Source organism: Phycodurus eques, chromosome 7 (genome assembly GCF_024500275.1).
Source record: "Phycodurus eques isolate BA_2022a chromosome 7, UOR_Pequ_1.1, whole genome shotgun sequence".
In the NCBI taxonomy this organism is placed as follows: domain Eukaryota; kingdom Metazoa; phylum Chordata; class Actinopteri; order Syngnathiformes; family Syngnathidae; genus Phycodurus; species Phycodurus eques.
Genome location: NC_084531.1, coordinates 25,896,635 through 26,040,813, shown reverse-complemented (window position 1 = coordinate 26,040,813; position 144,179 = coordinate 25,896,635). Strand labels below are relative to the sequence as shown.

The window sequence follows — 144,179 nt, the reverse complement described above, 5'->3', positions numbered from 1 at the left end:
AGGCGTACCGGTAATTGGTTAATTATGTTTGTTTTATTGGTGCGCTGGTCCTTATAAGTAGGTATGCAATTGATACAACATAACTTATTTCAAATGATTTTTTAGACTACCAAGCTATGGCTTACGGACTCCAGTAACAGACCCATTGGATAAATTGGTAAAAAGTTGTGCCTTAAGATTTTTGGTTGTTGTTGATGTTAAAAATTTAGTAAAACACATTGCGGACCCCCAAGCTTTGGCTTGTGGACCTGTAGGGGTCCTGGGACCCTAGTTTGAGAAGCAATGCAGTAGAGAGCTTAGCTGTTTTGTGTGTGTGTGTGTGTGTGTGTGTGTGTGTGTGTGTGTGTGTGTGTGTGTGTGTGTGTGTGTGTAAATGTGTGTGTAAAAACCGTGTGTAAAAAAACCCATGACTGCTGTTTGGCCTGCAGAAACAATCCGGTGCGATTCTTTTAATGCACTTTGCTTCTTTTGTTCTCCTCAAGTGGCATGTGACTGTACGGGGTTTTTTTTTTTTTTTTGCCTCCCCCGGCCCTTGCATCTTTTCCCGTCATTGCCGCAGCGTGCCCCTCACCACCCCTCTGTGGGAGGTGAGATGAGGTAGCAGTCGAAAAGGTGTGATGAAGATAGAGTCCGGTGGTGAGGGATCACAGCGGGCAGCGGTGTTCGATCCTTTCCCGGATCATTCCGCCAACACTTTTTATCTTACGTCCACCAAGGAGGTTGTCTTTTTCTCGCACTTTTCTAAACATTTCTGTGACATTTTCCTTGATTTCTCAATAGGGACGTAGCCCTGCCATAAATAGCAAAATAATAATAATAATAATAAATTGACATGCCCCCTAAATTCTATGATTCTAAAGATTCATATTAATTGTTCAAATCTTACATATACCACAGACGATGATTCCAAAACTGTTATATCATTTCAAACTCATTTTACAACATTAGCCTTAATAATAAATAATATCTTACAGATGATTTGACTTGATTTGATAAAATACATCGGAAGTGCACATGTACGTGCAGAATACGCAGTGAAGACTCTCCGTAACTTCCATTAACAACCCAAGCTCAAAGCAAGTTAGTCCTTTCGATTAGCAATATTGTACTGAGCAGCCAAAATTGAGTTTTCTGTACCACTGCTGTCATAACTGGCATTTTTGTGGTGGCGTCACAAAAAATAAAATAAAAAATACCCAGGACGGAGACATCTGTGTGTCAATAAAAGCGTGCTGTGACTAAGATCAGCATCAAATAAAGACACATTTAAGGTGTGTGCGTTTTTTTAAGGGGGATTGACTGGCAACAGTCGACGCGGGTAGGTAAATGGGGCCGGGAGCAACGGCGGTTGTGGACGTCTAATCCATGTTGACCTCCTCTTATCACACACCGCCAAGGTCAAGAGTCTAATGAGGATGGGCCGCCGTTTGAGCAATTAGGCAGAACTACCTTGTTTCGGGGGCAAGCCGACTGAGCTACAGGAGAGAGGGAGAAAAAGAGACAGGGTGCTAAGAAATAAAAAGAAAAAGACTGATGTTCTCTCCCTCCTCCTCCCTGCTAAAACAAACACGGCGAGAAGATGCAGGCAACGCTGCAACAGTGACACTCGGTGGTAGAGATGCTCACAGGTTAGATCAAAAGCAACTCGACTGGTGCAAATGGTGATGCTCGGGTCTCGCTGCTTTCAGTGTGACTCGACTTACTTCCTGCGTATACAATGAACCTCCGCCTAGTCGCAGTCTGCTATTCCCTTATTGACATTCGGCTATTCCAGAAGGAGGGCTAATATACGTCAATAGACTTGAACAGGTGCATTTTTCAATGAACAGCTGAGTTCAGGTTCAACAGAAAGATGAGCTGGCATTTTGTGTGACCTTCGGACGTTTTCCGCAACCTTAGAGATGTATTATACCAGAATATTTGGGTTGAATTCTGAATTGCCTGAATTTCTGAAAACCCTTTGACTTGGGTTAATCAGTTTTCCTGAGGATTTTGGTCGACTGCCAAATAGCATGCTCTCAGGGTTGTTCGACTTGAAGATTGGCTTTACTTCCCAATTGTAATTCCTGAAGATTCTGGTTGACCTGTATTCTACGAAATGAGTGCTAAACGACTTTTCCGAAGATTTGGTTGGACTCTGGAATTATTAAATGTCAGAGACATTCAACTTTCTGGAAAATGTAGCTTGGCTTCTGTATTGTAATTCACAAAGATTCAGGTTGACCAACTGTAGCCCTTTCCAACTTTGCCAAAGAGATTGGTTGACTTCTGAATTGTACAACGTCAGGGCTGTTTGACTTTAACGATTCTGCTTGGCTTCCAAACTGTAATTCCCAAAGATTCTGGTCAACATCCTAATTGTATCACCTCGGAGCCATTCGATATTCCTGAAGATTTTGCTGGACTTTGGAATCGTACAATCTCAGGACTGGTCGACTTTTCGAGAAGATACTGGTCGATTCAAGAACTATACAAACTTGACTTACAGACTGTAATTTCTGCTTGACTTCTAAGTTGTATGACCTCAAGGCCTGCAGCAAAAAATGACAAACTTCCTGCTGCTGTTTTGTTTTTGGCACTTGAACATCTCTCATTATTCACTGTGATCCAACTTCGGACTCCAGACAGTTTTGCGAGCTAAATGATTCATCAGTTCATTAAAAAGTAAGCGCTCCATTAATAAATCTTGTTAATGATTAATTGAAAAGCTAAATATCTGCAAAAAGAGGACATCAAATAAAACGTCATAAGAGAGAGAGACGCTAATGAAGCTATGCTGTGCAATAAATTGTTGATGGCTCACAGTTCATTTATACTACATGCATTTAAATGTGACTTTTAATACGGCGCTGTTTTATTTGTTGTTGCTTCGGCTCTCGCAGCGCTGCAAGCGGATGCTGGTAAAAACATATTGAGGGCGTAAGGGCATCTTTTTCTTCTCTTTTTGGGCCTATCACTTCGGAAAAGTTCCTTGTCAAAATAAGAACATTATTGCTCTTTAATGGTAACAGCTCTTGTAATGAATGGTTCCGATGGATCAATCGTTTTTTGGGTGGGGCTGATTATCGCTTAAAACTCATGAATTTTTAAAAGCGCATGTACCCTGGTGAAAATGTATGTATTTTAGGGGTCCTGAACACAAAAGTCACTCAGTAATGCCTCCTGGAAATGTTGAAAACAAAATCAGTTGCATCCCCACCAGTATTTAGGTAGACATTTCCATCAAAACAGGACGCACAAAAAAGTCTCAAGAATCCATTCCTCAAGATGGACAGGAAATTGGTAATTTTGGTTGGAAGCAGCCACTTTCTGAATCTGAATCTAAATTTTGGGGCGATTTCCAGGATTGATATTTTGATGAACTCCTACTAGGGAGTTCACCCAAATGAGCCACAACTGGAAGCAGGTATCCTAGACTGATGGGCACCAAATAAATTGCCAAGATTTTTGGCCTACGCAATTTAGGTCTCAAAGTTTGATTATCATTTTGAAGAGTTGCCAGAAAACAAAAAGAGTATGTGTTTAAATAAGAGCTAAAAGTACATTCTCCAGAATGTCCCTTTTTCATATTCTGTTAAAATGAAAACAAAGATCTACCATAACTTGACAAAAACATAATCCAATAGTAAATTACCTGAAGACAGCACTTACAGTATGTCAATTTGTAATGTTCTGATGTGTTACCTTAACTATCTTTAACAGTAACCAAGTGTGTATATTCTTTGTCTTCAAACCATCTTCCTACACTTGACGTTTCTTCCTCTCTCCATTGATCGGTTGATCGACTGATCTATTGATTGGCACCTCAGAGGTAACAGTAGCGGCGTGTGGCCTGGCTAACTGCTAACACCTCTTCGAAGCTTAGTGCCTCGAAATACAGGAGCTAAGTTCTAATATGTTCCCTGAACTCGAGTGGAATTTCAATTTGGATGCTGGCTGCTCAGAAGTATAATTTACTGCTAATCCCTTCCTATTCTGTCAGTCAGGCTAATCAGCGCTAGAGCAGCACACACTTCCCGGCTCACGTTTACCTATGAGGCGCTCACCTGATGTCTTTGCAGCCTGCTGATGATTTATATTTTATATAAGACTTTTAGTCTCACTTTTTTTTTTTTTTTTTTTTTTAAAGACCAATGATGGACATGAAGGTTTTTTGCCTAATTTGTTTTCCCGACTGAAAAGTTGAGGCAAAACTCAAGACTTCTGCCTGTGGAGAGCGAACACCTGAAGTCACATACAGTCAAAAGTAAGTCTTAACATTCAGGTTTCAAGCAAGTCCAGAGTTACTGTGGCTAAAATCAATCAATGAAGTTTGAGGTCGTAGTTGGTGTCCCTTACCTTTGAGTTGCAAACCTTGCATGTTGATATTTTCTGTTTCATGATTTTATCAAAGGCACAATCTTCGGAGCTCCCTCCATGATAGGCAATCTCTGTACTCCGCATCATAGCATGTTGGTGGGTTGCCAAGTTTGCGCACCCCGCACAGAAACTTTACTTTTCTTTCAATGTCAAAACAAATGACATCATGCAAATGCAGATTTTCAAATGTAAAGAGGCTGTACTTGTCATTGAGTCATGTAGTTCAGGTCTAAGTCAAGTCTCATGAATAGCAAGTAAAAGTCAAGTGGAGTCTGTCATAAGTTTTAAGTTTTAAAATTGGTGACTTAAGTCTGACTGGAGTCAAGTAATGTGAGAGAGACGATCCATCCAAACACCAGACGTTTTCCTGTCAAGGCAAACAAATGTCAATGTGTTTGGTTGGCGCTCGTCATTTCATTAAGATTTCTCCTCTGGGCTTTGTGAAGGTCTTCGCAAAATGTCATGGCGGTCGTTCTCGGCTGTCCGACTGTGACATCCTGGTCCTTCTGGAAGCAAAGTGGTGGAGACAAGATGATCCACAGTACAAAAACTTGCTCCAAAGAAATGATAAAGAGCTCCATTTTAAGTAAAACATACAGTAAACCCCCATTATCCGCAAGGGATACGAACCGAGCCCTGCTGGTAATAGTGAAAATTGCAAGTAATTGACCCCCCCCCCCCCCTCCCCACAAAAAAAAGTCATTCTTTTTTTAAAAACCTATATTAATACTTTATTTAAACCACTGGTTCTCAAGTCCCACCTAAAACAAATATCTAGCTATTCAAGTACCTCGATCATAAACAACATTAAAATACACTAATAGCGTAGTAGTCCTAGGTGGTCATAAAAAATGAAACATGTTATTCCTAAAAAATATATTTAATGTATTTGTAAGCAGCTGTAACATTACGCACCATTTTACTATTGACACTGCGCTTAAAATATAGGAAAATAAAATGTTGTACTTAATGATTTTAATTCAAATGTATTGCACATAAAAGTGAAATAGAATGATATCTAAATATTATATTTATATTATGATTTCAAAAACAGTTTTTAAAGATTAAGGCACAATGTAATGCAGTAAAAAGTGACATACAACTGAACTTGGGCAGGGATTCTGTCGCATACCACTAGTGGTACAAGTATCAAACTTTAAAAGTCACTGGTTTAAACCATAAATATCCCACAAACTATAATCCTAAAATATTATCATTTAAAACTCATTTTACAACAGTAGCCGTCATAATAATGTCTTATAGATTATTTGATTTCGAAAAAACGTCACTTGAAGTGCACATGCACGTTGCCAAAGCAACCCATAAAAATAGCAATTATCACGCAATAATGAAAACTGTCGTTTGTTACCCTAAGCTTTTTAATAGCCCCTCAGTGTGTTGGCGTTTGTATTATGAAAATGTTTGATGCAAATATATTCCCTTTTACTGCAAATTAATATCGACTCCAAGTATCGGTTATCAACCAGCTTGACTACTTTTAACCGTATCAGCCCTGAAAAAAAAAAACATATTGTTCTATCTATTTTCCGATTAGCCAGGTCCTCTCAGCAAATCGCTGAGGAATAGGTTACAGAAAAACAAACAAATCAAAAAGTCAATTTGTGAATAGTGAACCGTGAATAGGCGGTGTTTCACTCTGTTTATTGTGTGGTTTGCAGTGGTTTACGACTTCCCTGCAACATACTGAGAGCTTTTCCTAATAATGGAGCTAAATTGGGTGACCAAAATATTAAAAGCAGCTCTTGTAGTGTTGTAGTGCCGTTGTTTTTTTCAGGCTCCGCGTCTGTTCTGCTTGCTCACACTGGATTGCCTCATGCGTTGTCATATCTCGCTGTGCGTAAATCCTCTTCCATCTACCAGTGCTAATTCACTGCATCCGTGACACATTAGCTTTGCATACTGCCGACCATTCAGCAGGCACGACTGCGCCGATTCACGGGTGGTCATTTGTATCGGGGACTAATCCTAACCGTGGGCGGTCTCCCCATGGGGCAAGCAACATCGGATCCCGGCAGCCTCCTAACATCTGTGGAGATGTGAAAATATAGACTGAAATGTTCCACAAAGACGTCATCTTCCGACTTGGCAGCCGTGACTACAGTCGAGGTGTTTTGCATGAAGGCCTGGTGGGTCTCCACAGGAATTACCTTACTTTAGCTAGCTGGCGATGCAGCTCGGTACGGTATGTCATTTATTTAGTTTCTCGTGGGATAAGTGGTGAAGGATTCCGTTGTAACTGATCCCTCCCGTACCACGTTTTGACACTATGTTGTCACTACGTTTTGTTACTATGTCTTAAAGGAGCTAAGTTTTAATCGGGTTGTTAGAGGCAGTTAGGCAGAGTCTTTGCCGCATGTGTCTGTCTTTGCTCTGCTGAGTGGCTATTAAAAAGCGCAAACTTACAAACAGTGGGGTTACGCAGGCGACAGAGGCCAGCATCCTTGCACTTCCGGTCCCTTTTTTTCTGGGTGTGATATACGAGGAATATTGTAATAGGTGTACAGGTTTTTCAACACAAAAGATTGTGGTTCAAATCTGGAAATTGGGGGTCAGAAAGGGGTAACAGGCAGAATGGGAAGAAGACAAAAAACAAAGCTTGGCCTCTATTGCTGTATTCACCCTTCTAAACCTTCAACTGGACCAAACCACTTTTGGGGTTTAACTGGGTCTGAAGTTCCTTTGCAGTGGAAGCGTTCCAGTTTTCGACTTGTGTTTGTTTGCCGCTGCCCTTTATGTCGCACTCGCACTTGTTTTGGCAACTCTTTCGCCTCCCAGCGTCACACCTCCAGAATTACCATTTTTATACACCGAGGCTTGCTAGCGCGGAAACAAAAGCAAATTGGCACCCAGCGCTTCCGCTAACTCTCCCCGCTTCCTCTCGTGCCTCAGCAGAAACCTTGAACCAGTTTATTAGCGTCCCAAATGAATGGTGGCGGTTGTGAGATTTGAATAAACAAACAAACAAAGATCCAAGCGAGGGCGGGCTGCAGACACTCTTGCTGCGACGCGGGGTTGGCGTTTGCCTCGTAATGATGTGCAAATAGCTGGCTGCTGAGATCAAATTCAAAAGCTGCTGTTGTAACCTCATGCAGAGGGTCTGCTAGAGTCCAAGCACTTCAAGTCAGAACCGCATGCTAACGGATGATATTCATGAGAGAGAATTATAAATATTAGCTTCCTAATGAACGTATTGTGCGGTGGTTCAGCGGGGCATGTAATTGATGAATGGCTTTCCTGGAGAGTCTAGACAAGTGTTTTCCAACCTTTATTGAGCCAAGACACATATTTTACATTTAATCTGACGGCTCACCAGCAAACAAAAATGTCACAAAAAGTATACTGTATACACTAAAATAATGATAGTCATGTCGCAAACTAATTTACTTACCTAGTGAAATCTGGGCTTGTTTTGTTAAACAAAAAGCTACGAGAGTGAAGCATATTTGCATTACGGAATTTGCGTACTTACAGATTTTTCGAGGTGGCAGACATATCCGCCATTATCTGCTGAAAATTCTTTTTCTCTGCACTGACCAAAGCTATGTCTTATATAAACTTGCAGTCATCCCTCGTTTATCGCGGGGGTTACGTTCCACACCACCCCCGCAAAAGACGAAATCCGCGAAATGGCAACCATATATTGATTTAGTCATTTATACATATTTTAAAAATTATTGTATATAATACATCGTATAACGATGCAGTTGTTCTTAAAAGTGCTCTATAAATAAAACTGAGTTGAGTCTGGCTTTGATAGGCATGTCCAACCAGTTTCGTGTCAATCGGTAACCCAGGTGTCAAGGTCTAATTTTTTTCACATTTTCAACAGGCCGCTACTGCGTGAGTGTCACGTGTCATGTTAGGATACGCATGTTTGTGAAAATTGGGGCGTTAGGCATGCTGAGGCCCAATTAAAAAGGATATTAAGTCGTCGGAACGGGACAGACAAGATGAAGCAATAGCCTCCATGTGTCCGCCATGAGTGAAAGTGACTGTCGAAATAAACCAGCCAGTTTCAACCGGTTCTGAACTTTTCCTCCCTAATGGTTTCCATCATTATCCGTGGCTTGTGACTCATGTCATGTCCTCGCTGACACCAGCCCCATGTCAGCACTTGCGTTCCGCAACATGAAGGCTCTGAAGACACGCTTATGGAGCCGCTCTATGTGATTGACATCTATACCATTTTCACAGCCCCTAATGGGCTTCGTGGCAAGGGTCGCTCACCTTCCAGAGGCTATTATTTGCTCAGAGCATGAAGGCAAGAAGGCTAACTTTCATTGCACAAATAAAGTTGTTGTGAATTGTTTCTTAAAAGGCAACTTAGTTCACGTTACTTTGGTATCACCTTGCTTCTGCGTCACCTCAGCTTGTCCAATAAGGCTCAAATTAAAGTGACTGACTTGTAATGAGTCTACCGCATATTATTTTCCAATAAGATTTATCATGTGTTGTAATTGTATGCGTGAAAAAAATAATCCAATCATTTAAACTGAATGTTTTGGGGGTTTTAATTAGCCGAATGTTGGCTGTCGGGTCATGCGTAATCTTTGCCAAATTGGTTCTGTGAGCATTAAATGGACATTAAATTTTAATAAAAGCCGGGGTACGACGACACTTTATTGAGTTAAGTGAAATGAATTAAACTGAGAAATAAGTTGCAGGGACTAGGGGTGCATCATATTGATGATCCATTCCATCTCGCTTGTGCCCATTACAATCCACGGGGAGCTGGAGCCTATCCTGGCTGACTTTGAGCAAGAAGCTGGGTACACCTTGAACTGGTCGACAGTCACTCGCAAGGCACATATAGGCAGACAATTGAATGTGTGTGTATGTCTCAACTCACTTCCCCATACATATTCAACACCAAGATGCCACCCGATGGCACCAAAGCAATACTGTAATTGCACAGAAACAAAAAATAGGTGAGTTTAAGTGCCTAATGAACGATGGGTTCAAAAGAAATCTGTGAATAGGCACATTTTTTAATGCTGACCCGCACCTTTTTAGGGCTTTACTGTAATTTCATCAAAACGTCTGCTCGCTGAATGCTAACTAGGGCTGCAGCTATCAGATATTTCTAGAATCGAGTATTCTACCGATTATACCATTAATTAATCGAGTAATCAGATAATAATTTATTGTTTTTATAATGTGCATGTGAGATGCAGGTAATTTTTGTCCACTTGGGGTCACCATCCTCACGTTCTACTGTATTATCTGTGCATATGGATTTTAAAAGCAGGGCCTGGCCTGGTGAGTGACGTGGGCGTCGGCAAATGAGGATATAGAGTTGGGTGGCTGTTAAGTGGCTTACCTGTTAGCCAGTCTGCGTGTTGAGTAACTCGGTATGGAGCTCATGTATGAATGTGACGTGTTTGTTTTCTTTTGTTTTATAAAGCGATTGAAAGTGCACTGGTGTCTGTGTCTATCCTTGACCACTTGCGTGACATTACAATATGTTCTAATTAGCGATGGTAGGCTCAAATAAATTAGCTACATTACCTTGTGTTGGCGATCGTAGACGCGCAGTTGTGGTACACCTTTATCTTTCTTGTTAAGTGCGAAATGATCTGAAACTTTGGCCATTCTCTGTCTTTACGGACTCTTTCCTCCCAGCTAGCCGAATTTGCGCCAACTTCTTTCTATACAGGGTTGTGGAATTAATCGTTACAGCCCTAATAAGCCACAGGTGGCTAACGGAAATTAGCATAGACGTTGCAGTAATTATAACCTTCAAAAAACTGCTACTTTCACAACACAAAGAACAGCAACAGATAAAAATAAAGCATGGAACATTAAACAAATATTAAAATGGGAAACCACGGTAGGCCTACTGTATTACACTGAAGGGGCGTCCTCTTCTTCTTGACGTTAATTACACTAAATCTCTTCCAGTAAACCTCTGCGCTGCCTTGCATGTTGTGGCACAACGTGGTACGAAAATGAAGGCGAGTAACTCTAAATTCAGACCTAGATTAAATTAGACCTAAATTAGAATATGGTAGAAAAGACCATTTATTTCAGTACTCATACATTATATAGATTCATCAAACATTTACAAAAATCCTTTTCAGATTGCTACCTAATTTCTACCTTAAAAATCATTTTCATTGTTTCGTGATTGTTTTTGTATGTGATATTCAAGTTTCTGGAGATGGTGAATTTGGGGGTTTTGTTTGCTGTGAGCTACTCATTTATTGAGATGTACACGTACAGATCTGTAAAAACCAATAATACAAAAAAGGATTCGTCACTGTATTATCAAAGTGTAAAATGTCAGCTATAAGTAGGAACCTCTTTCAGGCCTCACAGGAAGACCGCAACCGATAGTCCTTTGCTTGGATGGACATTTCTTCACCCCCTCCTCTGTCTCACTTAATCTTCATCACCATAAAGCTGTCTGTCATTAGTCTTCCTCCTCCTCACTCGCTCAGATCAATGTTTCCTTTTCCAGAGCAAAGACGGTAATTAATCCCCCGTCCAAGCAAACCTTTCCCGACCTTAATCAATGTTTCTGGCTTCTTCTCCCTTTGCGCTCAGAAAATGACTATCCTTTTTTTTTTTATCTCCGTCTCTCTTTCTCTCTCTCTCTCTCTCTCTCTCTCTCTCTCTCTCTCTTTCGCTCGCTCTCTCTCTCTCTCTCCATGTCATAGCTTCCATCAGGGCCAATCCATGAATCTCATGAGCCACATAATGAATACTCGGGCCATTAAAGTTGCCGAGCTGTTTTTAAAAAACACCTTGGACCACCGGGAGCTTGTGAAAGTATGTTTGGAAGAGAACTGCAAGGGACGAGAAGGATTTGGGGGCTGTAAATGTTCTGCACTCCTTTGTGACATTTCTTCAGAATCAGAATCAGAATCATCTTTATTTGCCAAGTATGTCCAAAACACACAAGGAATTTGTCTCCGGTAGTTGGAGCCGCTCTAGTACAACAGACAGTCAATTTACAGAACACTTTGGGGACATCAAGACATTGACAAAAAACAATTGTGCAAAAAGATGCAGAGTCCTCTAGCACTTAGAGCAGTTCGAATGACTAATATTGCAATAGTCCGGTGCAATGACCATTGCGCAAAGGGCGCTGAGACTTCAACGAGTGTATGCGGTTTAAAGTGACGAGTTGTGCGATCATCTGGGACAATGTTGGTTGTGCAAATGTTACAGATACTCCTCAATCAGTGTGCAAATGGAGCAGATGCTACTCTGGCATGAGTGGCCAGTATATGCAAATAGTGCAGCGTGGCGAGACAACTACCGTGAGTGCACGAGTAATACATAATTGGCCCCACGGAAATGTGACAACGAACTCAAGTCAACAAATTTCCAACTTGTTCTAATGGAATTATAGGTTAGGTGTTTAAGAAGTTGATCGGAAGAGGGAAGAAGCTGTTGGAATGTCTACTAGTTCTAGTTTGCGTTGATCGGTAGCGCCTATCAACGCAAAAGGAGCTGGAAGAGCTGGTGGAGCTCGGAGTGCGGAGGGTCCGAGAGGATTTTGGATTTTTCAGGATTTTTCAGGGGTGTAAAAAGGCATAATAGATGTTATTAGGTTACTGATCGGACTAGTCGGGGCGCAATCGGTGCTGGCTAAAGACTGGTAATGGCAGAATGGGGAAGGAGTGACGTGGAGTCGCCGCCTATTTATCAAGAGTAGGGTGCATGAAATTGCCTCTTAACCTCAGTTAGAAGGTTTAATTAGAAATCATACATTTGATACAGAAGAGGGTGCGGGTGGTGGATGTCAAAAGGGGGGGGGATGATAAATGGTGGTCCTAGTGGGAGGGCGAGGCGTGAGTGGCGGGAGGATGCAACGTCAGGCGGAAAGTTGTGCTCCGTGTGGCAGAGCAACCTCCAGAGCTGTGAGCTTGTTATCAGCTGGCGCAAGAAGAAAAACAACACCTTAAGTCACCAAAAAACAGCATAACATCTTTTTGAAATGTTACCTTGACGACTGAAAAAAAAACTAGCAAGGGTGCAGTAAGTGCACCGGCTGGCTTTTATTTTCTCCTCAGCAGGATCTAAAACAATTTATCCCCAGAAAATAAGGTGCCTTCAGTGGAGTACACATAATTCCGCAAAATGCTGGAATTTTTCCTCCCTTTTGTAAGCCAAGTCAGTAAAGATCAAATTATTGGATGTCGCAAAAAGAATATCCTGAGCAATTATCCTGTGGTGTTCGGTGTGTTAACAGTGATTTAAGTGGAAATTGAAACAGGATTGATAGTGGAATGGTTGTTGGGATTAAAGCCGGGTACACACCAGGGGGTGAACAACATGGATTTTTGACTATAATGTGATGAAGACCATTAAGCAATTAGACCATTAAATACACCAGTCGCCCTCATCTTGTGTTCCGTAGCATAACATGTCGTTAGAAAGGACAATGTAGCCAGGTTCCGGGAAAAAAAAAAAAAAGTATTTCTTGGTTTCAATGCTTCTATTTCACTTCTGTTTTTTATTGTATTTGTAGAATGATTTGCTACTGGTCTCATTTTTGGTCGCATATTTCCACACGCTTGCAGCATAGAACGGCTGTGTTACGACACGGTATCTTAAAGTGAAGTTTTTGTTTTATTAAATTAAAATGTATTTCAAGCGTAAGCGGGGGGCTAAGGTTATAGAAAACCTTTACGTTTTGTTATATGTTCTCACTCTTTTAGGTCCGACAGTTGCCATAAACCTTCGACAAATATACCAGGGACCTCCAGACGGGCCTAGAAATAGCACCAAAAAATACTTTTTTTCTGAGATTGTTCAGGTGATTGTTCATATTATTTTCAATTGGCCATTTTGGTTTGAAGTAGCCACTTAGGGCGAAGTTCAAGGCTTGAACTTTGACGGACTCCTACCCAGGGATTTTTGCCCAAATGAGCCACATTTAGAATCAGGTAGTGGTTCTTTTTACATCAAGTACCACCTCAAGAAATACTTCTAATCATAATAATAATATAATAATAATAATCTCTATGTACCACCATAATGACCAACATCAAAATACAGTAGCACAGTAGGCCCAAGTCTTCATCAAAAACGAGATAGCTTTCATTCCCAAGCACACTACAATATAGAGTCAAAAGGTTGGCGACACTTCTCCATTTAATAGTATGAGAAAGTGTTTTAAAACATTTGACTGGTAGCGTATATTTCATATTATTGTAAGCTACTGTAAAATGCACAGTTCGAACAAGGACACTGTGCTTAAATACGGGGGGAACTACATAAAACAATCCAGTTAAGGTGTACTGCACATACCTGTTACATACAAATAAGAAAATAGTAGAAAAGTCGACTTATTTCAGTATTCATGCATTACATAGTTCCATTAAACACATGCGAAAATGCTTTTCAGAGGGAAAATTCCTGCCTAATGTCTACATAAAATAATTTTTAATGGAACTACCTAACTAAATTAAGCTTTTGACACTAATTTATTGAGATGTACCTGTATTGTCCTGAAAAGTTAAATACAACTGAACTGTACTTAGGCAGTGAATCTTTCGCTTACCCCTAGAGGGAGCTCATGTATCACTAGTGGTACGCATTCCACACTTTTGAAGATTGCTGTCCGAAACGGATGGTAATGCCATTTAATGTCAGCAAAAAGTTTAATAATCGTAAACACAACCCCCCAAAACACCCCTTTGAAAGTTAAGAGAAAAAAAATAATCAGCCCCCAGCACCGGTATCACTAATCTACACGAAATTGGGTGGACATGTCTATCACAAGAGGAAGCATGAAAAAGTCTCAAGGACCCATGCCAGATGTTCAACAGTAGGTCGGCCATTTTGGTTTGAAGCAGCTAATTGGGGTGAATTTCATGGCTCGAACTTTGACGGACTCCTACGAGAGAATTTGCCCAAATAAGTAATATCCATCCATCCATCCATTTTCTGAGCCGCTTATCCTCACAAGGGTCACGGGCGCGCTGGAGCCTATCCCAGCTATCATTGGGCAGGAGGCGGTCTACACCCTGAACTGGTTGCCAGCCAATCGCAGGGCACGTATAAACAAACAACCATTCACACTCACATTCACACCTACGGGCAATTTAGAGTCTTCAATTAACCAACCATGCATGTTTTTGGGATGTGGGAGGAAACCGGAGTGCCCGGAGAAAACCCAGGCACGGGGAGAACATGCAAACCCCACTCAGGCGTGGCCGGGGATTGAACCCCAGTCCGCAGAACTGTGAGGCAGATGCTCAAACCAGTCGTCCACCGTGCTGCCCAAATAAGTAATATAAATAATAATAAATAAATAAATAAGGAGGCACGTGAGACATTACATCGTTGCGCTCAGTTTTAATTTGACTTAAGTTTCATGTCATTATACAGAGGTTAACTTCTCTCTGTAGCCTATTTGGATTAGATGGCCTGCAGGAATACGAAAATATTACATAAAACATTGTGCAGTTAAGAAAGCTTTTGAAATCAGAGCAACCAGGAAGTCAAGAAGGATCATGGAGCAGATAATCCAGGTTTTTATGTCTTTTGGATTTGCAGTTGCAACGAAAAAACTTTTCCTTTAAAGAGGTCACCACCTTTCAGCAGTACAGTGACGCTCTGCATTCAGTATGAAAAGAGAAGAATGAAATCAGCAACTCAGAGGCTCCGTCGTGTCCCAACCTTGCTAAATTCTTGCTCAGGGCTTAAGATTCTCGCTAATAGCGCCGGCTCACGTCAAATTGATCTGCGGGAGGGGATTAAACGCCTCCTGTGGGAATATCATCTCGGAAAGGTCGGTTAGAACTCGTGTTTTTTCACGCCGGCTGCTTGTCGGAGCAAACCGTTCCATCGTCGCTGCGAAGGCGGTTGAGCATCGAGCACCGTTCGACGCCGCCGCAACCTTTGACTTCGGGAAAAGGTTGCTGCTGGGGGGAAAAAATGGCTCGGGTAAAAAGGTTACGCCAGTGGAAATGGAGTGAGGATGAGTTTTACAACACTGCCCTGGCATTTGAACACAGCACTAAATGTGTAGGCGAATGCCACTTGTCAATGTCCACTTCAAAGACTCTCTTGAAATTGCTTTGTTGCTTTTATTCTTCGCCATTTTGAGGTATTATTCCTGATGAAATTGCACATTTTGTAGCAGTCACAAAAAAATAAATAAAAAATGGTAGCCCCTGAAGCCAGTTTTACTGAGCAACCAGAAATTTAAACCAGACAGAAAAGACACAGGAAGCCTGCATTTTGGTTTGAAGCTGCTAATTTTGGCCATTTCTAAGTGTCTGACGGAATCTGTCTGATGGCTACCAAGTTTGAACCACGTATAATTTCCCCACCTTATTGAAATAAGGAACATATTTTACATAAGAAAAATCTGACTGCACACAACCTAACAAAAGTGTCACAAAAAGTATATATACTGAAATAAGGATGATCTCGTCTCGATTCAGTCACAAATTGATTTGTGTCGTGAGAAATCTAGGCCTGTTTAGTTAAACGTAAAGTGGATATTGACTGATTCTGTCGGATGAATGGGAACTAGGAGAAGCACAAATTGATTGATTGCACCTTGTGGAAGATTACTGAATTGTTATAACTAGTCAATAATACAGTACGTCACTGGTATAGATAGATGAAAAAAACAAATACATTTGGAGGAAATGATTTAATTATGTTCAGACCAATGTAATGGAATTGGATATGTTTATGTCTGCAGGGGTCTGAAAAAACTTACTCAGTAGCACGTGCTGGAAAATTATAAAAATATTTAGCCCTTACACTAGTTTCACCGATCAACATGAAAACTTGGATGATCATATGGATCAAAACAGGACGCACGAAACAGTCTGAGGGACCCATGCAGATGTTGAACAGGAAGTCGGCCATTTTAGGTGGAAGCAGCCATTTTGGGGGCGGATCCCAGTGCTCGATGAACTTGTTGATGAATAGAATACACATTCCACAGCATCTATTGTTGGTGTCCCATCTGTCCACCGCAAAAAAAATATATATGTATATTTGCACCATTTGAACACCAACATATCCCGATGTAGAGCCACAGTATCATTTTCATACCAAATACAAGAAGTCAGGAAAGAGCACAAATGCAGTGATTTTACTTGATGTTTTTTGACTTACTGAAACTTTCACTTCCTAATTATAGCCGGATTAATTGGCTGTGGTGCATAGGACTCCAGTTAGAGGTGTTAAAGCCTTGCTGGATTGGGCCCAGACTCTCCCTGTAAAGCCTGTTAATTAGGCCTGTTGCGAGGCCTGATAGAAAGACGGAACCTGAGGTCAGTTGGACATTCTTTGCCTGTATCGCATCAGACCGTATGCTGCTTTGCTATATCGCTGAGACACGGACGCTCTGGGAACAATTCCCAATATGTCCTCGCACAGCGCCACCACCTGTTTGTCGTGCAGTTTAACAACGGGGATGTACGGTGATTCCCCGTTCGTCAGGGTAGGTACTTCCTCGAACCCACCTGTGATCAGTGCAAATCTGTGATGTAGAGAAATCAAATAAAAACTTTTTTATAGAGTTTTAGCCTTACAAATACCCTTCATACACTCTTTAAAAAAATAGCAACTTATTGAAACCCACTTTTGATGTCCTCATACGCACTAAATTAGAGTTAATTGCTGAGCTTATTTGAACTCTGTTGCTAACCAAAAAAGCAACACCTACCAAAACAGGCAACGTGACCATTTACAACTGCAGTATTATTTGTAATATATATTTTACATGTAAGATGGAGCAGTGGTTCAAATGCATTCGTATTTTAACTCTGTTGCTAACTGAAACAGCAGTAGTGAAGCACGCAAACAGTCTCTCAGTTGTAAATGAAATCCCAACACAGTATTAGCGATTCAAACACAAAACGATGGCCCTTAGAATTCTGCCTAGCGACATGTGGCGGCATTTACATTTTGAAGAATTCCATTGCATGACTGTACATGTTTCTAATTGTCATTTCTGTAAAAAAAAAAAAAAAAAAAAAAAAAAAAAAAAAAAGGAAAAAAAGCTGCATTTGCATCATTTCTGAGTTGGCAGCTCTGCTCCTGACGAATATCTGCTGCATTAAATTGGTGCATGAGACCAAGTTCACCAGGTCATAAGGTAACCTCATCTCGTCGTGACTGGGTTGTTGCTGTCGGAAAAGTTTGTGCGGCCCAAAAAGAAGAAACTTTTGTGTCAAAGTGCAAAGTTGAGGAGGGCTGCAGTCAGTAGGTTGATAAGTCTTTGTTGCTTTAAAATTTAATAAACATCTCCCTCCCCCCAAAAAAAAGCAGAGAAAAAGCCGAGCTGTAAATCACAGCAAAGAGTTTAGTCCTCTTCCCAGAATGTTCATATGTAGTTATTTTTATGTACAGTGGATAGAAAAAGTTTCAAATGCCAGGTCTTTTTGATTAAAAATAACAATAATAATAATAATGTGACCTATAACCAGTAATAACAAAAATAAAAACTGTTTTTATCTTTTCTAGGGGGAAACTGTGATGTGGCTGTGTTCCGAATTAACCAATCACATTCAAACTTGTGTTAAATGAGGGTCGGGACACAGCTGCCAACCTTTAAAGTGCCTCTAGTAGGCTTTTCCTGAACTCTTGATGCATTCTAGCAGATGGCAGAACACATTTTCCTGAATGTGTTTGGGAAATTGTTTCATGGTATAATGAAACTCAAATTGAACGTTTTGACCATAATTCCAAAAAGTGTATTTAGCACAGCGGCATGGTGGAAGACTGGTTAGCGCGTCTGCCTCACAGTTCTGAGGAGTGGGGTTCAATCCCCGGCCCCACCTGTGTGGCGTTTGCATGTTCCTCCCACATCCCAAAAACATGCATGGTAGATTAATTGACAACTCTAAATTGCCCGTAAGTGTGAATGTGAGTGCGAATGTTGTTTTTTTGTATGTGACCTGCGATTGGCTGGCAACCAGTTCAGGGTGTACCCCGCCTCCTGCCCGATGATAGCTGGGATAGGCTCCAGCACGCCCGTGACCCTAGTGAGGAAAAGCGGCTCAGAAAATGGATGGATGGATATTTGGCACAAACAACATTTGTCATCATTGTCACATTTGGGGCTCTTTTTCTTTAGCTGGAACAGGAACTGTTTTAGTCAAGGTCGAAGGAATTATCAAGAGTTGCAAATTGCAGTCAGTGTTAGAACAAAACCTCCAAGCTTCTGCTCGAAATTATTAAAAATCAAAACTGTCAGAACAACCTACTAGAACATCAGAAATTTATTTGGGGGGCGGGGGGGTAATCAGAAGCACTTAACATGGTGGCAGGTGTGTGCTGAATCCCATTTAAAATGAATTTGAAATTGAATTCTGAACACAGCCATATTCCTAGTTTTAAGAGGGTGTGCACACTTGTGCAGCCACATTATCTCAGTTCTGTATTTTCCCTTCTGCTTTTGAAAATACAAAAAAAAAATAATAATAATAACATGCAGTTGAGGGTTACAGGTGATCATAGCAATTGCGGTCATCACATTGAATTTGCAACATCAAATCCTCCAAACAAGCTGAGCTAACAGCTAAGCGGCCTCCAGTCAGGCTGCTCTTGGCTTTTAAAATGGCTGCAGTGCACAAGTGATTTTTTTTTCAAGCAGGCGGCGGTAATCAGCCCCCCGCTGGGGCTCCCCTGATTTTTTTTTTCACCGAGGACACGCTCCTTGATGGCTGCCTCTCCAGCGCACCGTCGCAAATGTGTCCCTCGACCTCAGCCCGCTTTGTTTGTCGCCCTTTAAAGATGTCACTCGGAAAGTGGTCACGCACTTGCTTTTTCTGAATTTGCATTTGGAAAAGTCTTGCGTCCTTTAGAAAAGTGAGTCATGTACAGGTACCTCTTGTGCTAGGTCACATTTTACATTAGAAAAATCTCACGGCACACCACAAGACAAAAATGTTATGTGTTAAGTGTTCCCCCGTATATTCAAAACTCTGTTCAACTGTCAATTACTCGCGGATCTTTCCTATTGGCAGCAGACCTTGGAACCAATTTCCAATTTATTTATTTTTTCATAAATTTCATATTTTTCCCAGAAAATGTATTTGTTACATTTTTTTTATTTTGCGGGGGTGGGCATTCTTGAAAACGCATATGGGCAGTTTATCCCAGCTTATTTAAGAATTTATTGGGTTTAAAAATAAATACAAACATAAAGGTTTTGGGTTTTTTTCAATTCAGTTATAATGGGCATTAATTATCCGAGGATATTCACTATTCACAGTCCCGCCCGGCCCTACACCCTGCAAATAGCGGGGGTCCACTGTATCCTGAAATAATCATGAGCTTGTCTCAATTTATTCAAATTGACTAATTGTTAATTAATTGTTGTTGTTACTTGTATTTTCTGACATCTAGTGGAAGAGGATTTAATTGCTCTGCCTGTCACTATTGAGTGGATATAAAAATCTATACACCCCAGTTCAAATGCCAGGTTTTTTTATATAAAAGTATTAGAGACCAATAAATCATTTCAAAATGTTTTCCACCATTAATGTGACCTATATATAACCTGTACAACTGACAACAAAAGTAAAACAAACAACTGAAATGATGTGGTTGCATAAATGTACACACCCTCTTACAACTGGGATGTGGTTGTGTTCAGAACTAACCAGAATGGGACTGAGCGCACACCTGCCGCCACATAAAGTGCCTCCGATTAACGCCAAATGAAATTCAGCTGGTCTAGTCGGCTTTTCCTGACATTTCTTTCTGCTTTCTAGCAGAAGCCGAAAGGTTTTGAGCTAACACTGACTGCTACTTGGAACTGCTGCCACCAACATGCCTCGCTGTAGGTATGGTGTTCTTTTGGTGACGAGCAGTGTTGTGTTTGCACCAAATATAAAAAGCAAAAAAATATATAACATGAATGCCAGGAAAAGCCTACTAAAACAGCTGACAATTATTTAGAGTTAAACAGAAGCACTTTAAAGAGTGGTGGGTGTTGACTACCATTTAACATGAGTTGGAATGTGATTGGTTAATTCTGAACACAGCCACATCCCAGTTACAGGAGGGTGTGCACACTTGTGCAATCACGTTATTTCAGTTGTTTGATTTTACTTACCCTCTCAATAAGATTTTTTTTTAAAAATCAATTCAAAGCTTATGTATATGTCACATTAATGGCTGTAGAAGTTTTGAAATGATTTATCTTGGTCTCATTTCTTTATATCACAAAAACCTGGCATATGAAGAGGGTGTGTGGACTTTTTATATCCACTGTGCATGGCCCTTGAGCAAAAAACAAGCTGGTAACAAACCTGCTTGTGGAGGTCTGCTGCTAAATGAGTCAATTTTATATCTGACGTGGCTTAACCTTTTATTTGAGCGTCTCGTTTCGGGTCGACACATCGGTGCACGTTATCGGAAGTGTCGGTGGAACTTTTATTCCCAGCGTGTGATTGGCCTCCGCTTCCCGCAACACCCCAAACATGACACCCGATAAAAAACGGTGACAGGCCATTACAGCTCATCAGCCCCTATCGTCCTAATCGCGCGTGTCGGCGCCTCATCAGAACGGCTTGCCGGCAAATTGCGACGCCTGTGTCATGTTGTTGGATGGCAACATTGGATCAGCTTCTGTTACAGTAAAACTTTAGACAAGGGAAAATGTTTTTTAAAACGCTTTTATTAACATGCAAAAACAGCACTGTTGCCAAAGCAAGCTACACAATTCTGAGGTTCGTGGTTCGAATCTGGGCTTCCTGTGTGGAGTTTGTTTTCCAGAGTATCGGGAGAAACCCCACACAAGCACGGGGAAATATACACATTTAAAATATACATATATTAGGGTAAAAAATTATTTAGGAAAAAACAGCACAATTCATGCAACAAATAACATTATTTTTAATGAAATAATAACTCATGGTCATATTTTGAATTAAAGTCCATATAATTTGTTAAAAAAAGTTTTTGATGCTTTTTTTGTTGTTTGTGCCACCACTAGTCAAATTTGGTTGTGCTTTGTTTGTAGTAATTCTTTATCCTTTGTGCATTTTGACTGATTGATATCAGAGAGCTTTTTATAAGATACCCGGGAACTGTTTTAAATTGTGGAAAAATGCCTAATACTGTCTGTCCCCTATAATCAATTTCCTCTAGTAATGATTAGCACAGTTTTGCGGCAGTTCACTTTCAGTTTGGAGGGTAACGTTTCGTAGTTTCACTTGTCACATTTGCATTTTTGGAAGCAGCTTCGCAGAAGACATTTTGGCATCTTTTTGCTTCCTTCCTTCCGAGCTTTGTGCTCTCAAAAAAACGGCGGCGACGCCTAATTAAACTTGACATTTTTATTCAATCACGCCTGGAAAACAAGCTTGTGTGCTTGTGTATATGTTACGCGGCTGATAGAATGCATTTTGTAATCAATTGTGACTCGCAGAAATACTGTTCGCCTTTGCATTGTTTTGAATTTATGTTCAGAGAAACGCACCGTTATTAAAATAAATCAAATTTCTCAGTAAAACATTCTGACGTGAGCTCTGACTTGAGGTCTGAACTTAAACTGAATGACTTGTCTGCTTTGCTTTTCAAATATCCTGAGAATTTTTTTGCTGATAACTTTTCACCATGCCATATAAAAATACACTAGTACCTTGATTTATGAGTTTATAACCCGTTCAGTGGCCTTTCTCACTTATCTCAAATCAACGTTCCATTAAAATAAATAGAAATGCTATTAAACCCTCTTTCTCATCTCAACAAAAGTGTTTGTTTTTTTAATATTACTCTATAGTACTATACTCTCTAAAAACTTAAAGTACTGTAATAACAAAAGTAGTAATCATCATCATAAACATTATCATCTTGATTTCATGCTTCAACTCAATGGGAACTGTGTTGCTCCGTCTGGTGTACATGTCTTTTCCACCAGGGGGCAGTATAATACATACATATATACATGTAGTGGGTACGGAAAGTATTCAGACCCCTTAAAATTTTCACTCTTTGTTATATTGCAGCCATTTTCTAAAATCATTTCAGGTCATTTTCCCCTCATTAATGTATACACAGCAGCCCATATTGACAGAAAAAAAAACATAATTGTTGAAATTTTAGCAGATATATTAAAAAAAAAAAAAAAACTGAAATATCACACAGCCATAAGTATTCAGACCCTTTGCTCAGTATTTAGTAGAAGCACCCTTTTGAGCTAATACAGCCGTGAGTCTTTTTGCGAATGATGCAACAAGTTCTTCACAACTGGATTTGTGGATCCTCTGCCATTCCTCCCTCCAGATCCTCTCTAGTTCTGTCAGGTTGGATGGTGAACGGTGGTGGACAGCCATTTTCAGGTCTCTCCAGAGATGCTAAATTGGGTTTAAGTCAGGGCTCTGGCTGGGCCATTTAAGAACAGTCACGGAGTTGTTCTGAAGCCACTACTTCATTATTTTAGCTGTGTGCTTAGGGTCATTGTCTGAGGTCCTGAGCACTCTGGAGAAGGTTTTCGTCCAGGACATCCCTCTACTTGGCCGCATTCATCTTTCCTTCGATTGCAACCAGTCATCCTGTCCCTGCAGCTAAAAAACACCCCTACAGCATGATGCTGCCACCACCATGCTTCACTGTTGGGAATGTATTGGACAGGTGATGAGCAGTGCCTGGTTTTCTCGACACAGAAGTTCGATCTTGGTCTCATCAGACCAGAGAATCTTATTCCTCACCATCTTGGAGTCCTTCAGGTGTTTTTTAACAAACTCCATGTGGGCTTTCATGTGTCTTGCACTGAGGAGAGGCTTCCGTCGGGCCACTTTGGCATAAAGCCCTGACTGGTGGAGGGCTGCAGTGATGGTTGACTTTCTAGAACTTTCTCTCATCTCCCGACTGCATCGCTGGAGCTCAGCCACAGTGATCTTTAGGTTCTTCTTCACCTCTCGCACCAAGGCTCTTCTCCACCAATTGCTCAGTTTGGCCAGACAGCCAGCTCTAGGAAGGGTTCTGATCGTCCCAAACGTCTTCCATTTCAGGATTATGGAGGCCACTGTGCTCTTAGGAACCTTAAGTGCAGCAGAATTTTTGGTAACCTTGGCCAGATCTGTGCCTTGCCACAATTCTGTCTCTGAGCTCTTCAGGCAGTTCCTTTGACCTCATGATTCTCATTTACTCATTTGAGCTGTAAGGTTTTATATAGATAAGGGTCATGGCTTTCCTAACCAAGTCCAATCAGTATAATCAAATACAGCTGGACTCGATGAAGGTGTAGGTCCATCTCAAGGATGATCAGAAGAAATGGACAGCACCCAAGTTAAATATATGAGTGTCACAGCAAAGGGTCTGAACACTTATGAATGTGTGATATTTCAGTTTTTCTTTTTTAATAAATCCACAAAAGTTTTCCCCAAAAAATTTTTCAACAACAACGCCTGGGAAGACATTTTTATTGTTAATATTTTTCCCACTATCATGCCATTCAATTTATTTCTCCTATTTTATTGTATTTGAATTTATAATGTGACTGGACATTTTTTCATTTACTTAAGTATGTATTGATTAAATATTTTTCCCTGACAGCCAATATTTTTTTTTCTTTTTATTTATTATTATTTTTTTTTTTACATATAAATTTTTCTTCTTACTTTTTTGCTATTATTTAAATGTGTGTTTTCATCTTATGACACATTTCTGAACCTTTTTTTTTAAAATGTAATTTTCGTTTTAATTATTCTTTTTTTTTCTTTCACGGACAACATTTCCATTGATTTTTGTATGACACATGGCTACAGTTTTTTGTTTATTTCATTTATTCAACATTTTTATTGTTAATATTTGTGACCAGTGCCATTCTATTCCATTTGTTTCCCCTTATTTTATTGTTGTAAGTGCTGGAATGTTATTAAATAATAAAATATATATATTCTTTTTCTTTATTATTATTATTATTCTTTTTTTTTTTTTTTTTTTTTTTTAGTGAGATGCTTGAATTCTCTGAGTAGATGATGTGACGGTCTGGTGAGGAAGCATCCTTCCAAGTGAACGTGAGTGGCCGTGCATCATTCACCCAAAAAACCCGTTTTCGGTCGGTCGTCTCGCTTCCTGGGGCGAGTTAGCCGGTGAGGCCTGGGGGGCAGTCGGTCTGGTCGCAAGGGGGCTTCATGCATTATTCACGTGGGCAAATGATTTGATGTAGCACGGGATGCTTCATCTCGGGAGCAGGCGTCAGGAAGGGAGACGCTAATGTGTTTATTATGCTGAGATAATGGCATGAAATTGAGGCCAGGGGTGCAGGATTCCGAGGAGTGTTTATACTTTATATTCATCGGAGCCACGCCGCCAAATGTCTCCTGGTCACGTGATGTGTTATGTGGAAGTGTGTGCGTGTGTTGTGAGAGAGAGAAAGTGTGTTTATATGTTCATTAATGCGCATAGTAAGCAGTAAAGTTTCAGCAGATGTTTTACTGCAATGTACATTACTTGTAATGTACATATTTGCATTTGTGATCATTTTGCATTAGAGGCAGTGGGGGTAAATGCCTCACAGATGGTGCTGTGCTCCTTTTTCTTCTCCACCCCTACTAATTCATTGTCATTTTGTATTTAATACAGAGCAGTCGTGATACGACTGCGCAGTTAAAAATTATATAAATATGTACAATATTTGAAACTAAAATGGTCAAAGCTTGACTTGTGACTGGACTACAGTTATTTTTGTTTTTTCACCATCCAATATTTATTTGTTCTCATTTATTTCAAAATTTATTTATTTATTTATTTTTACATTTTATCCTGTGTCAAAAATGTGTTTCTTTTCTTCTTATGTATGTTCTTCTATATTTTCTCATTTATTTATTTTTTATTCTATTGAGGTGTGACTGGACTTTCCTACATTATTTTTATGATTTGTTTTTGCATGATTTAGTTTTTACTATTATTTTTCATTTGGTTGTTTAAAAAAATTCTTCCACACCTAAGCTTTATTTTTTCTTCAGTATCTGTTTTATATTTAGTAATTTGGGATATTTTTATTTTTTAGACATAGAATATTTATTTGTTCTCATGTATTTTTATATCTTAGATTTAGTTTATCACGTGACTCAACACTTTTTACTTTGTATTGTTGTTATTTTTTTGTTCCATACTCAATGAATGTTCTTTTCTCTCATTTTTTAAATATTACATTCTGACTTGTGACTGGACAATTTGTTTTATCTTCCATATTTTATATTTATTCTATTACTTTGGTTATTTTATAATTCCATGTAATTTTAACTCTTAGTTTATATATATTTGTTTTTTTATTTACATTTTCTCCACATTAAATTTATTTTTTATTGTATGTTATTTGTATTTTTGTTGCACATAGTCAGCTGTGGAATTCGTCGCAAAAATCACATATCGTAAAATGTAGCTCTTCCTGTGCAAACTTATTATTTCAATCATTTTCACACAGAAAATACAAACTTAGCATGTTTGAAAAGTAAATATGACCAGAACACTCTATCCGTGAATGAATCAAAATAGTCTGTTCGATAGATATCATGATGCAGGTGTACTTAATAAAAAGCTCTGCGAGTGAATGTGATTCTTATGATATAGAAATGTGTTCAGTGTGTATGTGTGTGTGTGTGTTTGTGTGTGTGTGTCATGTCAGTCAAGCTGGCACTTGAGTCAGGTTTTTGCGTGGCGTGCTAATCATATTCATGGCGGCCCGCTAGTAAATTGAGGTCAGGTGGTATCAGTCACAGCAGAGCGTGTGCTCAAAAAGTCGTGTTGACAGAAATATGAAATAATAATAATAATCATAAAGAACTGGGGGGGTGAAAGTCTTCCAGCGGGAGGAAGAGGAAATGAAATTGCTTCTCTTCAGCTCCTTTTAAGAATGAAAAGCAATCAGCTCAATTCACACTGCGGTCAATAGTCATAAGATTATTTTATACGCACACACGAATATTGCACATACGGGCTTGTGACTGTTAACTTTAGGCCAGTGGCTTTAAAGTGAATTAAATCATTATGGTCATATTTGTAGGAAAATAAATAAATAAATTCACCCTTCAGATTTCGAGAATGGGCGGGCTGCGCCACTGTGGGTCTGTTTGCAACCGACCTCATTCGCGGCCAATCCAATCAGCTCCTCTTGTTCCTTTTAACTGTGGCGCAATGACAATCTCGACGGTGGCGTCTCTGTGTGCGAGAGGACGATGCGTTACTCAGCGATCTGTGCGTGACTGGACCACTGTCACTGCTCTTGGCCAGTGTGGCAACACACATTGTGATCGGGTACCTTTATAAAATACAGAATGAGCTGGTGATGAACGCTGGCGACTTAAATATGGCCGCGGCCTTCAGGATCTGTCTGCCTGTGCCCTGATAAATTCACCAAAATCGTACTAGACCAGCGGTCTACCTTGCGCCAGAATCAAGACATGTTCTTGGCAGGCAAAAGTTTCTGCCACCAAATTTGATCTTTTATTTTTTATCTATCATATCGCCAAGTACACTCCAGTCCGCCAAACTGGCAAACACGCAGAGGGAGACTTGTGCTTGCACCAAAATCAGGATACGCCAAGATTTGCGCCCTGCCACAAATGCGCCGTCTACAAAAATAGAGGCCAATGTGGTAAAGGTTTAACCCTTACATACTGTGCCTCATTATGTTTGATCCACTTTGACATTTGACAGCAATAAAAAAAAACAGTAAACATCATTCTTTCACCTGACATTTGATAAATTTTCCTAAGGTGAACCAAAATACAGGGAAATGATTAAAAAAAATGTTTTTAAATGTCATTGTTTTGTACGGATTCTACAAAGTTTTTGTAGATATTTCCAGGTGAAATTGGACTCTTGGAAAATGGATTGACGATTTACCAGTGTCTGCAGTAATGGTGCGGATTCTTTAAAGTGTGAAAACATTGGCCTGTTTATGGCATTTTGCATCATGTGTTAGCATTAAGCTAACAGAAGGCAAAGTTGTGATTGTTTTAAATACGCAACGTAACTTGATTTTTTTGTTTTGTTTAGTTTGACAGTCAAATTAAAATGCGAGCAGCAAGACACAGCTTTGAAGATTCTTTTTGAAGAAAAAGCTCCTGCTTTTTGTGAAATGAGTTGAGCTGCTTTCGTTGCCACAATACAGTGCTCGTATCTTAAATTTTTGCCTGCAAGTTAAAGCAAATAAAATCAGCCGAGCAAAGGCTCGTATCTCCAAAAACGTGTAACGGGTCACTCATAGGCACAGTAACGCAAACTCAAGGAAGAATACTGCAAAATAAAGGGCAAATAAAACTAAATAAAACCAAATAACAGCAAGTTTCAGTGTAAAAAGAACTTAACCACTGTTTATGCGTAGTTCATCCTTTTAGTGGCTCGTGAAACTGAAGTCACGTTTGTAACGCTTAAACTAGCCAGGATTGCTCTCATTCCAAATTGTGTCCATGCACGTGTGCGTGCACGTGAGTTGAATGGTGTTTTGCAGCCGTCAGCACTTTTTCCATCAGAGTATTCCCATACCGGTGAGCTGTTTGTTGTTTTTGTTTTTTGGCCTAATTTTTGGTACTCACTTCACCATGAAGTCGACCCTGGTGGCTCAGTCCGACATATAATCAGTAACAGAGAACTTCAATAATGAAATAAAAATAATGCAAAATAAAGGAAAATTAACGTATTTTCACGACCATAAGGCGCACTTAAAAGTCTAAAATTTTCTCCAAAATGGACGGGGCGCATTATAATGTGGCGCGCCTTATGTGTGCACCAAGTTCCAAAATCTGTAAATGTTGTCGTGTGACTTTAATGAGCGCTCCGCTTGACTGACTGGGAGCATTTTCTGCCGACATGCTGCTTATATAGAGGATAAGCGGACGTGGCTGAGAACAGCATGCGGACGTAAAGGGGGAAGGGTGCGTGAAGGAGGACGCCAAAGCCACGCGCCCAGTAGGTATATAGCGCCGGGGAGTGCATTGTGCAAAACAACATCGGTTTGGCTAAGGACCCCCGAAAATGGCACCTATGAAGAGACACGCTTACGAAGTACAGTTTAAACTGCAAGCTATCAGGAAGATGGGAATCGAGCAGCCGCGAGAGAATTCAAGTTCAATGAGTCCATGGTTCGCATGTGGAGGAAGCAGGAAAATGAGCTTCGCCAAGTCAAGAAGACGAAGATGAGTTCCCGCGGAAAAAAAAGAAAAACAAAACGCGGAAACAAGGCGAGGTGGCCCGAGTTGGAAGACCAACTTGAGCAATGGATTAATGAGCAAAGAACAGCCGGGAGAAGTGTCTCTACAGTCACCATTCGACTGAGTGCAATAACTCGGAGCTTGCCATCATTCCGGGAGGCTTGACGAACCGCCGGACATCCGTGTAAACAGGGTATTCAAAGTGAAGTTGCGAGCGGCGTGGGAGCCATGGATGACAGATGGCGAACACAGCTTTACTAAGACTAGGAGGCAGCGACGGGCGAGTTACGCCACAATTTGTGACTGCATTGTGGATGCTTGGGCTAACGTGACTGCTTGCACTGTTGTTCGAGCTTTCGTAAAAGCCGGCATCATTTCTGAGGAGCCGCACGGCAACGAGACTGACTCCGACAATGACGAGAGGGAACCTGACGTGTTTGATGGAGAACCAGCTGTTCATTTCGGATACAGAAGATGAGGACTTTGATGGATTTGTGGATGAGGATTGATCAAAAAATAACGTGAGTACATTGTTAAATACTTTAATAAAGTACAACCGAACTGAGTTGAGCAATACATAATAATAATACATAATGCAAAATGAATAAAGAACAACAAAAAAGAAAAATAAATACAAAATAAAGAAAAGAATGCAAAATGAAATGAAATTAAGCAAATCTAAGTACAAAATAAAGGTTAAAAATACAAAATAAACAAATAAAGCACAGATGCAGCAAAATGATGCAGAATGAAACAAAATCAAGCAATGAATGCAAAATAAAGCGCAACTAAAGAACAAATGCAAAATCAGAGAAAAATGTAAATTCAGCAAAAAACAAAACTCAAAATAAAGAAGTCATCCAAAATAAAACAACAATAATCCAAAATACAGCAACAAATGCTAAATAAAACAAAACCAATACAAACTAAAATTGAAAAAACGTTTTAAAAATGATTTAGAGCAAAAACAAAAAGGCAAAATAAAGCACACATAGCGCAACATGAAGCGAAAACATAGCAACAGATAAATCATGCAGAATAACAAAAAAAATAAAAATAATGAGAAGTAACACAGAAACAATGCAACCTAAAAGGTGAAGAAAGCAACTGGGCTAAATCAAGCAAAACAATCACACAAAGTAAAGCAAAGATAATGCAACATAAAGCAAAGAAATGGTGCAAAGTAAAGCAAACAATGCAATATAAAGCAAAATGTTGAAAGCATGCAAAAAAAAGTATGTTAAGTAACGCAAAAACTAATGCAAAAGTAATTCATAACGAGCAAAAGAAGTTTCCAAGTGAGTTCGCCGCCACACGCTGCGCCCACCTCAGCCACATCGGGGGGAAGCGACGCTTGGCGAACGGCAGGATGTCAATCTGAGCAACGCACATCAAGCTATTTAGCTTGTTTCCCAGCCCGAGCGCTTGCCGTTCGCAACTGATGTTGAGTAGCGGGGGGTTGGCAAGGCATGGTCACAGGTGTCTCCCCAGGGGGCCCCCTAGCTCATCTTTAAGTAACCCGGACCCCCTGCGCCTTTCCGACGCCCCCCTCTGGAGATCAGACCTCATCGGAGAACAAGTTCGTTAACTGCAGGGAATAAAAGTGCGTCCTTAGCGAGACGACAACTTTGCTGAAGACTCCCGTTCATTTGCACACGTTCAACCCACGGGATGTCCGTGACAAACTTTGCCAACTGCACTGATCAGAGATGGCGCTAATGACCGCGTTAATGTCCCATAAAAGTTGTCCATAGCGACACAACTTTAGCTTTTAATGTGTTTCCCGTTATTCATGGAGGGTTGTGTTTGAAAAGAAAAAGGAAAAATAAAGCAAAATGAAACAATATAAATCAAAAATGAGAAGACTGAATGAAACAAAATTTTTAAAAAAGGAAAAAATGCTCAATTAAACAAAATAAAGAAAAACATAATGCTAATTAAAACAAACTAAAGCACAAATTATACAAAATAAAGGAAACGGTGATCATAAAACAAGTGTATCACTTTCAGCTTCCACAATAAAAGGTCATTTGGATTGAAAAGGCCAATCAAAGTGAAGTGTTTGCGTGTAATTAGGTTTGGGTTGCTCATGATCTCACACACACACACACACACAAACATGCACTTCTTAACGCGTCACATCACATCTAATCTTCTGTTTGCGCAATTCTGTTATTATTAGCAACATTTAATCGGAACAGCGTCTTAGATACATTAGCAGTTCGCAAACCTTTTGCGTCCAGGGAACCTTGATAGGTGAGACATTTCTCCAAGGATCCCCCAAAAATCCTTGCACCAAATAAATATGGTCATTAGCGTAAGAGCATAATTGCCCAGTCATTTGTACTTACTGCCACAAAATCAATTTTAAAAATACTAGTATACTTGCTCAAATTTTGCTTTTTCATGGTATTCCACAAATGTTGCATTGAGGCAACTGAACTCTTCTTGTTTGGCGAATGTTGTTTTTGTTTGTTTGTTTTTTCCAAAGATGTTCAAATATGACTATGGCCAGTGAGTCTCAATGTGTACAAGTACCACTTGTGGCGCACGAAAAAAAAAAATCAAGGAATTAAAAACAAATAAAATAAAACAGGAAATAGTCAAACACATTGGTCTGAATAAAAATATCATATGCAACCCATGGCAAGAAAATGAAGGGAGATACAAATTATTGTCAAGCAATGACAAAATATTAAACACACTTTTTGGATTATTAGGCCTACTACACTTCGGTATATTATGTGTAATCATTGTAGTGGTTATTTGGAGAGCTACAGATCTTTTTAGGTGGTACATGGTGTAAAATGTTTGAGAACCACTGATTGAGGTTAACTATTTGTGCGCCTAGATGCCACAGCAATAAAGAAGGTTGATTTAAGGAAAATGTTGTCATGTTACGGTAACAAATTCATATTTTTTAGAAGAAAAAAGTCATGCTACAAGAAGATAGTTGTGGGGGGTTTAAAGCATCTTGGCAAGAACAAATATACATATTTTGTTGGGATAAAAATTTGTAATCTTGCGAGAATAAAGTTGTATTTTCCAACATCATGTTATAATATCATAACATTAAAGTCCAAGCCATTAGGAACGGAAGAAAACAACATTTTAACAATGATATCTCAAAATGACATTACTTGCCTCTATTTCCAAATGAATCACTTAAAAACTTCATTCTCGTAAGATCACGACTTTACATCACGACAGGCTACAGTCCTGCCTTGTTTTACGAGTGACCCAACTTCACAGATTTTCAGTTTGCTTCGACTTACTGACTGACAAGTATTTGAGATAGGGGTGCTGTATGGTGGCAGTGAACAGGACATAACTCGTTTCACAATACGCAACAATTTGGAAGATAGTGAACTTAAAAAAAAAAAAAAAAAGTAACCTCAAGCTGTTTATTTGCCCTCCAAGTTGGAGTGGACTCTAAATTTAAACGTATAATAAAGAGAATTACACGTTGTGTATTCGACTAAATCACATAACTTTGCTTTAGGAATGTTCGGTAGCTTAATGCTTACACAATGCAAAACACCATACACCGGCCAATGAAACTAGCATCGATGTAGCTGTATTTTTAAGAAAGGACGTTGGAACACAAACAGTGCAGCAACATGTCTAAACAGACAATGCAAAAATACTTACAGGCATATATTCTTTGTCCTGAGCTTAGAAGTACCTTCTTTGTGCATTTATTTTGTATTATGTATTTTGTATTATAAGTATTATACTGCCCCCTAGTGGTAAATCCATTGAAGCATGAAATCATGACACAAAGATTGTTTCATTCTTTGCAAGTATACTACTAATCATACTGTAGTGTGCTATTTTTCTCATTTAAAAAAAAAAAATGTTTTTGGGGGGCTGGAACAAATTAATGTCATCTCCATTCATTTCAATAGGGGAAGATGATTTGAGATGCGTTTTTAGTTACTAGCGTGGTCACAAAACAAATTACAATACCAGCAATTGGGGCAAGATGGACAACTAGTTAGCACATCCGTCTCACATTTCTGAGCACCGGGGTTCAAATCCCGGTCCCGCCTGTGTGGAGTTTGCATGTTCTCCCCATGCCTGTGTGGGTTTCCCCCCACGTCGCAAAAACATGCATGCTAGGTTGATTGAAGATTCTAAATTGCCATTAGGTGTGAACGTGAATGTGAATGCTGTTGTTGTAATGTACTTTGGCCAGTTTGGAACTAATGGGGCGTTTACTGTCGCTCGTGTTTATGTGGTCATTTTTGGGAGGTGTGAGTGGGTTGGAGAGAGAGAGAGAGAGAGAGAGCGCGAGACAGAGGCTAAACTGATGCGGTGGTCAGTGAAGTCACCTTGGCAAGTACCCACCGCTGCTTTTAGCTTGTTTTATCTTTCCAAAAGTCAAACCGTGGCTTGGGTATTTGGCCTGTCGGCACAAAGTATACATTTCAATACGAGTCCTTTCAGGGCTATACTAAATTAATGGAGGGGAAAAGATGATAATATTATTAATATTAAAAATGTATGTCATTTGGGGTCTTTTATAATCACAGTTCCTTTATATGATATCGGTTGGCAAGCAACACTCACTGGACACTTGATTAGGTACACCCACATACTGCAATTGAATGAGTAACCACAATTGTAACCACCCCTAAGATAATAAACTGCTTTTTTCCATTTGACTTAGTTTTGTTTGCCTTAATTTTATTTGTAATATTTTGATGTATTTTATTTACTCTTTAATTTTGCACTTTTTTTGCATTGTTTTGTTGTTGTTTTTTTACTTCAATTTGCACTGTTTTTGCCTTTATCCCATTTCATTTTTGCTTTGTTTTGCATTCCTTTTGCTAGATTTTATAACGTGTTTTCTTTTGTTTTATTTTTTCGTGATGTTTAGCATAGCTTGGTTTATTTAGCTTCATTTTACTTTATGCTTTTCTCTATGATACATTATTTGTGTTTTCTTTTTTATTATTTCTGCTTTGTTTCATTTAGCATTAATTGTATCTAAATTTTCCTTATTTCGTTTTATTTTTGTATTTTTCAGTTTATTTTTGTATTATTTAGCTTCTTATTTGTTCATTTCTTGTTTAATTTAGCTTCAATTTTCTTTATGATTTATGTGGCATATAGATTGGGTTTTTCTTTTTGTTTTGTATACTTTTGCTTTATTTTGTTTCATTTTGCATTATTTTTTTGTCTTACGTTTGTATTTAGCTTCTTATTTTTTTCATTTTTCATCTATGACTTAGTTTAGTTTAATTTTGCTAAATGCTGCATTATTTGCGGCGATTATTTTTTTGTTAATTTGTTTCATTGTGCATTATTTTTGCTTTATATTGTTAAATGGTTGAACTTTATTACTATACTATGTTTTCTTTAGACTTTTCCACAAAGCACTTATTTTCCATCCCTTCCACCCATCCTTCCCATACTTCATTTCCTGGGGGGCTGGCGAGCTTGCCTTTGGAAGGTGTTTGGGTTAGGGGGGATTGGGGGACGTGGGGGGGTGATTTGACAGAGCACTTGTGACAATCCTGAGGACAGCACAAGTGCAGAGCTCTCCATCGTGGAAGGCCACGGATTGCACCAGAGCAGATGAGCTGAGACTGCAGGCGCCAGGCGGAGGAGGTTGCGGTGGTTCGGGGGACGGGTGGGACGACCGACGTGGATGCACGCTGCCACCCAGAGGTCATCTGAAGCAACTCTTTGGCTCGTTAACGTTTAAAGTTCTTGAGGTGTCGAACAGGGGTTCTCATACTTTTGAAAAACGGCGGTGAAGATACATCGATGGCAACAGTATGACATCAGTTCTTTTGTCCGTGACTCAACTTGTTGTTGTCGACACAAGTCGAGACGATGATCTTGTTCCCATTTGGATGCTTTGTTCCAAAGCATTTTTGACTACAAAAAGGGAATAAATGTGACAAAAAGTGTTTGTTTGGGAGTAGAAGGTAACTGGAGGCAAACAGCTTAGGCAAACGCTTTTAGTTTGCAAGAGATAAAAGAGCAACAATAACATTTAGTGCAAGGCTTTTTTTTGGCAGCCTGTAAAATGTCAGCTTTGATAATGTAAGCTAATGTTGTTGTTGTTTTTTTACTGTATATTGAGACAATTTGTCACTCTGAGCATAAAAACAATGAATCTCTGTTCAAACTAGGCTTTACACGATCTGGATTTTTGGGGCCGATCACCGTTTAGCGAGTTTAAAAAAAACGATAACCGATCACCGATCTGATCACAAGATGGAGGAATGTGTCTATTTAAATGAGCTGTTCACTTACTGTATATACTTGTGTACTTAATTGCTCAAAAAAATCATATTTACAATAAATAATGTATCTTTGTTCCTCTATTTATGCCAGTGAGGTATAGTGACAGACAGAACAAATGAATGGTCTTCTATTAGATGGCAGGAAGTACATACAGTAATTCATGTCCACTTTTTGTGACATTTTAGTTTGTTGGTGGCGACAAGGTAGACGACTGGTTAGAGCGTCAGCCTCACAGTTCTGAGGAGCGGGGTTCAAACCCCGGCCCCGCCTGTGTGGAGTTTGCATGTTCTCCCCCCGTGCCTGCGTGGGTTTTCTCCGGGCACTCCGGTTTCCTTCCACATCCCAAAAACATGCATGGTAGGTTGATTGAAGTCTCTAAATTACCCCTAGGTGTGAATGTGAGTGCGAATGGTTGTTTGTTTATATGTGCCCTGCGATTGGCTGGCAACCAGTTCAGGGTGTACCCCGCCTCCTGCCCGATGATAGCTGGGATAGGCTCCAGCACGCACGCGACCCTAGTGAGGAGAAGCCGAAAATAAAATGGATGGATGGGTGTTCTTTATTTTCTATTATTTTGTATTCTATTCACTTAATTTAGTATTATTTTACTTGGTTTTGTATTTACTCATTTTCCTTTACTTTGTTTGCTTTACTTTGAATTATTTTCCCTAATTTTGCATGTTTTGCTCTATTTGGCATAATTGTCGCTCAAGTTTGTATTGTTTTGCATTATTTCTGCTTTATTTATTATGATTTTACTTCATTTTGCCTTCTTTTGTAGCTTTTCTAACATACACTTCGAGTGTTTTTTTTAATTACCATTCCGAAGTGAAGGTCGACTTCCCGGTGGGTCCAACAATCACGTTGACCCGAGTTGGAGCACGCCACCCCATGTCGCCACCGCCATTACTCGCCTCTTCCCGTTGAGCCGCGTGGGCGAGCGAGTCAACCGAACGTAAACAGACGAGAACCCAGCGGCAAAACCCCTCCCCACCATGCTGGAACATCAGAATCCAAACCCCAAAGCACCCCCCTTCCACCCAGACCACCTCAACTCAGCCCCTACCCCCTCCCTGTGGCTCGCCATCACACTGGGCACCAGACCATCGCCTCAGAGGAATTGTGAGAATAAATGATGGCCATTATCACAGTCACCTGGTAGGACATTGTGACGATTGTGAGGAGCACGACAGGAAGCCATCTTGTGGAACTCATTAAAATTCATATTTTGGGCTTTCTCGCACAGGAAACCAATTTTAATAGGTGTTCGTTATCCTTTTGTTCAGTGTTGAAAGTGGACAAAAAGACTCCAATATGTCATGCCGCCATTATGTCACACCTAGCTAACCAAGTATAACTGATTGACTAATTCACTGATTGCTTACCTAACTGATCAACCTACTAACTAACCAACTAACTGGTTGCTAGAGGTGGGAGTAAGTCACAATCAAGTCTCAAGTCACCGCGGGGGGAATAAAAATAAAAATAAAATCAAGCAATTCAATTCAAGTCAAGTCATTTCTTGGTTTAAGCAAGTCAAGTCATACAATCTTGGTGCATATTGGAGTGATAATAAAATGTAAAATTAAAAAAATTAAAAACATTTTCCCCATAACACAAAAAAATGAAAAAAAAAAAAAAAAAAAGTATCTCACACCTGAGTTAAATGAACAACAACTGAGATTATGATTGATGGAATTTATTGCACTTAATTGTTTTGAAGGTGTGTTTCAAACTCAATTTAACTTAACTTTATTTCTGAACAAACTTTGCTGTCTACATTTTGGTGATAGCCTTGTAACTCCTACGGTTCTTACGAGAACACAATTACGCAAAAGCCAAGACCGTTTTCTGTTGGTCAAATATTATAAGATTTGTACCTAATGGGCTAAAGGAGAATGAAAGAGATTCACAATTCAGGGAATAATACATGACATAAAATTTGTGCCATCCTTCAAAAACAAAGGAATGTGAACAAACTCTGCATGTCTCCTGTGTCCTCTATTTTAATTAAATCACTCAGTCGGGTTTGTTAATTGATTTAGAAGCACTGACTCTGGACAATTGTTATTAGATTAAAATTGCTTCACATGCTTTGGTCTCAATTTTAAAAACATAGTGTAGACAGCTTTATCTCAGAGCCAACACAGCAGAAGACATTTTGATGGTGACACGTCAATAAACATGTTCAGTAGTATGAAGATTTATTTTCACTCGTAGCTACTCGCAATTTGTACTGTACTTAGTAATAGTTAAACGCACTTTTGTTAACGACATTTTCATCGCCGTGATCGTAATGCAAAGTGATCCCAGACAGCGGACCGATAACGCACCTGGCATCTCCAAGCTCTTTCGTCATGCCCGCAAACGTCTCAGCACATTTTTTATTTTATTTAATTTTTAAAATCTCCACAATACTAGCAAAGTCGTTACACTTCTGCATTCAGCAGTTAGCATGATATTTTAGGCGCTGCGTTCTGCTTTAGAGTGCATACGAGAGAGCGAATCGATATGAAAAAAAAGGTTCCGACAATTATCATAAAGCATCCCACCCCTAGTTACGTTACTCAGCTGTACTAAAACATTCACATTCACAATCACATCATTTTTATTTTTAATCGTCCCAAACCAGTCTATGAAACTTAATGTTTGACCAGCTCGCTAAACTGTTAAAATAGCTTACTGGTCTTTGTGAGTTTTGTAGTGACGGATGAAGTTCGACGTTATTGTTTTTGTGTCTTTAATGCGTGAGTTGCAAGCCATGCAGGTTGCCATCCTCTTTTTGCAGGCTTCATCGACAGAATAAACATTGAATCCAAATTGTATCATCTTTGGAGCTCCTTCCATCGTTGCTCATGCAGGTGGCTTCGTCACACTGGTGAGTGCGCAACGACGCAAAGGTTGGCGCGAATGATCCCTTGCCCCGCCCACCCAAAAAACGTTTCTTACTTTAAAAAAAAAAAGAAGGCAAACTGTCTCAATTACGATGCAGAATTCCAACTCCAAACGCGATGACTTGTCAAGTCATGTCGTTCAAGTCAAAGTCAAGTCTTTCTGAAGTATTTGGCAAGCAAGATGCAAGTAATAAAACTGGCAACTTGAGTCGACTGGAGTCAAGTCAAATTCACTCCAGTCCCTCCATCTCTGCTAATTACCTAATTTACAAGCCAAATAATGAATAACTAACAAAACAACTATTCGACTAACCAATTGACTGATGAGAAACGAATTCATTAACCAACTAACTAATCAACTGACTGTCTAATTCCCAGACAATCTTACCAACTAACCTAACCAAAAATCTACTAACCCACCGACTCATTAACTAACTGACGAATTAACTATCCAAAGGATTGACTAACCTATCAATTAACCAAACAACCAACCAACTGACTAGTAACTAACTGACTCATTCCCAAACCAGCAAACTAATAAATCAACTCCCCAAGTGAATGACTGACGATTAACTCACAAACCAACGTCATGGCGTTGACCTGAAATCCATCAATGTGACAACACTGACAGAAAAAGACACAATGAGAAAAGTTTTGTTACAGAAGAAGAAGCAAGCATTTAAACAGAAAAAAAATTCAACAGTGGTACCTTGATGTGCAGTCCTGTGAAAAAGCAATTGCCACCTTCTCAAATTCTTATTTGAGAAAAAAAAACTATTCAAAGCTACCCGGCCCTGTGTGATAAAGCAATGGCCCCCGAAACCTAATAACTGGTCGGACCGTCCTCAGCAGCAACAACTGAAATCAAGCGTTGCGTTTTCTATAACTGGGAATGAGTCCTTCACATCTCTGTGGAGATATTTTGGCCCACCCTTCCTTTGCAGAATTGTTTTAATTCAGCAACAATGGAGCGTTTTTTAGCACAAACTGTCCTTTTAAGGTCATGCTACAGCATTTTAATCAGATTTACAGTAAGTCCGGACTTTAACTAGGCCACTCCAAAACCTTTTTTTTTTCTTTTTTTTACAAAGCCATTCAGAAGTTGACTTGCTGGTGTGTTTTGGATCGTTGTCCTGTTGCAGAACCCAAGTGCGCTTCAGCTTGAGGTCACAAACTGATGGAAAAGCAGCCCCAGACAATTAGAATACCACCACCATTTGTTACTGTTGGTATGATGTTCTTTTTCTGAAATCCTGTGTTACATTTACGCCAAATGTAACGAGACATACACCTTCTAAAAAGTTCAACTTTCCTCTCATCAATACATAAATATTCTCCCTAAAAGTCTTGGGAATCATTCAGATGCTTTTTTTGGCAGAAAAAGTTTTGTTCTTTTTGGTCAGCAGTGGTTTCTGCCTTGGAACTCTACCATGGATGCCATTTTTGCCCAGTTTCTTCCTTATTGTTGAGTCTTGAACATCAACCTTAACTGAGGCAAGAGAGGCCTGCAGTTCATTAGATTTTTTTCCAGGCTGAAAAAGGTCAATTACTTTATTTCTTATCTGTTCTTGAATTACTTTGGCTTGCGGCATTTTATTGGAGAGTTTTGAGCTCTTTTGGGACAAACAGGTTCTATTTAAGTGATTTCTTGATTGAACAGGTTTGGAGGGAATCTGGCTTGGGTGTGGTAAATGCAAATGAACTCAGCTTTTCCCAAAAATGTGTACTTTTTCTCGGCACTGTACGAGTCCTTTGTTCCGTACAATTTATCATGCAAATTATCCCTATTTAAAGTAATTGAAATGCTATTAATCAGTTTGTTATAATTCTAACAAATATCAGTATAAAAACATGAATGCAAATAAATTGGTTTTATGATGTGTAATTACTGTACTCAGTGGCTCAGTTAGTAGAGCCGACCCTTCAGTCATCCATTGACTGAAGGGTCGGCGGTTCGAATCCCAGCTCTGACCGCCCACTGTCGAAGTGTCCTTTAGGGAAGGCACTGAACCTTAAATTGCTCCCATCAGGCCTGGCTATTGGTGTATGAATGTTTGCAAGCATTTGTAATGTGCTTTGGGCGCCGTGATGGTACAGTTAAAGTGCAATATAAGTGCACCCCATTTACATACTGCAGTATTCATGCATTAATGTGAGCCTATGAGGGGCGTGGCCTTGTGAGTGACATCAGAAGCCAGAGTCGGGCTGGCCGATCAGTCTGCGTGTGAGCAACTGGTTGTGAGTTGCAGCCTAAAGCAGCCATTTTATATTTGTTTAGTTAGCCGTTTGTCCCGCTCAATACACAATTGAAAGTGTATCGGCAAATTGTGCGAGCAGTATCTCTGAAGTTCGCTCGTACCTCACCTAAAACAATTGACCAACAGGTGGCTCCTCACTGGAAAAACTTGTAAGTTCAGGGACTTGTTAGTCAAGGTACTACCATATCGGATTGCGAGATCAAAAATCGCACACGGTTGCCTTTGCTGGGGACTGCGTAAAAGACAGGGATGATTCTTTCAGGATCTTTGAATCATCACTGTGAAAAAAAAGCTAGCAAGAACACCAAAGTTCCTGGCGTTGTGCACCATGTCTTTTAATTCCATTTTCTGCCCAGTGTGGAAGTTCAAGGACATCAAGACATCACATTTTCACTCTCTTCCTTGCACTAGATTTTTTTTTTTTAAATCTCCTCTTAAATGGAAGGAATTGCACAGGAGTGACTCCTGAAGAAGAGCTATTGATTCTAACAAACCTGATGTCTCCTCAAGGAGTGGGATCAATAGCGCTAAGCTGTCTCATATCTACTGCGTATGAGGCTGACACTTCCTCTTTAGAGGTCATCTGTACACGCACACACCTACACACACACATATTTTAGCTGTGTTGTCATTCATGTTCAAGAGAGTCACTGATTAGTGCTGCAGTCCTGAACTTTTTTTACACAACAGTCCTGTTTCTCATCAAGGAATATTATGACAGACCAGCATAGAAATAAATAAAAACAAATGATTAAAATTTCAACTCACCATTACGCTGAATGTAGTTGTAATTATTGAGAGCCCTGTGCTCATTTCTCTTCATCGAGCAATTTTTCGAGCAGTTGTAATGCGAGACAACGACACCGTGTTAGATTTGTTATTTATGTCCAGTCTACACTGTAATTTTGATTGCCTGCCATTATTGGGGAAAAAAATAAATAAATAAATCACACTTCACCATGATAGGATGTTGGAAATGGAAGGAAGGAATTTAATGCTTTATTTTTGGGTAGTCTATGGGTACTGCTGCTGACACTTACTAGGCCACGCCCTATACTGTTTTGGTACCTAAACCCCGCGAATAGCGAGGGTTCACTGTACGCTGTAATTAAAATCTCTTCATTCCCATGACTTTTCCCAGCAGTTCGACTTGCAAATGAGGGAGAGTTCAGTCAGGGAGCAGACGAACACACGCACAGTTTTGAAATGAGGCATGTGGGTGTGTAAAATGTAAATGTCGCTGTAATATCTGTTGTGACTGCGTGCTCGACTCAGCAAAATCTACCACTGCAGCAAAGTGTGGGGCTCAACACTAAAATATTAATCAAAGGCTTTTTTGTGCGTGTTGTTTTTACAGTCATATCCTTCTCCGACCACCAGAGTAATTACAAAATCCTGATTGTTCAGCAAGTCACTAAATAACGGTCACTGTGTCCTAGGGCGAACGAGCAGCTTCATAAGTTTTTACTGGTGTGTGCAACTCCTCTGCCACCATCCTGACACCTGTCACTCGCCTGCTGTCTGTGGCCCCCGCTATCCTTATTAGTATACTTGATTGTGTGAATGCTTCAAGAAGCAAATATTTAACCTCATTCGAGGAACTCTTGGGAAATGCTGCACCGCCTACATTTCCACAATTTTCATTCAAAATATTTTACAATTCATTGTACCAACCCCAATTCCAATTAAGTTTGGTAAAATGTAAACAAAAACAGAATACAATGATTTCCAAATCCTTTTCAACCTATATTCAATTGAATACACAACAAAGACAAAATATTTAATATTCAAACTGATAAGTTATTTGGTTTTTGTGTGCGCAAATATTCACTCATTTTGAATTTGAATTTCACGTTCCAAATAAGCAGGGACAGGGGCAACAAAAGACAGAAAGTTGAGGAATGCTCCGTGTAAACAGGGCATTCAAAGTGAAGTTGCGTGCGGCGTGGGAGCCATGGCTGACAGATGGCGAACATCTTTACTAAGACTAGGAGGCAGCGCTGGGCGAGTTACGCCACAATTTGTGAATGGATTATGGATGCTTGGGCTAACGCGTCTGCTTGCACTGTTGTTCGAGCTTTCGTAAAAGCCGGCATCATTTCTGAGACTGACATTTCTCATGAGACTGACTCCGACAATGAAGAGAGGGAACCTGGCGTGTTTGATGGAGAACTTCCCCAGCTGTTCATTTCGGATACAGAAGATGAGGACTTTGATGGATTTGTGGATGAGGATTGATAAAAAAAAAAATGAGAGTACATTGTTAAATACTTCAATAAAGTACAACCGAACTCAGTTTTGCTCCCGCTGCCTTTTTGAAAACATTGTTTTAGCGCGCATGCATGCTACCGTATGTTTTAAGCTAGCGTCTGTTTTACCATGCCTGCGACCAATAACACGGTGCGCCTTATGTGTGTGTTAAATACAGCAATCGACGCCGCAACTGAGACTGCGCCTTTTAATGCGGTGCGCCTTATGGTTGTGAAAATACAGTACTAGACTGCAAGCAGTCCAGCTCTGTCTCCTACTGAAAACAAAGGAGATCCCAGACTGTTGAGCAACTGAAATTGTACATCAAGCAAGAATGGGAAATAATTCCAACAACAAAACAACAATTAGTGGACTCAGTTTTCAAATGCTTGAGTGTTGTTGGAAGGACAGGTGACATAACTGGTAAACATGCCCCATCCCAGCTTTTTTTGGAACGTGTTGCAGGCATGAAATTCAGAAGGAGTCAATATTTGCAAAGCAAAAAAAACCCAAAAAACAATCAGTTTCAACATTAAATATCTTGTCTTTCTCGTGTATTAAATTGAATATAGCTTCAAAAGAATTTGCAAATCATTGCAATGTTTTAATTTGAATTCTACATACCCCAACTTCATTGGAATTGTGGTTTGTACTTCCACATTTCTCTACCAATTCAAACAATTCCTACTTCAAAATGTTCAGCTGCTTCAGGACATACTGGGTACTATTGTTTTCCCACATTCCTACAACTCTCACATTTTTTTATTATTCCATTCCATCCAAACATTCCCAACCTTTACATCCTACCTCCATATTTCTTGATCAATTCATTCCATTTGCACTTCAAACTATTCAACTCATTCATGACATCTTGGAAATTATCACATTGCCAAGATTTTCAAAACGCATGTAGCGTGGTACTGCTCATTTTAACATGGCCGCCATTGGTCTTCCTCACCCCTAGATTGGCTGATGCCACTTGGAGAGAATGAGGTACCACTTTGACACCAAAGACAATCTGGGATCGAGACTAAAGAAAAAATTCCTACCAATCACGATGATCCAACCCCTGCTTGGGGTGGATTAAGAAGATTAAAGCGGATGGACCCTCTTCTCGCTTTCTTCACCTTCCACTCTTGACCACTGCCCTCCTCAAGGCTGGCTGCAACACCGTTTGCTGTGTCTGTGTTCATACACTTGCATATCATGCTACCTGCCTGCCACCTGTTTCCCATGTGCCACCAATCTCACTTTCCACATTTTCTGTCACCACCAGTGACCATTGCACAGAATGAATCTTTTGGATTATCACCTGTGCTACTGGCCTCTCGTTTTACCACTTTTAAAAACTCAAATGCCTGCCCAGAAATGTGGCAAGGGAATACCACTCGTGTGTCATCTCTGTTCCTCTCTCGCATCACCCATGTATAATGTGCCAGCCATGCGTCAACACTCACACCAGTGTGCCAACTGAATCCTCACTCAAACACCACCTATGCATCACTCATCTGCCACTTAGCTACTTGCCAGGCATCAGTGAAAGGCACTACTTACAGTAAATAACTAAAGGCCACCTGTAAAGTGGAAAGAAACTTCACTTCTAGTATTCTTTCTAACGAACAAGCACCTGCAATTTACTGCACTACCATAAGGCCACAAACCCAAGCATGCAGTATGCATGAATTACTAAAGTATCCCACCGCCATCTGCTGGTCTGAAGGGGTAACAACAATATGGCGCAAAAACTATAGTGAGGAAACTTCTACATCTCCCATGCATAAAGTCACAACTATATTAAATATTTGTATGAATACACCTCTTAGCCATAAACGAAAAACTTCCAGCACGGTGGTAGCCTAACTGACCGTGTCTTGTGCTGCTTAATGACAGTCACACAAATTCATTGCACACCATTCGTAACCTTGATTGTCGATACCAACGGACCCGCCCTGTATTTTACAAGAGCAAAGTTTAAAGCTACTAAATGTGAAATTTTAATCATTGCAAGTTGCAACAAAAATTACCTGGTGATGTCCGTTTGGCTGTGGGTTTACTTAGTGGCCAGAAAGGTCACTTTCTCTGGAACCAGTACATTTTGTTAGAGGGGAGTTGGGAATTATTATTATTTTTAATTCAGTTGCAGTACACTGATGTAATTTTCCCCTTTTACTCAAAATTCAAATAAGTCTAAAATTGTAATCACGTGGAACCGATGACCATGTACAAGAAATTAAGTTGCTCAATTAAAGATTACACAACATGACTGCAGAGTTCAAATACACAAAGAAAAAAAATGAGACCAAAAAATAAATTCAGTGAGTTTTATTTTGAACAAAACTTTCAATCTTTAAGCCCAATATTTATGACATTTTCGTTCCTTGTTTTTAACTCAACTTTGTAAAATTTGCTTCACTGAAAATTCTGCCAATTGAATGATGACTAAATTTCCATGAAAATAAAAACTGAAACTTAAAATTTGGAGTTCAATTTTCTCCACATTTTCCTTTGGGCAAAAAAAACAAACAAAAAAGTCCAAAATGGCAATTTATTCCCCTGCCCCCCTTCCATTCAATCCCATCTCCATGAACTTGAGATCCCCCCCCCTAGTGTACTGATACATCAGCAGCATCCTCCTGGACAGAACGTAACACCAAGTCTAATTGGACACAGAAGTGTGTAGTTTTTTTTGGTAAATTGGTCACCACTATCGTGGAGGATTCGTGTGCATCAGGGCAGCAAGTGAGCCAATTCCCCCCCCCCCCCCAAATTTAAAACGACCTTAAAGAATGAGGCAATTAGGTTAGTGAACAAATCCAATTAAAGAGTTTGGCAAGATGCTATTGTCTCAGTCTCTAAGGTTCTCTACATGGCGGCCGCCGGCAGTAGGGAGCATCCCATCTAACAATCATTTGGTCCAGTCGGACCAGCCTTCAAAACAAAAACATGCTGGAGTACCACCGACAGACCACCAGGTCGCAGACAGCTGCCGAGTGTCTGCAAAGCTTCAATCCCCTGCTCGCTCGCTCGTATTTGGCTTTACATTAATATTTTCTTCAAACACAAAGCCCTCCCTCCCACCAAATTAGCCTAATTGGATGACTGATTAACTCTTCAGGGGCCAACATGAGATGCGAGCGAGCATGAGGAATTGCCGTTCCGACGCAACAAGGACACGAAGGGAACATTTTGAAACAATCTGTGTTGGTCAGAACGGTCAGAAGAGCATCTCGCCACGAGAGGGAACCCAAACTTCCCAAAAAGGCTCCGGGGAGCTTTTGTGCAAAATCAGGTTTTCATAAGGACGTATACCCAAACCCCACACATAAAACAAACAAGACACAAACAAAGGGCAGCAAAATATAAGCCAGTAACTCAGTATGAGTTTGCAGTCCAAGTCATTTAGTAATCCATCAGAGCCATTCCCCTAATTTCCCTCCCTCTTAAGGACTCTTCACCAACATCTTTGTGCTGGCATGGCGGGTACAAAAAGCCGTCCGTGTTATTGCCTGAAATCAACTGTGTGCGTTGTAAGTGCCAACCTGGCCTGGGTTATTTTTGTGTTGTTTTTTTGTTTTGTTTTTTTAAACGTCTCCGTGCAGAGAGTGACTTCCTGCTACATTTCTCTTCCAGGTAAGATGAGTCACTTGGATGCTTTTCTACTCGACATTCTTGTTTAAATCAAAATGGCTGCCTTCTTCCTCCTCGTATAACTATATGTAACAGGCCAAGGGAAAACAAAGCATCCGCCAAGGAAAGCTGCACTGCAGCGAGTCGGACGATGTGATCCGATCGTCATGTTGAGGCTGGCAAAAGATCGCATGACTAATCAATTTAAATGCAACTTTCAAATGACACTTGGCCTCAATGACACTTCATGCAAAGAGGTCTTTTGCTTTAGAATTCTAAATAATTCTGGCATTTCTAAAATTATAAATAAACTCACAGGCCAATAGGCAGTAATCAAAGTCTCCAGTGCCAACAAGTATTTGTGGGGAGGCTTGGTATTGTGTTGTCAACCAGCCTTGTCATTAACTTGTCTAAAACAATCTTAAAATGAAGGTATTTACACAGGCTCACAGAGTTAAACACGGCCATCCATAGGAAGGTGCGCAAGGAGGGAGTGGGGGGTGGAACAAAAAAACAAAACAAAAAATTAATTAAAAAAAATAATAATCTCCACTGGTTGAGGAATCCTCAAAACTCAATTTGTTGACTGGCTGCACCATCATCCAAGTTTTGTTCGGCTGCCACTGAAGACAAGAGGAAAGTGTAGGGCTCTTCTCGAAGCAAATTTTTCTTAACTAAAAAAACGAACAGTCTGGCTTTCTTGGTGTAAAAAAAAAAAAATAAAAATAAAAATTCCAGCATCTCTGTTCACGGGGGGGATCCAAGTTTGTCTTGCAATGTTAAGCCAGACTGAAGCGCAGCAGGCCCCCGGACGAGCAGAAATGAAAAAGTGGTTATGATTGATGACGACGAAGGTTATTACTTCACAACGAGTTGGACTGCTTCTTAAGGCACTTCATACAAAATGGCTCCAAAACAAGAACAAAAATGGCAGATGGAGGTTCATTTTTTTGGAAGTGGGGCTATGTGGGTGCTGGCTTCGAGTTGGACAAAGAGTCACCTCTGCATGTCGGGATATGCCTTCCATTTGGTCCCGCACTTTCCTGTTTGGGAGGGGACATGGTAGGAAGGAGTGTCTTCAGTGCAAGCAGTGCAGCATTGAGCCCCATGAAAAGGGAAATGAGTTCTTCCAAAATGCATCTGACAAAGTTCGCATTCCCGATGAAGGCAATAAAAAAAAAAAAAAAAAAAAAAAAAAAAAAAAAAAAAAAGGCTCCATATGTTAAAGGGGATAACAAATACAAGTTGGGGTGGGTCCAAAGGGGAATGGTGGATGGACTGATCTGTGAATGACAAGAAAAAGTTAAGATTGTAGTCTACTGCTTGTCTGTTGACTAAGGTGTAAGAGTTAAGTGTGCTGAGACCACTATTTTTTTTATCCCAAAACAAGTACAAGTACTTGCATTTGAGCACTCGCGAAAACTAAAAGCTCAATATTTGGAGGACAAACGTCCTTATGGGAGAGAAAGAAGAAAAAAAAAAAGTCATACGGCGTACACACAGGCCAAATTCAAGCGTTTCCCTTCACTTGCGAAAGCTCAATCCGTCTGAGCGATTATTCTGTGATTTGTTTTTTGTTAGGAGCCTTTTGCCAATGTTTGAGCCAAAAATTTTAAATGAAAATTTTCACGGCACACCATACAAGTCAAATTTCCTTACAAATGTACATATTTTGTGGTATGAATGGCAACAGCTGCATATAAAACTAATTGTACCTTCTGCCATCTAGTCGAGAATTAATTTTTTGGGGCTGTTATGTTGCTGGCATAAACCGATAAAAGAGACATTTGTTGTCAATTTTCAGACCATTATCTGGAATTTACAGTTTTCAAAAAAACAAAGAAAAAAAGTCATCACTCTTACCAGGTTGGCAGGCAAGTTGATCACCTCATTTTTAATTGAATGTACATTCCAAAAAATACATAGCCTGCCTTCAAGTGAAATTTTATTTAATGAGGCACACCTGATCTCATGGTCAGGAATCACTGTTTAGGGAAACAGTTTTTTCTATTTGATCTACTTGGAAAATGGTCAACGCAGACAATCCTTTATGTTAAACCTGTTCAATATACACTGTGGCAATTCCTTGTGTGTGGTCAACACTGAGTTAGCTGAGCCACACAGTGACATGAAACAATAGTAGCTGATCAGGAAGCTTGCTAGCGCTATTGCCAGACAAATACAGGAGCAACTGGCTATGTTGACTGTACAATGTATAACAAATTATCCATAACTGGGAAAAAATGACAAGAGGAGTTTGCAATGGCCTGCACATTCATGGTTTACAATTCATAAATTCACCTAATCAAGATTGTGGAACCTAATTGTTATTTGCATTTTTCGCACTCTCTCTCCAACTGGCTAAAATGACACCAAATTACACCAAAGCCCTATCGAAGTAGGAACTGCATCAAGGAAGTATGCTGAAGTGATGCATTTCGACTGCTTTGAATGTCCGGGAAGGGCAAAGTTTAGCCTGGGTTGTAGCAAGTTAAGTATTTGACACTTGTGCATGAACACGCACACTTCAGCTGCATTTTTTCCCCAAAATAAATTATCTTTAAGTCATTTATTTTTAGGGACCTGTTGTAAGATGAATTTGAAATGATATTTCCTAACAGCGAAACCTTGAATGCCGGGACTGCCGTAAAACAAGGACCCCATGAATTGGTAATGGTGGCAGGAGTGGACCATGCGTGTACTCACTGGCTCATGGCTTAACTTCTTCGCCACTCTCACTGTGGTACTCTGCCACATACAGGCTCTTGTCAATGATGCCGGGGATGGGCTTGATCTCTGTTCCCAACTGTTCTTCAATGCCTTTCAGGTTGAAGCGATCATCATATGTGATCAGGTTGATGGCCAGACCCAAGTGTCCAAATCGGCCTGGGTGATGAGGTTGAGCATTATGCATTTATTTATTTTCATAGCTAAATAAGGTGAAGGCTACAAGACAGTCCTCACCAGATCTGCCAATGCGATGAAGGTACGTCTCTCCCAGCTTCGGGAAGTCAAAGTTGATTACAACATTCACAGCTTGAATGTCTATTCCTCTTGTGAAGAGGTCTGAAAGAAAAAGACTGGGCATTATTCGAAGTAAAAAGCAAACATTTGACCAGCTAAAGTTCTTTATGCCTATCAAAAACTATGAGGCACACAATGAAAAGTGACCGTGGAGGTTGGGGGTAGCCAACAACAAGAACACTAGCATGTTCTGGCTTATTAACTGAGAGTAGAAAACTCAAACTAGCAAACTTTCTAAAGTTTCCTTCAACTTGTTTTGAAAAACACATTTACATAATTCAAGAGACTTACCAGTGCAGACGAGATTTCGACAGAGACCATTTCGGAAGTCGTGGAACACACGGTTGCGATGTTCCTGGAGACAAAGAAGAATTGAACACAAAACTAAAACTTTGCTTTCGGCTACAATGCAAAGCCTGTCTGACTAACAAGTTTCAACAGAGGCATCATTTCACAACAATTGTACACGGGGACAGACAGAACTGCATCCCGACCTGTCTCATCTTGGCATGAATGTAGAAACACGAGTAACCGAGCTGGGAGATCTTCTTGGCAAGGAGCTCCACTCTCTGAGAGGAGTTGCAGAAGATTATAGACTGGTTGATCTGGAGCTAGAAGATAAGTGACATACAGTTGTTACATTCTAATTATTTGATTTTTCTTTTTAAATGTTGCATCAAACCAGAAAAGTCCATCTTACCCTGGAGAACAAGGTGTTGAGGCAATGAACTTTTTGCCTTTCGGTGACGTAGGCGTAATACTGAGTCACCCCCTTCAATGTAAGCTCCTCCATGAGGTTGATCTCATAGGGCTTCTGCAGGTGCGAATTCTACAACCACAGTGAAAACTGGTTTGTAACAGAAGCAGCATGAGATGGCAAATTCAAGACCCTGGAAAATTATTTATTTCTAAATACATTAAATATGGTTGAAATGCTGAAAACATGCCAAGCCTGAGAACTACTTAGTTCTGAATTGTTGAGCGACAGTGAAATCTCGTGTTAACAGTCCCAGAACCAACAGACGCCAGATTTCAAGGGCAGAAATGTTAGTGTCCGGCTGGAACTCAAATACCTGAGAGCAAACTCAATTAGTTCCAGAATTGGCCGCTATTATTTATTAGTGCAATCAACAGACGAGACTGGTACGTGTAGTTCGGGAATAGCTGCTGCCGTTTACTTGAGCACTAACTCACACACACGCATCTCAAACCTTCTGTGTTGTGTTTTTTGTCAAACCCTTCCCTATGGCAACCAATTGTAATGGAGGTGAAAAAACTAATATCACTAACCTTAGCATTGGTGACAACCTAGAATTTAAGAGGTTGAGCGTCAGGAGTTTCCATGGCCAAAGTATGTGAGGAATGCGGGGTGAAAAACAAAACGAAGTGACATATGTAGGAGTAAGGAAAAACCAAGCTTTTACAGTCGAGTTCGATGTGGACCCTACCAAAGATAAAAAGGTGTTGTGCATAGGATTAAAGGTCTCATATTTTGGCTATTGAGACCTCCATAGAGTAACATAGATTTAGTATAAGTGTCAATTTCATTTTTAAATTTATTAAAAAAAAAAAAAAAAAAAAAAAAAAAAAAACTTTCTTTTGTCACACAAGTGTCCAGAGAAGCCCCCTCTGACAGCTGACCCAGTTTTGTATCCATCCATCCATTTTCTACCGCTTATCCGAGGTCAGATCGCAGGGGCAGTAGCTTTAGCAGGGACGCCCAGATTTCCCTCTCCCCAGCCACTTCATCCACTCTTCTGGGGGGGATCCCGAGGCGTTCCCAGGCCAGCCGAAAGACGTAGTCTCTCCAGCGTGTCCTGGGCCGTACCCGGGGTCTCCTCCCGGTGGGACGTGTCCGGAGCACCTCACCAGGGAGGAGTCCGGGAGGCATCCAAATCAGATGCCCCAGCCACCTCATCTGGCTCCTCTCGATGTGGAAGAACAGCGGCTCTACTCGGAGATCCTCCCGGATGACCGAGCTTCTCACCCTCTCTCTAAGGGAGAGCCCGGACACCCTGCTGAGGAAACTCATTTCGGCCGCTTGTGTCCGGCCACAGCTCGTTACCATAGGTGAGGGAAGGAACATAGATCGACCGGTAAATTGAGAGCTTCGCCTTTCGGCTTACCTCCTCCTTTACCACAAGGGACCGATACAAAGTCTGCATCACTGCAGACGCTGCACAGATCCACCTGTCGATCTCCCATTCCATTCTTCCCTCACTCGTGAACAAGACCCCAAGATACTTGAACTCCTCCACTTCGGGCTGGATCTCATCCGCGACCTGGAGAGGGCACACCACCCTTTTCCAAATGAGGACCATGGTCTCAGATTTGGAGGTGCTGATTCTCATTCCAGCCGCTTCACACTCGGCTGCGAACCGCTCCAGTGTGGGTTTGAGATCACGGCTTGATGAAGCCAACAGAACCACATCATCTCCAAAATGCAGAGATGCAATACTGAGGCCACCAAACCGGACACCGGCTCACAACGTCCCGAGTCGAGGTCCGCAGCGCCTCATCCCCACTATACACAGTGTTGATGGTGCACTGCTTCCACCTCCTGAGACGCCGGAAGTCTTTGTCCATGGCCTCACCGAACTCCTCCCATTCTAGAGTTTTTGCTTCAGCGACCACCAAAGCTCCATTCCGCTTGGCCAGCCGGTGCCCATCAGCTGTCTCAGGAGTCCCACAGGCCAAAAAGGCCCGATAGGACTCCTTCAGCTTGACGGGTTCGAGGATTTCCGCCACGACAGGCACCGACCACCTTACCACAACATCTCCGGTCGGCCGCCTCAGCAATGGAGGCGTGGAACATGGTCCACTCTGACTCCCCCGCCTCCCCCGGGAACATTGAGCAAAGTTCTGTCGGAGGTGGGAGTTGAAACTCCTTCTGACAGGGGATTCGGCCAGATGTTCCCAGCAGACCCTCACAATACATTTGGGCCTGCCACGTCGGACCGGCATCTTCCCCCACCATCGGAGACAACTCATCACCAGGTGGTGATCAGTAGACAGCTCCGCCCTTCACTTCATTGAGTGCCCAAGACATGCGGCTGCAAGTCCGATGACACGACCACAAAGTCGATCATCGAACTGCAACCTAAGGTGTCCTGGTGCCAAGTGCATGTGTGGACACCCTTATGCTTTGACATGGTGTTCGTTATGGACAATCCATGATGAGCACATAAGTCCAATAACAGAACACCGCTCAGGCTCTGATCGGGGGGGGCGTTCCTCCCAATCACGTCCTTCCACGTTTCACTGTCATTGCCCACGCGAGCATTGAAGTCCCCCAGCCAAGTATGCACTTGGGGTTTCTCGCATGAGTAGGCCCTACCCCACTATAAAAGGACAGGTTTCATTCTGTCAGTGGCTAATCCATGTAATCACAAGTTACTTAGTAATAATAAATTGGCCCATTTCTACCAATAAAGCATGCAGTTGGCTACCAAGCTTTGATAGGTAGGTAGGTAGGTAGGTAGGTAGGTAGGTAGGTAGGTAGGTAGGTAGGTAGGTCTGCGAGACAGCTAGCTCAGCTTAAGTATGAGGCAGAGCAACAATCGCCCGGCCATTTGGCCCCAGGTACAAAGAGAATGAATAAACCTTTTTTGTGTTTCGGTATGTTTTTATACATTGAACGCATGCATGAGGCGTATTTAAAGGCTTAACCTAATAAAAAGTAGCCTCACTCTATATCATATCACAGGTCGGAAGCGTAACTCCCACAATGAACAGGGATTATTGTACTGCTCGATTTTTTTTTCTGCAGCGGCTGACTAACAACTACTAATCCTATGTATATGCTTGTGAAATAAAATTATGTAAAATAAAACATAGTAAAGAACCCCATGGTCCGCACTTGTAAATTCAGTAAGACTAACATTCGAAAACATACCATAAACTTCTGGACGCTTAGGGGAAAGGTAGCAGAGTAAAGCAAAATCTGTCTCTGTTTGGAGAGGAAGCCCAGAATCTCTTCCATCATGACCACAAAGTCCTGAGACAGGAGTTTGTCAGCCTGTTGGCAAATGAGACAAAGAACAGAGTTGGGGGGTGGGAGGGTGGGGGGGACTAATGCAGCCTGACAGAAAAATTAAGAGCACATCCCACCTCATCAAGAACAATCATCTGCACTTGACTGACTTTGGCCACTCCTTTCTTGATGAGGTCTAAAATCCTCCCTGGAGTGGCAATGACCACATGAACTGGGAAATAAATCAAAAGCCATTTTAAGATGATACAAATAGTCAGCAGAAGTCTCATCCAGGTGTTAAGCCTTACCCGTTTCATCCAGTCTCATGATGTCATCGCGTAGGTTGGTTCCACCCGTGGTTGCCATCACCTTCACGCCCCCCATGTGTTTGCTGACCTGGATACATATTTGGCTTACCTGCAGAGCCAGTTCTCTGGTGGGCACTATGACCAATGCTGGGGATAGGAGGGGACAAAAGAGGAAAAGTCATATGCTGACAAACTATTCAGCATCATTATCTCACAGTATGGGTGGGCAAACATTTGTGCTAAAGTGCCTTTTTATTTTTAAAACTGACAGATGGGCCAGGTCATTAAAAGCTTTAATGAAGCTTAAGTTAGGTAGTTTAACTTAAACTTCTATAGATGCACTACACACAGTTAAACATATGCATAATTTGATTTTAGAAAAAAAAATTTTTTTATAAATAAATTAAAAAAAATACACCATCTCTAGAAAATAAAATGCAAATGATTTTTAATATTAGTAGTTAGGCAGGGATTTGCCCACTGGAAAGTATTTTCCCACTAACTTATTGAGATGTACCTGTAGTTCTTAAAGTAATTTATGCTCATGACGCATTTTATATATAAAATAAAATTCTAATTAACTAGATTGTTCATAATACGTTTTTAAATTGCATTTTTTTTTTAAATCTAAATAACAGTATTTACCCACAAGACATTTAACGAGAAATTAATAATGAATTTAAATTTACCAATTTAAGGAACAGCAATGCTAAATTTTAAATTTAGCCAAATTATTTTGTCATATATGAGTCAGAAACTAAATGTTGAAAATCAAAAGAAAAAAATTACACTTACATTTAAGTTAAAAAAATGAAAATGCATTTTAATTAACCAGTATTGGATGGGCGCCTAAAGTAATGTAATATTAAAGGACTTGACAATGTAAACACGGTGTGCCAGATTAATAGAACCAAGTGGGCCTGAGGCGGCCCCTGGGCAATACATTGCCCACCCTTGTGACAGTGTATAGAGATGCTCACCTTGTATGTAGTCCCTCTTCAGGTCAATGCGTTCAAGTAAGGGAATGAGGTAGGCTCCACTCTTCCCTGTGCCGTTCTTGGCTCTGGCCAAGATATCCCTCCCTGACAACGCGATGGGAATGCTTTCCTCCTACGAGCAGCAGTGATAAGGGATACTTTGATTTCCTCACCATTGTGACATGACACTGGCATCAGCAGAGATAACATCAAACATTTGCGCAAGAGGAAACGCACCTGGATGGGAGACGGCTTTTCCCAGCCCATCTCAAAGATGCCCATAAGCAGCTCCCTCTTGAGGCAGTAATCTTCAAACTCGTTGCCTTTTGTCGCCGTCACATCCTGTGAGGCACAGTAAACATGATCACCTGTAACTGGAAGCTTTTCAGATCATTAGTTTAACAATTAAGTAATACACCTCAAAAATGCGCTTCACTATTCATAAATTCACCTACTGGTGTTTTTCCCCCCAAACCTCTTTCAGAAAAACCTTAACTACCAAAGCCGTCTAGACAGGAGTTGGTGTCAAGGAAGTATAATGAAGTTATGCATATCGGCAGAGGCAAGCTTTTTATGTCTGGGAGGAGCTAAATTTAGCCTGGGTTGTTAGTGGAAGTCACAATTTTCTAAATCAAAAAAACATTTTTAATGGTAATGTAAGAGGTAAAATTGGTAGTACTTGTGGAATACTTACAGCTTGAACTTAAAACTGTTTAGGCAATAAAAACAAACTAGCAGAACATCAGTTACTTGCCGTTTTTAGCCATTAGAGGCAGAATCGGTACCCCTCCACGCAATTACCATGCGATTGTTGAAATTAAAATTCTTGGCTGAAACCAAAAATTAAGAAACCAAGGCTAAAAACCGAAGGAAATCATTATGCCAATTATTAGTAAAAGTGCATTTACGGTTATGACTGCAGAGCTGCCAACCTATAGAAATTCACTTCAGGAACAGTTTGTCTCAATTTCCATATTTTTTGTTATAAATTATGTCAAGAACATTACCATGGGACAATAATTCTGAATACTGTTCAATGGAAAAAATTTCACTGTATAACTAATAGTTAAATTACAGCTTCAATGTGTTATTTTTATGTATTGCATCAACCTTGTAATGGCAGTTGCAGCCTTAACCAAAGTATAAGAGACCACAACGTGCCATCTGCAAAACTATCCGTCTATGGCTTAGACATTTACCGATTTAGTTTTCAACCGTAGTAAAAGAAAGTCTCAAATCGGATCAAGTAAAATTAAAACTGCACTATTTTGCAAACAAACAATATTGCAGTTTGGAACGTTTACACACAGACAATGGTTTGTTTATTTTGTGCAATACAAGTCTTCTCGTGTGCTATTTTTGCATTTCCTGTATACACTATTGCTGTTGAAACAACGCAAATTTCCCCATTGTGGGACTAATAAAGGTTATCTTATGAATATTTATTATATTAATATATTTTGAACCATATAGGCCCTGTTCTCAGGTGATATACATGGTAACGTGCTAATTCATTACCTTTTCAGACAGTGTCTTGTGCATTTTCTTGCCTGCTATTTTGCTGTTCAAAGTTGGTTACTATCCACTATAACGCAATTCCAGCCAGACCTATGTGACAAGTGTACTGTATCACCCAATCACTTATTTCGGTGTTTCGCGACATCACAATAGCTTAGCAATTACCATCTTGCTTTTCCATCATTCTCCTGTTAATTACTCCTTATCTTCCCTTCGTGATACTTTCCAGAGTGTAGCTTATTCGCCACCATGGATGTGATTAGTAGTTACTAATGCTGCGTTGACACCATACACAAAGTAAATATTCACCTACACAGCTCTGCATCATGTTAGCAGTGTTACCTAGCCAAAGTGGACGCACCATTTAAAGGGAGGGGGAAAGAAAGAAAAAAAAAGAAAAAAAAAGAAAAAAAAAAAAAAAAAGACAATAGTTTACACAACTGCACGTTGGATGCGTTTTTTTGCTTGCATCAGCACAACATCCTGTTTCGGCTGTTGGGTCATTTACGGACAAAATTTTGGGTGCATCCCTACTATTCCCACTGTCATAAATGTATTATGGGGATAAGATTGCTTTGAAATTCATATGGACATTGACCTTAATCATGTTTACAATATTTTAAGGAGATTTATTAAGAACATCCATCTGTTTATTCCAAGTTTTAAGATTACCAAAATTACCCCCCCCCCCCCCCCATCCAAAAAAATTATACAAACCGAAGTTCTCATCCTCATGTCCTTTGGAGGCAATTTCAAATTTTTCTTCCAGTCATCTCCAGGCCTGTAAAAGTCCAAACTCATGAGAATAAAAAAAAAAAAAAAAAAAAAAAAAAAAAAAAAAAAAAAATCACATAACACCACAGATGTCTGTCATGTTACAGAACTCTCCCACTGTGTTTGTCACCACGCAACTTACTTGATGACAGAGTTAGTCGCAGGAGCAGTCAGGGGTTTGCCATTAATTGTGCCTTTCATCTGATTTAGCGGCTGTTGCTGGAGGCCTCCGCCGCCGCCACCCGGCGCTCCGGTCGGCTTCACTGAGCCCCGGAGTTGTCCATTCTGGTTCGACAAGCCCAAGATGACCGGGTTCTCCGTCCTGGCAGTGCTCATGTTTCCTCCTTAGCTTCTCAGTCCAACAACGATGAACCTCAAGTGGGGAGTGAATCCACTCAGCTGGAAACACTCACAAAAGTAGTCCTTCCCTCTCAGGGATGTGTTTTCTATACAATGTGTCCAAATATTTTTCCCTGCCACTAACTACACAATGTTGCCATTTGTGGGACATGAAGCAAAAAAAATAAATAAAAAATAAAAAATCCCTTTCATGTTTTTGAACAGATTTCTGTTGGGAATAGAGGCTTAATAAGCAGTTCGGTTTTCGCAAGTGTGGCGCTTGACAGCAGGTGTCTGGATCCAAACTCTGGGAGGGATTAACTGGCTTCTCAAGTACTGGTCGACTTGTTAGAGCTGGCCATCTCCGGTAGCTCCGAGCCGCTGCGTCCTCGACAGTGGATTTATACAAACCCTGAAGCACAAAAGCACTCAGTCAGACTGCAAATAAACCAAAAGTAAATTGTGTGCGAAGGAATGCTTTTTTGAATTTCGATGTGTCTCAGACAACTGCAAATGGGCCTTAACCTATAAAATCTGTTAAATATGTATGTCGAACTAGCTGGTGGAGCGTTTGGTTCGGATAGTTAAAATCCAATGACGAAGGAGCGGCTGCACAATTTAAATCAACCATGCAAAACTCTGCCTCGACAAAAACTATTCCTGAAATCGAAACTCTACAATTAAAATTTGTTGTTTTTTTTTACCCCCAGTACAAGGTCTCTAGCTGTGATAAATGCCCTAAAGTTAGCAGCTAGCGGCTGCGAAGTCCTCATGTCGTTTGGGGGAAGAAAATACACAGTCACGCACATTAAGACTTTAACTGTAATAATTGAATATAACCCAGACAAAGCTAAACGGGAATTTGCCAGTTAAAGCCATTAAAAATTGTTTAGCTGGACGAGAGTGGGGATAGCCTTTTAATAAACGATGACGTAGTAACGACTAGCACGAGAAAATTTGCTTCGCGTTTTGGGGTCGTCGCCGTAAAACGAACATTAAAAAAAAAAAACTATTTTCAACATTAAGTCGACATTTGTGTGTTGTGATGTGTCGGTCGGTGTCACCGTTCTGCGTTTTTTGTCCTTTTCAATTTCAACAACACTGAGATTCAACGTCGACGAGTTAGCTTCCTAGCTACTCGTCAACGCTAGCTTGCTGGCTAACGACGGCTAAATACGGCATAAAATGTTCCCGAACATCCCGGCGCAAACGACTTAGGTGTCAAGGGGAGGATTAAACATACAAACACGATGTCAGAGTCGAGACGCGTGTTACCTCAGATAAGCGAAGAAAATCGTCTTTTGTTTTTCAATATATATTTTTAAGCTGTGTCAATTTGTAGCTGACTAAGCCGAGAGCACGAATGAGGCTTTTTCTCATCCGAACCTTCAAGATGGCTTCCGATCGTATTTGAGCCCGCCTCCCACCTCCACCATCAGCTGATTTAATTTCCTTTTCCCCAAAAAAATTGTTTATCTCACCTCATCTCATAAATACTTTTGTCTTTTTAGACAACCGTAAATTATTAAAATGAACCAAAAATGAACCCTACTTTGTCTTAAATGTCACCTCTGATGCCTCACCGAGCATACGGCAACACTATAGGCTTATTAATTAAATCCAAATAATAATAATAAACAAGGTGTGCAACACACCATTGATTGCACTCTTTATATTAATGACATTGATATCCCTTTACAAAAATGCACTAATAAACACATTAGAGCAGTGGTTCTCAAAGTGTGGTACTTGGGTTCCCTGTTGTTCCCTACCGTGCACTTCTATCCCCCTCCATCCAACTTTTACATTCGTATACTGTACCTCCAAAAACACTATTATTGCAACAACAATCATGCGATGCTCACAATAACAAAACTGTCCATTGAGAAATTGTCTCTTCAGTAATTTTACAGTATTTACTGTCATTATTATTATTATTTTAAATAACACTTTAAATTAAATCTTGCCTACTAACCGTGATTTCTTTGCTTGAGTCCAAACATTCAAGTCATAAACGCAGGAACACTCTTAAAGACGTGAATCATTAGTTTCTTTCTTTCTTAGTGATATTGTAGGATTATTTATTTTCCTCAGTAGCCTCTGTAATGTTTTCATTTGAAATGTGGACATTTTATTTGGAGAGAGGGAAGTATGTCAGATGATTTATTTTTGCATTGATGTCTGCATTTGTGTGGAGTGGACCTATTATTTCATTTTTTGGGGGGCTAATGAAATGTATTGGCGGAGGGATACAGTGTGCTGAAACGGAGAGTCGGACTCATTATTCTTTCTCCATCTGATGTTATTTTCACCCACGACTTTTGACTTGAGATAAACACTCACTCGTACACCACACAAGTGCTAATGGCTTATTTGGCACCGTCAGCCGGGATGCGGCTTCGCAAAGCGGAGGTCCTCTCGCAGCCGATCCCAGCCCGTGGGTCAGCATTTACTGGGATGGAGGCCGGCGCGAACAAATAGATTGTAGCTTTGACTTTTCACAACTCTAATTCTGTCATATATTCTTCGATAACCTTTCACTTCAACAAACAACTGTCAACTTCGTCAGAATGTGGCAATGGTATTGATTGAACTTATTTAAACTTGGGATGGACATATTCCACCAATAAACTGAGCCACTTTAAACAAGAGTGGTGTGACTAAATTTTAGCAATTTTCCAGAAGAATTACGTTTTTATGGCTGCAATAATACAGTACATTGGGCTTTACTTTACTGGATTCTTGTATTCACAGTCATTGTGATTTTCTCCAGATTTGGGCATTTTGTGTTGTGTATAACTATTTTGGACTTGGATCATGTTGCTCTTCTATACACAACTGAGCTCATGTGAGCATCAGTTTCAAAGGTTGGATGCCAGTATGATCTGGGTTGCCTGAAAGAAAAGAAACAAACTGGGATGAGAAAAAATAAGTTTAATTTAATACTGATCTAAATTCAAACAGCCATCAAATCTATCAATATTTCTTGAAATACATTAACATTTACTTACACTAACATGCAGATGTATTAGAACCCAGGGTAAAGCACACTTACTTTCTGAGTCTTCAATCTCTGAACTTCACTTTCTTGGATGGTTTTTGCAGGAGGTGCAACCTGGTTTTATGGGTGCAGCCATCTTGGAAATGGGAGTTGGTACAGTGTTGCACTCATGAATTAGGAAAAACTGAGTGCAATAAAGGAATGCCCCCTATGTCAAAAGTGGAACTAAATTTTGATTTACACCATTTGAAAGCTATGCCTTTTCTGTATTGATTACTGCACCTAACTTAAAAATGACAAAATGGAGTGAGCTCACTTTAGCTCTCGGAAACGTAGTTGACGATCAATGATAAACATGGAAATGCAAAATGGAGTGTAATACATTGCTGCGATCAGAAGCCACTGTTGATTTTCGCTCAACCGGTTTGCCATCTACAGAAATACATCTTGACATCAGCTAAGGGAAGTTGAGGACTTCCACTGTGGCACAACTCCAATTCTGATCAATATACGCATCATTAATCTGATATGCTAGCACATTGGGGATAGTATTTAGCACATCTGCCTAAGAGTGCTGACGTTCTGGGTTTGTATCTCAGCACAGGCCTTCCTGTGTGGAGTTTGCATGTTCTCCCTATTTTTTTAATTAAAACAATCATTGAAGGTGTTTTTCGATTCAAATTCTATGTTTGAGGTTGTCACCTGCGACATAAGGTTCACGAGAAAAAAATTCTGACTTGACAAATAGAATAATGTTAATTTCCAATTGAAACTATAATTAGGCTTGTTATCATAGATGGTAGTTTGTACTTTATTTTGGTACACAAGAGGTTCAAAATATTCAAAACTCAGTATTATGCAATGTAATAATCCATTTGTTCTATTAATAGCTCTTTGACAGTGTCACTCAAAAACTGCCTTCTATTTATTTTATTTTTTTACATGATGTCATTCAATTGTACAGGTTTACATTTGTTTCAAATAGTTAATTCTTTGGCTGTTGGCCAGGATGACAGTCTTCACACCAAGAGTTTTTAAGGCTTTCATTTATTTGACTGCAACCGTGTCCCTTCGTCTGTGTTCATCAAACAGCACTCTCCGTCCCAAGTAAAACCCACCATAGAGATTATCACGCTTCCATTTCTTTTAGACTTCTATTAAAACACAGTTATACAGAATGAGAGTGCAAACAATCACAAATTGCATCCTATGTACAGCAGGTATATATTATTATTTTTTTATATATAATTCCTTTACGCAACAGTTTTGGTAGCAGGAGAAATAAAATCAAGGAAAAACAAATATAAATTCTAGGCACCACTCTGAACTGCCATGTGATTCCCGACAAACACATCTTGGAAATATGTATGTATGTGTGTGTGTGTGTGTGTGTGTGTGTGTATTTGGAAAGCACTCCAGATTTTTGATATAACCATTTTACAGTGCTCTTAAATATTTCAATGTATAAATCAGTAGCAATCTGTCACGGGATGCTTGTTACTGATGTTTCTAATTTCTCTTCTCCCAAAAAAGACAAGCAAGAATTAAAAAAAATAAAATAAAATAAAAATGCATGGAAACCCTAATCCCTGCATAATTTGTTCTTTTCATTTTCAAATGGCAATCAAAAATCAAAAGTGACTGATTATTTTGTTTTGTGACAAAAATATGCAAAAAATAAAAAACAAACAACCACCCTGATTTTTCACATTCAAATTTTAGGGTTGGTTCAAAAATATAAAATGGAAAAATGGGCCACAAGACAGAATATGATTGAAATAGGGTTCGGGTTAGTTGGGAATGTGGTAACTAGCCTGAACTGAAATGGTCGCCAGCCAATCGCAGGGCAGATATAAACACACAACCATTCACACTCACATTCATGATAGCCATTATTACTGCATTGGGGGGAAAAAAAACAAACAAACTTGTTTTTAACCCCAAAAATTATTGAATAATCATGGATAAAACACCAATAAGCGTTTTTGAGGTTTTGAGGGTTTGGAGGGAGGTTTTGGAGGGAGGGGGGGGGGGGGGGGGGGGGCCCTCCCTCCAAAAAAAAAGAAACATTTGAAAATTGAAAACAAAATCTGGAAATAGGTGAATCCGCGGCTGCCGAAACATAGATCCACAGTACTGCAATTTAGGTTTATCCTGAAATTTCACCAAAAACCCAATATCCTTAACTTTTTGTAAGTAGTAGGTTTCAATTGACTGACTGCGGCGGCTAACAAGCCAACGTGCCTTTCATAATGCTTGTTTGACTTTCCGGGCACATAAACCATCCATCCATCCATTTATCCATCTACACCGCTGATTCTCACTAGGAGCATATCCTAGCTGACTTTGGGCGAGAGGCGAGGTATACCCTGAACTGGTCGCCAGACAATCCGAAGGGCACATTGAGACAACCATTCACACTCACACCTATGGACATTTTAGAGTCTTCAATTGCCAAGGATGTTTTTGGAATGTGAGAGGAAACAGTGCTGAACTCAAAAATGAAACACTCATGTGGGTCATTTTTCAATGTTGTATTTTTGATCAGTATAAAATTGAATTATGAAAAATCTGTTTGTTTTTTCCCCCCCCACTTTTTCTGTTAGATTAAAAAAAAAAAACTAAAATAACGAGTCACTTTTTTGTTAGTTATTTTCGTTGAGTTTCATATGCCAATTAAAATGGAAAGAATGAATGATACACGGATTACAGTGGTAATGTAAACGAGACACTTGTACAGGCTGCGTCCGGTGGATCAAAAAGGCATGTTGGCCATACTGCCAGGACTGTAGCCAATGGGGCTGTCCAGAGACATCCCCCGCTGTCTGAGGGTCTGGGGTCCTATCAATCCAGTCTGTGCGTGGGATGGAGCCATCATGGGACCCTGAGGGGACATTAAAGCACCCTGGGGGCTGAAGGGGTCTCCCGGAATGGGCATATTGCGTTGCTTGCCCTGCATCATCATCATGTTCTGCCGCGCTATCAAATTGTGCTGTTGCTGCTGAGGTGACATCATTCCCGGGTACGGACCGGAGGGATGGTGGAGAAGACTGTTGGCCATCATGGCTTGCTGTTGCTGTGGAACCATGCCTGTCCTTGCAAACATGTGCCCAGAAGGGCACATGGGGCCAATGCCTGTGCCGAGCACCATTCCCCTGGCATTTCCCTGGAGAATGGCCATGCTTTGGCCGAGTCCGCTGTGCCCCTGGTTAGGCGGCAGTTGCTGCTCGGCCATCATGTTCTGTAAATTGGCCAAGTGGGGGTTGGATATTGATATGTGTGGAGGACAAGAGGACGACAAGTGTTTGAGGAGCTGCTGGGGAGGTGGCTGCTGTGACACAGGCCCCTGGTTTGGATTCTGGTGTGGTTCACTCTTGGGGAAATACTGCAGAGTGCTGCTGGGCTTATCAGAAGGAATGATGCGGGACAGGTCAAACTCGGGGATCCCAGAGTGGGTGGGCCGTATTACTTCGCTCAGATCTGGGCCATCTCCCATGGGAAGAGGCGGAAAGGAATCTGAGGGATGAGGGTGTCGTTGGTGGGGGTCTTTCCCGAGCAGGTGCAGCTGCTGAGGTGAGAGAATGTCCTCTCCGGACTGAGAGAAGTGATGTGACATTCTGCCAATGGGTGAGCGCATATGGCTGTGAGACGAAGGCTGCATGCGAGGGAAAGCCGCCATCTGGTTTTGAGACATCGGTGAAATATTGCAAGGACCAAGGTCATCACTTCCTCCTCCCATCATGGTGGAACTCATAAGAGGAAGGCCCATTGCGTTTGGGGAAGACAGCACAGGTTCCGAGGGATCGTGGGATAGTTGTTGCTGACCTTGGCTTGGGATTTGCACGGGGCTCTGGGAATCACTCTTGGCACCGATGGAACTCTGGGAGACCAAGATCTGGGATGTCGGAAGGTTCCCAATGTTTCCTGTTGGCGTAGCAAAACCAGCATGTGAGAGTGAGACTGTTAATAGTTAAAAGGTTTAGGGTTACCTAACCCAGAGTAGTTGGGTAAACATCAACCAGAAGCCTATTAATATTTTTTTGCGAAGTTATCACTAACACCAACCCTAAATATGACCCTTTTTCACTCCTAAACCCTCACTCTTAATCCTAACCCCGTGCTCCTAACCTTGAACCTAACGGTTTACTCTTAACGCTAACCCTTTACTCCTAATCCTAACTCCTGCCCAACACCTAACCCAAATCTTCAACACCAACCTTTATCCCTTTCTCCTAACCTTATTTCCTTACTCCCAATCCTTTACCAACACTGAACACCAAACCTAACTTTTTACTCCTTTCCCTCACCCCTTTGCCCTAACCCCTAATCTAACCCCTTACTCATATATCAAACCTTAACCCAAAACCCAAACAAGCATCTGATATATGTTGACTTTGGACAATGTTTTTCCCAGAATTTATTTCCCACTTTTTGGGGGGCGAATACCGAAGCTGAATAGCTGCTCAATTGATCAAGTTCTGAGGGTCCGCTGTACATAACACACCTAGTAAATGAAAACTTCCCTGATGAAAAGTCTTTGTGTGTTTTTGGGTTCATACCTCCAATGCTGACGCCAGGCAGAAGAGGTCGATCTGGCAACATCTCATCATCAGAAGTCGCAATTGTCTTGATTGCGTCGTGGTAAAGGGGAGTAGAACTGGGCAGGGCGTACTTGGACATCTGAGACATGATCAGCGACAAAGGATTCTGTGTTTGTGGAGCATCGGGCGATGATGTAAATGTCATACTAGGATTTGTCAAGCCTGGTTGGCTACTTGGGGTGGAGTTGGAACTTCTAGGGGGTAGTGACCGCCCTGCAAAAGAACATCAAGATAAATGTCACCAAAAGTATTATGATAAATTAAGACCTCAGATTACCTCTGAAGTGTGTTGTGAAAAACTTCATCATTTAGAAATTTACCTGTCTCAGGATGACTTCCTCCGTTGCCTGCAGCCCTCACACTGTTTGGGCCACCTGGACTTGAAGGATCTCTTTTTGGAGACATCCACGCAGGAGAGCCCATAGCCATAGCTGGAGACTTAAGTCGTCCAGGTGAGAGAGACGGGGAGTGCAAGTCGTGGTTAGAAGAACCCATTATCTGAGGTGATTTCATGGAGGAAGAGCATGGCGTCCCTGCGCCAGAAGCAGGGCGGAGGGGGGGGTGAGGGCCTTCAGGGGCGATAATCGAAGGAGACTTCTGCCCTGGAGCAGACGGAGAGGTAAGATGAGCGGATGGCTCTCGGTGAAGGGATGGCGAATTAAGACGATGAGGATGCTGGACCGTAGGAGAAGTCAGTGACTGAACATTGACTGACAGGTCGCTAGGATGCCGAGGACCAGGACCCATTCCTCTGAGGTCTCCAGTGATTGGCATATGACTAAGTCGTGACGTAACTCCTATCTGATTATGACCCTCCTGCTCAGGCCCGAACATCTCAGGGCCAGGCTGCTGAGGATAAGGCCCTTCACCTGGTCCACCAGAAAAAGGGCCTTGTGTTGGAAAACGAAAGGGTCCATCAGGTCCCGAGACCATTCCCATATTTCTTCTTTCATTTTGTGATGCTCGTATTCTTGCTATCACTCCAGGACTGAAAAACTCACTTAAAGGCCCTGCTCTTCCTGGGTCCCTTCTGAGCTTTTGTGACAGAGTCATATGCTGCTGCTGAATATTCAACTGTGGGTTAATGTTGATTGAAAGGTTGCTCGCCAGAGGGGAGTCCATTAAATCTCGAATCTGAGGTCCCCCTCCAGGAGAGCCCATCATATCCCGTGAACCAGGAAAGTCCATATGATCCCCTTGATTGGAAGGTGGACCCCTGCCCATAGTACCAAAATTGGAGAAGTCTGGGCCCCCGGGATTTTCTATAATTCTCGAGCCCATATTGCCCTGTTGCTGCTGCGCAATAATCCGATCGAGTTCAAACCGAGGAAGACCTTGCATCTGCCGCTTCTCCGTGATGCGAAACAATTCCTCACGGGTTAAAAGATGTTCTGTTTTTTCCTGCAAGTGTTGAGGAGGGTAGCAACCATGGAATGAACCTCCACCATCCATGTTGTTGGGCATATTGTCCAGCCAAATCCCTGGCCTGGTAGGCCTTTGGTGTCCTAGACCATCGACAGATAACAGCCCCCCAGGACTGCCAGGAAACCCTGCTCCACCTGGTGGCCCTCTCTGCACATGTGGAAGGAATTGTGGACATCCGGGTCCTTCTTGGTGCATGTCCGTCATTCGTACATTTCCAGGAATTCCTCCTCCCATCATATTTCCAGAAACCCACTGTTGATCTCCAGGCTTGCTGTGATATGGGGGAGGCGGTCCCCTGATGATCATAGGACCTCCATGCAAGCCCATCTCTGTCATCATCCTAAAGTGCTGGGGATTTTGTATTTCCTGTTGCCTCCTCTTCTCCAGGTAGTACTCTTCCTGGAGTTTCCGCCACGCAACTTGTTCTTGGGTTAGCCCCTCCGTTCCAAGTAAGGGGCCGATGTCTAAGCCAGGTGAAGACAGCTGAGGATGAGGGTGCTGGGGAAGATTATGGAGAGAGTCCATTTCAGGGCTGTGAGTGGCAGTGCCGAGCGACTCTGTTTGAGAAATTATGGACTGCAGTGGTTCTTCAAATTTCTTCATGGTTCCCAGAGAGGCCAACGCTGACAGCACCATGTTATCGCTACTGCCATCCCCCGTGTTTGTACCGTTATTGCCATCCTCAAGAATAGCATCTCGATCCCTACTACTGTTATTTATGATGCTGGGAGCATTATTTGTAAGGTTACTGTTGGAGCCCCCCGTGTCACCATGAGGGCCCCCTCTTACTCCAGTACGTAGAAATAGTCTCTCGATGTCCCTCAGAGTCTGCAAAGAACGCTCCCTGTGTTCCAGCTGCTCCTTGGAAAGACCGCCTTCATTCCCGGGGCCACTTCTCTGTCCTGTGTCACTCTGTAAATGTGCAGACAGAATGGAAGGACTCCCCGATGGAGAGAGACTAGCAACGGGAAGACCCTCACAGTGTACAGTTCCCGAGCCAGGGCCTGAAGGTGTGGCTCTGCCATCTCCCTCTGGCCTATGGGAGAGAATGCAGTTACTACTGGAGAGGCCACCATGTCTGGTCCGAGGGGAGTCATTGTCAGAGTGACCCGCTGACATTGGCGTTTTCACTGCAAGTGAGGAGACAACGCCTCCTGCCGAGTTGGGCTGTGGCGTTCCACTTTTGGATTTAGGGGTGGCTGTGGGCGGAGAGGCACTGGAATTCACCTTCTCAGTGATCCTCACCAGTGCGTGGCCCTATGTCAGACAAAAATAAATAACAGTTTTTACACCAAATTTCCTCCAATACAACGGGTTCTCGTTTTACATAAGAGTTCACTTCATACAGAAGGCGCTGTAGTCTATCACTAACCTATGCTAAAGCAATAGTAAAGTCATATTTACAGGAAATATTTCTAAGAAAAACTCTTTTATGCCTAAATATAAAACAATCAATAAAAAAGCAGTTAAGTATGGCGGAATCAAAACACACCATCTTGTGCCACGTGATCGCATATTATTAGACTGCAGCACAAACTAGTTCAATCGTAACCTCCAGGGTTTATCATGCATTAAAAATTGAGATGCGTCTGCCATCGCCTAATTTCTGGCCACCTCCAGCTCTAAAATGTGGTGGTGGAACTGTATCAGAAACATTTGGAAGTCACTCTTTAAACCATCAAAGAAGAAGTCGAAGAAAAAGAGCCAGACAGACTAAATGTCAGATGGTTTTGTGGATTTGCCAACAGAAACCTTCATAGATAAAGTGTTTGTTTGAGCCAGTGGGGGGCGCGGCACACACAGGCCTGAGAAGTATCACAATGGTACCAACTCTGCCTTGATTTGAGCCAGGAAAAACACTGTTAACCTTAAAACCTTGTATGTCTAAACCCTCATAAACCGGGGAACCCCTGCAGTCACCTTTGTTCTAAAAGATACTGTGCCCCACAAATTGGCAGAGAGGCCCCAAAAATGTGCATTATGATAAAGACAAGATATGGTGGAACCTCAGTTAATGAACGCTCCTGTTGATGAACAAAATTTGCGGACAAAAATTTAATTTTTAAATTATAGTTTTTTTTTTAATTACATTTTTTTTTTATTTTTTTTTTAAGGTTTACGACCTATGCTTCAGTTCACAAACAGACATAGACTCTATGCCTTGATAGCGTAAACATCGTTCACTCTGTCGTCACCTAGTTCAAGTAGCTATGTTTTTGCCCTCAGTATGGGTCCGAAGAAAGTGAAAAGTGCAACTGTATATCTGATTTAGTTGTCGTTGGCTGACCTGCTCTAACTTAATTCGTGGGACATTTTGCTGGTGAAACTGAAGAATGGAATCCATCTTTCCTTTCATTACTGCCTCCGCAGCACTGTTGAAGCAAAATTCACAAAATTTGTATCATTAAGTGGTACAATTTCACAATACAAATTTTAGATCTGTAAAATGTAGCTTACCTGTTGGCCATGTTGGTTGTGAATACATACAACAGCTGCTGCTTGGACTGAGGCAAAGGCGGTCCAGGCTTCAGTCCAGGTCCTGGTGCACAAGCCATTACAGGCTCAGACGCGGCAGCCTCCGCAGGTGGATGATCAGGTTGTCCCTGCCTGGGTCCTGGCAGACCTCGCTCACCTAAAACAAAAAAAAAAAATATATTTTTTTGAAGCAATATCCTCATGTCGCAAACTATAATAGTGTTGTAGTAGCTACATGATAGAAACACTGGATGTAGTTAAATCACACATAAAAGCAAATCAAGGAGGAGGTCATCATCCACAAACAAGCACAACTGATAAATAACACTACACACGTTTCAGACAATCAAACCAATTTTAAAAGTCACAAAAACAAACCAGGTAAATGAGGAAACCCATTTGGCCCTATGTGAAAATGCAATTGCCCACGGAACCACTTATCAAGTTTCACCACTGTTCCCAGTACGTTTTGATTTTTTTTATCTTAATAAATAAAATCATCATTTAGAAAATGTTATTTTTGGGATATCAAAATTGTCTTGATGATCAGAAACATTTTAGTGTCATAAAAATGCCCCCCCCCCCAAAAAAAAAAACAAAAACAAAAAACCCTGAACTCAGGAAGGGGGCAAATACGTTTTCACAGCACCGTAAATCAAACAGTGATTTTGTTTAAACTCACGTTGAGTCGTCGAGCATGGCTTGTCGTCGTCGTCCTCCGTGTCTGGTCCAGAGCACCACTCATCTCCACTGTATGGCTGCTTCTTCTCCAGAACACATCTGCGCTTACTGCGCGTGACACCCTCTTTAACACACACAAACACATACACACAAAGAGAAAACGTGGGGTAACTGTGAGACTACTGTTCTTTCTTTAGACCAGCGGTTCTCAAACTTTTTGGGTCCAGGCAAATCTGACAGGGTACCCCCTCATAATCCCAAAGCCGACTAACATAACTACCATGTGTACCCATAAATGCCCTAAGAATTCAAAAGTTGCCTATTTTCCAGAAAAAAGTCGAAATGTTACGATAATTTATTTTTGTTAAGAAAAAAAAAGATGTGCATTATGAGATATAAGTTTTGTTTCTAGAAAAAAAAATCTTCACAAGAGCCAAGATGTATTTTGTTCGGATAATAGGTCGTCATTTCAGGAGAATATAGTATTTTGTTGGGATAAAAGTTGTCCTTTTATGAAAATTAAGATGTATTTTTCCAGGATAAAGTCACAATGATATGATATTAAAGCCAACGTTTAACAAGTGAAGAAAATTATACTTCAACAAGTGACTTTCAAAAATACAGTGTACCTTTACTCTTGTAATATTACACTTTTTATTCTGGAAAAGACACCTTTTTTTCTCTAAAAAAAATAGTACTATACTCTAGAAAAAAAATACACCTTTTGTTCACAAAACAATGGGACCTAATTCCTGTAATACTATGACTTTTTTTTTTTTTTTTTTTTTTTTAAATGCAAGGATGTCAGATTATTGGGATGATAAACTCACATCACAACAATTATATTCAGAGCTTTTAATTGGCTCAGAGCAAGTAGTGGTAAAGCTAAGAAGGGAGGAGTCATTTATTTTTTATTTATTTTGTCTGTTTTATTAGCCCGCCGGTCCCCATATGAAGGGATGACCTCTCTTTTGTAATGATACGATATAATTACAAAATCATTTATTTCAAATTATTCGGTGGGCCCCCAAGATACGGCTCGTGTACCCCTGGAGGCAAACTCCACAGAGGAAAGCCCGAACTGAGTTCAAACCTAGAACTGTGAGGCAAAGATTCTAACCACTCGTCCTCAGTACCACGTGAACAATACAGTAGATCCCCGCTATCCATGAGGGATAGGGACCAGGCCCTATCACAAATAGTGAAAATCTTGCAAATAACTGATGGCCATTATCATTGTACTGAAAAAAATTAAAACAATTTTAAACCCAAAAAATTATTTATATAAGCGGGGACATACCGCTACTATGCGTTTTCCATGAAAAATGGGGGTGGTTCCACCTCCCAACAAAAACCAATAAAATTGAAAACAAATTGGGGGGGAAAAAATGCGCAAATAGGTGAATCCGCGGGTGCCGAACCGTGAATATGCGGGGGTCCGCTGTACAATTAATTAAACATTTCACAGCAACTAGATGACAGTATAGCTCTGCAAACACCTTGCTGTTGCCTCCCTATTTATGACTGTCAGGCATCTTCAAAGGGTGAATCGTTTTTCTTTATTTTACTTTCATCACACAACGGTTAACGGCTCTCTATACTTGTATGACAGTTATAAATGTTAAAATGTTTCTTAAACACTGCCTGTATAGTTAATAAAGGCAGTTTGAGATTGGGAAAAAATTAATTGACTTTACATTATTTGAAATTAGAACAAACTGGAAGTCAACAAACATCAAAGATTGTGTTCCATTGTAGTGTGGTCAATGCAGCAATAATACACAGAAAGGCCAGCAGAGGGTGCTCCGCCAATCCAACACCAGTGATCTCTTTGTTTTTCTTCCAATGTTATGTTGCCAAGGGTTACGGGATTCTTTTCACAATAAAGTCAGTCATTGAGCCAATTTGTTTGCCTTGGTCACTAGATTTGTCCTGCTTTTTTTTCAGCACAGTAATGTGCCGCTCAGCTGAAGGCAGGCTTGACTTTCATTTCAATTCAACACTCTGGTCCAGCTACAAAATCAAGGACAACAGGGCAGAAAGTGAAATACCATTATGGCATTTTATTTATTTTGTCATCAGTTAATCCTTGTGTTAATGAGAAAGTCTAATTTGTTCCTGAATTTATGCATTTTAATCAGATATTAAAAAGTAAAATTTCATAACCAATAGCGTGTGAATGCCTAGAGATCCTGTTGCCGGGCGGAAATGCCAATGGTTCCAAATGATTTGAAGGCCATACTGCTTGTTAATACATCACAGCACGTGTTACAAAGTGGCTGTGAGTAGCATAGGTCAGTGTTTCACAACCTTTATTGAGCCAGGGCACAAATTAGAAAACCCCACGGAAACACCATCAAACAAACAAACAAAAAGTAAATGTACTGAAAAATTTATGACGTTTCAGTTTACTTAGAAATTTTCATAGTGTCAAATTTGGGCCTGTTCAGTTGAACACAAAGCTATTATTCAATTGTATGAATGGCAACAGGGCCAGGCAGGTTAATTATACCCTCTGTCAAGTAGTGGAAGAACATTTAATTCTTCTGCCTGTCACGATACATTGCTGGCATGGATAGATGAACAAAGATAGATTATTTGTAGAAAGTAAATAATATTCTTGAACCCATTAACTGTAAGTGGATAATTTCCCGTAGCACACTTGCTAATCTCCCACACAGTGTTTGGGAATCAATAGCATTGGTGATAACGTCAGAACAATTTGATTGGTTGCTTTGTAAGCGCAATGATCTGATGGTAATGCCGGGGCATACTTTGTTCATGATCTTGACTTTGATCTTGTTGCGGAAAACAGATATGACTTTTTTTTTAAGAAATCTCTTTCAGTAAATGTGGCCAAACGACTGGGCTCACTATTACATCACAATATATATCCTTAATGAGGATAAGCAGCACAGAAAATGAATGGACTGATGTTATTAAGCGTTTTACTGTTGGACAGGCAGGATGTGACCTCAGCAAGAAGTAAACAAAACAATTTTTTCAACATGGGAAACTCAAAAAGACTGGCAACCTTGTAAGCGAGGACATTTGACGCTTTTTCATTCGAAAGGCGTCAGTGCCGCTAGCAGAAGCCTTGGGGGAGTGGATGGAGGAAATTCTGCCGCTTCACTGAAAGGTCGGGGCATTTTCGGTGCTATTACGTTCACTTCCTGTCGCGGAGGAGGTGAAGAAGGCACGTCATCAAGTTTTTTCAAAGATTGAAACTGATAGCGAGGCAAAAGAAGGTGAACTCTTGCACCCTTAAAGGAGATAAACTGTATGATGCATATTTTTCACAATTCAAGAAAAATAAACAAATAGGCAGCTCACAAAAACATTATGTGGTTGTTTCATTTCATACTTGATGGGTGGGCAGGCACTCCAGAGACCCAAGTATTTGTATCCAGTAAATCACTGGCAACTTGCAATTCGCTATTCACAAATTTACAAATTTTACTTGCATTATCTTCTGTGAAACTTATCCTCAGCTATTCGCATTTTTTTTTTTTGCTCTTACTGTAATGCCCTAAGATGAAACCTGATTGTGCCACAGCCCTAAAAAAAAAAAAAAAAAAGCTGGAGAGTAGTAATTGGTGTCAAGGAAGTACCGGTATGTTGAAGTGATACACCTTAACTGAGAGACCAAAATCCTTCTGTCAGGGAGGAGCCAAGTTGAGCCAAAGATGTTACTCAAGTTACGGATAGTCTTTACCACGTCTGTACGTTTTGGCTTTGCTGATATCAAATGTTTATTTTTAAAGGGTAATGTTGTAAGACAAGTTTTGTGTTTATGGATCATAGTTGGTGGTATATTTAAGATTTAAACAAGTAATATACGCAATAATAACACATTTTAGGGAGGGTGTCTGTCAATTGTTTTTTCGCAATTCGCGGCAAGGCTCGAACCCTATCCCCTTCGAATAGTTGGGAGTTTACTGTACTTGCGCATTTAATTTCATACTTGATGAATAGGCAGGCACTCCAGAGATCCAACTGTTTGTGTACAAGCCTATTTTCCAAAAGATGTCCCATTAAAGATATGTTACAATTGCAGGACATCTTGGAATGAAAAAAGATCTCACCTGCTTTGGCATCATCCTCCATGGTTTTAGTAGCAGTGTGTCTTGGTTCACCAGAGTCCACAGACACGCTCCTCTCCCGTTTGCTTTTGGTTTTGAGCATCCCTCCAACGATGCTCGACGATTGGCCGGCGGCCTTCAGCCCTGGGGTGCTCTTGTTAATTCCATGGCCCCCGGCACTTTGGCGGCTCTTGGGGGCCAGGTGACCAGAGGCTCCCTGCTGCTGCGGCTGTTGAGCCTGCAGGTTTACGGCAGCCATTTGAGCTCTTGCGTCACCGGTGACCTTGCTTGCCATGATTGGCCAGTTTATTGTCCGTGTGCATTTGATTGGTTGCTGAGCTAGGCTGAGGAGCGGTGTGGAGAAGACCTCGGCCGGAGCTCACATTGCGATTAGGCAACACTAGTGGAGAAATGACAAGAGTGTTTTACTTAAGCAATATCCAACTATATGAAATTTGGTGTTATTTGGATCAGGAGAGAGGAAGAGCCCAATCTGGAGTATGTGATTTGTGGCCAAGTGCTGAACAATGAATGCATGAAACCATTGCATGTCAAACGCCAAATCATGACAAAACACACGGCACTTCTTGACAAACCCGCAGCATTTCTTTTATGAAAACGGGATGAACTAAAACAATCAAAGTACAAATATCCAAAACAAAGGAAGCTTCGTATCTTGACACCCTCCGGAACACCAGAGCAGGTAAGCCCCACACAGTCGGTGAACAACTATGTCCTGCCGCACATGGCGCAATGCTGTCGAACCCGACTGTACCGGACCACTGCGTAAAAATTACAGTTGCCGACTCATCCCCGCACATTGAGCAACTGGATATATGGATGCCCTGAACAGTGACCCTGTATAGGCGTTTGATGCTGTACATACAGTATATTGTACTTTATCACATTTATTAAACCATAAAAAGATAAATAGCGAAGGAAGAAGTGGTTTGCTAAAGAGAGTGGACATTGGCGAGAATAATAAGCGAGTGTGTGGATACTTTAAAAGCATCTCGCTCACTCAATCATTCATTTGAACTACCAATTGCGGTATGCACTGCGCAAGTACATTTTGGCCACAAGCTTCACTTTTTTATCCCCACATTATAAATATAGTTAAGTATTGTTGTAAAACACAATATTTGATATTTTATATACTGTATTTATATCGAACTTTTGGATACAGTGATAATATTTACTTGTTTTAAAAATAAATTATCTATTATTAATAAGTGTAGTTGTTTTATAATCTTACAAAAAGTTTGAGAACCATTGTTTGAAAAAAAAAAAAAAAAAAAAAAAATCTTGCTTCAATTATTATGAACACTGAAGCCTACTACTCGTGGTACTTTGAACGCTAATTATTTTTGGGTGGTAATTGGTATAAAAAGTTTGAGAACCATTGTGTTAGTGGTTTACAAAGCTGAATTTCACAGACAAGCTGGGCGAGACCCTCTTCCACACCTACCCAATGAAAAACATACTTGACGAATACATATGTCAGGCGCAGCAAACCTTTGGATTCCAGTTGATGAAAATTTCCACGGCAGTCAATGAGTTAAATGCTTTTCCACTAGATCGCACAAGTTATAAGTAAATTCTATTAAGTCTATTATTGGTTTTAAAAAAAAAAACATCAAACCTGTCAATTATTGTAAACACACTCAGGTTTGCAGGTGAGGCCTGACATCGCCATTGCTGCTGTCCTGCTTCATGCTTCAGTGGACGCACTCAGACCTGGACACAGGGAGAGAGAAACATAGTGAGTCATCTCGACAATCATTGCCGTGCTTCTCAGCCTCGGTGTCAACATGGATGCCGCGAGGGAGGCAGACAAGAAAGAACAGTGATAAGAGAGTAAAGGCCTTGCCGGTCAACACTGTGTCTTTAATGGCGAGTCGGTAGAATGTGTTTGGATTAAGGGTAGTGGGGAGGGCGTGTGGTGGGGGTGTCTTTGTGTGTGTGTGTGTGTGTGTGTGTGTGTGCGTGCCGGCGGGTTTGCTGCTCTCCAAGTAGCCAAACAGTATTGAGAGTCCACAAGACTTTCACCGCACATTCCACAGCGCTTTGTGCAGCAATACCTGACTCACACGCCTCACAAAACAAGCATGCTCTATTCATTACGTGTTCTGCTTTGAGCCCATTTCAACACATGACCCACAATTTGACATTGTTCAGCCCCTTTCATCGAGATATAAGACATAACGGTAGAGACAAGATTTGTTTGCCTGTGTCTTTCACACAGAACCCACAAAAGGCAGAATACAGTGAACCTACTCGCAAATTCACCTACAGTGAACCCACGTTTAATGCGGGTGATATGTTCCAGGCCCTAAAATGTTTACCCCTACCACACACCTTAAACACATTAAAACTTTTTAAAACACACTTTGTAAATAAATTTGCACACATGCAAAACTATTGCATGTGTGTGTAGTGTCTGTGCGTTAGATATGTGCCTTTAAGAGGCGGGGCCTGGTGTGTTGGAGTGCAACGTCGGCGAATCTGCGTGAGTGTCTAGGCCTGATCTGTGGCAGTGAGTGTGCTCATTGTGTTTATGTTTTACTGTTCTGCCGGCGTTCAATAAACGGCTGAAAAGTGCATTGGCACATGTGGTTCTCCTTTCCTACATGCAAAAGCATCACAATAAGTATACTGTAACAAAAGAACCCTTTTTAAAAACAAAAAATTAAAAAAAATAAAAAAATAAATAAAGTGACAACGGGGGCGTGAACGAAGAATTGAGATATAGCCGGGAACAACGCTCTAAGATGCCACAAGGTGGCACTAAAGCTCTCTCTAATAGTTAAGTAGTACTTGGTAACAAGGAAGTATGACGGGTTTTCAAAACAAAAATTCTTGACAGACTGATGATCAATTAAATATTTTTTGTGCCACCCGGTACCAAATGGAACTGTAATACAATATCATCATTAGTCATTAACTAACTAACTCCTGTCAGGAACAGGGACGCACTTTGTAAGCCGGGGCCAGGACCTCATCACTCATTAACCTAGCGGGGACTGGTCAGATGTCGCCACTGTTGACAAATGTGACTCACTGGCTTTGTGCATCACACAAGCGGGGGTGGGGGGCGGAGGGGTTGGTCAGACTAATCACACGGCGGGCGGCTGACCTTCGAGTAGACGGCCAAGACGAGATAGGGCCTATCTGGGAGTGAATGCCGACCTAGAGAGATAGCAGCCAGACGCCCACTTCAAGGAGAGTCTGTCGAGGCCGACGCCATCAACAAGATGAGATGAGAGCCTTCTCATTGATCCACTTTGAGTAGGAAAGGGGGAAGAAAAAAAAAACGCGCAAGTCATCAGATTCTCATGGAGTTCTGGGGACTAAATCAGAAAAATTAAGTGGTGGTCCTGAGACTTACAGTATAATTATTAACTCATGAACTACAATGAACATTTATATTTGTTAAAAGAAATACAACCGTTACTTCCACCGACATATATATAATTTGTCACGTACGTATTTCAAAAAGTAGGCTAGTGATTCATAGTTCTGAGTTTCGGGGTTGGAACCTAGGGCTCAGGCCTTGCTGTGTAGAATTTGCATATTCTCCCTGCTCATGCGTGTGTTTTCTATGGGTACACCAGTTTCCTCCCACATTCTAAATACCGCACATGCACTTTAAGTTCACACTAAATTGTCAATAGGTGTGAATGTGAATGGTTGTCAGTACAAACATATAATGTGACCTGCGAACGGCCCGCGACCAGTACAGGGTGTATGTACCCAGCCTTTCGGGCTCAGTCAACTGGGAGAAACTCCAGCTCACCAATGACCCTCGTGCTCTAGAACAGTGATTCCCAAGCTTTTTTGTCTTGTTTAACCCCTGCACATTTATGTCATACCATGAGTACCCCCTCACTCATACATGTTGTTGATTCTCCAAAAGAATGAAAAATATTTTATTTCATCGCGTTAATTGCCACATTTAATTCTAAGGCACAGTCTTCTTTTTAACTCAAATTAAATATAAAAATAAACGTTGCCTTGAAAATAAATAATATAAAATATGTAAAATCAAAAATAATAAACCTGCCTTTGTTGTATATAATTCTTATAACATTTACTGCATGTTATATGACCTCACTCCTGAATCCAGAGCTACTGGACGTTTCAGCCATTTCTCCATGTTTGCCTGTACTTGGCTGTGGGCAGACTCCTTCCACTGATTTTGAAATTACAATAAAAACAGCCGTGTACAGGCAAATATGGATAAATAGACAAAATGTGATTTTGGCAAGGCTGTGCCACAGGCTATTGTCTTTCCGGGTAAACTAGCTATAGCGCACACATACCAGTTTATTAATGGGCACATGAAATGACTGAGAATAATTACTTCTCATCTTGGAAATAAATTATGAAAATGTTTCCATGCAGGTTTTGGGGGGGTTACTTTAAAAATGTATTCCAATACTGTTATTAGCTGTTAAAAAAGTTAGTTACTTGCGCCAAGTACCATAATATTAATGTAACTTGATTACTTTTAATTACTCCAATACCACATGTGCTAAAACATCCATCTATTCATTTTCTGTACCACTTATCCTCACTAGGGTCGCGGGCGTGCTGGAGCCTATCGCAGCTATTTTTGGGCGAGAGGCGGGGTACACCTTGAACTGGTCGCCAGCCAATCGCAAGGCACATATAAACAAATAACCATTCGCACTCACATTCACACCAAAGGGCAACTTAGAGGTTTCAATTAACCTACCATGCATGTTTTTGGGATGTGGGAGGAAATCGGAGTACCTGGAGAAAACGGCAGCGGTAGCGACACCCCGGACTTGGACGAGAATTGCAGCACACTTTCAAAACGGCGCGCGTGGGTTGCGCTCGAGTATAAAGGCAAACTACGTGCGGGATAGCCGCACTGACGTCAGCGCAGTTGCCGTCCGCGCGAGTATAAAGAAGACTTTATAGCACATGTTTCTGCATGTTTTTACATGCCATTGGTCACATGTAATAGTAAGAATTACCTGTCATGATATGTATTATTAGTTTGGTATTTAAAGAGGGCGAAACCTTGGAGTTGTGCCGGAGCGTGCCAGAACGTGCAGGGGCGTTCGGGGGCGTGGTTCTTTGAAAACGGACACACAAACTTTGAGCTTTAAGTATATATATATTATTATAAAAAGATTTCCCTGTCTATCGAATATAATTTTTCAACTAAAAGGATGGCATTGGGGGATGATGTCCTGGTGTGTCAGCGTGCAGACTTACACACTGACGCATTTTAAAAATGCACAAACACCAGTCAAGCTTGTTATGCAAAGGCAGCCATGACTAATCACATGTACCTGGTGCACACGCGCAAACTGATTAGACGGTGTCGTTCGCACTAAACTAATCTCAGAACGAACATGAACAAAAGGAAACCGATGTATGCTCATGAAACATACAGTAGTAAGAGCTCTGTGATCCAATTATCTCCACCCACTAAAATGTCAACACACATGGTTCTTTTGGCGGCTTTTTTACTGACCTTTTCTTGGCATAACAGCTAGATGATAAATAGTGATGAGAAAAAAAAAAAAACAAAACATGAAAATATGGGAAACTCTCAGAGGAATGTCTCCTCTGTGAGGGGACCCAAAATGTTTGAGAACCTTACAGTAAGTCAACAATTAGAACTGGTAATGGGATGCTTGGATCACCAAAAGCAGTGGTGCTCCAACTATTTTTAGAACAAACTGATAATATTAGGAGATGCGGAGATTTGTGGAACAGTGATGCCCCAGTGCAAGGACACAAACAAATAAATACACCCGCTGAAGAATGACGCAGGAGCATGTTCATTTAGACAATGGCTTTTTTTCTCCAAAGAATTTAGCCAGTTACCAAACTTCAGGCACCAGAGGGAAAATAAGAGGCCAACACAACACACATGACCTGTGATGGAACAAAACCACTAATAGAAGTGTTACCCCCCACACCACCCACAGTGGAAACTTTTAACCCTTATTCAATCTGTGTAATTAATCGCTGTGGTGATGTAATATGACATGTTTAAAAACACTTTGTACAAAAATGTCATCTTCACAAAACATAACACGCTTTGGATTGACAGTAATATTTTTTTCACACAAAAGAAGTACACACCAACTGTTCTGTGTCTGCTAAACGTTTTTTTTTTCCAGTGATTGACATTGACATGCAAGCTCTGCAAGTCTGCAGAGATTTCCTGCTTTGAAACAGACACTGAATCAGCAAACAAGCCAGTGCCAACTTTCACTCTCTTGGTGCCGAAGCCAATGATGTCAGTGAGCGGGAGCAACTACGGCAAAAGGTTACATTGGAAAGCCATGACGATCAATGAAAAGCAGTGAGTAAATGATGAAGAGCATCCTGAGTGTCTTGAATATAAACTAATCATTCAATCATCGGTGTTGTTCCGTAATGTTTTAAGCTTGTGAGGAATTAACATCTCAGGCAAGTTGCAACCCGCTGGCAGGTTAGCGAAGGCTGCATGTGCACGCTCTTTTAACGCTCCTGCTTTGACTCGCACCGCCACTCTGGTGTTTGCCGCGCAAAACGTCACAGGTCTGCAACATCAAACGACGCCACGTCCATTTGCCTATCACAAGCTCCCGACCTGCTGGTTGGCCTCTGCTTGTTTTGTTGCCACGGCAACCATCTTACAAAACCATGAAGGCGCAGTCTGTTGTTTCCCGCAAGCTCGCCCAACCACCACACGGTGTACTTTACCCCTTGACAGGCACAGGACGGCGGCTATGCAGATGATAGATGTGGGCTGACTAATTTGCAGTTTATCGAGGATGGAACTGATAAAGCGAAACGCTTTGTCATTGGTAGAGGTTTGTGTTCATAGATGACGACCTGAAGTAACCTCACGCGCCGCACAGGCAGCAGCAAAACACACAACATGTCAGGAGACAACAACCAGCATGTGTGAAGAGTAGGGAGATTATGTGGACTCAATTGTTGGGACACACCTCTTAGTCAATTAATCAATCCATCGAGGGGGAGAGGTAGTTTTCCATCTTTCACATAAAGATCCTGAAAAATTGGCACATTAGAATGGTAACAGAAGATACGTGATGTAACATTTTACACACAAACCAGCGCAGCGGGATACTGTCGTAATTTTGTTCACTTTCACATAGCAATTCGGCATCTCGCAATGAGATCACTAGAAGCGTGTGTGCGTGACTAAACTTGTTCAATAGGGTGAAAGAAATGAGTGTGGGTGTTAAACTTTACACCCTAACAATATTCCCGTGATTGTCCCATCTGATACAGTAAACACCGGATATTCACTGAGGACAAGCACAAGCCATAAATAGAAAAAAAAACAAAAAACACTTAATTGATGCCCACCCCAAAATGATTTGAATTACCTATATTTATACTTTCACTCAGAAATATACCTCAAACTATGATCCCAAAAAACGTTTATGTTGTTTCAAATTCATCTTGAAACATTACCCTTAAAGATAAATGGCTTACAGATAATTTGATTTTTGAAAAAAAAATTAAATAAAATGCACCGGAAATGCACGTGTGTACCAGAGGTGGGAGACTCCAGTCACATGACGGATCATCAATTTTAGGACTTGCAACTTGCTTTCTGTGCCAAAAACAACAACACAACTTTGCTGTGCAGGTTAAACGTCTTCCCATTACACAGGCTCACCCCACACTTCCTCTTCCACTCGTACCCGCCCACCTCTCCTTCTTATCCACAGACGCAAAACTTGCTACAACATAGCTCATTATCTGCCGTGTATTTAACTATAAAACAAATATATAAACGCAAGTGAATTAAAGAGGAAAAGGAGGAATGAAGATTTCGTTCACAAACCTTTTCGCCATAAATCCAAATATTTAAGGGTGGGTACATTTTTAGGTCATGGATAATGTTTAATATTCATTTTAATTCCCCATTAGCCAGGTTAGTTAGACGGGGGCTCCCTCCACGTCGTGAAAAATCTCCGTAGCTTCCACTCCCTACTAAACTTTACACTGATCTGATCGGCCTGATCTGTATCGGCCGATCATTAGCATTTTATGCTATGATCGGCATAAAATGCCGATCGACTTTCATGTCATAATTCGCCAATCCGATCAATGACGCAAAATACGTTTACTCTGCGTCGCTGTCGCGTAGGAATCCAACGCAGCGTGGGGGTGGGGGAAAAAAAGAAAAGCAAAACGGGCGCAAAATCTGGACAGCACCTGTCCATATACCCGGGACAGTGAGAAAGTTAGAGTAAGCATGTTATTAACAGTATTTATGAAAGTAATTTAATTACAGTAAATTAGCACCCATTATTTTCTTTATTTTAATGTAATGTTGATTTGACCTAAATTTATGTCAGTGGCCAATCCTTGAATGACCCCTAGAGGTCATTGATGCTTTAACTTTTGTCTGAAATACCAGAGAATAAGTTTGAAGATACTTAAGTATACAGTATAGTATACACTTAAGTATACTACAAACAATAAATGAACAAGTCATGTAAACAGACACATTTCGCCATCTTGTGATTGGATCGGTGATGTTTTTTTTGTTTTTTTTTTAAACTTGCTGATCAGTGATCGGCCCCAAAAATCCTGATTTATGTAAAGCTTACCGAGGCTAAATATGGCTCCTCCCCGACATGCAAAGGTGAATTTGTAAATAGTGAATCACAAATAGGTGTAAGTTCACTGTACACTCTATAAGAGAAGTAAACACACACTGCAAGTTTTTTTCCCCTTTGCATATGTGGAACCTCTCACATTTAATAGATCATTTAAGATGTTAAAAATCAATACATGTGTACCAGGCTATAGCCAAGCCTCGGTATCAAAACAAGGAAGTAGCGGTTGGTGTTTGCATGGCGGGTCAACGGTCGCATCCTTTGTAAGGCGTGCTTGGAGGTCTGCCAACTAGAGCAAGGCAATGTCTGAAAATGCAGCATCATCATCATCAGAGAGCAGGCTGATAGGAAGAAAACAAACATCCCCCTCAGCTTCACAGACACATTCATGACACTTTTTTTTCAACTTTTTAATTGTCTGCTTTCAGGATGAACACCTCCCACTCCCATCGCCACCGTTAATTTGATGAGCTACCAGCCGGCTGTTTGCCGTCACAGCTGGAGAATTTCATTTCCGTTCGGCGAACCGTGTTTGGCGAACCAACCGTGTGTACAAAAGCGGTGGTGTGGCACAGGAGAGCAGATGGTCACAGCAGCGTCCGCACAACAACAACGACGGGAAGAAAACAACTTCGGACAAGAGTTAAGGGCGCTAACGACCCCAGGTAGCCAATTAGGGCTAAACGGCGTGCTAACATACCTGCCCGTGTCACCTGAAGCCCAGCAGGTCGCCGCGCTGGTTGGTCTTTAAACTAGTGCTAGAGACACGCACAAGCGCATGACTACAACAAACATGTGTTGTTTACTTTGTGTCGGTGCCCTCAAACAAGATGGCAGCACGCCCCTGTTGCACACAAATAATTATTTTTTACACTTTACACCAGGAATGGGCAGACTCCTTCCACTAAGGACCACATACAGAAAAATAGACAGTGGATTACATGTTGTGTTTATGAAACATGCTTAAAGCAATTCAATATGTTGTATGTCAACATATACTAATCAGTTAAACATTTAAAGAAACAACTCACAGCTTAAATAAAGGGGGGTGGGTCTGTACCTCATCTTGGTGCTTTTGGTGACAAAGTTATTAGTATGACAGCTAAATATTTTTTACTTTAAGTTACAAAATGTCAAGTCTCTTGGAACAAACCTTTTAAAAATAAACAGTGTGGTATCTGTTAACATTTTTTATACATAAGAAAATAATCATGACAAATTTGTATTGAACTTTTAAAAATTAAATCTAAAGAACTTTGAGACTTCTAAACTGATATTTTTTAACATTTAACTTGTTAAATATTTATTGTAATTAACAAAATTGCATGTTCTCTTTCAACATTTTAACTTTTTCTCATATCCTTTTGATGCAGTTAGCATTATTGGTAGTTTAGCTTTTTTTGTGTGATGATAACAACTGAGCAGGAAATGGAACTTGCTGCACATGGTTGGAAGGTAGCATTCTACCAATGATCGCATCAATCATCCATCCATCCATCCATCCATTTTCTGAGCCGCTGCTCCTCACTAGGGTCGCGGGCGTGCTGGAGCCTATCCCAGCTGTCATCGGGCAGGAGGCGGGGTACACCCTGAACTGGTTGCCAGCCAATCGCAGGGCACATACAAACAGACAACCATTCGCACTCACAGTCAAACCTACGGGCAATTTAGAGTCTCCAATTTATGCATGTTTTTGGGATGTGGGAGGAAAACGGAGTGCCCGGAGAAAACCCACGCAGGCACGGGGAGAACATGCAAACTCCACACAGTCGGGGCCGGGGATTGAACCCAAGTCCTCAGAACTGTGAGGCTGACGCTCTAACCAGTCGTCCACCGTGCCGCCTCCCATCAATCAATTGAAGAAAAATGTATTTTGCATTATTAAACACACTAACGTGCACGTGAGTGGCAGGTAAATAAGTGGGAAAGTAGCTGTCTTTATGTAAAGACCCCACCCAAATAAGCAGTAACGCCTTCTCAGAGCAAGTTTGGATTTCAAATTTCATGAGGCAAATAGCATAATTGTTTTCAGAAAATAAGGGGGGACGACTACAAATTCAACAAATAAGAAGAGTCCAGGTGCCCTTTGCGGATTAGCATTACCTAGATGACTGAGAACCTACACAAACAAACAAACAAAAAACATATTTAGTAAGCACTTTGCAATTTTTTATTTTTTTTTCTGAGACAGTAAGTTAAAAATAACTCCAGCAATTATCCCATTAGGCTAATGAATGTAATAACAGTAACAGTTAAGTCCTCCTTACACAGTTAAGAATGTTAAAATATTACTTCAAAACATTTAATGATGGCGACAGTTGGACCGTGGAACAGATTATTTATAGTTACATTATATTTCTATGACGAAAATTTGAAGGGAAAAAACATTTTTAAAAAAAGAAATCAAAATACAACTTTTCTTACTTTCGGTGTCAATCAAAACTGAAAGCTAACATTTCTGTCACAACCCTCATATTGCACCTCATTGGATACATGGTGTTCCTAATATTGTAGCCTGTGTGTGCACAGTACAGTTCAGTAATTTTTTTTCTTCCTATTCACAGATGCAATTCAATTACATCAAGAATTTACTGACTGTATGTCACAAGCTTTTCCTTTCAAAATCAATTGTAGACAGAAGTTACAGGAAGTTGTGTCCTCCCCACCACTCGTGATCTCACTTGCATATTTCATCTGCACTGACTGCTGTCTCTCCAATTGCAACCAAACAAGGTAAAAACCACTGGATTAAAAATCAAAATGATAGGCCATTTAAACCTCTCTTAGGTTGGATTTATACTGCATGGTTCAAGTTCAACAATTTCGATGAAAATAAAGAAAATCTGTGAGTCACTGACACTCCCCTAAACATATTTACAATTGCCGATAAGAATAATTTTAAACCTAAATATACCCTAAACTACATTCCAAAAATACTTTATCATTTCCAACTTGTAAAATGTTACAACATTACCCTTGAAAATAAAATGACTTTAAGATGATTTGAGTTTTTCAGCAAATTGTTTTTACTTAAGTTCCACGGAAAAATAGATCACAATTGGTGAATTCACAAATTGTGACTCTGATTAAATATGCTGGGGTTCACTTTAGTGTAGGCCCCCACCTAGCCGTTGTTTGCTATTCACAAATTCACTGTTCTGTTTTCAGGGCCAGCCAGTGTCAAGCAACACTGTGTACCGTAGCTGTGCCAGTGGTCAGGTCAGGTCAGGGCCAGCAAGGCCTTCTCTGCAGGCCTAAACAGTGACTTACATACTGTATACAAACCTAAATTCTAATATATGTTCCATGAAATTGTATTAATTCACTCCCAACAGTCTATTGTCTTCATTTCGTAGCATTGCACTTCCACTGCTTTTATACTACATGTGGATTTTATTTGTCCAATCAGATTTCAGCCTGTGTTGCCATGTCAATCTATCATGCCCAGGGCCTTCAGAATCTGTCACGCTCACCGATGTAAATTAAACTATTGCTGGGAGTGGGGGGATCGGGACGACAGATGACACAAGATGGCAGAAAAGCACTAGTTATGACGATATGAAACTGCTCAACTCGCTTCAACATACTTCTTTGAAATCGAGACGCCACCAATAAACAGCGAATGGTTGAATTTTTCAACAAATAAAAGAGCAATGGTCCCCCCTCCCCCCTCCAAAAAAATCAGTGAATAGGCAAATTCACGAATACCAAACCACAAATATGCGGGGGTTCATTCATTGTATTAGCAATGGGACTGTTTATTCAACCAACTAGATTTCATATTTGTTTCACAGAGCCAGAGTGCTGGTCCTCGATAACGTCGGCATATTTGCGTACTCTGATTGGTTTGTCAGACCAAAAATCGTTACAGCCAACTTCGACGAGCAAAACATGTCTGTCTGCAAAAATTAATTTACTAATTAGCATTTCTGGTAAGTATGAGGTATTTATTACAATTTTTAAAAATGTTTTTGTCATGCTATTCGCAAAATATTGATTGTGAACTGATCCAGACGATGTACACGGCACAGTTGTGTACTGTTATATTGTGTTCCTGTATAGAATTGATGGTTTCGATTAGGGCTGTCACTATCAAATATTTGTCTCCATTATTCTGTCAATTAACCCATTAATTGATTGAATAGCATCAGAAAAAATCGTTTGCACTAAAGTTTATTGCAAAATCTTTATTTTTTTCAGATCACTTTATACTAACAATACTATTATTGTTGTTTATTTGGTATTGCTTAACGATTAGACAAAACCAAATGAACAACAAGTAAGCCATAACACACAAGAGGGAGTGATGTACTGAGAGGTACGTTTTGGGTATTAATTAGTGTGAAGGGTCACTAGTTTGATATACACTGCAGTTGCTTCAGGTTCAATTGCAGGTTATTCATACCACTGCTAAAAAAAAATTATTTTTGCAGGAAATTAAACTTTTTTTTTTTTAAATCTGAGAATATTTACTGTTGACAGGCTGAAATCAGAGGACTTGGACAATTTTAAATTAAACCATAGGTCTTAACGATTCATCGCCAAACAGTTGCCGATTGATTTGATGATGGAGTTGTTGTCGATTAATCGATTAATTGTGACACCTCTAGTTTCTATCGTTGTAACGTGATCATGGTGGTATTAAGAAGTGGATTTAGTCGGGTAAATCCTCACTGAAGGCCCAGAAGCGAATGCACTGGCCGCCAATGCGCTCAGCGAGACAATTCGGATCAAGTTGCAAACTCAGTTAGCGGGCTAAATATAGCTAGCTGGGATATGGGAACTACAACACGCAGGCTGTGTTGTGCGCGTGTGTGTGCGCGCACTTACAACTGTAGCAGCAGCGTTATGGCAACCATACATGCAACAGGCTGCTGGCTTGTTGTCACCGTGGACTAAAACGCCACCAAAACACACGCACGGCGGGGAAGACGAGCAAGCACGCAACACCGGTTCGCACTCGCCAGGCTGCGTGTTAAAAAACATTTTTTTTATGTTTTAATGTTCTAATTGACGACTCTCTCAAAAAACACGAGTTATTGGCACCAGCATGAAGTGAAATAAAGAAATAATGTCAAGTTATATAGCGTTAAAATGTGACAATGAGTCACGGTGTGAGAGATAATATGCCAAGTCACCGCATGCCCACACCGGCTCTGCGTGGATGTGACAGCCCCCTGTCACCTCACACGGCTCGGCGTAGCTGCACCGCCGCTTCCACAGTCTCCCCCATTAGCGAGCCCACAAGCTAATACGAAGCAGCGATTACGGAGCACGGAGCGGCTTATGGCATCCGCCAGACTAGGCGTGAAGTCAGGGGACAGCCTCTTCGGTTGAGAGGGTGTGTGGGGCTTCATTTTCGGGGGACGCGAGCCGGTGACATGGAAGCCCACTCCGGCGAGCTGGATGCGTCAGAAGCTAACTGAGCTAGCAAGCTAATTGACGTCCGCACTAGCTAACTCAACTTTTTTTTTTTGTCAACCACTACCGCACATTTAATTCAATAAATCAAAACAAAAAAAGCGAAGTTTTCACATAAATTAGACAGTCGTGTGTGTGTGTGTGTGTGTGTGTGTGTAACGCTATTGGTAAAACATGCGGCTTACTCTACCCCATCTGGCTGCTGTGCGACACCCGAGGAGGAAGAGGAGGCCGACGTCACGGGCCGACATTCCCCGGGGGTGAAAGCCGCCAACAGCGTTCGCTCAGCCGGCTCGCGGAGCAGCCACAGTCGCTTCCCTGGTCGCTGGAGTGGAGAGCGGAAGGAGGAGGGGGGAGGGCGCACGGGAGTCTCTCGCCCACCGCGGCGGTGCCTCAAGCTAGCAAAGCGCGGCTCGTCTCGCTGGAAGTTTGGGCTGAAATCCGGAGACACGTCGCCTCGCCGCGGTTCACGACTCCCGAGCAGGACGAGTCGCTATCGAGGAGCTGACAATCATGAGAGTGTCCACACGGGCATCCGTAAGTCACTGACGAGTGTCATTGCGTGGACTTCCCACAGTGACACTCTCGGGACACTTCATTAGGTACACCCGCGCTTGTCTTGCAAACTACGGTTGCTTTCCCCCCTACCTTTAATTTAGCCAATGCACATATTTTGAGAAATCTTAAAACAAACCACCAAACAAGAATCACAGAAAAAGTAAATCGACCGAAGTACGATTTCCTCTCAATTTACTAATAAATATCCTTAGTGTGAAATTTGGTCCTGTAAAGTTATATATCTGTTGTATGAGTGGCAACAGGTATCCGGATGCCCAGGTTCATTGTTCCATCTGCCATCTAGTGGAAAAGTATTTAATTGTTCTGCCTGTCACTGTATGTCGCTGGCATAGATAGATGAACAGAGAGACATTATTTTCATTTAATTTGATCATTTCCCACGATGCCTACTTTTGAGTTCAAGGGCCATTTTTTTTTTTTTTTTTTTTTTTTAAAGGGCATATGAGACAGGTCACTCGTAAACTGGAAGGAAAAAAGTTCTGAATTTAATCATGTAAACAGACATAATGTTCTCCTCTTCCCCCCCCCCCCCAAAATAATATACATCAGTTTATCTACACGTTCGAATTAAATACATTCAAAACACTTTTTTTATGTGTAGATTAAAAGTGGTGAAATTCGTACATAAAATTGTTTATTTTGATTAATGAGTCAATAAATTATATATATCTATGTATATAATTAAAATGTGTATGTAAAATACTTGAATTTAATAATAAAATAACAATCCGTGCTTATTTTAATGTACTATTGCTATTTAAAGTAATTATAATAAATCAACCAATTAGTTCATAATATAATAATGTGTGTGCCATATTACTAATATTTTTATTTCAGTATTTACTATAAATATGTTAACAGAATATTTAATGAGATAAAGGAAAAGCAAGTTAGTTAGTCAGCACTTATATTCATATGTATACCATTTTAATTGACTCATTTTAGGGGGAAACAGCTAAATTGATGCAACAAATATTACAGGGAAAAAATGGCTAAATTAATTAAGTATTACTGGGCTCTAAATAAAGTAATTGCTCTGTCGGCCTGATTAAAGAATGGAGTTGGCCGTATGCCATGCCCATCCTTGGTCTAATGTAAACTGTAGCAACAGTTGTGATAATAATGCTCACCTTTGATTGACACTCTCAGATAAGTAGTCATTTAGCAATGTGTTTATTATTATTACTGCGGTTTGCGAGGGCTGCGCTGCATCACGCTGAGAGCTAAATATGTTAATCAAAATATTACAAGCAGCTGTTTTGTGTGATGCAGCGTCGTCGTACATCACCACAATAGCAAACATATTGGCAAATCAATACATGAATGAATAGTTTTCTTTATTATTCCAAAATAGATGATTGTTTTCCCTCGACATTTTAATCACAGTACCTCATCATGACAAATTTGGATTTTCTTTGAAATGAAGGCAAATTTGTGGTAAATAAAGCACTAATATATATATACATTTACATTTATGTTCCTTGTATTTTTATTTTGTATTACCTCCATTTTACTGTTTGATTGTGGCGTGTTGCCTCTTCTGAAAGGCGTCAATAGATAGGTAGATGCCCCTCAGCAGCAAGATGAAGATTGCCTGGAGGCAGATATTTTTGCCATCATAAACATCCACGCGCGTCCATCACTTTTCCCGCTGGTATGCGGCGAGCACCAATTAGAGTCAGGGAACGAGAGGAGGATGGGGCACCACTATTTCTTTCTTCATTTTTTTAGGAGGGGGGGGGGGGTGGCGGTGAAGAAAATGAAAAGAACGACGGAAGGTCAGAAGAATGCATGGCAGCAGAGGATGAGAGAGTGAAGTCATGTTGTCATGGAAACTGGCACGGATGTGAGGAGACAAAACAAGAATGTCAGTGGGGCTCGCTGCGGGAAAGAAACGCAGAGGTGCGTCCACTCGGGTGGATGTCCATTCAAACAACACGCTTTGTGTCGAAAAAATTTTAGCCGCAGCCACTCCTTCAATCATTTCATCGATTCATTTTTTTTTTATAGTTCTTGTTGACTTTAATGGAGAAAAGCGGCGTACACCCTGGACTGGTCGTCCGCCGGCCAATTGCAGGGCGCATAGAAAATGGCGCCGCCACACTCACGTTCAAACCAATGTAGTCACAACCTAAGTTGCATGTTTCTGGAATGTGGGAAGAAGCTAGCACAGTCCATTTGTTCAGTATGGTTCAGTTGTATTTAACTTTGAAGTTCATGAAGACATTTAATCTTGTAGACCGTGTTTGTTGAACCAAAAAATGATGTCTACAATTTAAATTTAACTCAGTAATGTTGAAACTGTGCATAATGTACAGTGGATTACAATAATATTAAATCTACTTTTTAGGAATAAAACCTCCGCCTTTGTTTTTGATGGTGGTACTTGGCGAGCTTAAAAACCTACAATATATACAGTATACAAAAGGTTTTGTCGGGGCGTACTCAGTGTGTAAGAATGTTGAAGTGTCGTCGTGAGTGTTGGCGACAGATGATGATGATGATGAAGCTGATGGTTTCCATGGGGACACGCTCTGCCCTTCTGTTGCCTTTGTGTGTGGAGCCACTTACCTGCAGAAACATCTCTGTTCACTTTCTATGTGTACAGTGCTGCATAATTTATGCTTGCCATTTTTCCGGTATTACCAGTGACAATTTTTATTCTTACGCCGTATTTGTAGATGTCGACTGTTGTGATGGGTTAGTGTCAACCAAGTCTCCACATTTTCAGGGATTATTTTCCTGTTGCCAAGCAAGAAATCACTTCATTTTTTTTGCAGGTGGACAGACACAAGCTTATTGGCCTCGCGCAATAAAACGTAAGATAAACAGGTCCTCTCTCGCTCTCAAATTGACAAAATAAATTAAAAAACAGGAAAGGAAAAAAAACTAAGCAGTAGGTTTTGCTGCAGAAAACGCATGTGGCCACTAGATGGCAGTAGTGTCTCTCTTTGCAGCACAGGATACAGCAGTGGAAGTGGCTCTTGACTGAATTTACTTTCGAACTTCACCATTGCTTGTTTCGACTTTAGACCGCTTTCTGGTTTTCATGTCGGTTACAGTGTATGACTAGTAACGTACATCTGAAACAGGTAGCATGAGTGACTTCTTGTCATAAGAACGAAACGATCAAAATAATAATCAACGCAAGTGACTTTTTCAATTGTCGGAAAGTTAGCATTTAAATGCGACTTGGAGGTTTTATGACATGGTCGTTTCACCCCAGGCACAGAATATTTCCATGATTTTTTTTTTCTATTCCTTTTTCAATATTCATTCCATTACAAGCCTCCTCCTTCCTCCATCTTACGGATCCCACAGTGCGCTGCAGAAAGGCTGGCGTGCAGATGTTGCCGCAAGAACTCTTGTAAAAATGTGGAAATTAGACTTCAAATCGAATCACCAAGGTGTGACACCAAAGCCTGCAGAGACAATCGGCTCGCTGTCTAACTGTCTGACTAATTACCAAATAAACTCATGCGCAACTTGCTCACGCTGAAATGCGCAAAAGAGCTACTTGGCTCACTAAGTCACTAAATCCCCCACTAACTCTAACTCAATAACTTTCTAGCTCACTCCCAAACCCAAACTAATGCACGAACATATTAAGTCACTCAACTCCACAATTATCTCTACATGTGTACAATTATTTCACAGACTAACTCACTCCCTTCTTATTCACTCATTCATTCGATATCTTACTCATTCAATAACTCAGTAACTCACTCGCCAACTCCAGCTGACTCCCTAAATAATACACTAAAAACACAAACAGGCTCACTAACGTTTTAACTAATTAACTAACTTGTTCACTCACTCAATAACTCATTTACTCGCTAATTCTGACTCACAAACTAATTCACCCCAAAATGAACTGGCTCACTAACTCATTGACTAACTCATGAACTAACTCTCCACCTCGCACCCTCATTCATTCCATAACGTACTCAGTCGCTAACTCCAGCTGTCACAAACTACTTCACACCAAAAAAAAAAAAAAAATACCCTACTAACTTATTAACTAAATCATCACTCAATCAATAACTCCTTTGCTCACTTTGCTAATTGTAACTCACACAAAACACACTAACTGGCTCACTAATTGTTTGACTAACTCATCAACTTACAAACGCAAACTAATGCGGCACATAACAATGTTAATAACTCACTCAGTAAAGAACTTTCAACTCTTTCAGTCACTTCGTCACTAACTCCTCAAATCTCCCAACAGTTTCACTCACTAACTCACTCTGGAGCTAACTCGCCAGTGAAGCCTGCAGAGGCAAATTCGGGCTCGCTCGCCATCGATCAAACACGTTGTCCCGTGAGCCGGCGGTTCTGGCGGCGGGCGGGAGTCCACATCTGGAGCCGCCACAAGTTTCTCGTTAAACGTGCGAGGAGGCCGCAGGGAGGCTGGGAAGGCGGGGCCGTCCCGCAACCGCAAACACACACGATCTCACACATTCACACCCACACAAATTCACATATACAAACACACGTGCACTCTCTTAAACACGCACACACTCTCTCAGGGCCATACATGTACACTTTCATGCGCATACACACACACACTGTACACACTCAAACTCATACAGTACCATCTCACACACACTCACTCAGAAACACACACAAATACAATTTCACACATACTGTCATACGCACGCACATTCAGACACGCACACACTCACTCAAAAACACTCTTAGACACACACTTTCACATAGATATGCATGCACTCTCGCACAAACTCTCAGACATGCACGCCGCGACTCTCTCGTTCACATACAAACTAACCCATTCAAGTTGTTTGTTTAATTTGTTAGTGTGTGTGTGTGTGTGTGTGTGTGAGGATCTACATGGAGATATACTGTCTGCCCCCGCCCCCTCCGTTTCTATGTAATTGATCCCAGACTGGACATTGGCATTCATATCTTCCTGACTTTATCTTCCAGACAAGACTTCTACTGGTTCCAGATGCCGGCACCACTCATGAGAATTTATGAGTTCAAGTTAGTTTTCTGGCAGACAAAAAAAAAAAAGAAAATGTTTAATGTCTCAAAGAAGCTGGAAGCGAGACAAGAAGAAGCTGACACAAGCAGAGGTAGACGACATACCTAGAAACTTGCTTTTACTGTCTGAACTGTTTGTATTATTCCAAATTCTCTTCCAAAAGCAGCAAACAACAAAAAATGTTTGTCGTTTATCATAAAACTTCACAACTGAAATAAAATATTATGTCTTCAGCAGATGCCGCAACATAAATCAAAATAATTCACATGATTTCTTCGCGTCGCACGGTCGCTTGTTGCTAGGCAGAAATTGTAGGGCTTCAGCTTCACTGCTCAAGTTTGGCTGCTTCAATGACAAACTTGTGCAAAGACAAAGTCGGATACATTATTTGGACAACTACATCGCTGCTCTTTATTAAATATTGAATCCAAAAACTGTATGTGGGGATGGCATGGCCACACATACGTACGTACATGATGACTGTATTTTCCCAAATAGTCGCTAACTAACTTACTCAGTGTCGTATCATTTAAAGAAGTGCGTATCTACATCCGGGGACCAACACACATGGCGTTTATGTTGAATTGGCGTTAGGATTACGAGGGCACTCTTTGGAAATATTTCTCCACTGTAAAGTTTGTGAAACCCTGATTTACATCACTACCGGCGCCAAAACGGGCACACTTGACCTTGTCCCGTGCCTTTTACCATACAGGTGGTTGCCTGCGTGGTCCACGCAGGATGACAATGAGTAGTGCGATGCACATTTTGGGAGGCAGTAATGTGTTGCGCAGATACAGTCAAATTCAGCTATGAGTGCCTTCTCTTTCATCTGCTGCCAAAAACAAAAGCGTCCGTTTTGACCCAGACGGATGCACTCAGTGGGGAGCGCCTGAAAGCTTTTACGGGGCCTCGACAAGCTTGTTGCTACCCCATCCCTGCCGAGACCCCCTGAGTGAGTGAGTGAGTGAGTCACTGAGTCAGTCAACAAAGAGTTAGCGAGTTAATTTAGGATTTGTGACTTTGAGAGTGAGTGATTAGTTACTTTGCGAGTGAGTGTGTTTGAGAGTGCGCATGTGTGCGAGCCAATGAAAGATTTTTAATTAGAGAATTAGAGAGGTATTTAGTTAGCGAGTGAGTCAGTAGAGTGAGTGAGAGAGGAGGAAGATGGCGAGTAACTTAATGTTAGAAGTTAGTGCGTGTACATGCAAGCGAAATAGTTTTGTAATTAGTAAGTCAGTGAGTGAATCAGTATTAGTTAGTTAGTTAGAATTAGCGACTTGAGCTGAACACTTGTTAGCACGTTAGGGTGTAAGTTGAAATTTGTGACTTGAGTGAGTTAGTTCCCTATTGAGCAAGTTGGTTAGTGAGTTTGTGAGTGAGAAAGTACCTTAGCATGTTTGTTAGGATTTGTAGCATGGCGAGTGAGTGAGTTAGTTACCTCGTGAGTGAGTAGATGAGTGAGTTAGTTCGTGATAGGGTTCGATTTTGTGAGTGAGTTCATTGGTACGTCAAAAGGTTAGTTTGTTCTTGAGTGCGTTGATTTCTGAGTTAGTGTATCAGAGAGTTAGTTGGTCATAGAGTTATTGAGTGAGTTAGTCTGTTGAGATAGTGAGTTACTCATTGATTTGTTTGTGTGTTATAGTTTGTTAGTCAATGCAAAAAAAGCTCAATTTAATCAGCAGAAATAAATCCTTTTGTCTGGAAAACAAATATGTGGATGTTTTATGAAGATAAATGATGACATTTCATCAGCGAGTATCGAAGACCATTAAATAACAGATAAATAAGCCTTAATTCCAAACTCTTATGGGCTATAAATAAGAGATACGACTATTGATTGAATGAATTGCAAATGATTTAGAGACGCGTGTAATTGTTCCTGCGTCAGAAGCGTCACAGCCAAAACTGCTCGAATGTCAAAGAAAAACATTTGCAAATGCCTGCTGTTTGTTTGTGTTGACTTTATGCGAACGAGCCCAAAATTAGTTCACATCTGGACCTCATTTCAACGAGTGACATATAATAACAATCAATGAGCCGGTGTTAACTGATGATGAATTTTCATTGGAACAATGCAAAACAACACATTTGTTGTTTGTTCTCTACGGCTGATGTCTTCGTTCGGCAAATTTGACGCAGCAGTCCTGATTGATGTGTACCAATAAAATGCAACACAATTGCTTTTTTTTTTTTTTTTTTTCTTCCTTTTTGGGCAACATCGTACAGAACAGATGAAACTGATTTAACAATCGAATGTGGCCTGAAACTTAAGACTCAATCACATTGCGTATTGTCTTGAATCTTGGGTTCAACCAATGCAATTCATGGAATATCAATATCAAATTTTGATCCAGGGGCCCCGGCTTGCGGATCCCTGATGTTGACATCCTTTTGTTTTGGTCCTACTACCTGTCGTTTCCTCCTTCCCCACCAACCCACACTGCTTTAGTGGCATGCTGTTTGCAGCTGGGAAGCTTCTGCGCCACTTTAGGGACCACACATCATGATTAGTACTTTTATTCGTCATTGTGCCTTTCGGGGTACAAAGCTTTTCATAGGGGTGGTATCCTTAATTGTTTCTGCTTTTCCACCTTTGGCACTCAGCGTGAGCGTCTCTGGGACACTGGTTAACTGATTTGGAAAGATTTTTTTCTTTCCCACAGGAAGTAATGGAAATCGAAATAATCTGTTACAGGCCATCTTAAAAGTTTTATTAACTGTTCAGGTATTAGTTTAAGTCACACTTTAACGTTCTTAATTTTCACACAAGTGTCGATGAGACTCAGGGTTCTATTTTCGTAGCCCGCGCACTTGCGACGGAACGCAAATTCCGGCGTATGCTGATTGTCATGCAAGGGCAAAGCTCGCTGTTTGTGTTTGCCAATTAGGCAGACAAGTCTGCACCAAGAGGCAATGCTTTATGGGGAATAGTGTTTCCCACTCTGACGATAATAAAACATGCAAGAGTTGATTTGAATTAAACATGAGGTATCCTGACATTTGACACCCTCATGACCGACCTGCAGCACTTACTAAATATTTTATCGCGTAGCTCAACAAAATCCGAAAGAGAATCAGCAGCAAAGAGAAATTGTGACCACGCCGTGACAGCATGTTCCGGATGTTTCCTCTCGTCTTCCTGCTGACCTCCTGGACTCTGCTTCTTCCTCTCCGAGGTGAGCACTCGACTGACTTCACAAAGTTCTGGCATACCTTTTGGTCTAAATTATAAACCTCCTCCAAAGTGATCAAATGGTATGCATCCAACAGGCCCGAGGCAGATGAACTGTCACATTCCGGGCAAACTGTGAGGTCTCTTAGCCAAGATACTTATTAACATCTGACTCAACTAATTTTGTCTGAAATTGCATGTGAACGAGAGTGAGAAAATATATCCCAGCATGTCAGAAATACCCAGAAACAACAATAGAGCCCTGCCACCAAGAGCAAAATAATGTGAGCAATTTACATCCCTCTAAAAAATTTTTATAATTGCCTATAGTGAAAATTTAAACCTAAATATACCTCAAACTATGATCCCAAATATTTACTGTAATATCATTTAAAACCTATCTTGCACTTAAAAATAAATGGCTTAAACATGATGTGATGTAGGAAAAATGCCGCAGAAGTGCAAAAAGTCTATGTAACTTCCACTAACAACCCAAGCTAAACTTTGCTCCGCTAGTCAAAAACACTGAGCTCAAAGTGCATATACTCTTGCAATTAAGTGCCTTAACAAATCTAACATAAGCATCAAAGTCAATTTAGCGTATTCAACAAAGCTAACATGCATATTTTTGTAACATCTAAGGCAATTTAGAGTATTTTCACATAGACATTTTTATAATCAAAGGAAATTTTGTCTTCACTGAACCCAAAATACAAATTTCCTGGTCAAAGGCAATTTTAGTCTCAACAAACCTAACGTACGTTTTTGTAAATGCCAAAGATGTTTCCGTCTTCAACGAACCTAACCTGCATTTTCCTTAACATCAAAGACCACTGATTATTTCATTTTATTTAACAAACTTAACTTATGGGTTTTCATAAATATTAAAGACAGTTTCCAGTCAGTATAACTTAGCAGCGGCATTCCTGTGCCTTTAAGCTTTGGATCTGTTCGACCCAGAGGAAGTGGAGTACCTGAGCTTCAACGTGAGCGCGACCACGGGGGGCTCGGTCCGCTTGGACTGCGGCGCCGACCCGCCGTCCATCTTCATCTGGGGCTTCACCAGAGCCGGTTCGGACAGCAGCGTGGCTCTGGCCTACGACTACGGCCGCGGTCCCAAGCTGCAGGCTCTACCGGGTGGCGCGGGCCGCATACGCGTGCCCTCCAACACCTCTGCCCTGGTGGTAGATGAAGTGAGGCGGGAGGTGGAGGGCACGTACACCTGCCAGGCCTTGTACCACGCGGGCCACGCAGACAGGGTGACCTTCTACTACACCCGGCTAGACGTGGAGGACGACTGATAGCGACATCACGCTGAGGCAATAAACTCATTAAAGTGTCAATCGCTCACTAACTCTGTGAATCACTCACTTATTTACTCTAACTCTACCTAACACATGCACTAACTCTTCATCACACTCATTCAGTAAATCTTAACTCACTCACTCACTCACTCGGTAACAAACATACTCGGACACTCTTACTCATGAACTCACTGATTCTAACGAATTCATGAACTCATTTAGTCTTCACTCAGCAACTAACTTACTTAATGGCTAACTCTCTAAATCAACCACGCACTCGTTTGTCTACTATTGCTTAACTCATGAACTAACGCTAACCAACTCACTCACTGACTCATTCACTAATACACTATGTAACAAACTGACTAACACCCATTAACTACCTCACTGATTCTGATTCATCAACTCATTTACTCTCACTTAAAAACTTTACCTAATACACTGTAGCTAAAGAACAAACTCAAAAACTCTTACTAACAATAACTCACTCGCATAGTCATTTACGCTAACTCACCAACTCTCCCTAACACTCACTACTAACTAACATGCTTTAATGCTCTTACTCATGAACTTACTCACTGATTTTAATGGATTCATTTACTCATTCACTCATGAATTAACTCCCTAACTCTGACTGGTTCCATGACTTATTCGTTCACTCATTTCCACTCGCTCACTCATTTAGCAACAAAACAACTCAACTCTTAGCACCACAAGTTATGAATTAACTAACCTATTCACTCACTCACACATAGACGCACGTGCACACACACACTCCACTGTGTACTGAAATAGGAGGAAGGAGGCCAAAAGTGTGTTGACTTACTCTTCCATATCTTCTCTTTATATTATTACAAAACTTTACAAGTCGCTAAATCTCCAAAACACAAGACAGTTCTCAGGCAAACCAAAAAAACAAAACAAAAGCATAAATAATAATATAAAAGACTGACAACTTTGTTCTTTGACACAGATACATTCATATGAAATAATAGTTTACTACCAGAAAAAAATAAATAAGTCATCTAAAGAGTCTTTAGGAGTTTTGTCTCAGTCTGCGGTCGCCGCGACAATTTGTCGTCCATATCGCACAAAGTCCTCTCAAAGGTCCGATCGACCGTCTTCTTTCATGTCCTCGGACTGTCCTCTCTCAGGTCCTCTTTGTGACATCGCCACAGTAGCTCCAGCAATCCACCCGCCATGTCGCAGGAACTTCAGACCTCCTGCAGGCTGGCCTGGATGAGCTCACCTCCGCCGGACATCCAACCGGGCTTTTCGTCACAGTCTGAGTCCGGAAGGCCCAGTCTGTCCCAACACAGGACCGGACCGTCCTGATCCACGACATCCAGGTCTTCCTCTGCTGCACGCGCACGCACAGACACACACACACACACACACACACACATAACAAAAACATAAGAACCCGTTTGCAGGTTATAAGGATTTTAAGAAATAGTATCATAAATGAGGCTCTAAAATAAAGTTGTATTTTTATTTGAGCTATTTAGCCTCTGAAGCATCAAGTTAAATATTTTCTTCAGTTTACAAAATATTTTTAGCATATAAGGAAATGGGAAAACATGTTGGCATATCAGTAGCTATGTCAAGGGTCATATTTACCTCCCGCCAGGACACAGATTTGTATAAATTACATTTATTTCTTTTACAATTACTCCCCCAAAATTCACATAGGAGGTAAAAAAAAATAAAAAAAATCCTCTTAGTTTATTATACATTTAGTCTCTGTTATACATTTAGTTCAATTAAGTCAAATTAAATTTAAAAAAAAAAACCATCCTGACGCTTCAGGGATTAATTAAAAAAAAAACAAATATAAAGAAATAAACTGGAGCTGTCACTTTTAGAGTTTTCTTCTTTTCCTTTCGGCTTGTCCCGTTAGGGGTCGCCACAGCGCGTCATCCTTTTCCATGTAAGCCTATCTCCTGCATCCTCCTCTCGAATACCAACTGCCATCATGTCTTCCCTCACGACATCCATCAACCTTCTCTTTGGTCTTCCTCGAGCTCTCTTGCCTGGCAGCTCCACCCTCATCATCCTTCTTCCAATATACTCACTATTTCTCCTCTGGACGTGTCCAAACCATTGAAGTCTGTGCTCTCTAACTTTGTCTCCAAAACATCGAACCTTGGCTGTCCCTCTGATGAGCTAATTTCTAATTTTATCCAACCTGGTCACTCCAAGAGCGAACCTCAACATCTTCATTTCCGCCACCTCCAGCTCTGCTTCCTGTTGTCTCTTCAGTGCCACTGTCTCTAATCCATACATCATGGCTGGCCTCACTACTGTTTTATAAACTTTGCCCTTCATCCTAGCAGAGACTCTTCTGTCACATAACACACCTGACACCTTCCTCCACCCGTTCCAACCTGCTTGGACCCGTTTCTTCACTTCCTGACCACACTCACCATTGCTCTGGACGGTTGACCCCAAGTATTTAAAGTCCTCCACCCTTGCTATCGCTTCTCCCTGTAGCCTCATTCTTCCCCCACCAGCCCTCTCATTCATGCACATATATTCTGTTTTACTTCGGCTAATCTTCATTCCTCTTCTTTCCAGTACATGCCTCCATCTTTCTAACTGTTCCTCCAGCTGCTCCCTGCTTTCACTGCAGAGTAATCTGATCAAATTAATCCAACTCTATTTAAATTATGCTGTAGGAGCTGTCATCTATAAATGGTAATGAACAAGTAAATAAAATGGAATAAATACAAAACAAAAATAAAATTCAAAATGCCATTAGTTAATTTCATTCAATTAATTGGACTATTTCTTTTGAGTTATTTTTCATATAGGGACTTCATTCATTAAGTAAAATAAATAAATAAATAATAATAATAATAATAATAACAATAAATAAATAAAATTAAATCCATATATTTAAGCTGTTTTTTTTAAGCTGTTGGAGATTTCATTTCATTAGTCTGTATTAATTATAATTATTTATTCATTTTATTTATTTTATTTTATTTTGGATATCAGTACTTCTTCTGTTAAATAATTGAATACAATTCAATTTAAAAAAATTAACGAATCACCTGTGTCGTCCGCCGGACAGTCTGTGTTGTCTCCGTCGAGACAACATGAACGTTGCGAAGGCGACGACTCTCGGTGCTCGTCGGGGGTGTGCGCCGCGTCGAGGTCGTCGATGGCGGCCTGACGCTCGCCCGCTGGGCCGCCGGACGGAGGGCGGCGGTGGCGGCACGGAGACGACTCCGCCCGGCCCAGAGGAACCATCTCCAGACCGTCCTGCTGGCAGGACGCCACTCGGTGCATGAGGGGAAGCGTCCCACCTGGTAGTACGCCATTGGTCTTGTTGTAACACCTGGAAAGCCGCACAGAGACGCATATTTTCACGTTGACTCAAAGTTTAAATGCAAATATATTGTACTTAAAAGTTAAATACAACTGAGCTGCACTTAACAAATGTATTGTACTGGATTAAAAAAAAGTTCAAGACACTGTAACATTATGCACGCTTTGAATATTTAGTGATTCTTATCCTGCTCGACAAACTGGGAATGTTGTGAACTCCTGTTTCGATAAAAGTATTGAGAAAAATAAATGTAGAAGACTTCCAAACCAAATTACTTTGTTCCCTCGCCACTTCGCGCGTCACATTTTGCGGCTTCAGTGCTTTGCGGGTTTTTCCAAAATATTCATCAAAAAATAAAAATGAAAAATACAGCCACATCAGCAGGCATATTGTGGAGAGACGCGTTGTTTCATGTTGATGCACGAGAGAGAAGGTTTCCCTGCATGCCAAACAAAGAAATGAGTTCACTCAGAGGCTTTATACATGCCTGCACTGTACTGTACATGCCACGGGCACTCATACAAGGCGCGTGATTGGTTCCCGGCGCGACATCGACCAATGAGATCACGAGTGGATTTATCCCGTGAGCTGATTGGCTGCAGATCATCGCAGCCTCACCCAGCAACTTCCCTTGTTATGTCTCGCCAGTCTCGTCCACGCTGTTGACTGTCTCGCATACTGTATCTTAGTGTTGTGTTCGTGATAACTTTTTTTGTTCAAGCGATAACGTTTTTTTAATTAGTTAAGCCCTTACAATGCCGCCTAAGCTCTGTGCCCCTGCAAAAGCTTCCTCTGGGGCGCCCAAGAGGAAGAAGAAGATGATGACCATCAGTGCCTCCAGCAGAAGAGTCTCCGAGTGAACCTAAAGGCTCTACGAGTCAAGTGAGAGCCTCTCCAACGGAAGCCTCTTCGCCACTCTCAAAAGGCAATGTTGATGAATGTTAATTACCGGATACGTTTTTATAATTAAAGATTTATTTAGAAATACGTGTACTGTTGTACACCTTTCGCGGGGGGTTCTGGTCCCCATTAACCGTGAAAAACGAGGGATCACTGTACAACCAAATTCTTAACTATCAATTACGGGATAAATTGTCTTTTCAATATCAATTTAATGGCATGCTACTACGGTAATCTGAATGTTCAACACCTGTTTCAGTGACTGTATTGACCAAAAATAATATTGCGAAGAGGAGTTAATAATGAGAATGTTCTGAACCGCTTTTTTTTTTGACAATATTGACCAAAAATGGTGCATTCAGGAGTTACCGTATCAAACCGAATACTTCATAATCAATTATGCATTTCTTTCTTTCCTTATTCCTAGGACGGGATGCTAGTCTGCTCGTCTAAATGCTCTTTACTCCTGTTTCCTTGCAAATATTCTTCACTCTTCCAGTAGTCTCCACAATGTAAACAACATAATGCAAAACAGGCATGCTGATTTACTAATAAAAAATAGTAAACACAGTATCTATACTTTTTTTTTTTTTTTTTTAAATACAGCAGTAGAAATGGTCCTTAGCTGCTAAGTGTCAGTCTGTGGGTTGCTGACCAGCAGCCGTTGTGTTTATGTTCAAATCCACAGGAGCGTCCTTGCGTATTACGACACTTTATAAACCCTAAGAGCCGACATGAAAGCTTGAATATTGTAATACCATGTAAAGAGTAGCATCGAGTTTCGCCACGCTTCCTGCTATCGGAACAAGGCTCTACCCTGACCGTAATCCTGGTTTTCTTTCCTGCCTGCATACATAAATAAACAGGAGGCTCATCAGCGTGGCTCGTGTGCCGGCTGGGTGAACACAGGGTAAACTGTGATGCCGCCGAGTCTTGAGCACATGAGCAGGAGCAGCCTGCGAATGTGGATCGCAAAAAAAAAAAAATGAAGGCAGTTGGACTCGCTCCCGAAGACACACTATGTGACAAAGTCCTAAACAAACCACCGCAAATGGACTACAGTGCTTGATGGAAAAGTCATCGGGCAGGGAAATGAAAGGGAAAGCTTCTTAAGCAGGTGCTGATCGGCTGCTTAGTAAAATCCTGATCCTAACACTTAGCCTAGACTTACCCCTGATTTTCTAACCCGGACCCTAGTCCTAATAGTAACTAATTAGCTGTAAGTAACTCTAAATCGAGTCACTGATGGTGTAGTGGTCCATTCGCCTGACTTTGGTGCGGGCAGTGTGGGTTCAGTTCCCACTCAGTGATGGTGTGAATGTGAGTGCGGATGGTTGTCCGTGTCTATATGTGCCCTGCGACTGACTGGCGACCAGTTCAGGGTGAAGTCCGCCTTTCGCCCAAAGTCAGCTGGGATAGGCTCCAGCGCCCCGTGACCCTAACCAAGATAAGCGGTGTTGAAAATGGATGGATGGATGGATAACTCTAAATCTCTTAATCCTAATCTGAACCTGAATCCAAACCCAAATCCTAACCCTAACCCCATAAAAGAATGAAGAGTTCAAACACAAAAGCAGACATCTCCATTTTTTTGTGAATTGATTAGAATGATTTTTTTTTCTGGTTCCAGGTTAAATATATTAATGTTTATTTAGGGTATTCTAAATTATTATACATTATTTGATGTCATCGCAAAACCAGAACCCCCCACCCCTCCAGAAAAAAAAAGTCTTCAGAAACAGACAACTCCAAAATGTTCACATAACTATAAAATTACATTGAAATGGTAGGTATTATTCTTTGTGAATAAAGAATAATTACAGGTGATCTTACTAGAACTACAGTCTCTTGAACCAATCCCTCACCTTCACTCAAATTAACCCTTAATCCTAACTCTTCAAAGGGAGCGATAAAGCACATTGATTGCACAGACTCAGTTATCTTCGTCATTGCTGCTTTCCTCAAGATCTTGTCGACCCATTTGAATGCGACCAACATAGGCTTCCTTGTAGAAACTGCATACTTGACACTAAGGCCGATCTCACCCACTGATGATTTTTATGACATAGTCTCTCAGACTATGTCACCCAATTATCATAGTTTACGCTGACGTTCAAGCACAATCAAAGCTATATTATCAACGAATTAACAAGAAATAAAGAGTTATAAAGAGTTTATGATGACTTATTGTAATATGTATGGGCTAGTGATTGGCTTCAATAGAGCTGAAGCTACAGCAGGAAAATGTGTTTGGCATCTGCCGGTTTCTTTTTGAGGAGTTTTTCTGAGGAGTTGTTTGGTTTTGCACGTTAAGGAAATACAAATTCGTGATAGGCAGTCTGCTAGTATGTGAGGCTAAATTTTTGTATGACTGGCGCTTGTTGGCTTTTGCGCTGGAACTCGTTGACTGTTGAACTCGTTGACCTCAATGTATTATAACATGATTCAAATTAAGACCAGTAAGGAGGCTAAATGATCTACTATACATCCCATTCAACATACATGCTCATGTATTGTTTAATAGGGTTGTTGAATATTGCATTGTACGACACATAAAGAGTTCCACAAGGCTCCATTCTCTTCCCACTACAGCAGACAAATAATTGTTTCGACTTCAGCCAAGTTGAACATCTTATGCCATTTAAAATCAATAATGTTCTTGCATGACCATATTACCACTTGTAAACGTACCTGTTATTGTTGCACAGGTTCTGACAGCTCATACAGTCTGAAGATTCCAACTGGGGAAGAGCTGTATACATGCCGCCTCCCTACAAATAAAACTGTGTTCAGTGTGGAGGGAGACATCAAGGGCAGTGGTTCTCAAACTGGTGTCCGGAAAATAATTTGCAGTAAATGATTGTTTTATTATTTTTAAAAATGTGCATACCTGCAAAAGGCTTGGTTTTTTTTTAGATTATAGTTTGAGAACCCCTGATTTAGAGTACAGTAGAGGAGCATCATGGGAGTCCCGCACTCACATTGTGGTGGTGGTGAGGGTATGGCAGGGTGCCGTCGTGGCCGTGCGTGTGTCCGCCCGGGTAGAGGTTGCCGTTGCCGTTGTGTAGTGGCAGGCCGTTGGGATGTTTGTGGTGCAGGTGGTGGCACCCCGGGGGCAACATGCCGCCGCCCCCGCTGTGCCCGTAGCCACCATGGATGCCGCCATTCAGGCGGCCGGTGCCTGCCAAAGCAGTGTACTCCAAAACGTGTCCGTTCATGTCTGCCGGCTGGTACAAGTAACCTGGAGGGTCGTATTCTGCAGCAGGAAATACAAGGAGTTCCACAAGGCTCATTTCTAGTCCTATGACATTTCCCATTCGTTTTTTGTATCGCTTTCCCAAACAAGATGTATAGCAGTGAACCTCTATCAATTATTTGGGGCTGCAACGAACAATTATTTTAATAATCGAGGAGTGCTGGGATAGGCTCCAGCACGCCCGCGACCCTGGTGAGGAGAAGTGGTACGGAAAATGGACGGATGGATGGATTAATCTGTTGATTTTTTTTTTTTTTTAGATTAACCGATGAATAAGCTTAAAATTTTTTGGGGAAATGTCAGAAATCAGAAAATGCACAAACATAAATTGATTATGATTCAGTTACTGGTTTGGTCCATCGTAACAATAAATTAAATAGGCAGAGATGCTGATAATTGTTTTCCAAAGTAAAATACATTTGCAAATGTATTATGTTGATGAAACACTAATATAATCAGGCTGTTTTATTATTATAATACATCTAATTATTAATACTTACTGTTTAGAGGCTCAAATTCAGAGGATTTGGACAATTTTAAGTTACACAAGGTTAAAATCATTACCGATAATTTTGATTATAAATGAGTTGTTGATTAATCGATTCATTTTTGCACAATTGTTATTATTTATTCTTATATATTTTTTAATTGTTTTATTCTGGGCGGCGCGGTGGATTACTGGTTAGAGCGCCTGCCTCACAGTTCTGAGGACCGGGGTTCAATCCCCGGCCCCGCCTGTGTGGAGTTTGCATGTTCTCCCCGTACCTGCGTGGGTTTTCTCCGGGCACTCCGGTTTCCTCCCACATCCCAAAAACATGCATGGTAGGTTGATTGACAACTCTAAATTGCCCGTAGGTGTGAATGTGAGTGCGAATGGTTGTTTGTTTGTATGTGCCCTGCGATTGGCTGACAACCAGTTCAGGGTGTACCCCGCCTCCTGCCCGATGATAGCTGAGATAGGCTCCAGCACGCCCGCGACCCTATTGAGAAGCGGCTCAGAAAATGGATGGATGGATGGATGTTTTATTCTGTTTATTTAAGGCAGCCACTGGTGTTTCGAAAAGACTCAATAAACAGTGGACATTTGGTGCTGCGTTTAACATAAACACTCACTGTTCATGTTGTTGTGCTGGCGGTTCTTCCAAAGGCACATGGCGATGAAGGACAGCAGGATGAGGACCATCACGCCCAGCACGCAGCCCACGATGAGGTACAGCAGCCCCCCGGGCGGGCCGGCAGGCTCCTGTGGGTGAGGCCATAGTGGCGTGACAGGCCGCTGACTGGGCGAGCCCGGAGACTGGCGAGCTGCGAGAGACCCCAGACAGAGAGACACTTTGGAATACGGTAAAAAAATGGACACTGCAGTATTATGACTACCTCTCCCCAAGAGGTGACATTTACAGTATATTGATACTTATATTTAGTTAGGGTCAAGGTCAAAGTCTGTTTAATTCGGTATGGACCTTGACCTGAAAGGTAGGCAAACTTTAGTGCTCAGGGGTAACATTTCATTTTTCTTATGAACAGATGGGCCAGGTAATTAAAAAAAAAAAAGTTCAAATGTGCAGGTAAAATATGAAAAATATTTATTTTTAAAAATTATACAAGTGTGTATATTTTATATATTTATTTGTATAAATTTCTATTCTGTCTTAAAATATTTTTTTTATTTTAGTAAATAAAATAATTTTAAATTTAATGATGTATAATAAATTAACCAAATATTTTAACCATTAAAAAGACTTTGCCTGTATGACCCGTTCTTACCTCTGGTCTCACAGATCATGACGTTGCTGTAGTCACTCTCGCCGCCGTCGTTGAAGCACTGCATCTTGATGTCGTACGATGTCTCAGCCTGCAAGTGACCAATCATGTGCCAGTCTTTCACACCTGAAAAGAGGGGTGGGGAGGAGGAGGAAGAAGAAGAAGAGTGAGCGGTGAATTCCTGGAAAGAGGGCGGCAGCGCTGGTGTTTCGAGGTGCTTTTAATCCCGTCTAATAACACTGTCATTATTTTTTCCACTTGGCTGAGGTCATGTTCCTTCATACACTCTTGTGCTCCCCAACTCCACATGCTAACAACTCACGTACACACATATACACACATACACGCACACACAAAAAAGACACACACTTACACACGCACACACACTCTTCTCTTGTCAGTCCCATGGGCCTTCACACAATTGCTGCACTCCAGCGCCATATATGGCAGCTTGTGTTTGTGCTGGCTCCACTCCAGTGTTAACACACACACACACACACACACACACACATGTGGATTTTTTTTAATTTTTTTTTATGTGATGTTGCGTTTCACATATGCATCTACAAAACAAACACGGAAAAAACATATGATCATCATCACCGTTCATTTCTTTTTCACTAAGAATACTACACTAAAAACAACCACAATGTACCCTACTATGTATCTTCTAGCTGCAGGCAGTGGATGAAAGCTCTGCCAAGTTGGAAAAATACAATTTCATCAATTGTTATTATTTATGGTTTTTTTCATATTATTGTGATGTTTTTATTGTTTTACTAATTTTTAACAATTTAGTGTATTTTTTAAATGTATTATTTAATATTTGTTATATTTTAATCTTATTTTTTTGTTTTCACTTATTTGTACTCATTTATGTTCTATTTGTAATTTATCTATTGATTTTGTAAGTCCTTTTTAAAAGTTATTTATGAATTCATTTAAATTATTTTCGTTAGTGTGATTTTTATTGATACACTGATGTTATTGTTTTTAAAAAAGGTTATTGTTTTTTATTTAATGATTTCATTACATTGTGTTCCTTGTTTAATTAATTTGTTATATTGATATACTTTACTTTATTATTATTTTTATTGTTTGATTTGTTATTGTTAAATTGTATTTTTATTAATTTATTTTAACTGGTTTCGTTCATGTGATATTTTTTGATATACATATTTTTAGCATTATTAAATTGTTTCTTTTATTGTTTTATGTTATTCTAATTTAGGTTATTTATTTATTTATTAATCTTACATTCTATGAAACATTTATTTTATTATCCAGCCATCCATTTTCTGAGCCGCTTCTCCTCACTAGGGTCGCGGGCGTGCAGGAGCCTATACCAGCTATCATCGGGCAGGAGCCGGGGTACACCCTGAACTGGTTGCCAGCCAATCGCAGGGCACACATAAACAAACAAACATTCGCACTCACATTCACACCTACGGGCAATTTAGAGTTGTCAATCAACCTACCATGCATGTTTTTGGGATGTGGGAGGAAACTGGAGTTCCCGGAGAAAACCCACGCAAGCACGGGGAGAACATGCAAACTCCACACAGACGGGCCGGGGCTTGAACCCCGGTCCTCAGAACTGTGAGGCAAACGCTCTAGTTTTTTTCTGACATTATTGCAAAAGTCTCTCTAGGCTGGTTGACATGAGGTCCAAAATTGACTTCACCTTAAGTCATCGCTAAACTTAACATGAAGCTCTTAACTTTTTTGACCTGAAGTTAAAGTAGAGAGGTTAAGACCTCCCCTCCCCTTTAATATGTCAACACACCTTCCACCACATCGCGCTTGTAGTCACTGTCGTTGTCGCTGTCAGTGGGCCGGTAGTAGATGTAGAAACCTTGGATGGGAGTGTTGTTGTTACTTGAGGGACTGTACTGAAAACGGAGAAAAAAAAAAAAAAACAGCATGGTTACATTAAACCACAATTATCCCCCCCCCCCAAGCAGCTAATGGAGCGGCTCGCTATCGGCTGTCTGTTCTCTGATTGCGCGGAAGTCGACGAGATAATGAGAGGCTGAGGTTACGGAAAAGGCGGCAATTATCTGCGCCCATCTGCACTTTAAAGTTTGCGCGATATGAATTGATGGCTGTGAGAACGAGCGTTTCGATATCAACACGATCCCCACAGAGTCGGCCACTTAGCCAGGAAGTCACTGTGCATTTTGTCATTTTCAAACGGCTTCTATTAAGCATTACATACTCTTTGCAAGTAATGTACTTGTTTTTGCAGGTGCTAATCTCGCGCCTGTATCAAGGCCATTCACCTCTATCTTACTTCTGTTCCTAATTTTAGTATGTATGATCCTTTTTTTTTTTTTTTACTCTTTCACTGTTTTGAGATGGCCCTTCAAACACTAACATGTGCAACATTTCCGCAAAAACTTGAACAAAGGTGGTAGAAACAGTGACAGTTTCAAGCTCCCTCTTCAACACAGTTACCACTGTCCCATAAAAAATGGCACATAGGGATGGAACAATTACCGTAATTTCTTGTGTATAATGCGCACCCATGTATAATACAGAGCCCCAAAGTTGACCTAAAAAATTCTGGAAAACCCTTCTACCTATGTATAATGTATTTTTACAATGCGCGATTTTGCTTCTACCCATATGATCAAAACATGAAGTATTTGTATTTTTTTTTGTTTTTTTTAAATAATTATAATGTTAAGCACTTTATTTGAACATGTAAAACTTTATTTTTATTTACTTGCTCTTATTTAGAAATTCACAGTCCTACTTTCATTTCGTAAATGAGAAAACACACAGTTGTGCTCATATGTTTGATTACCCAGGCAGAATTTGTAAGATGGGTACAATTCTTTAAATAAAACATTAAGGGCCAGACGAAATACATTTAATTTTATTTTAATGGGATTCAAATTAAACTGTCAAGCATTTCAGAAAAGCATTATCATTAAACAAAACATAACCATAAAGAAATTAATGATGGTTGTCGTTCAGTCATCAGTTGTATTTAAAAAAAACTATATTTCACAAATTCTGCTAGGGTATGTATACTTATGAGCACAACTGTACATATGTGCAGTCATACGTACCCCTGTCATATTGGCTACACGTTTTTCATAGCCTCTAGGTGGTGGTGGCATATTAGAATGAAAGTGTACAACTTTTTCCTAACCTCTAGATGGAGGAATACATTTATAAAATATGAAAGTTTTCATTTTCCCCTTTAGCTATGTATAATGTGTACTGTTGACAATTTTTTTGGGGGGGGGGAAATGTGCATTAAACATGAGAAATTACGGTAAACGAACAAGTCAAATAACTCAATTACAAAAAAAAAGTCAAAGCAAAGCACAATCTCTTCCTCAAAGCACATTCATCCACGAGCAGCTACTACTGACGCCCAAGCACTCAACAGTACGCAATGGTTAGCCAGTCGCTAACCTGAGCTCAGACCAGTCAACTCTACACGGTCATTCACTGACTCCTACGTCACTCACCAGGCCAGGCCGTACCTTTTAAAGCCACACACACTCCAAGTCAGATATCATAGTACGGAACGTGAGGCTGGCGAACCCAACCTGCGCCTCACATGCAAATTTTGTTGATTAATAATGCCAAATAATTTTTTATCCGAATAATCGTTTCTAAAAGCAATAGATAGCTGCAGCCCTAATGGTATGCACAGCTTCACAGTTTCAAGATTCCCACGACTACCACCATTTTAGCGGACATGGAAATTTGACCCGGAATAGCCTCACTGTACACAAATATTGAGCAACTGCCAAAACAATGACATTTATAAAAATAGTCATTTTTGCCATATTTTGGGTGAATTAAGGTAAAAAATACATCAAATTTCTCATGGTCACCTTATAGCGGCCTTCGTCCAACTTTTCAAGACAAGCACACCCTATGTACACGTAATAAGGCGTACTCACAGTCCAACGTAGCATGATCTGCGTGTCGCTGATGGCGTCGGTAGCGGAGATGTGCGGTCCCACCACGGGCCGGTCGGCCATGCGGGGACTGGCTTGCGGCACCTGGTACGGCCTTGACGCCATGCTGTGAGGACTCTCGCCATATAAATTCATCGCCGCCACGCGGAACCTGTAGGTGGCGCCTGAGAGACGGTGGATAAAAACAAGTAGAAGTTAAAAAAAAATGTCCACATTTCAGCCGACAAGAAACTCTACTTTACACCTGTGTTGTTTCACAAGAGTAAACAAAGAATGTTAATTGAAGACAATATCTTTTTTCCCAGTTCATCTTATTTGATAAAGATTTAATTTCTAATTTTTCAAGTTGATGTGATATTGTTGGGCAATATCTGAATTTGGCATGCCTATTTTTTATTTTGGTCTATTAGAGGCACGGTGGTCGACTGGTTAGAGCGTCAGCCTCACAGTTCTGAGGACCCGGGTTCAATCCCCGGCCCCGCCTGTGTGGAGTTTGCATGTTCTCCCGGTGCCTGCATGGGTTTTCTCCGGGCACTCGGGTTTCCTCCCACATCCCAAAAACATGCATGGTAGGTTAATTGAAAACTCTAAATTGCCCGTAGGTGTGAATGTGAGTGCAAATGGTTGTTTGTTTGTATGTGCCCTGCGATTGGCTGGCAACCAGTTCAGGGTGTACCCCGCCTCCTGCCTGATGATAGCTGGGATAGGCTCCAGCACGCCCGCGACCCTTGTGAGGATAAGCGGCTCAGAAAATGGATGGATGGATGGATGGATGGTCTATTGGACATTTATGCTCCGATGAGAAAAACAATAAATCAGAAGTTACTCACCACTTACTCAGTAATTAAGTATTTTGTTCACTTAATATTTAATGTTACCCAAGTTACAGTAATTATGTGGCGGACAACCTTTTACTTTTACTCAAGTCATTATTCTAGTGTAATAGTACTTTTACTTGAGTAAAAAACTGTAATGATACAGTATCATTGCAGTTTTATTCTCACAACTTTTTGACTATGGTAGTTATGTGAGGCTTGGACTCCGCCAAGGCTGCCCTTTGTCACCGATTCTGTTCATAACTTTTATGGACAGAATTTCTAGGCGCAGCCGAGGCGCTAGGGGGTCCAGTTTGGTGGCCTCAGTCTTGCATCTCTGCTTTTTGCTGATGATGTGGTTCTGTTGACTTCATCAAGCTGTGACCTCCAACTCTCATTGGAGCAGTTCGCAGCCGAGTGTGAAGCGGCTGGGATGAGAATCAGCACCTCCAAATCTGAGTCCATGGTCCTCAGTTGGAAAAGGGTGGCGTGCCCGCTCCAGGTCGGGAATGAGATCCTGCCCCAAGTGGAGGAGTTCAAGTATCTTGCAGTCTTGTTCACGAGTGAGGGAAGAATGGAACGGGAGATTGACAGGCGGATCGGTGCAGCGTCTGCAGTGATGCGGACTTTGTATCGATCCGTTGTGGTAAAGAAGGAACTAAGCCGAAAGGCGAAGCTCTCGATTTACCGGTCGATCTACGTTCCTACCCTCACCCATGGTCACGAGCTGTGGGTCGGATACAAAAGGCGGAAATGAGTTTCCTCCGCAGGGTGTCCGGGCTCTCCCTTAGAGACAGGGTGAGAAGCTTGTTCATCCGGGAGGATCTCAGAGTAGAGCCGCTGCTCCTTCACATCGAGAGGAGCCAGATGAGGTGGCTGGGGCATCTGATTCGGATGCCTCCCGGACTCCTCCCTGGTGAGGTGCTCCGGGCACGTCCTACCGGGAGGAGACCCCGGGGACGGCCCAGGACACGCTGGAGAGACTACGTCTTTCGGCTGGCCTGGGAACGCCTCGGGATCCCCCCGGAAGAGTGGATGAAGTGGCTGGGGAGAGGTAAGTCTGGGCATCCCTGCTAAAGCTACTGCCCCCGCGACCCGACCTCGGATAAGCGGTAGAAAATGGATGGATGGATGGATGGATGGTAGTTATGTTTATTTGGCATTAGGATTATGAGGGGTTTCCTTGGAAAACAACTTTCCCTGGACCCAAAAAGTTTGAGAACCCCTGCACTGAAGGCTAATCAATAGAAAACCATCGGAGGCTCACCAGGCTCCAGATTGCGAACTTCCACCGACAACTTGAGCGGCGAGATGTTGTCGGCCGCCACTCCCCACTCGGCGCTGCGGCTGCGCTTGTACTCCACGCGGAATGCCGTGATGGGAGAGCCGCCGTTGGCTCTGGGGATCCAGGTGACGTAGACGGAGCTCTCGGTGGCCATGGAAATGGTGGGCCGGTCGGGAGCCTCGGGCACTGCAATTTGAAGACGAGAAGATGTGTGAACCTTTGAACTGCGTGGCCGCATCCCGACATCACGGAAAGCATGGAAGGAAGGAACTAGGAGGAAGCGGAAAGGATAAATCACAGGAGGAATGTGTACTTACAGCACCAGCTGAGAGCCCCAGTTAGACAGGCCAAAAAGGAGAGAAGGGTTAGTGAAAGGTTAAGTAAGTTTTATCACCACATCCATGCACTTTATATTATTGTACTTTAAAAAACAAAGTCATGACATAATAAACAGAACATAAAGAAATGTTTTTTTGTTGCTTCATTCATTGGACATTGTGCTGCTCCTTCTGGTGTGTGCGCTTCGGCCACCTGGGGCCAGTATATACAGACTTATGGATATACATGGAGAAGTCGTAGCTCCTCAGTAAGCCACTGTAATATCAGTTGCTCTTCACAGAGGATAAAGAATACATGCCGGTGAGTATTGTTATATTATCTGTCTACATTATGTGTTAGCACTAAGCTCGTGGACTTAAAGGCTATGATGTGTGGTTGTTTTAAATACACTACATATGATTCTTTCTGTTTTATGATTAGTTTGACAGTAAACATTGTTCACTAAAATTCACTGCCGCTATACAGCGCTTGTATCTCAAATTTCTGATCACTAATCAAAGGAAAATAATCGTCTGGACGATTGCTCGTGTATGGAAAAACTTGTAAGTTGGCTCATTTGTATCTTGAGGCACCACTGTAAACAACAACTAGAAATCATCCATACAGCCACAAAAAAGGCACGCTCAATCGTGTCATGTGATTATAAGATCGTACCTCTTGCCATTTATTCATGAAAGCCGGCTACCACTTTGCACAACATAAACAAATAGACTCAAAGAATCAACATTCCGCACTTTACCTCTGTCGTGGATCACCACTCCGAAGTGCGTATTGGGCGTTTTGTCCTCGGGTGCTTTGGGCGGCATCAGTACGACGGGAGGCTTGTTCGAGGGATTCTTGTTGGACGAGGCGCTCTTTTCTGTAAGAGAGGCGAGGCGTAAGCAGGAAGCAAAACAAAGTCCCACACATCTTCCCAGTTGCCCTGCCATACTATATTTTACTCATTTATCTCATTTTATAATGGGATATTTGAGTTATTGTATATAATGCAATTAAACCTAAAACAAACAATTTTACATGTATATTTTTTCATTTTATGTCATACATTATCAAAATGATTTAGTGTATATATTTTACATACACAATTGAACTTTAAGGCCATAGTAACGGAAGCGGAACGTTTGAGGCCAGGTCAACAGTAAATTGACATAAACGAGGATGAGTACACTTTTCTAGGCGTTTTCAGTGATTAACTTCTTTTTACACTCGTTAAAATGACCCCACTTTGACCACGAAATGGATTATTCCCTATCTGCTATTATTTGCTATGGGGAAAAACTTGTTCCCAGCAAGCTGAGACTGAGGGAGTTGTTCTTTCCCGACAGTGAATGGAGACACGTCCTGACAAAGGATGACTGGAAATGTAATAAAGCGGGGACACTGGACTAAACTAAATACAAAGCTCTTTTGTGGACGACTCGGATATTTCCCAGCAAAGGAGGCGTCCAATTTGGAAGGTGTCACGTCCCCGGCGGCATCCTACAATCATATCCGCACTCGCAAACTACTGCAATGCCGCATACTTTGGACTCGTTTTCCGGCTGTGGTCAAGTATTTTTCTTGAGATGCACAGCCATTTGTGCTTGGTTTAGAAAAAAAAAAAGAAAAAAAGTTAAAAACAGCATTTCTCCACTTATTGATGCAAATAACAACAAAAGCTCACTCACGAATTACCCAATATGTTTGAAAATACATTCACAAGATAACCTGTACTAGCCCCACAAGGGGCAAATTTCATACTACTACTCCTAGTACTAACAGTAATACTATGGTTCCCACTAATACCTGTCTTATTACTAGTGGTACTATTACTGTTCCTACTAGTACTTATACTATTCCTACTACTACTATGACGACTACTTTTCCTCCTACCAGTCCTACTTTTCATACTACTGCTACTATTATTTCTACTCCTGCTGCTGCTTTTCCTCCTCCTCCTATGATTCCTACAATTACTAGTACCTTTTCTATTACCAGTACTACTTTTCCACCTCCACCTACTACTTTTTTCCTACGATTACTACTTTTCCTACGACTACAATTTGTCCTCCTCCTTCTACTAGTATTTTCCTACTACTACCTGTACTACTTTTCATACTACTAGTATTCCTACTACTATTACTTCATCTTAAAATAATGCTCCCACTAGTATTACTACTTTTCCTTCTACCACTATTCATACTACTTTTACAACTACTAAAAATATTACTAATCTTATTACTACTACTCCTGCTTTTCCTGCTACTAAAACCACCAAGACTACTACCACCACTATTATGTACCTTTTCCAGTGCGAAAGGTGAGCATGGCCGGCTGGCCCTCACCCGCCGAGCTCCGGGCCACCATGAGCACCTCGTACAGACTGGACGCCTCCAGCTCGGAGAGACGCAGAGAGCGCTCGCTGCCGGGCACTCGCACCGTCAGCCAGCTCTCCATCACCGTGGCCATCTCATCCACCTGAGTGACGAGGAAGGATATAAACGCCCATTTACAACCTTTGAACAGGAATGAGCATCAACACAATGAGCATCTAAGGCGGTGGTGGGCAAAGTATGGCCCGCTTCGTTCTTTAATCCGACCCACAGAGTATAAACATGATCAAGAGTCATAAAAATCTGTTTATTCCTTTATCCCGTTATATAATTGGTTCATTGTATTATTGTAAATGATACAATTAAAACAGTTTTAGAGTTACATGTTCAACATTTTTTATTTATTTTATTAAATAATTAGTTAATTGTAACACAATGTATTATTCCACAATTTAAAATTAGATGACTTTTTAATATGTATTTATTTTATATTTATATATATTATTTAAGCATTGCAACAACTGTAATAATACAATTAACACACTTTAATGTAGACACATTTAACATATATTTATTTCACCAAGTAATTTTTTTCATTAATTAGAATTAAAGGTTCTATAAATACTACAATTTAAAATGAGATTGTTTTAATTTTCTAATGTATTATTTTATTATAAACTATCATTTTTGGCTCATAATAATTTTAAAATGTATTAACAAAATAAAGAATTTTACATATATATCAAACAAATTTCTATCTAATTCACTTAATAATTTGTCAATTAATTATATATACTACAGTTTGAGTTTATTAAGTTTATTGGTAACCAGTCAACAAATATTGCATACAAGTAAGCAATATTAAACAAACATCACATACATACATATAAAAAAAAAAATCAGTTTCTTTCATTTAATAAAAGGTTGATTAATTGTAATAAAACTAATTATGAATAATACAATTGAGAGTGAACCATTATTTTATTATTTAAGTAATCTATTCAATATATTTTATATACACAACTACTTTTTATTAAATGTCATCTACAATTGACCACACATATCTGTCCGTTTAAAAAATCTAATGTGGCCTTTGAGCACATAAATTTATTCTTCAGCTTTTGTTTGTGTTTCTTTTTTAAGATATGACTACAGAAGGGCAACAGTAATGCAACTCACCTTACGATATTTGACAAAATAGGCGTTGATGGGGCTCCCGCCATCAGGCCCCGCCCTCCACTCCAGGTCGTACACGTCGGGTTTGTGAGTCTGGGGCGGGCTGGTGATGATAGGCGCGTCGGGCGTGAGACGGTCGCCGCCCCCCTCGGACGGCGGCTCGCCCGCGTCCTCTTCTTCCTCCGTCAGGACGCTCTCGCTGCCCTCGTCGCTCTGCATGGGCGGCAGCGAGGGCCAAACGTCGATGTCGGAGTTCAGTTCTGGGAGAGGAAAATTGGAAAGATATATTTTTTTTAATTGTAACCACAACACACATTCGGTCCGACAGTGGTCCTTAAACTGGGGTCGGGGAGCCGCAACTTTCGTAACTTGCATCATTTTTAAAAGGTGCATACCTATATGCGGATGTGGACCGGAGGTCTAATAAAACAAATATAGTCTACCAGGGTTGGGCATTTAACTTTGCGGGGCCGTGAGAGAAACTGGAACGGTTATCGAGGGCCACGCCAAAATGCTAACCTCAATTGTGTTCCATATTAATTTAATGTATTCACACAGTGGCAGTAACTTACAAGTTTAATTTGTTCAGTGCCCATGCTCGTAACTGTTAAAATTGAAGGGACGTTGTAATTTGGGTTCAGATTTTTTGGCAAAATGAAAATTATACCATATTTAAAAAGAAATAGTTAGTAGAAAACACATTTTATTTGCATCGGTGGGCCAAATCTGGCCCTTAGGATGGTTTGAAGACAAAGAGCTGTCTAAGTACGGTGACCTTCAGATCACTCTAACATAATTTGTCAGAAACAATGTGTGTGTGTGTGCCCGCGCGTGTGTGCTACACTTTGCAAAGTAAACAGGCAGGGAGCTGGTAACACTAAACCCGATTCCCAGGAACGCCGCCAGCTAACACACATTCCATACGCTGGCCATTAAAATAGTGGCAAGAGAATCATCTGTACGTAGTCGTGACGCTGACGCACCAGAGGAAAAACGTCAAGGAAACGATGCCAACATAAAACAAACTCTTTTAAAGAAAATAATCGGAACAAAGCCATGACGGATTCCCAACAAAAATGTGATGTACAGTAGTGCCTTGAGATACAAGATTAATTTGTTCTGTGATCACATTCATAACTGAAAACAACCATAGCTCAAATCATGTTTTTCCAATGCAATGATTGGAAATGCCATAATTATTAGAATGTGTTAATGAGGAAAAACAGCACTTCATAGTGTCATAGTGTTGTACTTTATAAAAACATTCAGTAACGACCTAATTAAATGGAATTTAAAAGAATGAAACAGTTTTTGTCACAATGCATCAATTGAGTGGCCATTGTGCTGCTCTTTCTAGTGTGCGCGCCTTGGCCACCTGAGGGCAATATAAGACAGATGGATATACTGTTTTATGAGACATCTCAACTCCTACAGGTCATCAGTACGGCACTAATATTAGTTGTTCTTCGCAGAGGATAAAGAATATATGACTGTGAATACTTTTATATTGTCTGTCTATGTGTTATCACATGTAGGCATGTTGCTACACTGTTTGTGCTCAATCTGTTGCTTAAAGATTTTGCATCGCAACGTAGATGCTATTTAGCATTAGCATTAAGCTGGGGGAGAGTTGTTGTTGTTTTACACAAAGTGTAATTCTCTTTGTTGTATTTTCAGTTTGACAGTAAACTTCAACTGGGAGTGTTATAAACAACTTCAAACCTCTTTGAAGAACTGTTCACTACTTGCCAAAGTGATGCTTACCTGTATTGTGTAATTAGTTAAGTTTAGTTCACTGCCACCATAGAGCGCTCGTATCACAAGTCTGTGCTCGCAAGTCAAAGCAAAAAAAATCGTCCAAATGACCATTCGCATCTCGGGAAAAGTCAAATCACTCTTATCTCAAGGCACCACTGTAATGTGAACACCGTTTGATGATGAACTTTGGAAAGTTCATCATCAATGATGAACTACTACGTCTATGATGAAACATAGACGCAGTAGACCAAATTAGAATGTAATGCGCAGTATCCCACCATGTTCATAAACTGTCACACGAAACAGCTACCATACACCCTAGCTTGCAGCGAGAAACGTGACAAAATACGGCTAGAGGTGGCAAAACGCACACCAAGTGTAACAGAACGTGATAAAATTGTGAGATGCCGTGGAGATACGTATGCTTCCCCTCCCGCTACGGACTTCTTCCAAGTTTAGTTATGCGCTATATCGTTTGCTCATCCCGTCCCCTGGTATTGTTTCACGTCTGGCCCGTTTTGTCCATTGTGGTCTGCAACGTGATTGCCGTAGCCGCCGGGAACATAGCGTAACGGCGCCTAAGGTACAAATGTGGTCTACAACATTTTTCATCATCCTCCTGTTTGGGTACAGGCCACAGCGGCTGATTATCAAAGAGCTGAAGCCACATATTTTGCAAACGGCTTGACAAAAACTCTCTCTCTGAGATCAGTAAGAAATTGAACAACAGACTTCACGGCAAAAATTGTCATTAAAAGAAAAAAGTAATGTAATGAGGAATATATTACTTAATTTAAGTCCCACTCAAATTCTTAAAATTGTATTTATACCACTTACACAAATAATATTATATTTCGTATTGCAAGGCAAACTTACTCATAACCAGGAATAAAATCCCAATACGCATTTATAACACCTTATTCAGATTTTTAAGGAATTCAATGCTTAGAGCAAGTAAAATGTTCGTACAAGAAGAACTAAAGTATCTTAGCAGATTTGAGATATGGTAAGATTTGAGTTTTTGCAGTGTTGCTGTCCGAGTGGAATGTTTTGGGGGGTGCTGGCTAAGTTCACTAGCTGGTACCTCCCAACACAAACGCCCTTATCAGCTTCACGTGCTTTCTGGTTGCATCTTCCAGTGGAAACACGATGCAGGGATGGATGGAGGAGTGGACGGAGGAGTGGACGGAGGAGTGGGAGGACGCCACGACGTAAATACAAGGCGGTTGTGTACCACGTTGACAGCCGGGTGGTCTGCTCCCAGTCCTAACCCCTCATGGCTACTCCTCGCATTCCAGCGTCCGTGGGGGCTTATCCCCGGGCGGCATGCACAAAGCTCACTCTCACGATCCAGCTCAGAAAAGGAGGGCGGCCTTGGCGCAATCCCGCCCGCCCCCCTCCCCCAAAACGTGAGGACTCCCTCCAGCCATCCACAACTTAACTCTTTCGTTTGTAGCTTCTCTTTATTTTCGCTGAGCAAGTCACTGTGTAAGTGACCCAAAACAACTTTTAACATGCAAGTGGAGGCTTTTTGAGCCTCAGCATTATCCATACAAACCAAAGTCACCCAACACAGCAGCTTCAAATGAAAATGGCTGACGTCCTGTTCAATTCGAGTATGGGTCCTTGAGTCTTTTTTGTATGTCCTCTTATGATGGACATGTCCGCCCAATTTCGTGTTCATCGGTGTACCTGGCATCGGAGGCTGATTTATGATGATCATTTCAAGGCTTCACCATGAAAAAGTGGGTTCAAGGGACCCATTTGTTATTTGTATTTTGTACTCAAAATGACACATCAATCGTATAATTGCTTACATACCCTAAGACCACAATTAATGTTTCTAAGACGATTAAACGTACCCGAGTGCACCCTCAGCATTCCCGACGACTGCGCTGATCCGACGCCGTTGTCCAGCAGACATTGGTACAGGCCTTGGTCCAGCGGCACCACACCTGCGATGACAAGCTGGCCTCCGGAGACCCGAACGCGGTGCGAGGGGACCACGGGCTCACCGTTGAACAGCCAGGTGACGTTGGGGGCGGGGTTTCCAGCGGCACTGCAACTGAAATGAATGGTGGAGCCGGGAGAGGCACGCTGCAGGTCGGTGAGGCCCTCCAAGATGGATGCGGGTTCTGCAAGGGGGGCGTGGGGGAGATTCCTATAAGACTTATACGACAGTGGTTTCAAATTTTGGGTCCACAATCCATTATTTGGTGATCCACAAAACAAAAGTTCCTCACCAAGAACATCGACGGTATAGCTGGCACTCATAACCGTCCCTTGCTCGCTCTCAACCGCGCAGACGTACACCCCGGCGTTGTCCGGCGTCACGTTAACAAATTCCAGATTACCATGCAGGCTTTGCAGCGAATGCCCCAGTTGGACACGTTTGCCATTCTTGAACCACGTGGATGACGGCGCCGGACTTGCAGAAATGACGCACTCCAACGTGTACGACTGGGCCTGCTGCAGTGTCACATTCACAGGGCCGGTAGGGTAAACTATCCTCAATGGAGAGGAGGGGGAGTCTGCAGCTAAGTAGAAAAGAAGAGAATAACCCTGTATTAGTCTCGTAATGGGGAAGGTTCAGTATACAGAAGTACATTTGAACAGCAGCAAGAATAGTCAGCTGCATTAAATGTGGCAACTCTACACGAATAACATACTTAATACTCTATATGTACGTGTAAATGGACAAGTGAAGGTGAATAAAGAGACACTACACATACACACAAGTGAATGTGAACTGCCACAAGACTAGTCAGCAGTCTTATATGTGGCAAATGCACATAAATACATAAATAGGAAATGCAGTTGTGAATGTAATAATAACAAAATAAAAAATACCAATCATAATGAATACTATGTAAGGAGATGTGAGCAAAAAGGCAGCCACAATAATCAGCGGCATTGTATGAGGCAACTCCACATGAATAAATATTACTGCATATATGCACATGCGAATAGCAAACCTTTGATCGTAAACCGAAGGGAATGTGAACAGCAGCAAATATAGTCATCAACATTGTATATAGCAACTGTACATGAACAAAGAAATACAATATATGTATGTGTGAACAGGAGCTGTACATGAATTCAAAGGTGCTATTTATAAACAAGTGAATGTGAACTGCAGTAAGAATAATCAGTAGCATGGAATGTAGTAACTGTACATGAATAAATACTATATATGCTGGTGTAAATGTAAAATGTACATGAATAATGAACACTGTATACAGTAAGCAGATAGACCAGAAAGTCGGGAAGAATAGTCAGTAGCATTATGCTTGTGAATATTCTCATTCACACAGGTCATTTCGTTCTTAGGGCATTGAATCGATCGCAATCAGAACAGTCCAGTTGCGATCGAGTCAATGCCCTGAGAATCAGCACCATTGGATGGAACAACTGCATATGAAAAAATAAATATGATCCATGCGCATGAGAGTGGAAAAGTGTACGTGAACAAATACAAATGATATATTAGAAAAAAAACACTGCATGTGAACAGCAGCAAGAATATTCAGCAGCGTTGTCTGTAGCCAAAACACTACATGGATCACTACAGTAAATACAATAGTCTATAGTGGATAAGGAGTTGTGATTAAAACAAACCCCAGCAACAATAACTATCAGCATATATTCATGAAGACATAATAAATAAACAGAATAATACAATACAAAACTATGCACACTAAAAAAAGCAGCAAGACTAGTCAGCAGCACTATATGCGACTTGCATGAATAACTGAGGAATTACAATGGAACTTACGTCGGACCAAAAGTTTGGTACCATGGGTCTGCGTGACGGTTTCCTCCGTGACGGGATTGTATGAGCCACACTTGTAAACACCCTGATGATGCGCAGAGACGGACAGGAACTGGAGGTTGCCGGACGGAAGAACTAAATAGCCGTCTAAAAAGAGACACGGACGAATTCAGCTGGTGAACGACAAGTTGGAATTTGATGTAAAATTCCAAAAGGGAAAAAAAAAAGAAAAATAAATGACGAACCTGTGGACGCCTCCACGTGCTCGCCTCGCAATCGTAGCCTGGGGAAGGCTGGCGGAACGCTACGGGGCAGAGGACACTCGATGATTGCTGCGCTGCCTTCCTGGACGGACAGCGTGCGCCGCCGGCTGTCTTGGTACTCCGAGATCTCTGCGGGGTCCAAAAGAGAGTGGAACGTTAGGAAGTGGCGAGTGCTGTTATGACGGTGACACGGAAAACTCAAAGGCTCATTAAGGATGTCAAACCTCCTTTGGCTTCCTTCCCGTTGCCAGTCAGCGGCAGGCATCCTTGCTCCTTTCTAAAAGCAACTTCCTGACTTGCCTAGTTGCCTCATTGCTTTAATGCAGTGGTGGAACGCAACAAATTACAAATACATTGTTACTTAAGTAGTCGTATGTGTACTCTGAATTTTACCCGAATTCTACCCCCCACCCACACACACACACATACACAGTAGTATTCCTGTGTTGATGTGAGCTTTTAAGGGGTGTGGCCTAATAAGAACATGCAGGCGCTGCTATCACTCAACTTGGCTGTTTACGACACGGTTTAATTAATGTGAACATTTGATCCATGCTCCTTGCGAGTGTTTTCATTTTGTACTTGTCTGTTTGACTGTTGGGCTGCAACCAACGATAATTTTAATAATCGAATAATCTGTCGATTACTTATTCGATTCATCAATGAATCAGATTTTTTAAAATATCCTCTTAAATTTCCATCCCTTTATTAAAAAAAGTAGGCCATCATTTCAAATTGACAGTGCAGAAATGCACAAACATAAATTGATTCTGATTCCGTTACTGGTTTAGGTAGGACCGTAACGTCTGAAAATAGGCAACAATGGTTGTAGTAAAAGATGAGGTTTGCAAATGTCTTGTTTTGATGAAACAAAGATAATCAGTCTGTTTTATTATAATAACAGATATAATTATTCAGATTTACTTGTGAGCGTCTGAAATTCTGAGGATTTGGACAATTTTAAGTTAAACAAGGTCTCTAAACGATTAATCGATTATCAGAATCTGTTTGAATTTAATGAATTTGATAATTGACGAGTTGTCGATTAATCATGGCACTGCTATTTTGACTGCTTTTCCCCAGCTGCATTGGCGACTGTGGATCTCCTTTTCTTCCCACTTCAATTGGGTCAGTACTTCTCCTTTTACCAGTGTTTTTTTTTTTTTTTTTTTGTACTTAGCATGTGAGCGGTTTTGCCACCTCTGCTTTAACGGCAGGGAATCCCACGTACCTGCCAGGGCCACGCGTGCGTACCGGCTGGCGACGGCCAGCCCGTGGTCCGAGCGCACCACGCACTGGTAGACGCCGGCGTGGGCACGCTGCAGGGAGGCGATGGTGAGCGTCTCGCCATTCAGCTCCACGCCGGGCAGGGTGTCGGCGAGCAGTGGTGCACCTCGGAAGCGCCAGGAAAGCGCCGCCGACGGGGGGTTGACGGCACAGCGCAAGTGAGCCACCGAACCCGGACTCTGCACCAGGGAGGCGGGCTCAGAGCGAAAAGATGGATATTGAACTGAGGAGGGAAAGAGAGTGGATGATGAATAGAGGGAGAAAAACCACGTTTCCGCCAATCCTGACATGTGATGCGCATGTAGGCGGGATGGCCATGGTTCCATGTCAGCTTCGTAAATAGACATCAGTAGAAGAGGAAGTTGCCACAGTAAACCAGTGGTTCTCAAACTAGGGTCCCTGGTCCACAGGGGTCTACGCGCCAGAACTTTGAGATCCGCCAGATGATTTGAAACAAAGGATTATCCATCCGTCCATCAATCCATTTTCTGTACTGCTTATCCACACAAAAGTCGTGGGCGTGCTGGAGCCTTTCCACAGCTAATTTCGGGCGAGAGACGGGGTGCACCCTGAACTGGTCGCCAGTCAATCGCAGGCCACATATAACCAAACGCTCCACCATCAATCCAGTCCCCAAGAAACCTACAATCTCGGGTCTGAATGACTACAGGCCTGTCGCCTTGACATCTGTGGTCATGAAGTCCTTTGAACATCTCGTGCTGGACCACCTCAAGAGCGTCACGGGTCCCCTGCTGGACCCCCTGCAGTTTGCCTACCGAGCAAACAGGTCTGCGGATGATGCAGTCAACATGGGACTGCACTTCATCCGAGAACACCTAAGGGCAATTTAGAGTCTTCAATCAACCTACCATGCATGTTTTTGGGAAGTGGGAGGAAACCGGAGTGCCCAGAGAAAATCCACGCATGCACGGGAAGAACATGCAAATTCCACACAGGCGGGGCCGGGATTTGAATCCCGGTCCTCAGAACTATGAGGCAAATGTGCTAACCAGTCGGTCACCGTGCCGCCCACAAAGGATTATGTTACATTTAAAAAAGTGTACATATAGAGACCGTCGGCCAAAAAATCAAACATACTAAACCAATTACTCCTCCCTTACTTTGCTTTGAATCACAAACAAACCGTGTTCTTTTACAGGACAGTGTTCCCTCGCTATATCACGGTTCACTTACTGCAGATTCAGTACATTGCGGATTTTTTTTCCATATTCATATCGTGTACAATTTGCCAATCAACCTAGCATGCGTGTTTTTGGGATGTGGGAGGAAACCGGAGTACCCGGAGAAAACCTGTGCAGGCACAGGGAGAACATGCAAACTCCACACAGACGAGGCCGGATTTGAACACGTGTCCTCGGAACTGTGAGGCAGATGTGCTAACAAGTCGTCCACCATGCCGCCTTGACAGCTACAGATTGACTATTTTTGCAACCAAATAACTTAACTGGGTTAACAGTACGACTTGGTGTCAACATGGTTAAAGAGTTTTCTAAAGGAAGTCAGTTTAGAAGGAAGTAACAAGTACTGTTCAATGTTGCACTGTCACACGTAAAGCACGCAAAGACGTGAGTGGGAAGTTTTACTTTGCTGCCGTGAAAGTAACAAACATACAGGTACACTGCTTTATCCTCAAATGAACCCCTTCACAAAGTACTACTGGAATTGGAAGTCGTAAAATTTTGAATCATCCAACCAAACCTTTGGCGCAAAATATTTGTCTCTTAAAAGTCGCACAAACATTTTGACGACCGAAGGTGAGCTGAGGTCTCGCATGATGTCACCTCAAGGAGCAACGGAACCACTGCACCATAGAAAACTAAATGGTAGTGAGGTACAGCGTGTAGATTAGATTAGATTAGATAGAGGTAGGTAGGTAGATAGATAGATAGATAGATAGATAGATAGATAGATAGATAGATAGATAGATAGATAGATAGATAGATAGATAGATAGATAGATAGATAGATAGATAGATAGATAGATAGATAGATAGATAGATAGATAGATGACAAGCTGGCTAGGTAGCTTTGATGGTGTACAATTTGGTGCTTACCCCAATTAGGGGTGGCGGAGCTTTGGTGGAGTTAACTTACAGAAAGTAACTTACGATTGCAGCTGATGAGCAGGGAGTGGCTGAGACACAGCACAGTGGACAGGAAGACCCTGAGGCCACTGTCCATGGCGCCCTCGGACCCCTGCCAGCGGCCGTGATTGCCCGGCGTGCACGCCCTCCTCTGATTGGCCAACCTGGTAGAGGAGGAGGAGCAAGAAAAAGAAAAACACATCAAACACCAGCTTGTCGTCACGGTGACGAAAGGAAACAATAGAGAACATCTCTCTAATCCTCTTCACATCGCACCACTTGACCCTCTCTTCGCACCCCCTGGAGCAGGGATGTCCACATTTTTTCCACTTCGGGCCACATACAGAAAACTGGAATGATGAGCAGGGCCCACTTTACATTGTGTTTATGAAACATCCATCATCCATTTTCCAATCCAGGGATGGGCAACTTCAACGAAGCACAGAGTCACAATTGTTCATCAGCTCAACCAGGGAGCCACAAAGGACCGCACACTTCCTAACCAGATATATGACAAAAATGCCATTTTAAATAAGGACAAAATATGTGTATATGTCTGTTTTTTTTTTTTTTTTTTTTTTTATTGCACCAATGCACAGCAGAGTATCTTCATATATGTCATGCTCAAATGTATCTATAAAAGATCCAAGGGCTCTCATACATAAAAATTACTTTTCAAACATAGCACAACACTACTTAACAGCAAACCAACATCAAGCGCAAGAACTCATGTTGTTCATTTTTCCCCACAAAAATCAACAAATTCAAAATGTTGGTGCAGTTAGCTCCGTGACCTGGTATTTCCTCACCTGGATGCTCTTTGCCCATCCTCCGCCTTTCGATATGATATTTCTTAACTAGTATGCGCGTGAGTGTGTGTGTGTCGTAGGTCGATACAAGATACTTTTTTAACATGTATGTGTGTGTTTGTGTGCGTGTCTGTGTCCTTGTGGACAAGTGGAGGGAGGCGTTGATTTTAATTCATGTAAAACACTTTGAGTTGCATTTTATCCTGGGTGGGACCCAGAACTGGTCGGCACCCTATCACAGGGCACATATACAGAAACATTCCCACCAATGGGGGGTGGGGGATAGTGTAAAATAATATGACACAAGACTTTGGACACCTATGTGATGGAGTGCCTGTGGAGGGAGTGTGCAACCTCTCTCTTCATATCACTCTCTTGTCACACCACTCTGCCTCCTCATAGGTTCACTCTAGCCTGACGTCCTTCACTGGCTGGACCAGTCAAAAAAAGGGGACGTGATTAGGAGCATTCCTCCATATTTTTCAAGCACACCCCCGCCTACATCTCTTCCTCCTCTTCCTCTTTCCAAGAGTAATGCAGGCCAGGCTTTGATCGCGGGGTTCCTCCTCGGTAACCAGGGCTTGAGCCCCACAATGGCCGCCCAGCTGTGATATTGATGCCTATGCTTCAGCGGAAGAGCCGAGCCAAGGGGGCAAATTAAAAAGATGAGGAGTGTGGGGTTAGGGTCCTACAGGCGAGGTGGGTGCGGAAGCTAAACTAAGGAAATGTATTTAGCAAAATTTAATCCGTTCAATATTAATAGTGACTGTGATTTGAAAGTAATTAGTTGGCTACACTCAAACACACTCACACAATTTCACACTTGCATTCACCCACACACACACAGACACACACACCTAGACACAGGCACACGCTCACACGCACACAGACACACACTTGCACACACAGGCACACGCTCACACGTGCACACACACACGCGAGCACACACACACAGACAGACATTCCAGGAAAAACAGGTGTAAAAGTGCTTAAAGAAACAATAAAAGCCCTAAAGGCGTTTGGATTTCAGCCTGCTACTGTATAACCTGGCATTATACTTTGTGGCGTCTCACATCAAACCCGGATCGCCACACCACATGCTGCGACAGGCCCCCGGCTCGCTGGATTCATGATATATAATTACAATAATAAGACACGGGAGCCTATAATGCGACCGGTAAGACCGTGCCTCTAAACCGGGATAGGTAAGTAAGGCCCGCTCTGTTCTTAAATCAGGACCACCGAGGATTTACATTATCAAGAGTCTTTCCAAATTTTAATTTAATTTAAGATATTTTTTCCTAAACAATGGTGGAATAAAAAAAATCCTGTTTTTTACTCATTGATCTCACTTAATTTAATATATTTGTTATAAATAATAAAAGGAGAAATATTAGAAAAATTTAAAACATATGAATAATTTTAACATTTGCTTGTTAAATACTTGGATGACTAAGTTATTAATTTATTGCATATAATACAATACAATCAACCAGTTCAGGGTGTACCCCGCCTCCTGCCCGATGACAGCTGGGATAGGCTCCAGCACGCCCGCGACCCTAGTGAGGAGAAGCGGCTCAGAAAATGGATGGATGGATAATACAATATAAGAAAAAAATCCAAATGTGGCCCTTGAGCACCAATGTTTACACCACCTCTGCTTTATACGATAACCGGGTCCTGTCAGTTCCTGCGAGCACTATGGCGAAAGGTCGCTCTTGTGTAAACACACACACAGCTGCCTATCAGGCCCATCCATCTGGCACTGCGAAGAAACACACGAGGGCATCCATCTTCCCGCTTATCTGTTTGACTTTTCTCTGACATCCGCCACCATGAAGACACACACCACTAGGATATCTAGTGTCACCCCCAAAATCCCATTAGCGAGGGTCCGACTGATGCTGGCGGCAAAACATGCCGAGGGTGAAGCTACCTGTCCCGTCAATACAAGCCGTGAGGAATTGTTGTGTTTCAGCTCCAACAGTTGTCAAGTCAAATTTACTCTCTACCCACTGTGAGAAATACAAATGGACCCCGGTCATTATTTTAATGTGCAATACTTGTCTTACTGCAACTACGGTTAGTGAAAAAGCTTATGCTAACATAACACAAGACATGCTCGGTCTGGTCCACTTGTACAAGAGAACAAAAAGAAGGTGATGGAGCATCACTACGGCAACAAAGGTCACGTTTATAACTAGCCAACTTGTCATAACAGAATGCTCCAGGCACTGCACAAGGGCTCTACGCTAGAGCAATGCAAACATAACTCAGAACAGTAACTTTAGCTCCAACACTAGCGCTAACACATGAAAAGCAGTTAATTTGGAGTCACAGGGGCAACACAAGACACATTTCTTCTTAATACAAGCTGATATATAAGCTAAATGAAAAATAAAGATAAAAGCTCCGTTAACAACAGCACTAGCGCTAACACAACACCAGGCTAACGGTTCCTGTCTGGTCAATTAACATCAAGGAACAAAATGCAGGTGATTCAGAGTCAACAAAAGCCACACATTGTCATATCTTTAAACTAATGTACAATCCAATGTTCTAAATGTGAGATGCAATCAATGCTAGGCCGTATTAGCACCAATGCTAGTGCTAACAAAACACCAGAGATGTCCATCAGTATTACCACAGGTTGCTTAGGCAACAACAGACACAGTCCTTTCCTTATTATACCACCCAGCAAAAATCAAAAGCAGTAATTGTAAACTAGAAGCACAGCAAAGTATTATTAGCGCCAACGCTAGTGATAATTTAAAAAAAAAAAAAAAGGCATCCTCACTGGTCCGTCAGTCGTACTAGGGCCGCTTTCACAACAGACACTCTTTTTCTTATCATACCATCCTGCATAAAATCCAAAGCCGTATATGTAAACAAGAAGCAATGCTAAGGAGTATAAGCATAAATTCTAGCACTAACATAACACAACACAAGGTGTCCAGAAAAGCAAAATTCAAAGGTATTATAATTTTTCTGCTACCATACATACAGATTTACTGAAATAAACGAGTTAAGTGTCAGGGAGTTCACGTGGAAAGGTTTTTTAAGGAAGGAGGGGCGACTGAGCTGATGTATGTTTAACAAATGTTTGACTGGCACCTGGCTTAAGTGGTGCAAGCAAAAAAGAAAACAGCAGTTTTCCTCAAGAAACGTACTAAATCTTAACATTTTTCTTTAATGCCACCATTTAGCGTTCCTTGTAAGGGAGGTAGCACTGTCTATTCGTTGTGCTACTTCACTCCAACGCAGGGCTAGCAGCATCCATACCCCCGCCCCTCGATAAGAGGGAGCTAATGTCCTGACACAGGAGAAAATAAACATACTGACAGGTTGCCCTCAGGGAAAGCAGAGGAGGAATGGGGGGTTCAAGTGTAGGGGGGTGGAGGTGTGGGGTGTTAGAGCACCTGCAGGAACTCCTTAAAGGCTCATCAGCCCCCATGTGGGCCCGGCCCATATCCTTGTCTCATTGAGTAAACAGGGACAATAAAAAGCGATGTAGTGGAGCATCAAAGAGCTGCGGGCCAGAGGCAGAACAGGTCGCAACTGGCGCTCTTGACTCAGCTTCACAAGACTGCACAGCCGAGTGGAAGGCAATGACAAACAATGTGGGACAGTGGGGATGAGATCAAATCTCCTCACTGCACTGACACCGACCCAGAAAGCAAATCCAGACATTTGTACGACACAATTTGGCAATGAGGGAGAGGACGATTTTAAAGGGGATGAGTTTAAGGTCACTCCTAGTGTGACGGTCCACTAAGCTGACCTGTGACCAGAAGCCGACCCGCGTGCTATACCCCAAACCTGCCCGCACTCGCCCCTTGGATCTGCGACGGGAGCCTGCATTCCTCAACTCAACAGAGAGGCAAAGCCAGTGGAAAGGACAGACGCAATGATTGGAGATAAACACAAAAACAAGAAGACGGGAAGCCGGAGAAGAAGATGAGGGTACAAAGAGGTGAAAAGTTGCCAAGCCCCTAGTCCCCCCACACCTCCCACCCCCCGACCCTTCAACACCACCATTTTGATCCGCCTCTCAGACAGGGATAATGCCAGCATTGCCATTCACTCCTGTCAATAAAGTGACTGATGATTCAGTCCCAACTACAGTGATACCATGATTTATGAGTTTAATTCATTCCATGACCAAGCTGTTAACTCAATTTACGTACAATTTATACAAAATCAGTTCTTCCCATTTAAGTTGATTATAATGCCATTAATCTGTTCTCGTCCCCCAAAAACACCACACTTTGTATGAGTAAGTCAATGTACCACCACTGTACTTCAAAGAAGTGCCTCCTTGTGGTAAAGACTCCGGGGGTCCATTATTGGTCAGGATGAACCCGCCGAGGCAGCCTGGGGCAACGGTGGAACCTAATGAGTAGAAGCACCAAGCGAACACCATCTGCTTCATCCACTCAAAGAAAGAGGCGTGATTTGGAATCGACGTAGGGAATTAGCTGCAGCAGAAGAAGAGCTCACTCTGCAAGAGGGGAAAGTCATTAAACAAGTGGAGGGTGCAGGCTACAGGAAGACAGAGCGTTGACAGTTGAGACAGTGCAGGGGTGAGGGCGAGGCCAAGCGGGTCTCAGAGCCTTAAGACGCCACGGCCGTGACAGCATAGCTGCGATGCAGGATCAGGAATGAAAGCCAGAGGCCCTGCGGGGATCAGACAGTCACATCTCACAAAGCCCTGTTTACCAAGGACACACAGTCCCCCATTCCTTCACCTCCTATCCCCACACCAACACCTCCCCGACCCTCCCCAAAAGTGCCACGGCCGAGACAACGTTAATTCCACCCTGAGGCTTTTTGGCTGAAAGAGCAGAGAAGCAAAGGAAGGGGAGGAGGCCGGCGAGACTGAGGCTGAATGGTACAGTATGTAAGGCTGCTCTTAATTGGATATTGTTCTGCAATGTCTTGTTTCTCCTGGGAATCTGTGAGGGGGGGAGAAACAGGGTCTGGTGGGAGATACGCTCATTTCCCAAGGTCCTCCTTGAGACGGATTAGCCAACAGTGACGAAACTCAATAAGGGCCTCAGAAACGGGAAACGGATCCCAGGGTATCGCCGTCGTACAAGGCCACCTCCGGACCTTTTGCAAAGTAACTAACAACCCCGCGCCTTTGTGGGAGCGCTCAGGGTCCTTCCAGCTGACTTCACAGGCCTTTCAGACCAGAGCGGGACGCCTGCTCCGACCAAAAGGTAATTCCGATGGTAAGGAGGAATACCCAAGGGGGGTTTCTTGCCCACGGGGAGTGTTATAATACCCTCGACATGTGCCAAGAGTCTGATTCCCTGCGCCAGGTGAGACATTCCTCCAAGTCAGCCTTGACTCCCGAGATGAGTGGGAAAAGGAGTTGATGCAAGGGGAGGATCAAGTTTGCCAGAAGGTCCACCTTCGCCAGTGGGAGCCAAGATCTGTTGTGCGGGGCATGCAATGATCTGATCCAGCTGCCATCCACCCGCCAACACCCACCCCCACCTTCCTCCCGACTCTCCTGGATTCCATCAGTGCACATGTCTCCGTGGCAACAGGCAGCAGACAACAGTCTCTGGTCAGCCTCCTCTTGATAGATCCGTGGCCAATGCCCAAAAAGTTTAAAAACAATTGTTATTATTTTTTTGTTTTAAGAAAGTAGAAAGAAAACAGACTTAGGGAGAAACTTGTTATAAATGGGTTTGTCTAGCAGATTCATGGTGCTCACATTGCGGAGGTAGGGGGAGGGCGAGGATTTACAGGACGGAGAACCTGGTCTGCAAACACTCCAGTGGACCCGCCAGAACAAAAACAAACATTTGTAAAGAGGTTAAATATAATTACTCTTCCTCACCGACACACAAATCTCTTGCAAAAACTCAAACAAACAAGCACCCAAAGATAAATATGCATTCCCAAACAGGGTGCGCAAACGCGCCATATAGTTTCTCTAAATGTTTATCCTCGCTGCTATTGCTTGTTGTGCGCCAGTCGAGAAATCACAAAACAAACCGGCTGGTGTCAATAAACAGACACATCAGCCGCGTCTCAGCTTCCTGGCGCTAGCTCAGAACGTCTAAAAAGTCCAACATGTTTCCGTCGCGGCCAAGAAAAACAAGACTTCACGACAACAGATGAAACATAATAATAGGGAATGCATGGTTTCGTCAAGCACGTGCCATCTTTTGGAGGCTGCTACTTTGGAACCCAACAGAGATGACAGTGATTGCTTGTGAGAGTAAGCCAATATCATGCAGATCAGTGCCACACAAAACAGGCTTCTGTAGAAATCATAACAGGAAGTAAACATTAAAAAAAAAGTTGTGATGAACCAATTTACATTTACAATTTACATTACAGTTTACAATACAGATAAACCATGATCAAATATTACGGTTAGTATTACTGTTTCAAATTTTAACTGTCATTACTGCCATATTTAGCACCTCAATGTGTGGTGCAACTGGGAAGACGGACTAATAAGATTTGAACTGTAGAAGAAGAATTAAAAGAGGACGTCAGAGACATGTTAAAATGCTACGAAATATGAGAGAAGCATATGTTACAGTCCTACAAAACATGGTGGAAGGCAGCCCAGCCTAAATTTAGTTCACTACAATTGTGAAATAAAATGTTCACACCGTTTCAAACTTAGGTGCGGGATCATTTTGTTGCATGATGTAAATGGAACAAAACTGCATCTAGCGATAACAGTAGAAAGTGAATGGAATGGGGTTCCACCAGGCTGGAAAGATTTGCGCATCGATACATTTGAAATTCCAGCATTTTCGATAGCTTAATAGAACAGAAGTATGGCTTCGTGTAGCTCGTGGCATTTTTGTAAGCTGCCACTGTGGACTACAACAGAGACGACATTGACCGATTGTCATAGTAGGCCAATATTCTTCAGATCGGTGCCAACAGACCCTTGTTGTGTCAGGCCTATTACTCTCGATGGGGACTGCAGTTTAGCCCAAAGCCCAGCAGGCTGCGAGACCAGGACTGTCACCGGGACAAAAAGTCCCTTCAGACCAGTTGCCGGTGGCCGCTTGTTTTGGCCTTAATATAGTCCTGCTGGTCCCTGCCAAAACTAATGTCAGATGTCACTTGTTGGCTTTCGAAACATTTGAAATAGAAAATTGCGGTTTCTCGAAAAGACACTGGCGAGCTCACTCAGGGCCCAGCTGCCGGGGCATATTTAGTCGGATCGCTTTCGGGAATCTCGCAAACGGGAAGATGCTAAGGATGCAGAGGAATTCAAGCCCACACCAGACACAATAAACCCCAACCGTACCCGATAATGACAAAGTATTTTTGTCTTGCATCAAAGTCCACCATTTCGCTCCCCATGGTCTGGTCCATGTGGCGCTCTGCAACATGTTCGACGCACATACGGCATATTACAGCTCGCCAAAAGGCGCTCCCTCAGATGGTTCCAAGTGCATAATAAAGTGTATTTATAGTCACTTCAAATAGCGTGGCTTAAGGAGGCGGCTTCACGCAGCTCAGACCATTTTGTAGCCGTTTAAGAAGACCCGGCTTGACGTGGACTTTCATGATCAGTTCTTGAGTTGTGTGTTTGTGGTTTGCATCCCCTTATCGTGCTCTGCGTATATTTAGACCAAGTCTGTATTTTCATTACACCAACAAGCAAAACCTCAGAGAAGAAGCAGACCTCTGAGCCGGGCTCACGTCCAGCCGGTACCGCCTCGCCCTCCCTGCCTTCTCGCGGCTGTTGCGGAACATCTGTTCCTGCTGCTTGAAAAAAGCTGCTTGTTTGCCTCTGCAATCTCCTCAGCCTGTGTATCTTGTTTTATTTCTCGAAGGCCGTTACAGTAATCGTCCCCAAAAGAAAAACTGTAATTGACGTTAACCTAAAAATGACTTTAATTGCCTATCTTAATGGTTTAAACCATAAATATACAACAAACTATGATCTCAAAATGCTTAGAAACCTCATCTTACAAGATTACCCTTCAAAATAAATGTCTTACAGATGATTCGATTTTGAAAAAATGCACCAGAAGCGCGCATGTACTGTAAATGGGAATGTGGCGAAGATTCTCCATAACAATACCAGCACATTAAACTCCTCCCCAACATATGAAGCTTGTCTCTCAGTCGCAGTCACTTCATATACACAAGATACTTCCCTGTCACCAATTACTGTACTTCTTTCACATTTAGACAGGGCGGCATCTTGTGGCATTTTAGGGTGTTTCAGAATGAGCACAAAACTCACATTTAGCAGCGAATAATTAAGGATAAGTTCCACAGAAGAAGAATAAAAATGTAAATCGGCTTTTGTGGGTCAAAGTGGACATTTGAGGAGCACGTGCAACTTCTTGATGTAATATGCCTGCATAGCATAGCATAGAATAGCACAGGCACTTGAGACTTTTTCATGCCTCCTCCCACAATAGACATGTCCACCCAAATTCTTGTCAAATCGATTAACCTAACGTCGGGGACTCATTTTTACTAATTTTCCACAGGGTGCAAATGAGTAAGTTTCAGTGGTCATGTTCAGGATTTCATCCAAAATGGCAGATTTCCTCTGTAATTTCAGGCATGGGTCCTTGAGACTTTTTTTTTTTTTTTTTACACACTGTGTTATGCTAGACATGTCCACACAATTTCACGTTAACGGATGCAACTTGTGTCAGGGGCTCATTTCATCTAACTTTCCAAGACACCCTAAATGTTAAAAAGTAGCATCAATATTCTGGAATATTGTAAAAAAATTCTTTAAATGTATAAATCTCTTATATACGTGTGTCCTCCCTAGTCTACCATCACGTGTACTCAATTTTGGAAATGGCTCGTCGTTCCCTTCCGCCCTCCCTCAGGTCTTCCAGGCTGCTGGGTGTTGTCAATCAGCACCCTGAGGCTTCTTGAGATCATGAGGGCTTTTTTGGCACGCTATCTACTCCCCTACCCCCCAGCTTCCACCCAGTGGGGGTCCAGGCCTTGATGAACAGAGGCCTGCCAGTGCTCGGCAGAGTTTAGGAGGTCAAAAAACAGGGAAGCTAAATTTGAATCATTCTGCTGTTCAGGATTCGGAAGGCCATTTGGACAGAGAGCCATTCCCAATGTCAAAATATTGTGACATTGTTGAAAAAAAATCTGAGATTTATCTGTGTTTTTATGGCTCTTGGGAAATCTCTGAGGCAGAGGTCAACGCAGTGACAGAATGAAGTGTGAGCTCAAATAAACAAGTGGACTATGCTTTGATTTAGGCCCTTGCTTTACAAACTGAGGTTCACTCTTGAGGCTAATCTTTTAAAGTATAAAATACAGGCGGCATCTTGTTTTCACGTATAAAGACTATTTCTTGAGCTTCTTAGCTGAAATTTGTATCATCACATACAGTGAATCCCTGCCAGTTCACAAATCATCATTTGATTTCTTTTCTGTACAACATACTGTAACTAAAACTGTTTGCAGTAAACACACACATTCGCCCCCATCGCAAATTTCTGTGCTCTTTCTGTAATACCATCTTAGTGGAGGAGTAGCAAGTCTTAGCCACAAGCTGATAGTTATCCGGCTTGACAGCGAACAGCAGCGTGATGGAGGATTTCAGTAGAAGTCTGATAGGCAGACAAGGCTCCACGTAGGGATCACGGCAGTGTAAACCTTTCAAAATAATGCAGGGAAAGGTCTGGCTCGCTATTGGCAGTGGTAGAAGTTAACAGCTGATCAGCTACTAATGGCTAGCAGCTCAACATGGGTACAGTAACACAAAGTTGCACCCAAGTCATTTACATGTTTTGTTTCTAAATACATTAAATATGTTTGAAGGTAAGTGCTGAAAATGTGCAAAGACTGAGAACAATTTAGTACTGAATGGTTGAGATAGCTTAAAACTCTTTTTCACCTACTAAATTTTCTGTAATTTTTGGCGGGGATATAACGGGGTCGTGATGACATCAAAAGGGAACAGCATGAGTCGACCCGCCCTCACTATATAAACACCAAGCGTCAATATTACATGCAGTGGCCACTCGGCAGAATGGCCACTCGGCAGAATGGCCACTTCCTTATTCATAATAACTTGACCCAGTTCAACAAGCATAGTGTGCAGTTAGCCATCAAATTAGGCTCACAACTAAAGAAAAATAGTTACACAGTGGGCCCGCCATGCGATGTCGGGGCTTCCTGTACATTACAGTCTGTTTTAGTCAGTGTAGTGTTCTCAAGAATGAGTCTTGCACTGTATATATATTTTTTAATTCACTTTGTTTACTAATCGATCAGTACACAGCTAGCATCAATTTAACATGAAATGACATTCTTCTTTGTCCTTTTCTTTGCCTCTTTTTGATGTAATATTTTGCCATAGTACCCTTGTTTTCTGACTGAGATACCCCACTTGGATAAAACTGTACCTTTATAACAAGATGACAAACTTGTGTGCCTCTTTTTTTAAATTAACGCCTTATGTTTTTGATACTCACAAGAAATGCCAAGTGAAAACTGAAATCTATTATATTTGTGTTTGAAATTGCCTCACTGTAAATGTGTGTAGACAAGAAAATGTAGTTTCCTGCTATATGCACAATGTTAATTTATGAAAAATACTGAATATTAAAAAGAGGAAACCAATTGGTTGTTAATTATTCAGTAAATTTTCTCATGTATTCATAATTGCTCCTTAACCAAGCAAAAAATGATTGTATCTTTATACTTATTCCGATAGATTAGAATCGAGTATTCTATTCAGTAGAATACTCGATTACTAATTGCAGCACTACTGGATGCAAATTTTTATTTGTGACAGGTCTGTTTAATGTTACTTCAGAAATAATGTAAAAAAAAGTAAGTCATAGCATAGCATTTTCATGGAATAACTGAAAACCTACTATCAATTGGTTTTGAAGGGGCAATAAACTCTGTTTGTTGGTAAAATGACTCGAAAGGACTTGCGACTTGACTCAGGACTTGCCTGTCTCGACTTGGGACTTGAGAGCCAAGACTTGAGACTTTCTTGTGACTTGCAAAGCAATGACTTAGTCCCACATCTAGTTAACATGATTAGCAAGTAATTCGCTAACAGTGACACTATTATTAGACAAGTGACTAGCATATGATAGAAGATGGTTGTTAGCATAACACGCTAGCATGATTAGCAGGTGACATTCGGCAAACTGAAGAGTTGCAATTAAGCAAATTCAACGAATCGAAACACTTAAGAATCTGCATTCAGATGACCGACCGTGGTGGCTCATGCTAATAGATACCGTACATAGTACCGGTGCTTGCCCCCAAAGGACTGGGAACCTGGCGGCTGGACTTTAAAGTTCTTGTTTGGTTCTATTAGCGCACGTGTGCCTTCGTGAGCTTGGTACCATTACACGCTCCAATTCAAAATTGCCCACTTAACATAGCTCTACCACGGCAACATGTGTTTGTCATTAGCGGGCAAGCTAATAGTGGATGTGCGCGGCCTTAATGGCATCGTTGTGCTTTGTTCCCGACCCGTCCGATAAGAGTTGGGCCCACTAATGACTTAGTAATGTCCCCATGAAAGCGCGGAAATAAAAAAACAGGATTCTGGAGGGCCCGCTAATACTGGAGTCGTGTTACCATCGCGACACTAAAAATAAGACAGTTAGTTTGAATGTCACACCAAAGTATTTATGTTTAAAGTGAATAAAAAATTAATTTTAAAAAAAACAAAAAAAAGCTGAATTTGACAAGGTCTACATGTAGATTCCCAAACTGTGGTGCGCGTCTTCCAGCGGGAATTCAACGGTAGTCCAGTATAATTTTTTTTGGTTTTGTTATTGTTTTTAATGTTATTTAAAGGGTTTTGGTTTTGAAGTGGGTGCACCAACTCTATTCGTATTTTTAATAGGGTGCATGGCTTGAAAAGCTCGGCCTTGTGAAAGGCCGAGCTACAGTGTAGCTAGCTATCTGATGAGAAATATACCTACTATACATCTATTGCAACAATGTGGTGTGTGCACCCCTTGGGGTGCATATGGCATTTTTGTTTAAGTTGCAGGTTAGCATGACTTAAACATGATGCCAACTCTGTTGAGATGATGAAACGGGTGCATTACATATAAAATGTTTGGGGAAAGGCACATGATGCCTTTATTGGCTATTAATGGCTTCTGAGAGGGTAGAGGGAATGTGTCAACTTGACAATAAAATACACTAGGGGTAAATTTGTGCAGAAACAGAAGTTATATGGGTGAAAAATATGCAGGTATGTGTGACTAATCACAATGCCTTTATTGGCTATTACCTTTGTTTTGAAATGTTTCCTTAGTTTATTTTTTGTTTTTGGTGGTGGAGAGGGGGTGCACCAACTTCTGTTGGGATATTGAAGGATTACATGGCTTAAAACGTTTGGAAAAGGCTGATCTACTGTAGACTGTATCTGATAATGAATCTATTTATCTAACTAGCTTTAATAAGGATTCCTAAACTGTGGCGCGCCAACTCGACAACAAAGAGGTTAAGAGGGAATTTGTGAAAAAAAAACAGCTGTTACAACGACATTTCGGTGGGGAAAATTGAAAGAAAATGTCGTAATGAGGATTTCCACGTGATTCCACGCAACAAAAGAGCAACTCGCTGATATCAGCGATCCCTGAAAGGATTTGAAAGGCGTCGGAAGTGTCTGCTTGTCGCCCATTGACACCACAAAGCAGCGGCCAGTGTTTGAACTCGGAGGCGTTTTTTTTTGTATGCGCGAGCGGCCATGTGTGTCGCACTGACGCTCCTTTCCCATTGGACCCTTTGTTCCCCATCACTTGTTTGGAGTATCCACTTTGCTGACAAAAAAATAACAAAAACAAAAAAAACAAAAATGGAAAACCATTCATCACTTATCCAGCAACATGCTTCAACTACATGAACAATTATGTGAATGTGATATATTAATCAGCGACAAGAAAAAAAATGAGACGAAACGTTGTTTTGGGAGTTATTACTGATTCAGGGCACAGGTGTCAAACTCAAGGCCTGGGGGCCAGTGTTACACCTGGATTAAGGGAAAAACATCAGAATCGGATGTGAATATTAAATGATAAAGATTGTATAACCATTCATTTACATGGTTTCACAGTTAAAATTGGCACTATCACGGAGAGGTTTAACATAAATGTCTTTGTACCTGTGCAAATTTGACCTTAAACTCAATAAAAAGTGGTCTTTGGGCGCAGAATCATGTCACACACTTGACTTAAAACAATCAAAGCTCTCTGAGCTGAGAGAAACTCAACATGTTTCTTCAGCAAGTTTAATGTGGCGGAAATCTGGCTCCCCTAAGTGTAACTGAGTTTTCTTTTGGTACAAAGTGATGATTCAACGCTCCATGTTTGGCCTCTTTTTTTTTTTTTTTTTAAATATATTTATTTATTAATGTTGTTGACACCGGCGCACCAACTCAGGACATATTGGCCATTTCTAGACATGTTCTCTGCAGCAGAAATACTTTCTTCTGAGTGCCAGTCACCTGGGGGTGTTTCGTGTAATATTGGGATGTCAATGTGAGCAGCAAAAACTTGCAAAAAAGATTTTCTTTTTTCTGTCTACATATGCTTATTTTATCATAAAATGGCAGGAAATGTAAACATGACTAATACGTGTATATTTTTTAATCACTGTAATGGTAAAACTGGATTTAAAGACATTTTATCGTGCTTATAATTACAGTTAATCCATATATTTAATTTTGTACTTTCAGGATTCTTTTACTCCAGATGTCTTCATCTTTCCCAATTAACCTAAAATGTTAAATAGTGAGAGAAAAAGAATATTCAAACAAGTTCATTTTAAAATCTAACCACACATCATTGTAACCCTCCGGAGCCTTGCCCTGGTGCTTGTCCAAACTTTCCCCGGGCTTTAGTGCATCTTCCCCGGCGATTTAGCGACCACTCTCCGGTAACTCAGTAAACCTTCCCCGGCCCCCAATGGAAACGTTGCCCACGCCTCAGTGAACCTTCCCCGGTCGCAGCAAACATTCTCCGGTCATTCGCTCAACAAGGCTTCCACGCAAACTCTCTAAACTCTCCCCGGCTCTCGGTGAACCTTCATCGGCCACTTAGCTAGTTTCCCCACGGCGGCTCTCGTCACGGTTTAGCAAACATTCACCGGTCACTCAGCAAGCCTTCCTCGGTTCCCTCTGACCATTCCTCGAGTCTTCCCCGGCTCTTTCCCGAACTCGCCCGCCAGCCACTCGGGCACCCGCGGGTACTACCACCGCCGGCTCTCCCTCGCTGATGTCCTTACCTCTGTTCCAGTAGCGCTGGTTGCCGTGGGCTGTATCAGCAGCCAAACGCATTCTCCCGGTGGAAAAACCGCGCGGGGCCCTCCATTCCACGCGGACGACCGGGGAGCGTGGAGCCTCTCAGCCCCGCGGAAGAGTCGCAGGCTCTGGGACCAAAGTGCAACAAATGGAGAAAGTGGAGAAGGAAAAACAAACCCAAAAAAACCGGAACCGAGCTGGTGGTTGCCGGTGGAGCACTTTCCACAGGTGTGGATGTTAATCCACTTTGTGTATTTTGTATTCAAAACAAAACAAAACAAAAAAATCCCACTTTGATGGCTTACAGAGCTCGCTTGTCAGGAGCCGCTAAACGGAGGTGGTCTCCGGCTACACTCGCACCTCTGGAGCCAGTGTCGAATTGCTCCGTGGATCACGGCAGCGGCGGCCAGCCTGGAATGTCCCAACCCCACTTGCACGCTGGAGGAGGGAGGGAGGGAGGCCCGGAGGGAGGAGGGGGGATCTTGGGAGACGGCGGGGAGGGAGGAGGAGGGAGTTTGGTTCCCGCATGGATTGTGTGCATTAGCACATTTTACAGTGTAACCTGCTGCACAAAAACACACAAAGCTGCTCGTTTTAATTGATTCATTCAGACTTTTATTAATGTAATGGATTGACCCTCAGCATATGCCATAACTTTGAGCAAATATTAATAGGAAACAGGATCATTTTTAGATTGTAGCCTACTTCATTAGGTACACAATCTAATGTCACAAAGTATAAGAGCTGAATTAAAAATATACAGTATTAATTCAAATATAAATCTACTGCATATAAAATATAAAAATAGTGTTGTACAAGCATTTGTTAGGTAATTTCTATTGTTTGGTATGTTTGATTAAACAAATAAATAAATAATAATCATAATAATCATGTCCATATGCACAACACACAATAATAATAATAATAATTATTATTATTATTATGCAATAATACATTAATATGAAAAATTTATTCATTTCATTTATTTCATTTATTTCTACTTATTAAAAACATTACTTAAAAAGTATCTGTAATCGTGTATTATTATTATTATTATTATTAATTTATTATTATTATTATTATTATTATTATTATTATTATTATGGCGCCACGGTGGACGACTGGTTAGCACATATGCCTCACAGTTCTGAGAACCCAGGTTCAAATCCGGCCTCACCTGTGTGGAGTTTGCTTGTTCCCCCCATGCCTGCGTTAGTTTTCTCCGGGTACTCCGGTTTCCTCCCACATCCCAAAAACATGCACGGTAGATTGATTGGAGACTCTAAATTGCCCTTAGGTGTGAATGTGAGTGCGAATGGTTGTTTGTTTATATGTGCCCTGCGATTGGCTGGTGACCAGTTCAGGGTGTACCCCGCCTCTCGCCCGAAGATAGCTGGGATAGGCTCCAGCACGCCCCCGACCTTAGTGAGGATAAGCGGAACGGAAAATGAATGGATATTGTTATTATTATTATTATTATGTAACAATAAGTTCATATAAAAATTATAATTATTCTTATTAGTATTATTTTTATTTATCCATCCATCCATTTTCTACCGCTTATCCGGGTCGGGTCGCGGGGGCAGTAGCTTTAGCAGGGACGCCCAGACTTCCCTCTCCCCAGCCACTTCATCCAGCTCTTCCAGGGTGATCCTGAGGCGTTCCCAGGCCAGCCGAAGGACGTAGTCTCTCCAGCGTGTCCTGGGTCGTCCCCGGGGTCTCCTCCCGGTGGCACGTGCCCGGAACACCTCACCAGGGATGCGTCGTTTTTATTTCTACTTATTAAAATTATTAATTAAAAAGTAACTATCATTGTTTATTTTATTATCTTTTTCCAAGTTATTAGTGTTAAAGCCTAATTGTTAAAAGCAAGCAAATGTCCTGCTGGTTGCATCAGTGAAAACCATACAATCAAATAGTGTTCTTGACCAGGCTCATTCAACTCTATGTGGGTGTGGTGATGGGTCATTTTTTGGCATAGGAGCGGGACTGAATGTTTGTCAGTGGGGGCTGTGACACAGCCATGTGTTGTATATGTGGAACTGAGTCAACAACATGATCACATCGGCCATTACGCGTGCCGGCAGCGGCTAGTTGGGCCTGTCTCAGACGGCAGCTGCCGCCTCGGTAGGTGTGATCCAGTCCAAAGGCAACAAAACAGCAAACGTCTGAAGGAAGGTAGGAAAGAAGGAAAGAAATAGAGAAAGAAAGAAAGAAAGAAAGAAAGGACAAGAGGAAGAACACTTCACTTTGCCCAAATTCTGTCATGGTCCCGTTACTGCAGCAACCAATCTGCATGATTTTGACCTCAGTCCATAAAAGTTGTCCAACAGGCCCAGGTTTCATGTATGTAAGAAGAACCCTATTCATAAAAAGTAATTGAGGTCAAATTAGTGCAAATTCCCTTTAATTTCTCTGCTTTTCAGCACAGGTGGAGGACTCGAGTCACATGACTTGACTGCAGTCAGACTTTAAGTTGCCCAATTTTAGGACTTGGGCACCTTTACTCCACAGTTCTGAGGTTCTATGTTCAAATCTCCAGCCTTCTTGTGTGAAGTTTGCATGTTTTCCCAAAGTGGATTTTCTCCGGGTACGCCGGCTTCCTTCCACACCCCAAAATCAGGCATGTTACTGTAGCTTCATGCAGTAAAACTGCACATTTCAGAGTGGCCTTTTATTGTGGGCAGCCGAAGGCACACCTGGGCAAAAATCCTGCTGTCTAATTGGAATCTTGATATGTCACACATGTGAGGTGGCTGGATTATTTTGGCAAAGGAGATGTGCTCATCAACACAGATTTAGACAGATTTCTCAAAAATGGGAAATGGGAAATTTACGTACTTAAAAAGAAGTCTTAGAGCACCTTTCCCAAACTTAAGGCCCGATGACTAGATTTGGCCAGCCACATCATTTTATGTGGTCCGCAGAAGCAAATCATATGAGTCAATTTTCATGATTCTCCCTATAATCTATACCAAAAATTTCAAATTGGCATGCAATAAATACTATTGACATATTGCAAGCATTTTTTTTGTTACCAAAACCCTTTTTACAATTCTTGAACAAACTATTATCCTTGACCACTGATTTCAAAATTAGTTATCCATCAATTTGCTTACTATACATTATAGGATGAAGCGATTAAACATTTACTGTATGTGGTTTCACACTTGTAACGGCCCTCTGACAAAAAAACATAACTACTCATGAAAAATGGGAGTAAAAAGAAAACTGTTGCATTTATATTTTAGTTCAGTATATGTGCCCTGGGATTGGCAGGCGACCAGTCCAGGTCACTCCAGCTCACCTGTGACCCTGATCAGGATTTTCTCTGTATGATGCATTAAAGCAAAATTCCACAAAACACGAGCAGCCATTATCAACTAGTTTGTAGTGGCTTACAAGGGGGGCGTGTTTTATGAGAGCCTCGTCTTTTCGGCCCTCTCTCGGGGTGACTGGTCGCTTGGAGACGTCTGACGTTTGGGGAACGGGGTGTGGGGGGGGGGGGTGATTGGACACAGTCACATGTGAAAGAAGGCCAGAGAGTCCACGGGGGAGCGGGGGTCCACACACAAAAGGCCAGGGAGGGGCCAGTCGTGCAGGAGAGACCATGCTGGGAACCAAAGCTGACAGCACAAACAACCCCCCCACCACCACCCGTCCCCCACGCCCACACCTCCCCATCCACCCCTCCTCACCTAACCTCAGCGGTATTTACTCACGTATTTGTGCCGGGAC

General features: G+C 41.4%; 4 protein-coding genes across 7 annotated transcripts; 1 reads left to right on the top strand and 3 right to left on the bottom strand.

Annotated features, from left to right (window-relative positions):
* Nucleotides 1-46,974: 46,974 nt before the first annotated feature.
* ddx6 (DEAD (Asp-Glu-Ala-Asp) box helicase 6) lies at nt 46,975-58,095 on the bottom strand. The gene is made up of 14 exons (XM_061681763.1): nt 57,954-58,095; nt 56,482-57,090; nt 56,283-56,346; nt 54,285-54,389; nt 54,051-54,180; nt 53,071-53,217; nt 52,900-52,994; nt 52,685-52,807; nt 49,490-49,618; nt 49,284-49,400; nt 49,081-49,144; nt 48,730-48,831; nt 48,472-48,651; nt 46,975-47,048 (listed from the first exon to the last, which is right to left on the bottom strand). Exons 2-13 carry the CDS (start codon nt 56,673-56,675, stop codon nt 48,476-48,478), a joined length of 1,446 nt encoding a protein of 481 aa, XP_061537747.1. The 5' UTR covers nt 56,676-57,090; nt 57,954-58,095; the 3' UTR covers nt 46,975-47,048; nt 48,472-48,475.
* A 2,613-nt stretch (nt 58,096-60,708) lies between these two features.
* bcl9l (bcl9 like) lies at nt 60,709-87,569 on the bottom strand. Its single transcript, XM_061681913.1, is given in 10 exon segments — nt 60,709-63,603; nt 64,239-64,493; nt 64,601-66,962; nt 67,993-68,077; nt 68,163-68,337; nt 68,863-68,985; nt 72,947-73,226; nt 73,228-73,343; nt 74,586-74,680; nt 87,185-87,569. Coding segments are annotated over 8 exon segments (4,488 nt in total). The 5' UTR covers nt 73,267-73,343; nt 74,586-74,680; nt 87,185-87,569; the 3' UTR covers nt 60,709-62,434.
* LOC133405180 (V-set and immunoglobulin domain-containing protein 10-like 2) lies at nt 87,161-97,224 on the top strand. 3 transcript variants are annotated; one of them, XM_061681916.1, is made up of 4 exons: nt 87,161-87,531; nt 92,524-92,672; nt 95,637-95,760; nt 96,696-97,224. In XM_061681916.1, exons 3-4 carry the CDS (start codon nt 95,697-95,699, stop codon nt 97,055-97,057), a joined length of 426 nt encoding a protein of 141 aa, XP_061537900.1. In that variant the 5' UTR covers nt 87,161-87,531; nt 92,524-92,672; nt 95,637-95,696; the 3' UTR covers nt 97,058-97,224. The 3 variants fall into 3 exon arrangements, with proteins under 3 accessions (XP_061537900.1, XP_061537902.1, XP_061537901.1); XM_061681918.1 differs by lacking the exon at nt 92,524-92,672; XM_061681917.1 differs by lacking the exon at nt 87,161-87,531 and having other exon boundaries at nt 88,350-92,672.
* Nucleotides 97,225-97,882: 658 nt separating this feature from the next.
* On the bottom strand, nt 97,883-140,855 carry cdon (cell adhesion associated, oncogene regulated). 2 transcript variants are annotated; one of them, XM_061681914.1, is made up of 19 exons: nt 140,426-140,855; nt 125,394-125,533; nt 123,210-123,488; nt 121,961-122,107; nt 121,719-121,862; nt 120,187-120,480; nt 119,806-120,078; nt 116,189-116,445; nt 114,980-115,154; nt 113,437-113,556; nt 112,341-112,544; nt 110,241-110,422; nt 108,101-108,206; nt 106,318-106,440; nt 105,664-105,855; nt 104,276-104,550; nt 103,986-104,065; nt 100,117-100,403; nt 97,883-98,420 (listed from the first exon to the last, which is right to left on the bottom strand). In XM_061681914.1, the coding sequence occupies exons 2-19, from the start codon at nt 125,464-125,466 to the stop codon at nt 98,275-98,277; spliced, it is 3,357 nt and encodes a 1,118-aa protein (XP_061537898.1). In that variant the 5' UTR covers nt 125,467-125,533; nt 140,426-140,855; the 3' UTR covers nt 97,883-98,274. The 2 variants fall into 2 exon arrangements, with proteins under 2 accessions (XP_061537898.1, XP_061537899.1); XM_061681915.1 differs by having other exon boundaries at nt 97,883-98,417.
* Nucleotides 140,856-144,179: the final 3,324 nt, after the last annotated feature.

What these genes read in the sequence shown, in the direction of transcription:
- ddx6 (XM_061681763.1), bottom strand. Translation starts at nt 56,675, where the DNA reads ATGAGCACTGCCAGGACGGAGAACCCGGTCATCTTGGGCTTGTCGAAC. An exon ending in AGATGATTGTTCTTGATGAG is followed by an intron (nt 52,808 to 52,899) that starts GTGGGATGTGCT and finishes ATTTGCCAACAG; the next exon opens with GCTGACAAACTCCTGTCTCA. An exon ending in TCGAAATCTCGTCTGCACTG is followed by an intron (nt 48,832 to 49,080) that starts GTAAGTCTCTTG and finishes TTTTTCTTTCAG; the next exon opens with ACCTCTTCACAAGAGGAATA.
- LOC133405180 (XM_061681918.1), top strand. Translation starts at nt 95,697, where the DNA reads ATGTTCCGGATGTTTCCTCTCGTCTTCCTGCTGACCTCCTGGACTCTG. An exon ending in TCTGCTTCTTCCTCTCCGAG is followed by an intron (nt 95,761 to 96,695) that starts GTGAGCACTCGA and finishes TGTGCCTTTAAG; the next exon opens with CTTTGGATCTGTTCGACCCA.
- cdon (XM_061681914.1), bottom strand. Translation starts at nt 125,466, where the DNA reads ATGGACAGTGGCCTCAGGGTCTTCCTGTCCACTGTGCTGTGTCTCAGC. An exon ending in AGTGGTGATCCACGACAGAG is followed by an intron (nt 112,545 to 113,436) that starts GTAAAGTGCGGA and finishes TTCAAATTGCAG; the next exon opens with TGCCCGAGGCTCCCGACCGG. An exon ending in AACCTGTGCAACAATAACAG is followed by an intron (nt 100,404 to 103,985) that starts GTACGTTTACAA and finishes GCGGCTTTCCAG; the next exon opens with GTGTTACAACAAGACCAATG.